At 39.4% G+C, this 140280-nt stretch overlaps 1 protein-coding gene and 1 pseudogene across 2 annotated transcripts; one reads left to right on the plus strand and one right to left on the minus strand.

Annotated features, from left to right (window-relative positions):
* The first annotated feature begins 6391 nt into the window (after positions 1 to 6391).
* PKP2 (plakophilin 2) lies at positions 6392 to 103719 on the plus strand. 2 transcript variants are annotated; one of them, XM_059185664.1, is made up of 13 exons: positions 6426 to 6794; positions 21494 to 21606; positions 22310 to 23004; positions 34370 to 34505; positions 49464 to 49671; positions 65265 to 65442; positions 80574 to 80691; positions 81542 to 81706; positions 82588 to 82761; positions 89856 to 90009; positions 97632 to 97821; positions 100858 to 100945; positions 101093 to 101295. In XM_059185664.1, exons 1-13 carry the CDS (start codon positions 6572 to 6574, stop codon positions 101159 to 101161), a joined length of 2511 nt encoding a protein of 836 aa, XP_059041647.1. In that variant the 5' UTR covers positions 6426 to 6571; the 3' UTR covers positions 101162 to 101295. The 2 variants fall into 2 exon arrangements, with proteins under 2 accessions (XP_059041648.1, XP_059041647.1); XM_059185665.1 differs by lacking the exon at positions 97632 to 97821 and having other exon boundaries at positions 6392 to 6794; positions 101093 to 103719.
* LOC131840030 (U6 spliceosomal RNA) lies at positions 30659 to 30758 on the minus strand (annotated as a pseudogene).
* Positions 103720 to 140280: the final 36561 nt, after the last annotated feature.

Consider the following 140280-nt stretch of genomic DNA (forward strand, 5'->3'; position numbering starts at 1 on the left):
TTGCTGCAAGAAACCTTGGGTTGTAAAAATGAAACAAGGGACCTCAGACATGCAGAAGTATGTGTTCTGTCTAGACCTGTTCCTGAAACCATGGAAATCCAGAGCTTTCCAAAAGGCCTTTGCCCTTTACAAAATTGCCACATGATCCCTCACCAAAAGGGGGTAGCTCTAGGAGATTTGCAGTAAGCTCTGGGTTTCAGGTTCCAGGAGCAAAACAAATTGTGAAAACAGATGATTGCCTAATCTTACCTTCATTTAACACATCATTACTCAAACTTTAAGTTAAAAAAAAAAAATGATTTACAGACCTGTACCCCTGGGGCTAATAATACATTAAATGTTTATTAAAAAAAATAAAAAAGTTTTTTTAAAAATGAAATAAATAAATCAGAATCCCATCTTTCATTATAAGCTTTTTTTTTTTCCACAAAAAAAAGATAAAGAATTTGTCCTCACAACTGAACTATATTAAAGGGGGTGCCTGGGTGGCTCAGTCAGTTAAGTATCTGCCTTCAGCTCAGGTCAAGATACCAGGGTCCTGAAATCGAGTCCGGAGGCAGGCTCCCTGCTCAGTGGGGAGCCCGCTTCTCCCTCTCCTGCTGCCACTCCCCCTTCTGTGCTCTCTCTTTCTCTGTCAAATAAATAAATAAATAAATTTTTTAAAAAATAAATAAATAAACTGTATTTAAGAAAACTAAAATTAAAATGTATTTCTATTATGCATTCATTTAACAAATCCTGTGAGCTTACTATACATATAGATTCTCAGAATTACAGAAGAATTGGTGAACAAAAAGTTTATAAACCTATAGAACTCTCAAGACAACTACCAGATCATGAGAAAGAAATCATTGTTGTTTTAAACTCTAAAATATTGGATTTGCAGCTGTGGATAATTGAACTGAGTGTGGACTAGGAGATCTAAGTGTTTTATATTTAGTATCTTGATGAATCTTCTTAACAACCCTGAGAGACCAATACTATTAATGACAGGACATCCCAAATAAATAACCTGAAGCTCAGTGAATTTAAGTAATTTGCCTAAGGTCACCCAGTAAAGCAACAAATCAAATCCAGTACTGTCTGGCCTCAAGAACACATTACATTCCCCTACTGTTCTATGAGGATGTTTAAAATGTCATTCTATGATGATGCTTGCAAAAGAAAAATAGTAGAGGGGAGATGGCCTTTCAAAATCCAAGCCAAATTATTAGTATTATTTTTTAACACAGAATGTAATATTTCCATTTATAGAATTTCAAGGAAATAATAACATATATGGAAAAAGGACACAAATTAAAAATGAAGATAATTTATGAATGAAAATAAACATTTATCAATATCTTATAGTCAAATAATTTCCAAAGAATCCAAAAAATATATAATGCGGTAATTTTTAAAATTTAAATAATGTATGACATTGTTAGATCCATGTGATGTTAGATCTTCTACAAAGTTATAGAAAATCATTTTTTCTGAATTTATCTGATACCTTCATAAAGTTAAAAATCACTAAATGTGGGGACGCCTGGGTGGCTCAGTGGGTTAAAGCCTCTGCCTTCAGCTCAGGTCATGATCCCAGGGTCCTGTGATGGAGCCCTGCATGCGGCTCTCTACTCGGCGGGGATCCTGCTTCCCCTTCTCTCTCTGCCTGCCTCTCTGCCTACTTACTACCTCTATCTGTCAGATAAATAAATAAAATCTTTAAAAAAAAAAAATCACTAAATGTTGTTCCCAACAATCCCAGTTACAACTGCACCCAAAACCATAAGACACCTAGGAATAAACCTAAGCAAAGAGGTAAAAGAAATCTATACTCTGAAAACTATAAAACACTTATGAAAGAAATTGAAGAGGACACAAAGAAATGGAAAAACATTCTATGCTCGGCCTCTCTGGCCATCAGATGAAAGTAGTGACAGCCATTAATGTAGCAGCTGTAGTCATCCCCCCATGAGGTACTGAGCTCATACATGTCCATGAGTCATGATTTAAAGAAACTGTTTCTTTTTTTAGGGAAACTCTACATCCAGTGTGGCACTTGAGCTCACAACCTTAAGATCAAGAGTCTCAAGCTCTACTGACTGAACTCGCCAATTGGCCCTAAACAGTCTTGAAAGCCTCAATAACTACGAACAAATCACTCATTGCCAGCCCTTATGGTTGCCCACCTGATTTCCACCTCTCACATCACATTTGGGGTCTTTAAAAAGGATACTTTCAGCCTACTTACTGACAATGTACCCCAAATAGCAGACAAGATGAACATCTGCATTAAAGATAAACATCTTAACCCTCACTGACATTAAAAGTCTCCATCCCAGAGTGGTGTTCCACATGTACATGTTCAGAGCTTCCTTTTACACGCCTAATTCAGGTTCACTGTATGTGGCTAATGAGAAAACTGTTACCCATTGCCTTGGTAACATATCTGTTTGCTGAAAGGAGAAATAAAACCTGAGGTTTATTTTAAATTTTCTATCTGTCAGGTCGCTTACAATAAATTAGGAAATATTTTTTTAAAAACAGTAGATATTAGGGCACCTGGGTGGCTCAGTCAGTTGAGCATCTGACTTGGGCTCAGGTCATGATCTTGGAGTCTTGGGATCAAGCTATGAGTCAGGCTCCACACTCAGCGACGAGTTTGCTTCTCCCTCTGCCCCTGCCCTTGCTCTCTCTCTCAAATAAATAAATAAATAAAATCTTTAAAAATAAATAAATAAAATAATAGATATTAATAGGCTACAAATAGTAACAGGAAATTGTTTCATTCATGAAAATGTGTTAAAGCTTTTTTTAAAAAAATATGAATCAAAGAGTTTTGATGCCATTAATATTTTAATGAAGAACATTAAAGAATATTTCTGTTCTAAAATTTATACTATAGTCTTCTAGTAACTTCCAGAATTTTACAGGGAATATTACAGGGAATTTTATAGGGAATATTACACAGCTAATGGGTAGGATACCTAGAATATATAATGATATCTAAGTCACTTTTTAAAAGATAACAAGTTACCAAAAGAGTTTGAAAGCCTAAATAATTATTGGTGACTAACAGTTGTGGCGTACTTATTACGTACCGTGAATATTGGAATTTCCCATATTGGAATTTATAAATGGTAAAAGAAAATAAAGGTTACTGTGAGGACACCCTAACTGTAGATTTGAAAACAATAAAAGATTAGTGCTTTAAGGCTATAATGTATAAATCAGATAAAAATACAAATTTAAACTCAAGAATTCTTTGAGTCCTTATTGCAGATTTTTCAACAGAAGTAACCTAATAATTCAGTTATCTATTATTTATAATCCACTTCAACATCTCTATGGTTTTACTTTTTTTCCCTTTGATTAATAAGTTTCTATTGATAAATGAAAAACAAAAGAAATGGAAGCATTTTCAAAACAACCAAAATACTAAAAAGTAGCAGATTGCAGATCCCGAGCCAAATACCACAAAAATATTCACAGAACTTTATTTCCATGCATAATTTGTTGGCCAGAAGCCATCCTTAGCTTTTAATCTTAGGGCTTACTCTCAATTTAGGAAGTCAACTAGGCAGTATTCCCAAAGAATATGACAGGACTTGCACTCTGTTGGAGAAGAAACACATCTATTCTGTGTTTGGGGGGCACAATATCACTTCCTTACCCTGTAGTTAACTATTGCTATTACAATAGGATTCTCATGTCCAAAGAGATCCTTTTATTGAGTTTATATATTTATCTTAATTTCAAAGAGGTTGTTATACTGAACCATTGAATTATGAAAGTATTCTAAAATTATTTCAATTTAGTTTGTTTTTTATTTACAGGGAATATTACACAGCTAATTGGTAGGATACCTAGAATAAATAATGATATCTAAGTGACTTTTTAAAAGATAACAAGTTACCAAAAGAGTTTGAAAGCCTAAATAATTATTGCTGACTAACAGTTGTGGCGTACTCATTACATACCGTGTAAAATACTAAGTGCTTTTAGGCAAGATTCATTCATTCATTCACTCAACATATATCTGTTGTCTCTTGTGTGCATTATTCTAGGCCTGGAGAACAGCAGTGAACAAAACAACATCCCTGCTTTCCTGAAGTTTATATTCTAGTAGGAAAAAATCAACAATTAGGTAAGTAAGACATAAAGCATGTTCAATGGAATAAGTACTATGGGAAAATAAGCAGCAAAGGGAGACAGTGAGTGATTCTGTGTGTTTGTGTGTGTAATCTCATTGAGATAAGTTGACATATGAGCAAAGACCTGAAGGAGGTGAGGAAATCCAAATTGGATCCCAAAAGATATTTGTTAAAGAACATTAAATAAGTACTTATTAAGTACTCTTATGAACCTCTTATTTAATCCTCACAGCTGCACTTCATGGTAGGTACTTTTATTGCTCCCATTTTATAGGTAAGAGAATTGAGGCTCAATAAATATAAGGAAACTTGTTGAAGGCTGCACTATTCACAAAGGCAAGATCGGATCTGAACCCAGATCTGCCTCCCCCACAGAGTGAGTGAGGCTTTTTAGCCATCTTCCTCCTGTCGAATCACCTGTGTATCCCATAACAAGATTTCTACAAGTTCAATATCGGTACCTACCTAAGAAGATAGTGAACTACAACATCAACTTAAAAAAGAAAAAAACCAACTTGAGAGGAAAAAAGTAAATGAAGTTTGGTTCAGTCAAATAAATAAATTTTTAAAAATTCCTCTCTAGTCCCCTGGTGAGGGGTCTAGATAAAGTGGGTACATTATGGCTCTCCAGGCACAAAATCAAGGATACCTCAGTGGGTCTTATGAAGGCTGGTACTGAAATGTCTTTCAGTGCTGCACTATCAGGGCTGCAAGAAGAGGCCATGAGTAGGGAGAGGGGGAGAAAAAAAGGAGAGGACAGGAACTGAGTCTGATGTTGGAAGTTTCTATCACCACTTTCCCTTCAGTTCACTGGTCTTTTCAATTGAATCTCAGCACCAGGGTTGAATGTTTACATCTGGCTGTGGAACTGAGCCCTTCACAAGGTATCATCTACTTCAGGGCGGTCCTGCTGTGAGGAATTAAGATCATCCACAGGACTTCACTAAAGCATTACATTGCCCAAGGCCTTAGACTTGTGGCCAGCTGAGAAAGACGGACAGAACTATCATCACTCTACTGTCTAGGCTTTGGGCCCCTTGATTCCCTCTTCACTCCCTGGAAGCACGTGTACCTATGCATGAAGTGTGTGTGTAAGGGTAGAAATGTATGCACAGGAGAAGGGGGAGGCTGTATTCTCCAACCACTCCAGGCCTGAACAAATGGAGTTTTGCAGTAATTGAGTGATGTGAGGGAAAGTGAACATACAAACCCAAGCAATTAAAGGGAAGATTATCTTACTTAATACCAGGGATAGATGTTTTTCTTTCTGCCTCTCAAGTCCAAAGAGGATAATCAGGACGAGTGACTTGCTGTAAACTTTAAGGTCAAGGACCCTTTCTGTTGAGCTTGGCTCTCAAGTTCTCAGTAGTCAACCGCGCGTGAAACATAATTAATAGCAAGATAAATTTAGGTTGTGGAGGATACAATGGAAAGTCAGAGGCCACTTCCATGGGCCCTCTACAAAAACCCCATCATAAACAGACTTAATCAACGTTAGCAGGGCTGTGAAACAGTATCACCTACTAAAAGCATGCTCTTCTCTAGAGCTCTTATTGGAGTTTCTCTCTGTGGGCGTGTTCGTAAGGGAGTGGGTGAGCAAGAGTGTACTGGGTACAATTTGTGTATTTACAAGAGAAAACAGAAGCTCTGAATGAGGAAGAACATATGTTTCTGGGACTGCATCTGTGCAAAAAGTACAGAGCCCCTGAAGTTGTACGGAGAGGGAAAAAAAACCTTTAAAACGTCTTTTATTTCACACACATCATCTTCTTGGCACCTCTCCCTCCTACTGCCCTTCCTGCCTGACCTTTCTCACCCTCGGGTCCAGGAAAACCATGAAATGTTGAACAGTCTGGCAGAGGCTGCCTAACCAGATAAACTGCTCACTTGGGGATCCCACAAGCAAATCTTAGCCCAGGATCATAAGTGACTCTCCAGGGCGCACCTGCCTAGAGGGCGGCTGCTTCTGCAATTAAGCGGAAATCACATCCTCTGACAGAGCAGCGCGGACGCCGAGTGCTGCAACCAGAGCCGGGCGCGGCCCCGGCGGGCGGAATCCGAGGTGACTCGGTGGGTTTGCGCGGCCCCGGGCGGACGGCGCCTCGCACCCATCTTCCCCGCAGGGCGTCCAACCCGCCAGGTATCTGCGCGCGGCCGGCCCCGCCCCCGCTCCCAGGCCGAGTGCGCGTGCCTGGCCGGAGCCGTGCCCCCTGCCCGGGTGGGTAGAGGTGCGGTTGGGGGGAAATCTGGGCCTCTGCTCTCGAGGCTGCGCTCTCCCCGGCCCGGGCCTCTTACCAAGCGCGAGGGAGGCGGGGCTGGAGGCGGGGCCTGGGCGGCGGGGCGGGGCGGGGCTCGCGCCAGTGCCCCGGGCTCCGCGGCAGCTTCGTCCGCAGGTCTCCCAGCAGGCAGGCGGCTTCGTCGCCCCCTCCGGCCCCATGGCAGCCCCCGGCTCCCCGACTGAGTGCGGCTACATCCGGACAGTCCTGGGCCAGCAGATCCTGGGGCAGCTGGACAGCTCCAGCCTGGCTCTGCCCTCTGAGGCCAAGCTGAAGCTGGCGGGGAGCAGCAGCCGCAGCGGCCAGGCGGCCAAGAGCCTGCGGATCCAGGAGCAGGTGCAGCAGACCCTGGCCCGGAAGGGCCGCAGCTTGGTGGGCAACGGTGAGTAGAGCCCAGCCACACGCCGCAACGCCCCCATCCCACCCTTATCCCTTCCCCTTCCTCATTCTCAGCGCCCTGTTGCTTTGACTCGCTGCTTTCTGAGGGCGCGGGACCTGGTGTTCTGCCCACCTGTTGCTCGCAGTCCCTCCAGACTCAGACCCACTTACTTCGGGAAAGCACTCTTTTAAAATAACCTCTTTCTCAGCTTCTTCGTATACGCATCTACATATATTTATATAAATATGAAAGATTTCAATACAAGATTTTCACCCCTTCCTTAATCTCCTTCCCCAACCCCCACCACTAGAATCGTGGACTTAATCTGGAGGCTCTGGGAGTCTATAAACACTTTGAGATTCTGTGAAGAAAACGGGTATGCTCATTTTTTTTCTGGAGGAGAATGCTCCTAGCTTTTATTAGATTTTTAAGAATCCATACCGCTCTATGAATTTTTTGAAAGAGAAAACCTGAAAGTACTGGCCCTCCCTTTTACAACCTGTAAATTGCGATTGTGGTGCCTCGCCCAGGTATTTCAGGGCGCTCCACCCTGTGTTCGGAGAGAGTGGTTGGTCTAGGAAGTGAAAAAAATTGAGTAGGAGGCTCTGGGCCAGGGAACAACTACACCATCCTGCGGAGGAGGAAGGGGACTTTGGCCCCGCCAGCAGCAGCCTTGGCCGCCTTGCTAAGGCGAGCGACGTCCTCTTGGGCACAGCCCTGGTCTCTCAAAAAAAATTAAACATGGAAGTGAAAGGGGTTCAAAAAACAATAGCACTATATTAGTCATTTATAGGGGAGGTGGAAGGGAAGATGGTAAACCAGCTGCGAAAATTAGAGAACATGATATTATCACTTTCTCCTTTGCTAAAAGTCAGAGAATCAAAGTAGTAACTCTTTTATTAGTAGTTTGATTTATTTTCTTTATTATAAAAACATTATAGGCTTATTACAGAAAAGAGAAGAGAAAACTAATTGAACGATTAAGTTGGGATATCTGTTTCCTGCCTTGTTGAACTCTTTCTTGAGGACCTAACTTGGGCGATAGCAAATGTAGAACCCATTAGGGAAAAAACCCAGCATACCCTGGGAGGCTATATTGTTTTCAGTTTGTGAAAGAATCAGGCAGTCAATATTTACATACTTGAAAGGTAAAGAGAAAATATTTAGTAATCGCAGTTAATACAATTCACTACTGTGTGCCAAGAATTGAACTATGTAGTTTGCATTCATTGTATCAGTAAATTCTCAAAAAAAAAAAAAATACTTTTGTCTTAGGTGTTTTAATCTCCATTTTACAGACGGGGAAACTAAGCAGTTAACACTCAAATAAGTAGAAGAATTGATATTAAAACCACCGAGCCTGAATTTTTAAACCACTTATCAGTTACATTGTTAAGCTTTTTGGTTATTAATACAAAGTGGGATTATTATTAGACCCTTAGGTCTCCCTGGTCTCTTCTCACTTTCCTCTAAGTAAAATTGAGGTAGTTCTGTGAGTAGGGAGGTCTAGACAACACCAGACTGCCACAGTACAAGGAAAAAAAAAGAACCTAAATTTGCATTTGAGAGTGTGACAACTGAGGCTAATTTTTGATGAGTGGCGTCATTGCACCCTGTTAATCTTTGCAGATTCAGTGTTAAGCTGAAATCAAATGAGGGCATTGTGCTTGGGGGACACGGGATGCACATTAAATGTTATTTCTTACCCTCTGAAAATGGCTAACCAGAAGAGCAACTGGACAGCCACTATTCAATGAGTGGGGAAAATCAACAAAAGGAAAGGGATCATCTTGCTGAACATCCACTGTGTGCTTAAGACTGTTCTAAAATCTTCATATGTTTGCATTTCATTAAATCCTTAAAACAGTTGCATAAAAAGAATGCATCACTCTCTCAGTATTTATTGGTTTCTTTGCCCCAAACGCACCATGATCTGTCCTCCCTATAACATGGCAAATTCATATTGCTTGAGGATTTCAAGAACTATCCAATGAGTCTGGTCTTCATGCAGGGGACTGTGCAGGGGCTGCATTAAAGACTTGTACTTGCTTGTAGGCAAGAAGTTTAATGTCTAAGAAGGAAATCTCTAAAAAATAATGTTCTCACATAAAAAATAGCAAGCAACCCAAAGACGAGCAGCTAACACATTATGTATGGAGTTTAGAAGTACGAGTTAAACTACTAGCGGAAGGGAATTTTGAAAAGCTTCTTAGAGGAACTGGATTTTAAATCTCGAAAATTCAGTAGGACTGGAGAGGGGTTGGTGGCTGAAGGAAGACCAACCATTCTAGGAAGAGAGCAGCGGGAATATTCCCTAGTTCAGAGAATGGTGTGGTAGGGACAAACGATGTCTTGGTGCTTCTGCTCGAATGCTTAGGGCAACTTCTTGAATGGTTTTGCCTACTAAGAAACAAAGTGTTTGAAATATTTTGATTACAGCAGGAGCTTCCCGCAAGCCGAAATACACTCAGCAGCCTACACAGATGTGCAAGTCAGGCAGAGAGATAAGGCCGCTAACAACACCTACTTACTCCAAAGCCTCAGCTTTCTGAGACTTAAAAAGGAAATCGGCTTCAAAGGAATTTAACATTAACATGCCATGAAACAATTACGGAGGGTGGTTCGTGTTTGTTAATTAAAGTTCTTTGGAAAGGCCTGGGGACTTGTGATGGTTGTGAGTATTGTTTTTATTATTTCCGTATTACTATCATTTTTCTAAAGTTGGAACAGACCAGCAGTTGTTGGAGTAGGGCTGGTCTGGAAAGGGTCCTGTATCAACACAAGAAAAGTCTGGGAAGAAAGGGCCCCGGTGTTAACTGCTGTTAGTCCCAGAGCCCTGGAGAATTCTGAATTGTTGACATACCTGCAAGATTGGGGCAACAGATAATCGGCTGAAAACAGAGATGTGATAAATGAGGCTGATTTGTTGATAAATATCCTGCTAGGGCCTTGAATACCTCAGTGTATGGGTGGGTGGTTTTCATTGTAAATCATTCTAACCTTTGTTGCTGTTTTAAACTGTGCAGAGCATTTTAAAGTTGACTGTAACTCTTGGAAGTGCCTTGTGTGAGGGGGTGGGTTAGAGGACAGTGGGGTCAGAGGTATGTAGCAGCATTGTGAAATGAGTGAGTATATTGTAGGGAATTTAAAAAAATTACTTTATAAACAAAACAGAGAGATATTTAAGAACTGCAAGTATTAGCAAATGAAAAAATTTAAAAAGTGTCCATATCCTATTTATTACACTTACTTTGAAAGTACTACTATACTTAACACACAGTTCCCCCAGGTGCTTGAATGGGGAAGAAAGTCCTGTTTTAAATTGTTTTATGTAATACTTGTAAAACACAGTGAACAATATCCTAATAAAATTTGCAACTTCTTTGGAAATCCACCATAAAAACTTGAAGCACGTCATTTACTTCGTTTCCCTGGCCGAGATGTTTTGAGTATCTGTGAACAGAGGAAATTCTGGAGAAGGAACTGAAAATTGGTTAAGGAAGCAAGAAAGGTTATTGTTAATAGGTGTTATTGGGGAGAGCAGAGTGAGGGGTGGGGAAGCTGTTCGAATCCTGTATGCATTATTTGTTGGCCAAAAAGGAATTCCAGGAATGAAGCAGTTCTGGGAGCAAGGTGGCTAGTCCTTCAGAAAGTGGGAGGGATCAGGAGTCGCGGGGGGGGGGGGGGGGCAGCGGGCAAAAGAGCCAGATGGTGGGGTGGTAGAGATGTGCCCAGGCTGCTCTGAATGTAGTCACTAGCGCTACCTGATTTAATGTACCTCCATGTCTGCCTAATATTGCCCATGGGCTACTTTTTGTTTAATGTCTAGCAGATCAATTACAGTGAGTACAGAAAAAGTATAGGTTTTTAGTTTAGTTTTGTGTTTTTTTTTTAAGATTTTATTTATTAATTTGACAGAGAGAGATCATAAGTAGGCAGAGAGAGGGGGGGGGGGAAAGCAGCCTCCCCGCTGAGCAGAGAACCCGATGCGGGGCTCTATCCCACGACCCTGAGACCATGACCTGAGCTGACGGCAGAGGCTTAACCCATTGAGCCACCCAGGCGCCCCGATTTTTTTTTTTAATAAAGATTTTATTTATTTGAGAGAGAGTGTGAGCATGCACAAGCAGGGGGAGTAGCAGAGGGAGAGGGAGAAGCAGGCTCTCCACTAAGCAGGGAGCCCCATCCGTCCCAGGACCTTGGGATTATGACTTGAGCCAAAGGCAGAAGCTTAACCAACTAAGCCACCCAGGTGTCCTTTGTTTTGTTTTTTAGAAATTCTTCTGATTATACTTAATAAAAAGAAATAGAGTGTTAGCAAAATATGGTTACAAAAACTATATTCCACACACCCTTAGAAAGAGTGAGAACACATCCTTTATGCATAAGGTCTTGAGTGAGAGTGTAGTAGAAATCTTTCAGAATTAGTGAAACTATAACAATATTTGATTTTGATTATAAAAATTTAATGCTCTGTGTGCCACAGATAAAATGCAAGACATTCCTTTCAAGAGAAGACTGTTATTTAGGTTTTTTAAGAGGCTCCTTTAATGTTATCTATGCCCTATGCTAGGGGTTCCAGTGATGGGAACAGAGGGGAATTCATCTGACTTACGTATTCGTGGTATTGTTCACATTGGCTCATTCTTCTAAAGTGCTGTTTTGGTTACTGGCTTTAAAACTTATGTTCTCATGTATTAAAATAAGGATACATACATTTATGCATTATTTTATCTTCAGATATAGTTAACTGATTTTATACTAAAATTGAATTTCTGGTCTGGTCAATAAAAGCTTTCTTTTTTCTTCTTTTAAAGATTTTATTTATTTGAGAGGGAGAGAGAGAGAGAGACCTGATGAAGTGGAGGGTCAGAGGGAGAAGCAGACTCCCTGCTGACCAGGGTGCCTGATGCGGGACTGGATCCTGGGATTCCAGGATCATGACCTGAGACAAAGGCAATCACTTAACCAACTGAGCCACCCAAGCACCCTATTTTTTCTTTTCTAAGAAAATAAACATGTTATTGGCAACCTATCTATGACTATAATGAAATATAACAAATATGTTGGTAGAACTTCTGGAGTATATAAACCAGACTTGATTAATAAGTCCCGTAAATGATCATTTGTGTCCATCTCAGATGATATCCAAGAATTTAAAATTATACAGTTCTTAGACAAATGCTGGACTCTAACTATTTTGTGCATGTACGCAAATGTGTGAAGATGTAAACCATACTTCTCCTAGGGAAATAAACAGTAGAAGGCAGCGTTGCAAGTGGGAGTAAAAAAAAAAAAAAAAAAAAACGAGGAGAAAATCTTTGTATTAGGGTGAGCCATCTTGCTTTCTTGACTTCTTATGGTAGGAATAACAGAATTTCAGATCCTGTTACAATAGAAATATTTAAAAATCTATTTTATAACTTTTGTGTAATGTCATTAGTGGTGATTGGATATTGAACATAAAAAGAGTTGTTATGTTCTTAAGTGCTTAAAATGAGGTAGAGAACCCAATATGTTGACTTAGATAGAAATGCATATTTTGAAGGAATAAAGCCTTGAGCATTTGAAAACGCAATTTGCCATTACTATTAGAAGAATCCGCATACTTGGGGCGCCTGGGTGGCTTAGTCATTAAGCATCTGCCTTCCTCTCAGGGAAGGGTTCTGGGATTGAGCCCCATGGGCTGCTTGCTCAGCAGGAAGCCTGCTTCTCCCTCTCCCACTCCCCTTGCTTGTGTTCCCTCTCTTGCTGTGTCTGTCTCTGTCAAATAAATAAATTTTAAAAATCTTTAAGGAAAAAAGAAGAGGAATCCATTTACTTATATTCTTAGAATAATCAGATTTAGGCTTAACACTGTTAATCCCATGATCAAAGTACTGAAATCTCTTGATTTCCAAGAGAAAACATTGCTTATTGGAAGCTTAATGAATTATTCCCACTAAATCTTGAATCTCCCTAATACATCCATAGAGTGGGCATAAGGAGGACCACATCAGAATTATTGTACTGTTACCTTTATCTCTGATGGAGGAAAACAAATGGGAACTTTTCTTGACAGATAATAGGAACTTATAAACCACCAAAATATTACAGGTTCATACTTAAGGCATACAGATAAGAGAATAACAATAAATATTCAGCATCCAGATGTAGAATCAACCTTGCTAAAAGGAACATATCCTGTCTACTCATTCAAGAAGAGAGAGTCTGCCTACATGAGAGGGAAGGAAATTTTTTCTCTATTCCCAGAAATTTTTTTCTATATTCCCAGAATAACAGACACAGGAGAAAAATATTTGAACACCTTCCATCCACACCAAGGCAAGAGCAAAGTATAGGACTGCCGTCCTCCCATTTTGACTCCACTGTGGTGATCCACAGGATGGATGTGGGCCCGAAGCACTCTGTGCACACTGAATTGGTGTAACTGGGATATTTCAAATGGATAAGGACATATGCCTACTTAACAATAAACTTGTGAAGTGCTGATGCAGGGCTCTGCTAGAAGCAGTAGTACAAATATGATTCTTTATGTCAGGATGCCTAGAAGATAAGACAAACTCTTCCTGCTTGAATCTGGCCTCACTCCGACTCATTCCTCGCCTTACTACTGGAGTCAACTTTCTGAAGTCTCACTGCATCATTTCTTGATTTGAATTCCTTCAGTTCCTTGCTGCTATCGACGTAGCTATTCCACTATGAGTAAAATTCTCATTCAGCATGACATTCCAAGTTCTCCATGGTGTGATGCCTGCAACTTCTCAAACTTCATCTTATCACCCCTACTCCTACGCCCCCACCAAACAAACATGTGGGACTTATCTTACTTGGTGTTCCTATTCCTGCCACCCTCATTCCTCCCTTCTCCTGGCCTGGTTAGCCTCTTCTCCGCCCCCTCAAAACTCAGTAAAGTGGTGTTGGATAGACACTATCTCAGAGGGTAGAGAGAGATCTTGAATGCAAGTTAAAGACTGGAGATTTGCAAGTCGCAGAAGATGTTTTAGTAAGAGAGAAATGTGAAAAATGCAGGGGATTTCTGAAAATACATCTGGAAGACTTGGTGCAAGGAGGATTTTAAAGGAGAAGGGACAGCAGCTCTGAATGAGTTGGGAGGGAAGAGATTAGTCCTGGTACCTGAGAGGGAGGAGGAGGAAATAATGACTTGAGACTCATTACAAAAACCTGTAGTGAATTTTTAAAAGAAAAATAATTAAGTTTGTGAGTTCTGTAAATTCATCTTTTTTGACCATTGTGAGTATAATGTGATATTTGTCATTGCAGTTCTTTTTTTTTTTTTTTTTTTTTTTTTTTTTTTTTTTTTTTTTTAAAGATTTTATTTATTTATTTGACAGAGAGAGATCACAAGTAGACAGAGAGGCAGGCAGAGAGAGAGGGAGGGAAGCAGGCTCCCTGCTGAGCAGAGAGCCCGATGCGGGCCTCGATCCCAGGACCCTGAGATCATGACCTGAGCCGAAGGCAGGGGCTTAACCCACTGAGCCACCCAGGCGCCCTGTCATTGCAGTTCTAAAGTCCTTATCAGATATCTCAGCAAATGAATTGGCAGGAATGCCAAAGTAAGGAGACACGTGGCAGGAATGGATAGATTTAGAAATTTCCAGGATGGATCAACATAGGACTTCGTCAGTGTGCTTAAAATCACATATTCTATGATGACATATTCCGGCTACTCAAATGAAATGCATGCTATAGACTCCTGCAGTATTTGGGTCCTTTTTAATATGTATTTTTGTGGTTATCTTGAGCAGTAATTTGAGGATGATCTCCCACATGCCATAAACAGATCTATCGGAGGATAACTTGAAGCTGCTTGGGGAAGCTTCTGAAAAATAAGGCCTTCCTTGGGGCACCTGGGTGGCTCAGTGGTTTAACATCTACCTTTGGCTGGGGCCATGATTCTGGGGTCCTAGGATCGAGTCCCACATCGGGCTCCCTGCTCACCTGGGAGCCTGCTTCTCCCTTTCCTTCTGGTGCTCCCCCTGCTTGTGCTCTCTCTGTGTCTGTCTCTCTCTGTGTAAAAAATAAAATCTATTTTAAAAAATTGGGGGAAAAAATGAAAATAAGGCCTTCCAGTAGCTGACTGGTATCTGGTGTGAGGGAGAATAGCCCCAGACTAGTTGCACAGTGGTACATGGCACGTGTGGCCCATCGTGTGAGGACAGTGGTTCTGTCCCTGGCATATTCACCTTCCCACTATTTCCCCAGTTCCGATTCCTGGAATGTCAGCTTTGTAAGAAAGTCCCAGCTCAGCCTTTCCAACCGTATACCCAATATACCACTTGTTTCTCATAGTCAATGACGTAAGTTGTGTTACCTGGTCTCAATAAGCAGCATTGCACAGTTTTTGTTAATTTTTCAATCAGCAGGAGCATGAGTAGACTTCGACCTACTTTGAAATATATCTTTGCCATGGTCTTTAAACAAATTTCATTCATTTTCCAGCCTCAGCAAGTACCTACCTGAGTTCTACACCTATACATGCTGTAGAATTGTGGTTTCCACAAATATCTGGTCATTTTTCTTAGAAAGTAAGAACAGAAGTTAAAAGATAAAAGAAGTTGTTATTGTTGCTGTTTTTAATGTAAATCCAGGGAAATAAACCTTATGTCATAGGCACACACAGGCAAAGAAAAATCCTTCACTCATTCCTGAGTCCTGTTGTATGGTTCTTGATGGGTCCTAATGTAATTCATGTTTTAAGCTCCTACTTTTGTTAGTAAATGACTTTAAGGAGCCATTTAAATATGAATTTCCCTATACAGATTTCTTCCAGTAGGTTTCAGGATGCCCTTTCTCACCTGTAATAACATACCCCCAATTTTACTCTTAAGGAAGGAGTTAAATCTTCTTAAGGTATGTGAAGAAAGAGAACTACTATTCCCAGAGGTTTCTGCAGAAAGGCCAAGTAAAAGAAGATGATAGCTCTTAGACTTCTGGGCTCTCTTCCCACAAAAAGACCATTGTCAGCCTACACTGTGAAGGCAACATCTTGTGACCAGCAGCACAATTAAGTGTAGCATTTAAATGAATATCAGCAGTGAATGCCTGCTGATGTCTATGTATACATCTAACCATACCTGTTTTCATGGGAATTTCTTCTCTTTCCAGCTCTACAAATTCTCATCTTAGAGCCTAGGGTGAACCAAATCAGTTTTTTAACCATTCGCAGAAAGTACTAGAAGCTTGAGAGAAATTATGTTTTTTTTTTTTTTTTTAATTCGAATGCTATTCTAATAGAAGCAAGTTATATAAAGGTTTTGTTTGCCTGTTTAGCCGTTCTCAATCATCTATTTACTATAAGGGCAGCTGTAGTTGATTTTTTAAAACATGCTCAGATATAGCTAAGAGTCACAGAGGCTTGTCAGTTTGATTTTATAAGTGTATTAAATTTAACCAATTAGGTAATAAATCTGCTCACAAAACGCCCAAACAAAAAACTGATTATGGAAGTCAGTTTATTTATTTTTTTTTAAAGATTTTATTTATTTATTTGACAGAGAGATCACAAGTAGATGGATAGGCAGGCAGAGAGAGAGAGAGAGAGAGAGGGAAGCAGGCTCCCTGCCGAGCAGAGAGGCTGATGCGGGACTCGATCCCAGGACCCTGAGATCATGACCTGAGCCAAAGGCAGCGGCTTAACCCACTGAGCCACCCAGGCACCCCGGAAGTCAGTTTATTTTTAATCCTAACAATAATCCATTTTTTTGGACAAGACTGGCATACATAACCAGAAACCAAGATATTTTTCCCCTCACAGCTACTTAGCGAGTCCTATCATTCAGATTCACGTTTGGATCAGGAAAGAGAGAAAATTACATTATCCTGAAAGTTCTACACCTTTGCAGTCTTCTGAGCAGTTTGGAATCCTTCCACCATAACAATCAACCCCCATCACCCCACCCCTACTCTATCATTGCTTTGACCGTAATTGCTTTTTATTTGAGAAGGTGGAGTTTAAAGTTGTTCTGTAACTACAGTCTTCCTTTCTCTTATAAAATGTCTCTGGCATTCTTAGACGGAAAGGTATGGGTAATGTTGCCCAATTAATATTAATTTGAAATAGTTCCTATAAATCATCACCTTCTTTAAGAGACACAAGAAGCACATTTGCACACTGTGTAAATGAAATGAATGGCTGGGAAAACCGCAGTACTGCCATTGTGATCCTCAGTAGCTGGGTCAATCACAAATAACCAGAGAAAGTTAAATTCAAGATCACTGGTAAATTTACCAGAATAAAAATTCTGCAGTAAAACACAGTGTAAATTAAAGCATGCACTCTATTCCTCTTTTTTGAACAGATTACTTCATGAGAAAGGGTAAAAAACGAATTTTCATAACCCAAATTCTAAAAAACAGTATCTCATTTTTGCATATAGCTTTACAATTTTGAAAGCATTTGAATATAGGCTTTCTCAGGTAAAGCTCTCTCAGCAACTTTGTTAGTAACTAGAATTATGGGAAACTGAGGCATAAGTGTAGTAGAGGCTCCAAGCCAAGTCCACAGATTTCTTCTGTTTAGGAGGAAACCTGCCTCATTTTGTGATGAGAACAACTTCTTTGAAATATAATGATACCCTAATTTTCCATGTTAGAAAGTCTGAATTTTCATGTTAGTTTATTTAAAGCAGGCTGTGCCTGTAAGTATGCTATGCTTACTTTTGTTTGCTTTCTTTTTCTGTTTTTGAAGAAGGGCATGGCTGAGTTATTACATGTTTAGTTATTATTTATTTATTCCTCTGAACAGAAAATGACTTGTCTTAAAGATATGTTTCCATCCTGATATACATATAATTTAATTAAGTTAATTATTATTAATTATATAATATATAAAATTATATCATTAAATAGATATATGATTAATATATATGTGTATATATATATCTTTTAATTCCACCCAGTTCAAAATTTCTTTAAAATCTTAGACTACAAGGGCACCTGGATGGCTCAGTCAGTTAAGTGTCTCCCTTTGGCTTAGGTCATGATCTCAGGGTCCTGGGATCAAGGCCCACATCAGGCACTCTGCTCAGTGGGGAGTCAGCTTCTCCTTCTCCCTCTGTCCTCTCCCCCCGACCAAATAAATAAAATCTTTAAAAACATAAAATCTTAGAATACAGCTGCTAAGAATAAGCTGCTTAGAATACACCTGCTAATTCATCTTTAAGCCACTGTACTGACGGCAAATTCATGACTGCCTAGGCAAATCAGTATGCATTGCTTGTTGTTTGAGCCTGGCCTTTTAACCAGTGAAACCTGCAAGCTAAGTACCAGGAGGTACAGGCTTTGCCGCACAGGAAGAGAGTCTGTGATTTAAAGATCCAAGCTTATTTTATTCCTTGTTCCCAACTGTGTTGTAGTTATTTTGGGAACCAGTAAACTGGTCTCAATTCATTCATCTGAAAACTGAGGGATAAATTTCCTTATAAGGACTTATATCAGCAAATAAAAAATTACAGAGTATTTGGAGTTGCCCAGATGAAGATTCTAGAGGAAAGAGAATGATTGTTTTTGGTTTTCCAATCAAAACCTGTGATAATGATCCCACCAGAGCTTTGGTAAATGGCAGTTCCAGAAAGACTACAATGCAGTCAAACAGCAGAGGAACCCAGAGTTCAAATGTCATACAAAATTGCTTTGCAATCTAAAGCAAGTAATTAAGTTTCCCTGTTTATAAAGGAGATGATAGGGCTGGCTCTGCATCACAGAATATTGGAAAGACACATATAAAATAATTGAACTCCTTAAAGAAAAGTAATATTGAGATACAAGGAGTTCATGTAAGTTGCTTTAAAAAGCCTTACAGCCCCCAGCAACAATGTGAGTTAAACATTTTACTTCAATAAGCCTGATTATAAAACTCACTGATGAGCTATTTTGATAAGATACGTTGTTTAGCTGGATCTTTTCCAAAGATTCTTGCACATGTAGAAAATCCTTGCAGAAATCTCAGCTTCAAAATGGAAGTAGTCCCCTATTAACTGTCCCTGAATGTTTGCAATGAAAGTAGGGGAGGGGTAGTCCTTAATACTGCTGCTGCTGATGGGCTAGAGTGGCCCAGGAAAAAAATTTGCATGGTTTTTAAAACTGTGCCCTTACATCATCAGCCCTGAAACCGGAATTAATAGTTCTAGCTACTGTCCACATGTGTTATTAGTATTTTCCCATTCTAGATTGTCCCTGACTTATATATTCAGTTTTCATATAATCTAAAATTCTAAAATGACTTTTTTGAGTTACGGTAATTTGATTTCTACACCTCCAGTGCTGAGAGCACCCTAGTCCCCAGACCCTTCAGTATGAGAGCCAGGATGTCCCCTACCTCTGCCCAGCTGGCCTCATTTTCTCCACCAGGAGGTGTGGCCTGCTGCCCTCTGTTCTGATAGCCTGGGGTGAGGAGTCTGGGTGACGAAAGGATGGGAAGGATGGCTGAGAGCAGAGTTGGGGCCTAGGACAGCCTCAACCGGCTAAAGGCCAGAGCCCCAGGTGGATATGGAGATTTGAATCTGTAAGGCATTGCAGCCTTTGTTCCGAGGTTGTCAAGAATTCCTTTCCCTCATTCCGTTTGGAGGTTCTCTGTCACTGAGGTTAAAACATAAGGCTACCTGACATTTTTGCCTGCCCTTATGGAGAAATCCGGCCCCTGTTAATACAGGAGGTACCTGGCTTACCTCAACTTCCCTGGTCTATAGAAAGGTTACAGTTACAAGCCTACCTACCCCCAGGACTCTTTGAGGCCCAAAGCTGTTTACCAGCCATGTTGTTTGGCTTCAGGAAATAAGACACATGTACAAACATAATTTCGGTGGATTCATACTTTTTAGTCCTCTGGCAACAGTCATCTCCCCTCCCCCTCAAAATATGTGATTCTGTAAAAAAAAAATGTGACTCTATTGTTAGCCTTTGAAATTTTGACTTTATAGCAGTCTTGCTGGGAGAGTATGTCGGTATATTCCAATTGTGTTGGAAAGGGACACCTGTGTTGTTCTATTCTCCACATCCTTCACCAGTCTGAAACCTAGGAGAGTTCATTGAGTATTTTTCCCTCTGATTTTTAAAAGAGAAAGAAATTTTGATTAAAATCAGGGAACCAGAAATTACCTAGGTTTTGGAAATCTGTGATTATTATTATTATTTTTTTAAGATTTCATTTATCTACCTGAGAGAGAGAGAGAGAGCGCGCGCCTGAGTGGGGATGGGGAGCAGAGGGAGAGGGAAAAGCACACACCCCACTGAGCAGGGAGCCCGGTGTGCTCAATCCCAAGACTCCAGGATCATGACCTGAGCCAAAGGCAGACACCCAATGGACTAAGCCACCCAGGTACCCTGAGATCTGTGATTATTTTGATTAGGTTTTGTTTTGTTTTTGGTGAGGCGGTGGGAGATTATAAAAGGAGAACAAACAGAAAGCTGAGAGAAGGGTAAAAAAGTCGAAGAGGGTCACAGCACTGTCTCCTACCCCCCTCTCCTCAGAGAAGGGCTGTTTTAAGAGACATGCATCCATTGAGAGTCCCTGTAGACCCACAGAGCTGAGCAGGAAACACTGCCTCCTACTCAGTGTTTGTAGGGGAGTGGGCTGGATTAGACCACCAGAATAAGATCGAGCCTGGTAATTCCACACAAGCACTCATTCGCAGTGGAGAGAATGGTTTCATGCCCTACCTAACTCACGGTGCCCAGAACCTTAACCCCAGGCTTGGCCCCTTTCAAGTGGATGTTTTCTTTGACTGCACTGAACCACCTTGCTGTTTTTACAGGCTATCTTATCTACTAGTATTGAGTCACGGTTCTGTTTGTCCCTATTATATTTATGCACCTACACCCTTCTCAGGAAACTTCAGAATTTCCACCCCAGAAATAGAGTTCTCTTTCCTCCGACTTAAGAAACGGAATGTTTTTTGTTTTTTGCTTTTTTAAAGATTTTTATTTATTTATTTGACAGAGATCACAAGTAGAGAGGCAAACAGAGAGAGAGGGGGGTAAGCAGGCTCCCTGCTGAGCAGAGAGCCCACCCCGCAGACCCTGGGATCACGACCTGAGCAGAAGGCAGAGAGGCTTTAACCCACTGAGCCATCCAGGTGCCCCAAGAAATGGAATGTTTATGCAATGGACCACCTGAGCCAATAAATGACTCCCAAATTCCTCAGTTTCATAACAAACATTTTTGGATCTTTGGGGTTTGTTGTTGTTGTTGTTTTTAAAAGATTTTATTTATTTATTTGAGAGAGAGAGACAGAGATAGCGAGAGGCAAAAGAGCAGGGAGGAGAGGGAGAACCAGGCTGTCTGCTGAGGGGGAGCTGGGTGTGGGACTCAAGCTCAGGACCCTGGGATCATGACCTGAGCTAAAAGCAGGCGTTTAACCCACTGAGCCACCCAGGTGCCCCCATTTTTGGATCTTTGTGAAAACTGTCTGTCCTCATTCTTCCTTTCTCTTACAAAAAAATTTAACTAGTATTTTTAAAAATACGTTTTTATTCTTAATTCAACTTTTATTTTGAAATCTCATAAAGACTGTTGTGATAACATTTGGTCCTTTCCCATATCCAAGGGTGATATTAATTAAGCATTTAAAAACACTAATATAAACCTGATACTTGTTATTGGTCTTAATTACTTAAATCCATTATGTAATCTTTAACTACTGATTGTCCCACTTAATATTTTACTATATGCTTGATTGCAGGAAATCTTCACCGAACCAGCAGTGTTCCTGAGTATGTCTATAACTTACACTTGGTTGAAAGTGACTATGCTGGTGGGCGTTCACCTGGTATTAAAACCTATGACATGCTAAAGGTAGGATACCAAGGAATAACCCTAGTTATCAGATTACCATGAAAACATTTTTAAACTTTCATAGTTTTTTTTTAAATTTTGTAGATCTTAATTTTTTTTACCTTTTTTCTTTTTTTTTTTTAAGTAAGCTCTGTGTCAAACGTGGGGCTTGAACTCATGACCCTGAGATCAAGAGTCACATGCTCCACCAACTGAGTGAGCCAGGCGCCCCTTCCATAGATTATTTTTTAATGTTTACCTTTCTCAAATATTGCCATTCCCTAAACTGATTATATGAAGATTGATGTTGTGTGGACACCAGGGAAAACTTGGCACTTTATTTTTTTTAAAGATTTATTTATTGAGAGAGAGAGAGATGAAGAGGAAACACAAATATGGGAGGGAAGGAAGAAGGAAAAAGAAGCAGGCTCCTCGATGAGCAAAGATACTGATGTGGGGCTCAATTCCAGGACCCTGGCATCATGACCTGAGCTGAAGGCAGATGCTTAACTGAACCACCCAGGCACTCTAAAACTGGGAACTTTAAATAGTATCAAATCCTAGTACAAACAACTAGTCAACCCTTTTTTTTTTTTAAAGAAAAGTAGCCAACATCTTCATGTGAGACAGAGAAATGGACACCTTATGTAATAGCCCTGGATCCTTGGTCTTTAACAAAGATGAAAACTGACTTATGCCACATTTAAACTTTGTTTCTCTGCAGACAGGCACCCCTGCCACTTACGAAAGTCGCTGGGGGAGAGGAACAGCACAGTACAGTTCACAGAAGTCAGTAGAAGAAAGATCCTTGAGGCAGCCTCTGAGGAGACTTGAGATTTCTCCAGACAGCAGCCCTGAGAGGATTCATTACTCACACAGTGATTACCAGTATGGTCAGAGAAGCCAGGCTGGGCACACTTTGCGGCACCAAGACAGCAGGAGATCCACCCTCCTTCTGCCGCCTCGATATGCTCGCTCAGAAATCGTTGGTTTCAATCACTCCGGGGCCATGAGCAGACATCGCCACTATGACACCTACCACAGACAGCACCAGTATGGGTCTGTGAGTGACACCATGTTCGACAATGCCCCTGTCAACTCAGTGGTGCTCACGTACCCCAGGCCCGGGACCAGTCACAGCATGGGAAACCTCTTGGAGAAAGAGAACTGTCTGACTTCGGGGTCTGTCCCTGGGCACCTCCGGCCACTGGCCCCCCTGCAGGTGGTCAATCAGAACAGGGCCTCTCACTCCTGGCACCAGAGCTCCTTCCGCAGCACCCGCATGGTGAGGGAAGCCGGGCCCAGTGTCACTGTGGATGCAGGGGGGAGGAGGACGCACATGACGGCCGGCCAAGTGGCAGCCGCTGGCAGTGGGAACCTGCTCCTGGACAGAAGCACTTTCACCGACTCCCAGCTCGGGTGAGTCCCCTCGCGGTTGACAGGATGGCCTGTGCCAGCACATTCTGTTCCCACAGCCCTTCAGGGTGAGCTGGCACTTCTGGGGCTGCCGAGAAAGGCTTCTCTCAGGCTTCCAGAGAGAAGCGATGAAAACAATGACTTCTCAGGCAGCTGCCTAATTGACAGATTAGCCTATTTACCTCAGGGACAGGAGCCAAACTACCTGTTCCTGTGGCACCTTTGCGGGGAAATGTGACATTGAGTCCATCTGTTCCAAATTAGATGCTGGCTGAAGGCATGGCCACCCCTTGGCTGTGTGAGAATCTGCTCTGAATGAGCGCTTACTCGAATGTAGACCAAGAAATGGTTAATTGCATGCCTTGTCTCAATCATTCCTCAAACTGAAGGAAGGTAAAAAAGAAAAAAATGCGTATTGCTGGTGCTAAGAGTGAACTTGACCTGCTATTTTGATAACTATTGTTGTAAAATGATGGAGAGCTGGAGACCTAAGTAAGCAAAGGCAGCTTAATCTCCAGGTGTCGCTTTGATGCCTGACGCTTTTACTTTTTGATGCTAGCAGCAGTGATTTGGAGAGAATTTTTTTGGCAGTACTGAATAATTAAAGTAACCAGATTCTTGAAGTCCTTCTTTTGCCTCTCATACTTGACTTTCTGGCACGACCAATCTGATCTTTAGAACCTAAGTTTTACTCGTTTTTTTTTTTTGTTGTTTTTTTTTTTGTTTTTTTAAGATTTTATTTATTTATTTGACAGAGAGATCATGAGTAGGCAGAGAGAGAGAGAAGGAAGCAGGCTCCCTTCTGAGCAGAGAGCCCAATGCAGGACTCGAACCCAGGACCCTGAGATCATGACCTGAGCCGAAGGCAGAGGCTTTAACCCACTGAGCCACCCAGGTGCCCCAGTCTTACTCAGGTTTAATGCTGCAGTACAAATTTCATGAACTGAGGAAGTTACTACGAGAAAGGTTGAGAAATTGATTATTAAATCAGTAACTCCAGAAATAATGATGTAGTATTGTTATGGTAAAACATTAAATACATGACTTTTGTTTTATTTCTAAAGTTGCTTAATGGAAGTTGTTACTGCTTATCATCCCTTTAAGTGACTTTGTGCTGTCTGCTCATTGATTGCTCAGACACTGGTGATAAAAGATGTTAGGATCATCTAATCCTGAAGCAGGAAATTTTTAAAGATTTGTTTATTTGAGAGAGAAAGAGGGGGCATCCAGGCGGTGTGAGGGAGGAGAGGGAGAGAGAGAATCTCAAACAGACTTCCTGGTGAGCACAGAGCCTGATTGGGATGGGAGGGCGGTGGGATAGGGCTTGACCTCACAAACCTGAGGTCATGACCTGAGCTGATATCAGGAGTCAGATGCTTAACTGACTGAGCCACTGAGGTACTCCAGGAAATAGTTTTTATAAAACAAAACTGAGCCTGAGACTTCTCACATTTCTTACAGAATGCAGATCTTTGTCACTGTGGACATACTTATAAAGAAGAAAATGTATGAGGTCATTATTTATGGAAGAAGGCCTTTAAGTGGCTAATTTAAAATTTATTAAACACCTGCTACATTCGAGGATTTGTGCTTGGCACGATTTTCACAAAGTGATTTTAGCAGGAACGGAACTCTGATGCCACATCCTCTGACAACTGGCATTCTTCTCTTCCTCCATCTCCGTGCCCCCGTGCTTCTTGAGGCACCCTCCCCCTCCCCAGTCTCTCATCACTCTGCCGTACTTTGGCTTCCATCCCCACCATTTTGTGGAAGTGTTGTCCTCACAAAGGGACCGATGACTGCCTTTTTGCTACATCCAAAGCAGATATTTATTCCGTCCTATGTTACTGAACCTTTGGACAGATTTGACAGCACTCTCTGTGAAGTTCTCTCTTTTCTCGGTTTCCAAGGCACCAGCCTCTTCCGGTTTTCCACTCCCCTCTCAAGCTGTCTCAGTCTTCTCCGTGTGCTCCTTTTCTGCATGCTCAGACAGGTCGCCTTCGGTAACCCTTCTCCAAGCCTGGGCACTCTTTCAAGGAGGCCCGTTTACTACACTCATATCTTCGTGATTCCCCAAGTTTTTTCTTCAGAACTGTCCTCTATCCTGAACTCTATCGAGATCTGCATATATTTCTAGCAACCTCTTGGGCATCCCAAACTCTTCTCAAAACCTAATGTATTAGCTCCCCCCTACTGTCTACTCCTGACCATCTCCTCGAACTGAAGTCCTGCCCCTTACAAACCTGTAAGTTGTGCTTATTTTCAACCCCCGCCCCCGAGTCCCACATTGTATTGCAACTTCCCCAACGGGCCTTAACTTTTTACCCCTCTGTCCGTCTCCATTGCACACATCTCTGTACCTCTGGTCTTGCTCAGTCAGAACTGTCCTCTGACCATTAAAATGATCTTACCAAATCTGATTCTTTCTCTGCCTCGATTGTAACCTTTCCATAATTTCACCAAGTTTTTATACTTTCTAGGATGGCACACGTGGCCTAGTCCCGCGTTTTCACCTCTGCTTATCACTCCAATCCTACTCCCCTCCACCCTTTCTCACCACCGTCCCCCCACACCCCTACACAAACAGACCACTTGGAACCTCTTCACTTAATGATAGATATCCATTCATGTATTTCCTTTCTCCCTTTCTCCCTTCCTTTTTTCCATCTATCTATATCCATCTGTCTCTGTCTGTCTCTCATTATCCCCACGAGCTCTGGTTTTGCCTGGCTCCTTATGGTTCTGGATATAACTCAGATCCTCCCTATTTCCTGATCACTCCCCTTGTAATCTGGGTGCCCCCAGATAGCAGCACTCTGTGGGTGTGGAATAATACATTGTGGTTATTCATTTCATACAGCATTTCCTCTAGACTTTGAACTTCTTGAGAATGTCTTATATTTGTATTCTTAGTACCCTAAAACAGAGGCAGACCCATTATAGGCACTAAATAAGTGCATGGTGAGAGAATGAAAGAAGGAAGGAAGGAATGAAACATAAAATCTGTGATTTTTTTGCCATCTAAGTTCTTTTGTTGCTCAGATTCTAGAAGAAGTATAAACTATGCTATTTTGGGGTTATTGTTTTAATGGACAGGGCAGATTTTATTAGACTAAATTATCAAAGAATAGAAGGAACACCTGAGGGTAAAGAAACTTGAAATAAAGGGTAAGAAATCTATTCTTGACGATTCCCAAAGTTGCTATACTGAAGACCAGAATTCATAAAAATGAACTCTTCTTGAAAATTTTCTCTCTGTGTAAAAGGAAAAGAGGGTATATCCAATAATAGGAAAGTAAGTCCTCAAGGTGGCATCTCTGCCTGACGCCTTTGTCTCTGGTGTCTGCGACTCTTCCTTCCGAGGTGTGCCCCGTGGCCATCTCCTGAGAGTCCTGGCTCTAGGACCCTATGTTCTCCTTTGCCCTGCATTCTCTCCCATATCAAACCTTTCAAACCTATCTAGTCCCTGTTTTTGGAATCTACTTTTTATTTTTTTATTTTTAATGCCTGGTAAAAGTCCTACATGTAAAGAAGAGTTCTTTCATGTATGTAGAACATTCCTACAGAATAGGCAGGTACAATTATAAACCTACATAATAACATAAGGTATTAAATAATGGATCTTTCTTTCCAAAAGAAGAATGGCTGGTCAGACAGTTACTAAGGCAGCTGAAAACCAAGCCATTGGAGTGAAAAGAGATTCAATATCTGATCTAAATCAGACTGGTGAAAAAGGTTTAAGAAATTACCAAGTGAAATGTTCCAGATCTGTTTTTCTAAAAATACGATTTTTGTACCTGTTGGGGAGTGGTGGTTCAGCAATGCATGTCAGACTCCTCCAGCATACCTAGCACTGCAAGAGATAGAAAATGGAATGGACTATATGAAGGTTTAGGAGAGGATCAGTGCAAAAGAAAGTAAGAGACATCATCAGGTGCTAGCTTATGGGAATTCGGAGAACAAAAGAGCATTGTACTCTTAAGATTAGTAGATGGAGCCTGTGGAGAGAGGTTGGATCCCTAGTAGGATTACCAGTCAAGTTCATGACATAGAGCAGCACAGAGCAGAAAAAAAAACCTTCCATATCCTCTTAATTACCAATGTCTTTAAGTTCTTTGATTCTTCAGGTATCTCTCAACTATATCTTATTTTCCATTTCCATTTTTAATGGCCCAGTTCAAGGCTTTATTGCCTCAGCTAAGACTCTTCTATTCCCCTCAAAACAGTCTCGAGGAACACATACCCACACCAGAGGCACATTCCCAAAGCAGTACTTTCATCACACTTAAACCTTTGTGATGGGGTGGAATTTGTATTTCCTGAGCATCTGACATCACCCAGGAGCTTTCCATTCATCATGTCATATTGGTTAGGCCCTCCGAGGTGTAGCCCTATTCATGTATGTAATATCTTGGAACCAGCCTGGGGCAGGGCTGCATTGTTAGTCAGCAAAAAGGCTGGTTGCTGAAGGATTGCACAGACAAAAAAGTACCATGTTTTTTTTTTTTTTCCTATATCATCTCCTATTCTGACCAAAGATATTTTTACACTGCTTCCCCTTGAATTTTTCACTTACATTGAAATCATTTTATATTATCTACAAATGGTTAAAAAAGACTCCGTTCTGGAGAATGTGTTCGGGCAATAATGGGGCCCAGAGCAGAGTCTCCCCCTACTCTCCACCCCCACCCACCTCCCAGCGCCATCTCACAAGCCACACTTCCACAGGCTTCAAGAAGTGTTTTGTGATTGAGTGGAAAGGGAAGTAGGAAAGAGGGAGGAAGAGAAAGAGAGGGAAGGAGGGGAGGAATGAGTATTGAGGAGGAAATTCAGAAAAGATCTAGCCGGGGATGGGGACACAGGAAAGATTTCAGAGCTGTGGATATTGGAACTGAGTCATAAAGAATGGATAAGAACGAGGTAGAACGATGGGCTTTCTAGAAAAACCAGAGCAGCTTGTGAGGAGGCACACAGGGTTTAGAGAAGGAAGAAAGCTCGATGTGGTTGGCGGATGGGGTCGGCAGACAGAGCAGGGAAGGGAGGGGTGAAGGTGGCGCGGAGATGGAGCCAGACTGGGATCAGAATGTAGGCCGTGTTACAGAGCTGGACTCCACAGACGGCGAGCACAGAATCGACACCCTCATGGCTGTAGCAGACCTTCTTTTTTTTTTTTTTTTTTTAAAGATTTTATTTATTTATTTGACAGAGAGAAATTACAAGTACACTGAGAGGCAGGCAGAGAGAGAGAGAAGGAAGCAGGCTCCCTGCTGAGCAGAGAGCCCGATGCGGGACTCGATCCCAGGACCCTGAGATCATGACCTGAGCCGAAGGCAGCGGCTTAACCCACTGAGCCACCCAGGCGCCCCTGTAGCAGACCTTCTTAAAGAGGAAGTCTTCTTCGGTGTGAGAGTTGTTTTTAATGATCAAGTGAAGTAGCACTGGGTTGACGAGCTGTGGATGCAGAGCTCTATTTGAATCATGTTCAGGAGAATAAAGGATTAGGGTAATGGAATTATTTGTGGCCATTACAGTGTTGGGAAATGCAAACTTCCCTGAGACGTGTGTGACTTATGAAGTGGATTAGAGGCTTACTCTTAAAAAAAAACAAAACAAAAACAAACCAAAAATACCTGCATCGAACAGAAGGCTATTATTCTCATAAGTGATACTTCATCAGTTAAAACACGTGTAGCATTTGAGGGTGTAAACACTTAAAATTCCCACGAGATGGAGAGTCTTAGAGTTTTGACGTTTCTGTAAAGGCATTGGAGTCCATGCATGTAGAATATTTCTATCTCTTTTTTATTTTTTTTTAAAAAACAATTACTATATTTGAGAGAGAGAGCACGCGCAAGTGGGGGGGAGAGGGAGGAGCAGACTCCCTGCTGAACCAGGAGCCCAACACGTGACTTGTGACTTGTCCCAGGACCCTGAGATCATGACCGGAGCTGAAAGCAGACCCTTAACCGCTTAACCGACTGAGCCACCCAGGCGCCCCTTCATCTCTTTTAAAAGCTGTGTTTATACTAAATAAAAATGACTCAAATAGTAATAGCCTACATTTTTTACCCATTAAGTTGATTCCTGAGGCACAACTTTAAAACAGGAGATCATGATATAATTCTCAGTACAGATGCCCCAACTGTTCTGCTTCATTCTTAATACCTTCATACTCATGAGGGGACACTGGTATGTTTGAACATGTGTATCGGAAGCACTGGGTATTGGTTTTTAGTCCTGGGTCCCATTACTCTTACCTTCTCACCTATGTCACATCCACCACACACAAACACACCATAAAGCACTACACATACATAAACTCATATCTACACATGGATTAGTGAGTTAGCCTGCTATAAGAGGGAATTTATAAGCATACGTCAAAGGTATGGTGGGTTAGTTTCCAGACGGCCAAGGTAGAGTAAATATTGTTGTAAAGTGGGTCCAATATGGGTGTTTTGTTTTCCCAGTGGACATAAAAGTTCTGCTTACACTGTAATCTATTAAATATGCAATAGCATTATGTCTAAAACAACAATGTACATACCTTAATTTTAAAATACTTTATTGCTAAAAAATGCTAGCCATCATCTGAGCATTCCGAGAGCGGTTATCTTTGTCCTGGTGGAGGGTCTTACCTTATTGTTCGTGGCTTCTGACTGATCAGAGTGGTGGTTGCTGAAGGTTGGGGTGTGGCAGTTTCTTAAAATAAGACAATGAAGTTTGCCCTATTGATTAACTTTTCCTTTCATGATTGATTTCGGTTTAGCATGTGATGCTGTTTGATAGCATTTTACTCACAGGAGAACGTCTTTCAGGTTTGGAAGCAATTCTCCCAAACCCTGCGGCTTCTTTATCAACCAAGTTGATACAATATTCCAACCCCTTTGTTGTCATTTTTACAATCTTCACAGCCTCTTCACCAGCAATAGATTCCATCTCAAGGAACCATTTTCTTTGCTCATCCATATGAAGCAATTGCTCTTGCATTAAAGTTTTATCAGGAAACTGCAGCAATTCAGTCCCAACTTCAGGCTCCCTTTCTAATTCTAGTTCTCTGGCTGTTTCCACCACAGCTGCAGCTGCTTCCTCTACTGAAGTCCTGAATCCCTCAAAGTCACCATGAGGGTTGAAATCAACTTTTTGCTACCTTCTGTTAATGTTGATATTTGACCTCTTCCTGTCAATCAGGATGCTCTTTATTTTATTTTAGTTTAGTTCAGTTTAGTTTAGTTTTATTAATTCACATAATCTCTACACCCAAAGTGAGGCTCAAACTCATGATCCCGAGATCAAGAATTGCTTGCTCTTTCAACTGAGCTAGCCAGGCACGTTGAATCAGGACTGCTATTGTGTGGCTCCCAGAATGGTGAATCCTTTCTAGAAGTTTTTCAATTCACTTTGCCCAAATCCAACAGAGGGATTACTATCTAAGGAAGGTATAGCCTTGTGCAATGTATTTTTTTTTAATTTTTTTAAAATTGACTGTGTGTAGTCGATGCACAATGTTACCTTATTTTCAGGTATATAACATTGATTCCACAAGTTTATTCATTATGCTATGCTCATCACAAGTGTAGCTGCCATCTGTCACCAGACAACGCTATTACAGTATCATCGACTATACTTCTGCTGGACCTTTTATTACCGACTTATAAAAACTGTAAATCGCTTCATGAATTTGCGTGTCGTCCTTGCACAGAGGCCATGCTAATCTCTGTGTGGTTCCAATTTTAGTACATGTACTGCCAAAGCAATGTATTTCTTAAATAGTAAGACTTGAAAGTCAGAATTACTCGTTGATCCTTGGGCTGCAGGATGGATATTGTGATAGTAAGCCTAAAAACAACTTTGATTTCGTCGTATGTCTGCATCTGATTTCTTGGTGACCAGGTGCACTGTCAACAAACAGTAATATTTTGATAGGTATCTTTTTCTTCCGAGGAGTGGGTCTCAACACTGGGCTAAATAATTCTGTAAACCATGTTGCAAACAAATGTGCTGTCATCCAGGGTTTGTTGCTCCCTCGATAGAGCACAGGCAAAATAGATTTAGCATAATTCTTACGAGCCCTAGGGTTTTGGAAATGGTCAGTGAGCATTGGCTTCAACTTAGAGTCCCAGCTGCAATAGCTCCTAAAAAAAGAGCTTGTTTTTTGAGGCCAGGCATTGGCTTCTCCTCTGTACTTGTGAGAGTCCTAGATGGCATCTTCTTCTAATATAAAGCTGCTTGGTCTACATTGCAAATCTGTTGTTTAGTGTAGCCACCTTCATTAATGATCTTATCAAGATCTTCTAGATAACTTGCTGTAGCTTCTACAAAGTACTTCACCTAGGGGTGCGTGGGTGGCTCAGTCGGTTGAGCACCTGACTCCGGATTTTGGCTCAGGTCACTATCTCAGGGTCATAAGATCAAACCCTATATCATGCTTCACGCTAGGTGTGCAGTCTACTTGAGATTCACTCTCTCTCTCTTCCCCCTCCTTCCCAACTTGCATGCACTCTCTCTAATAAAAATAAAACAAATTAAAAATATATAGATAGATACATATGTATATATGTATATTTCTATAGATAGATGTGTAGATATGTAGATATATAGATAGATATGTAGATCTATCTATAGATATGTAGATATATATCTATAGACATATAGATATCTTTAAAAGTGCTTCACCTTGAGGGACGCCTGAGTGGTGCAGTCAGTTAAACATCCCACTCTTGATTTCGGCTCAGGTCCTGATTGCAGGGTTGGGAGATTAAGCCCACTTAGGCTCCGCCCTCAGTGAGCGGTCTGTTGAAGACTTTCTCTCACCCTCTTTGCCCTTCTACCTCACCCTGCATGCACTTTCTCTCTCAAATAATTTTTTTTTTTTTTTTAAAGGTGCTTCACCTTGCACTTCTATGTTATGGAAACAGCTTCTTTCCTTAAACATTATGAACTGCTAGCTTCACAATTTTTTTCTGCAGCTTCCTCACTTCTCTCAGACTTCACATGGTTGAGGAGAGTCTGGGTCCTGCTGTGATTTTGGCTTTGGCTTAAGGGAATATTATAGCTTGTTTGATCATCTTTCCAAACCACTGAAACTTTCTCCATATCAGCAATAAGGTTGTTTCACTATTTTTTTTTTTTAAGATTTTATTTATTTACTTGAGAGAGAGAGCAAGCTAGAGATCAAGCACGAGCAGGAGGCGGTGAGGGGATGGGAGCTGGCTGGGGAGAAGGACAGAGAGCGAGGGCACAGCAGACTCCCCGTTGAGTGTGGAGCCCCATTCTGTGGACTCAACCCCAGGACCCCAGGATCACGATCAGACGCTTAACCCAGTGAGTCACCCAGGTGTCCTGGCTGTTTCACTCTTACCCTTGTGTGTTCACTAGAGTGTACTTTCTATTTCCTTAGAAACTTTTCCTTTGCATTCACAATTGGGCCAACTGTTGGGTGCAAGAGGCCTGGCTATCAGCCTTTCTTGGCTTTTAACATGCCTTCCTCACTGAACTCAATAATTTCTAGTTTTTGATTTAAAGTGAGAGATGTGCAAATCTTCCTTTCACTCAAACACTTAGAGGTCATTGTAGGGTTATTAACTGAAATTACTAACTAATTTCAATCTGTGTATCAGGGAATATGGAGGCCCTAAGGAGAAGGAGAGAGATGGGTAACAGCCAGTTAGTGGAACAGTCGGAACACATGCATTTATTCGTCAATTTCACCATCTTATGTGGGTGTGGTTCATGGCGTCCACACCCAAATGAATAGAGTAGTAACATCAAAGATCATTGATCACCAATCATCATAGCAAAAATGTGAAACATTATGAGAATTACAAAATGTGACACAGAGACATCAGGTTAGAAAATGCTGTGGGAAAATGGCACTGATAGGCATGCTTGATGCAGGGTTGCCTTCAAATTAAAAAAAAAAAAAAAGCAGTATTGCAAAGCTTCGTAGAGTAAGGTACCAGGTACAATAAGACATGGTATGCCTGTACTCTTTGTGCTTGTTAGCAAATCCTGGAAAACGCCCTGCCAAAGCTATCCTTTTTTTCTCTATTACCAAGAACGAATCAGGTGTAACTCTTTGAAGCCAAAGTCCTAGGATACCTTTAAGGCACGTCTATAGCTGCAATTCTAAGATGTTGACATCCTGAATCTGCTTTCTCTGAGTCAGTGCTTGAGGAAGCATGAATGTGTTAACATCCACAATGGTAACAGGTTGCCTAACGTAGTTCCCCTCCAGGCAGAAATAAAAGGGGAGAAAAAAACCAGTTTGATGAGGCATTTGGGAATTAATGTTTTACAAACGGCAATTTTATTTGTCCTCTATCAATTATTCTCTCTTGTGTCAAACTACATCAGATTTCATCATCACTGCAATTAGTAAAGGACAAAAGTATCTTACTAGATAGACATACACCAAATGTCATGGCAATGGCAAAGCAATGGTGACAGAAATTGTTTTCTTTAAGAAAAAGCACATTATAATTATGTTTAATCATTACTTTTCCTAATGATTCGGTCACATCAGCATGACTTATTTGAACAAAACAGACTCAGTATTCCTGGTACTGTTTACATACTGTTTCATTTGTTAGAAAACTTATTGAATGTTCATTTTAAAACTCATTTTCAGGTAAAATAACTGATTCTGAACAGATCTGAGAAAAATCTAATGATTATTGAGGGAAGGTGTTTCATCCACAAGTATAACATTACCATGGTAGAAATATTTTTAATTTTTAAGATCAAATTTATTTTAAATTCCATGTGAAGCCTTATTGTGCCTTTATTTATTTATTTACTTACTTACTTACTTACTTACCTACCTTTTTAAGTGGCTCCACTGACTGAGCCACCCGGGTACCCTTATTTTGCCTTTAAAGTGGCCTTTTAACATGCGATTATCATACTACATATCACTTATTTTATTTATTTATTTATTAAAAGATTTTATTTATTTATTTGACAGACAAAGATCACATGTAGGCAGAGAGGCAGGTAGAGAGGGGAGGAAGCAGGCCTGAGGAGTTGAGAGCCTGATGCAGGGCTCCATCCCAGGACCCTGGGATCATGACCTGAGCGGAAGGCAGAGGCTTTAACCCACTGAGCCACCCAGGTGCCCCCATATTGCTTATTTTAAACAGAGTTCAGTTTCTTTCTTTTCAGAGGTTAGTCTGACCGGGAATATTTCCACTGCTGGCTTCTTGTACCTTCTGATCTCAGGTGCTGATCTTTCTTTTGGGTGAAGAGAAGCCAAAGCTCAGATGTTCTATGTGCTTTTGGATATAAGCCAAATCATTTCTGAATATCAGGCTGGGAGGCAGGAGGGAGCAGGTCTGGAATTCCGCTGACTCTGTGACTGTTTGTCTAGGAATGCAGACATGGAGATGACTCTGGAGCGAGCAGTGAGTATGCTCGACGCAGACCACACACTGCCACCCAGAATTTCTGCTGCAGCTACTTTCATACAGCACGAGTGCTTCCAGAAATCTGAAGCCCGGAAAAGGGTGAGTGTCATTTTAAGTTCAGATTAAAAGTACCATGCTTTTATATTTATTACAGGGGCCATGCAAACTGAAAACAATCGTTTATTTAAATTTTAAAAAATCTTGGGACACCTAGTTGGGTCGTTGGTTAAGTGTCCGCCTGTGGCTCAGAACATGATCACAGAGGTCATGGGATCAAGCCTCACATTGGGCTCCCTGCTCAGCAGAAGTCTGCGTCTCTCTCTCTCCTCTCCCTCCATGATCTCTTTCACTCTTGCCTTCTCTCAAATAAATAAATAAAATCTTTCAATAAATAAATTTTTAAAAATCTTTACTAAGTTATACATCAATTATAGGTCAATTTTAAATAATAAATTAATAAAATAAAAGTCTTGGGACTTTTTAAAAGATTTTATTTACTTTAGAGGGAGAAAGAGAGAGTGTATGCATGTGAATGGGGGAAGGGACAGGGGGGAAGGGAGAGGGAAGGAGAACGTATCTCAGGCGGACTCTGCACTGAGCCTGGAGCCCGATACGGGGCTTAGTCTCACCACCTAAGGTCATGACCTGAGCCCAAATCAGAAGCCAGACACTTAACTGACTGAGCCACCCAGGCACCCTGGCTTAAGTGTTCTATAGGACAGAACTCACAAAGATAGAATCAACAGGTCATTTTGTGTTTGTTGAAAAGTGGTACATTTGTGTAGGAAAAAAATCGTAGTTCGAAAAAGTATGTAGTGAAAACTGTTTCCCTTCCACACCAAAGGGAAGAAGTTTTCACTACATACTTTTCTTATCACTTTTTGGGTCTCTTTCCAGAGATATTCTATGCATATAGAAACAATTATTGGATGGGTTGGTTCGGTATCCTTTTTTGTTTAAAACAAAATTGCAAAAGGTAGCAGATTATGTATAGTACCCTGCACTTTGTTTTTCTTTAACCCTGTATCTTGGAAATGTTTGGCATCTATTAACCCTACTTTGTTCTTTAAGATTTTCGATACATGATTTGAGAATACTTTCTCCCAGTTGTATTTTATTCTTTTCATTCTTTTAACAGTTTTTAATTTTGATGGAGTCTAACTGTGAATTTTTTCCTTTATGGATTGTGCTTTCGTGGTATATCCAAGAGATCTTTCTGGTCACTCACTCTAAGGTCACAAAGATTGTCTATTCTTCTAGAAGTTTTGTAAGTGTCAGATTTCATAGTTGGTCTAAGGTCCATTTGGCATGAATTTTTGTATACATTGCAAGATGTGGACTAAAGTTTCTTTTAAAAGATATAAATATATTTATACATATAAATATACATATGAATATATATATATATATATATATATATATGCACAATTGCGTAGGCACCATTTGTTGAAAAGACTATTATTTTGGGTCCAAGCTGTATTTGTGCCTTTGTTGAAAAGGGATTGATCACATATATGTGAGTCCGTTTCTGCGCTGTGTGTTCTATTTCATTGATCTATTATTGGTCTATCTTTTTTTTTTTTTTAAGATTTTATTTATTTATTTGCCAGAGAGAGAGAGAGAGAGAGAGCAAGCGAGCACAGGCAGACAGAGTGGCAGCAGAGGCGGAGGGAGAAGCAGGCTCCCCACCAAGCAAGGAGCCCGATGTGGGACTCGATCCCAGGATGCTGGGATCATGACCTGAGCCAAAAGCAGCTGCTTAACCAACTGAGCCACCCAGGCATCCCTTATTGGTCTATCTTCATGCTAATCTCATGCTGTCTTGATTACTCTAGTTTTATATATTACTATAGTATTATATAGTAATACAGTTTTATATTGAAGATTGCTAGTGTTAGTCCTCTGACTTTGTTCTTTTTCAAGTGATTATGGCTATTCTAGGTCTTTTGCCATTCCATGAATTTTAGAATCTATATATTTTTTTAACATTTTATTTATTTATTTGACAGAGAGAGATCACAAGTGGGCAGAGAGGCAGAAAGAGAGGGGGAAGCAGGCTGTCTGCCAAGCAGAGAGCCCAGTGTGGGGCTTGATCCAGGACCCTGAGACCATGACCTGAGCTGAAGACAGAGGCTCAACACACTGAGCCACCCAGGAACCCCTAGAATCTATTTCTTTATGAAAAAAACTGCTAGGATTTGGTTTGAGACTGCATTGAATCCATAGATTAATATATGGAGAATTTTCATCTAAACAATATTGAGTCTTCTAACCCATGACCATGGTATATTTCACCATTTATTTCGGTCTTCTTTAATTGCTGTCAGCTGTATTTTATAGTTTTACTGCAGTATTGCTAAATTCACTCTCAGCTGTAGTAGAATATTTGTAGACTCATCAGATTTTCTACATAGAACATGCCATCTGCTAATAAAGAGAGTTTTGTTTCTTCCTTTTCAATCTGGATAACTTATATTTCTTTTTATTTTCTTATTGTATTGGCTAGAACCTCTAATGCTATATTAAGAAAAAAAAAAAAAAAAGGAGTGGATATATCCTGTTCTTGATCCATGGGGGGAAGCATTTGGTTGTTCTTTCAGTATGGTGCAACATGTAAGTTTTTGTTTTTGTTTTTGTTTGCGTTTAGGAATTTAATCTGGGGATGTTTATATAGTTCTTTTTGGAAGGAAAGAAGAAGTTTTATATTCTAGTATTTTTAACACCTTTTTCCTGCTTTTTTAGAGTTACAATTGAGTTATATTCATAATAATATAGATAAACATTTTCAGGTGTACAACATGATATTTATATATATATATATATATATATATATATATATTGCAATGATTACAAGTCTAGCTACCATCCATACCAGTCATAAATTCTTTTTCTTATTATGAGAACTTTTAAGTTCTACTCTTTTAGCAATTTGAATATACAGTACAGTATTAATAACTATCATCATGATGAGCATTACATCTTAACTTGTTTTATAACTGGAAGTATGTACCTTTTGACGACCCTCATCCATTTCACCAATGCCAAACCCCCCATCTCTGGCAACAACCAGTCTGTTCTCTGTATCTTTGATTTTGGTTTTTGTGGGTTTGTTGTTTTTAGATTCCACATATAAGTGAGATTGTATAGTATTTTCTCACTGTCTTTTTCACTCAGCATAATGCTCTCAAGAGCCATCCATGTTGCTGCAAATAACCGGATTTCCTTCTGATTTATGATGGCATAGTAGTCCGTTGTGTATATATACCACATTTTACTTATCCATTCATCCATCAGTGGATATTTAGGTTGCTTCCATGTCTTGGGTCTTGTAAATAATGCTGCAGTAAACATGGGAGTTTATCTTTTTGAGTTAGTGTTTTCATTTCCTTCTGATAAATACCCAGAAGTAGAATTACTGAGTCCTAAGGTAGTTCTGTTTTTAACGTTTTGAGGAAGCTCCATAATGTTTTCAGAGTGCTTGTACCAATTTACATTACCACCAACAATACAAAAGAGTTCCCTTTTTGCCACATCCTTGCCAATACTTGTTATTTCTTGTCTTTTTGGTAATAGTCATTCTGACAGGTGTGATATGAGATCTCACTGTGGTTTTGATTTGCATTTCCCTGATGATTAGGAATGCTGAACACCTTCTCTGTATGTCAGCCATCTGTATGTCTTCTTTGGAAAAATACCTGTTCAAATCCTTTTCCCACTTTTAATTGGATTGTTGTTGTGTTTGCTATTGAGTCATCTGAGTTCTTTATATATTTTGATTATTAACCCTTTATCATGTATGATTTGCAATTATTTTCTCCTATTCTGTAGGTTCCCCTTTTCATTTTGTGATAGTTTCCTTTGGTATTTGATCTAGTCCCACTTGTTTATTTTTGCTTTTGTTGCCTTTTCTTTTCGTGTCCTATCCAAACTCATTGGGAAGAGTGCTAGCAAAGACCTTACTGCCTATGTTTTCTTCTAGGAGTTTTATGGTTTCAGGTCTCATATTAAAGATTTAATCCATTTTGAATTAATTTTTGTGTATGGTGAAAGGTAGTGGTCCAGTTTCTTTCTTTCTTTCTTTCTTTCTTTTTTTTTTTTTTTTTTTTTTGCATGTGGCTGTCCTGTTTTCCCAACACCATTTGTTGAAGAGACTCTCCTTTTCCCATTGTGTATTCTCAGCTTTTTTGTTCTAAGTTAATTGACCATATATGCGTGGGTTGTTTTTTTTTCTAGAGTGTTTATTCTGCTCCATTGATCTGTGCATCTTTTTATGCCAATATACTCTTTTTTACTACTATGGCTTTTTAATATAGCTTTGAAATCAGGAAACATGATGCCTCCAGTTTTATTCTTCTAATGATCAATTTGGCTAGTCAGGGTCTTTTTGTGGTTCCATATACATTTTAGTATTGTATGTTCTATTTTTGTGAAAAATACCATTGGAATTATGATATGAATTACATGGAATATATAGATTGCTTTGGGTAATGTGGGCATTTTAACTATTAATTTTTCTAATCAATAAGCATGGAATATCTTGTCATTTATTTGTGTCTTCAGTTTCTTTCATCAGTATCCTATAATTTTTAGGGTACAGGTCTTTCTTCTCCTTGGTTAAATTTATTCCTAGGTATTTTTTTTATGCAATTGTAAATGGGTTCCTTTTCTTAATTCTGATAGCTTATTATTGGTATACAGAAATGTGACGGATTTTTGCATATTGTACCTTACAACTTTACCGGATTCATTGATTAGTTCTAGTAGAGATTTTGGAGTCTTTAAGGCTTTCTGTATAATATATCTTCTGAAAATAGTGACAGTTTTACTTTTTCCTTGCTAATTTGGATGCCGCTTATTTCTTTTTCTTACCTAATTGCACCAGCTAGGACTTCAATACTATTTAGGATAAAAGTGTTCAGAATGGACATCCTTCTTTTGTTCCTGATCTTCAGAAGAAAAGCTTTTAGCTTTTAATCGTTGAGTATGATGTTAGCTATAGGGTTTTCATAAATCACCATTTAAGTTGAAGAATACCTTTATCCCTGATTTTACAGAGTTTGTGTTTTAGTTTTTTACTCAGGAATGGTTGTTGGAATTTGTCAAATGTTTTATTTGCCTATTACAATATTTCCGTGTTTTTATCTTAATTTTGCTGCTATTGTAAATTATTTTGATTTTTTAAATGTTATCCCATTTCTGGGATAAATCCCACTTGGTCATGATGTACTATCACTTTTTAAAATTAGATTTGCTAAAATTCTATTAAAGCAATTATGCAGCTATATTTATATTTATTATAAAATTAGATTTGCTAAAATTCTATTAAAGCAATTATGCAGTTATATTATAAAGTTCTGTAATTTTCTTTTCTTGCAATGCCTTAGTCCAGTTTTGGATTGAGAATAATACTAGCTTCACATTGGAAAGTGTTCTCTCCTCTTCAATTTTCTGAAAGTTTGATGGTAATTGGTATTATTTCTGTCTTAAGTAGTTGGTAGAATCACCAGTGAAGCTAGCTGGATCTGAAATTTTCTTGTGAAACATTTCCGACTGAACCCAGGGCCTTCAGGTCATGAGACCAACACACCGCCTACTGCACTAAGGAGGCTAGCTAGATTCTTAACTGTGAGTTCAGATTCTTTATGATACAGGGTCTTTCGGGCTATGTGTTCTTCCTAGTGAACTTTGGTGGTTTGTGTCTTTGTCCATTTCATCTAAGTTGTTCCAGTGCCTTTTAATTCTTTGTGTAGATGTTATCTGTTATTTCTCATTGCCCGAAAATTTTTCTTTAACATTTATTCTAGTGCAGGTCTCCTGGTGATTAACTGTTTCAGCTTTTGTAGGTCTGAAAAGGAATTGTTTTTGTTTCTGAGAGATTTTCACTAGCAGTAGAATCCTAGGTTGACGGTTTTTTATTCCAGGACTTGAAAGTTGTTGCTTCACTGTCTTTTCACTTGCTGTTGCTTCAGACAAGAAATGATGTGTCCTTTTTATTGTTCCTCTGTACATACTGTCTCTCTCTCCACCCACGCACGACGCTTTTAAGATTTTCTCTTTATCACTACTTTTGAGCAGTTTGGTCATAATATGCTTTGGTGTAGTTTTCCTTAAGTTTCTTGTGCTTGAGAGTTCATGGAGTTTCTTAAATTTGTAGATTTTTATTTTTCGTCCAATTTTGGAGTTTTCGTTGGATTTTTCAACCATTAATACTTGAAACTTCCTTTGGGAACTTGTTACATACTTATTTGGCTGCTCAAAGTTTTCTCATAGCTAATCCATATTCTATGCTTTTTCTTTAGTTTTTATCTGAATGTTTCCTTTTATAGATAGGTTTAGTTGCTATGCTCTAAAGTCACTAATCATTTCTTCTGTGGTGTTTAATATGCCATTATTCTCATTTGGGTTTGTTTTTTTAATGTATATCTTCTTTCTCTGGATGGAACCTGACATGTTCCATCCTTCCTCGAGATTTCCAAACATATGAAAGACTGTTAAAATAGCTGCTTGAGGGGCACCTGGGTGGCTCAGTGGGTTAAGCCTCTGCCTTTGGCTCAGGTCATGATCTCAGGGTCCTGGGATTGAGCCCCGTATTGGGCTTTCTGCTCAACAGGAAACCTATTTCCTCCTCCCCCTCCCTCTGCCTGCCTCTCTGCCTACTTGTGATCTCTCTCTCTCTCTCTCTCTTTCTCTCTCTGCCAAATAAATAAAATAAAATAAAATAAAATAAAGCTGCTTGAATGACTTTGTCCGTTAATTCTAATATCTGTGCCCATTTCTTGTTTGCATACCTGGAAATTTTTCATTGAATTCCAGGTATTATGCATTTTACCTTGTTGGATGCTGGGTATTTTTTTATTTCTGTAAATATTCTTGAACCTTGTTCTGGGATGTAGTTATTTGAAAACAGTTTGATCCTTCCAAATCTTGCTTTTGAGATTTGTTAGGTGGGACCAGAGCATTATTTATTCTAGGACTTATTAAACCCCTCTTCTGCACTTTGTCTCAGCTCTGCTTTTTGAATTTCAGTTGGGTTTTCTCTCACCACACTATAGCCTGAGAACTCTCTGGAGACTGATCTGTGACAGCACTGGGGCTGACCTTGCTTGTTTTCCATCCCTGAGGGATCACTGTTCGTCATTGCTTCGTGTCCAGTTCTTGAAATCATTGCATGTTTTATCTGTTTTTAAAAATTGTTTCGGGTAGGGGGAGCGCCTGGGTGGCTCAATGGGTTGGGGCCTCTGCCTTCAACTCGGGTCATGATCCCAGGGTCCTGGGATCAAGCCCCACATCGGGCTCTCTGCTCAGCAGGGAGCCTGCTTCTTCCTTTCTCTGACTGCCTCTCTGCCTACTTGTGATCTCTGTCAAATAAATAAATGGAATCTTTAAAAAAAAAAATTTTTTTTGTTTTGGTGGGGGCGTCTGGGTGGCTCAGTTGGTTAAAGGCTCTGCCTTCGGCTCAGGTCATGATCTCAGGGTCCTGGGATCGAGCCCCACTTTGGGCTCTCTGCTCAGCAGGGACCCTGCTTCCTCCTCTCTCTCTGTCTGCCTCTCTGCCTACTTGTGATCTCTGTCTGTCAAATAAATAAAAGTCTCTAAAAACAAAACAAAACAAAACTTAGTATTCATCGAAACTTTAAAAAAAAATTAAAAATAAAAATTGTTTCAGGAGGTAGGCAAATTAGTCCTTTTCACTGTTGAGTCATTATCAGTTTTGATAAATAATCCCTAATAAATTCTCCCTGAAACTGTAAACTTACACCCTGGTAACATTGTGTCCCAGTGCCCATTTACATGTACCATCACCAGTTTATACTTTATTGTTTGGTTTTGTTAATCTAATAAGCAAAAAAAACAAAAAACAAAAAAAACCTTTATGGTAGAAACTTTCCTAATTTTTTGAAATCAAGACTAATAGTCATTTAATCAAAGCTACAGAGAAAAAAAATTAATTATACACACATACCACACACAATTACACAGTTTGTCTTAATCTTTCATACACTATGCCAGTTATGTATCATCTGCAATTTCTAGTTTTTTAAAGTGAAATGAGAACTTAATAGCCTAATTCATCTGAGTTCAAATTCTTGTGGATTTTTATATTTTCCCTAGTCTTTTACATTAATTTTGTCGAAAAATCATTGCAGAGCTTTTTAAAGCTGTTTACCTTTACCTAGTCTTTCCAAAGTGTAGAGATCAATTTTCAGAGAGACAGAACTCTTTTCACACTTACATTTCATTCATTTTTAGAACAGATAAATTACATGATTGTAGTAATAAGTATAGTTGGCCCAAATACATTGGGAAGCACACCTAAGCTATCCTTGGAAAATATGTGACTCAACTAATAGAAATAGAAGTACAAAGCCCAACATACAGTAACCTACCAGCTTTATTAGTACTCAGGGAATCCATAGGGTTCACAGAGGGAATAATGAGAATGTAGGTAGTCTGGCAGGTCAGACAAAAAGGTTCTATTGACTTTTTTTTATAAGATCTGTATTTCCTTAATGATTTGTAGGAGTTCTTTACCTGTTATGCATAATATAATATATAATCCAGTGTTGTGCATAGCATGGTATCTTTCATCATGCAGGATTTAAAAATTCTTGTGAAGTCAAATCTGTAAATATTTCTATTCATGGCATCTATATTTTAGGTGTTTCTTTTAAAAACCTACCTCCATTTCTAGAATATTTTTGGTTTTATCTTTTTTTTTTTTTTTAAGATTTTGTTTATTTATTGAAGAGAGAGCAATAGCTAGAGAAATCACAGAGGGAGAAGGAGAAGCAACTCTCTGTTGAGCAGGGAGCCTGACATGGGGTTCGATCCCAGGATCCTGAGATCCTGAGCTGAGCAGAAGGCATACACTTAACTGACTGAGCTACGGTGCCCCAATTTTTTGGTTTTAAAAGTCACATAATTATGAGGTATTTCTCACTGCTCCTTTGCTTATATGTTTGTTCCACAGGAAGAATAAGTAAGGATTTTTTTTTAAAACAATATATTTAAATAGCAATGAACTTTCTTTATACATACAGGTGAAGAGAATTAGGCTAAAAATTAGATCTTTCTATGACTAAATCAGATAAATATTTAAATCTTTATTTCCACTTTTAAAAAGCTGGACATTGTTATGCATGTTTTCATTTTCTAATATAGAAATACTTGAAATTTTCTTTTGCTACTCAAGTTGGACTAGATTTCCTCTATCTCTTAAGTTACTAGTTTGATTATAAATATCATTTCACTTACATACAGGATTAATGCTGTGCTTGCCTTCTTGGCACTTATTCTAAAGCTAGGACAAACACTGGTTTTGAGAATAATGAAACACGAAAATCACACTGAAACTTAAAAAATATATGCATAGTAGAAAAATTTAAGAATTACGTTATACCCAAGAACATAAACAAAAATTCTGCTAATATTAAGCACAGTGCTGTAGTATTTGAATTTATGTATAAAAGACAATTAGAGGGGCACCTGCCTGGCTCAATTGGTAGAGCATACAACTCTTGATCTCGGGATTGTGGGTTTGAGCCCTATGTTGCGTATAGAAAATCCTAGGGGCACCTGGGTGGCTCAGTTAAGCAACTGACTCTTGGTCTCAGCTCAGATCATGATCTCAAGGATCTTGAGATCAAGCCCCACCTTGGGCTCCGCATGCTTAGCAGGGAATCTGCTTGATAGTCTCCCCTCTGCCCCTCCTCCCATATGCATGTGTGCACATGCTCTCTCTTTCTAAAAAATAAAATAATTCTTTAAAAAATAATTATATTGTGCACATAAAGATCAAAATTTAAAATCATAAATGTTTAAAACCAGTGGCAACTTTTTTAATCCTTTTTTTATTTGATTAGGACTCAACCCATTTAGCATGGTTGATCTCTTTCTTCTTTTTGAAACTTTCTTCTTTGGGCCCAGAGTCTTCTGATTCTTTTTCCACATCTGTGGCACCTTTGGGTTTCTTCTGTGAAAAATTTATCTTCAGCCTGTCCCTTAAATGATGCCTTCCTGGGACTTTTCTCCCTCCACACTATCATCTGACCTGTTTCATCCACTCCTATGACTTCCATTCCCATATGTTAAAGATCATTTAACTGCATCTTTAGCCTCTGTCTCTACCCTGGTCTCCAAACTATGTGTCCATCATTTGCTGGACATCCCACCGAACTCAACATCAGCGTTTTAAGAAATGAACACAGTATCTTCTTTCGCTTTTCTTCTCTAGTATACAACCCTGCTTTTGAATTTGCTTTTCCTACTGGGTTGGAAGGCAGGACCCTTGGCGGTTTGAGCGTTAACTCTCAAGAGTCTCTTGGGGCAGGGTGAACCCAGCACCCTAATTACCTCAGTGACCTTGGGCAAGATATTTAACCTCTCCAAGTCTCGGCATTCCTACCTTTAAAGTTGAAATAATATTCCTGCTAGAAGGAATTGTGAGAATACAGTCAGTGCAGTCAGATAATAGTACAATGCCTGCCCTGAAGTAATGAATCAGAACACATTATTTCCTATGTAAGTGAGTGGTAATTCACCCAAGTGGTGTGACACAAAAACTTGAACACAGACTTTGAACTCTCTTTTATCCTTACCTCTCAACATTACTCATATTCGTGCAATTTTAAAGACCTATTAGTACTGCTAAAGTGTCTTGAATCTACCCACATCTTTCCCTCCCCGCTCAGTGCTACTGTGCTAATCCCTTTCAGAGATATTTTCTGTTAATCCAGCTGCTTCATGCTTAATTTCCCTTCCCTCCTCCTCCTCCTCCTCCTCTTCTTCTTCTTCTTCTTCTTTTGTTGAAGATTTTATTTATTTAATTGACAGACCAAGATCACAAGTGGGCAGAGAGGCAGGCAGAGAGAGAGAGAGAGGAGGAAGTAGGCTCCCTGCTAAGCAGAGAGCCCATTGCGGGGCTCAATCCCAAGATCCTGGGATCATGACCTGAGTGGAAGACAGAGGTTTAACCCACTGAGCCACTCAGGCTTAACCCCTTCTGATACAGTCACCTCACAGCATGGAGGGAGACATTTCCAATAGCAGCCCCGCTTGCCGGTAGAAGAAAGGACAAACCCTTTAATTTAATCTGCCAGTCCCTTCTAAAACTGGCTCTATTTCCATGCCTGTTTCAAATTTCATCACTAGAGTATTGACTGCCATAGCTGTCTTGCAGAATCTTATTATAAACTCATAGGAATTCATTACTTAGAATTTGAGAAAGTAAGACACAAAAAAAGAAAAAAAACATACCCACAATTCCCACTCTGGTTATCATTTTGATTTTGTCCTCTAACTTTTAAAATCTGTATATGTACATAGCTGTGATCAAATTGGATATGTAGCTTTGTTTGTATGGATTTTTTGGCTTGATTTTTTTTAATGTGCAAATGTATGCTTGTTTAAAAAAATAAAAAATAATAAGCTGCTTTCATAACTTATACCGCCATCATTTCTACCAAACACCCTGATTTCATTTCTTTTTTTATGTATGTGTTTAAATGGAAATATATAGATATTGTATGGTTTTTTCAGTAACACTGTATCATAAGCATTTTAACATTAGCAGTATTTTGCATACCTCATATTAATGGTGGCATATTAGTGGTGATAGTAGTAGCTACCATGTGTTGAGTGACTACTGTATACCTAGCATGCAGATTGCTAATCTTAGATAATCTCCCTTTGACTGGTGAGGGAACTGTAATGACTAATAAAATACTGGACAATTCTAACATTGCTCTGCCTCTCCCATGGAAAGCTCAACATAAGGATATGTGACAGTCATTAACCAGTCTTCCCCTGTTGTTGGACATTTATGGTTTCAAATTTTTCACTATTATAAATAATGTAGTTACAACTATGTGTGTATACATTTCAAATTTTTTCCTAGTGAAGGTTATTGGAAGAGAATATTTTTACAGTTTTTGATACATACTTCCAATTGCCTTCCTGAAAGGTTATACCAATTTACGGGAGTGATTAACGCTAATGGGAAAGAAAATAGAGAAGAGGGGGTGACATTTTACAGAGGTGACATTTGAGCCAGCTCATGCAAAATGAGTAGGGCTTTGCCGGAAGTTAGGCATAGTGGTCAGAGCATTCCAGACAGGAAAGAAAGAGAGAGCAAAGGCACCAGAACACAAGAGAGCCGTTGCCCCAGAGGAGTCAGTCCATTCCCCCCTGCTTATTTGCCACCGGAAATCATCATCATTTATTTTATAGTTGGCAGGAAAGAGAAACAGAATAGAGTCCTTCCATATATTTAGAAACCATTTCAAATGAAAGCTCTTTTGAAGTTCTGAGACATTCATGTTCATCTGTTTCTTTTTTCCTTTCCCCAAAAGAGAACAAATCCCCTGAGGATTCGGTACAACTGGGAAAGACATGCAGCCTCTCTGGTCCCTTCTGCTTCCCTGAATTTAAAGGGGACAAGGGCAATACATTTGACATTGGCCCTAATGTATATAGGATCCATCACCAACCATTCTTCTAGTTATACGCAATAAGGAGAATGTCATCAACTTCCTGCATTTGATACTGATTTTGTATCAATCTGCTTGATAAAATGTATAAAAGTAACTAAAGGCTATTTTTAAGTTTAGGCTAGGTGTTAGACACTAGGGAGTCAAATTCTCCAGTAACTAGAGCTGTTGCAGATTTCAGCCTTTATCTGAGCATGGTGTGTCTGCAATGCCTTCTTTACGGGCTGGAGCAAGCGCTGAAAGCCAAAGGGATAGAGGTGACAGGGTAGGGGAAGCTTACCCTGCCTCCCCTGCCACCTGGTCAGGGCGATGGACGCTTCCCCATGCCACTTCTCACTAGTTCTATAATCACATCTGGAAGTGAAATATGGCCAGTAAGCCACTTCGCATCATATTTTGAAGAAGGCAACTTAATAAATTATAAATTAGGTAATAGAATATTTCTAAAGTTTGCAAAGTACTTAGGACAAAGAGGATTTTCTTTTCACATCTGATGGTTATACTGCTGGTGTGAAGATTTAGTATAGGTGGCATTTATTAAGTTTACAGAGTGTCAATTCAACCACCTTAAAACCTAACTATGAAATAGGAATTGATGGAATTGGGGAACCATGTGAGTTACAGACTGTTTTAAAATAAATTGTGCCTTTCTGCTTTTAAGGAAGTATAATAATGGGAATAGATGAAGTGATCAAATAGATGATCTGTTGGATGAGAATTAATTGATAGCTAAGAAATCTTTCTCATTCGCATTCTCACACAAATATATTATAATGGCTCTAGACATAGCCCAACAAAACTGCTGTGACCAGTCTACCAGTTGGATCCTGTTTACCAGAAGACGACTTCTCTCCTCTCTCTCTCTCTTAAGACAAGAAGGGGGCAGGAGGTTGGGCAGAAGGAGAAAAAAAGAGAGAATCTTAACTGGGCTCACTGCCCCCTGTGGAGCTGATGGGGGGCAAGATCCCACAACCCTGAGATCACGACTGAGCCGAAATCAAGATTCGGATGCTTACCTTACTGAGTCACCCAGGTGCCCCAAGAGTACTTAATCTTGTAAGATTCTTAACAAGCTATTAAGTAGATAACATATGTGAAATCTAACACTGTGCCAACACCTGGAAGTAGGTGGAGTCATTATCTTTGTTTTATTAATATTATCATGGTTATTATTTTTAAACCTCAACTTTTGTTCGTGCCTTGCCTGTCTTCTTCCCAATCCTAACAAAGGAAGATGTCCAATTGGAAGATTATGTCTTAAATACCATTTATCTATGACAGGGACCCTGGAATTTGATGATACAGAGAAAATATGCAAAGGTGTTATGATGCCCAGAGCATGAACTGTTGTGCAGTGATGAACTTGATGATGGTGATGAACTTGATCTGAAAGGGAAACTCCTGCTGATTCACAACAATAGTTAATATCCTAAAAATTTTTGCATTAAGATGGTGAAAATGACTGGGATCTTTATCAAAAGTTCTTACTAAAAATTTCTGGGGGTGCCTGCGTGGCTCAGTCAGTTAAGCCTCAGACTCTTGATTTGGGCTCAAGTCATGATCTCAGGGTCATGCAGTCGAGCCCTGCGTCAGGCTCTATGCTCAGCTTGCTTGGGATTTCTCTTTCTTTGTCCCTCTGTTCCTTCCTGTTCACGCTCTGTCTTGCTCTCTCTAAAACAAACAGATTTTTCTGCATCAGATTTTAGTGAAAGTCTATGAGAAGGAAAACCCTCAGTCTGCAACTTGACATGTTTCTTCAGCAACCCCCTGTCCACCTCTTGATTTTTTTAGTTAATACTTGTAGCCTGAGATACAAAATCACTTTACTCAGATTGCCATTATTTGACCTCTTCTTGGACAACCATCCATTTCAGAATCTAAACTATTTTTCTATTCCTCGTTCTGGCCCTGCCTGTAACAGACAGCACATTCTTTCCTGCATATTTGGATTGGAGAAATGTTTTTAAAATAGCATCTCAAGAAGTATAAAATTGCATTATTTACTTAAAATGCTTGCATAATTTTTATATAAACCTTTTTTAAATACCCAAAGCAATTGACCATAAAAATAGCTGGCATTTAGGATTAGTTTGCAGTGCTGCTACCATTGCTGTGGTATGTGAATCTTTATTTCTACCATTAATGAAGATGAGCTGTATTTGTTTATGTTGACCCTAAAATTGTGTCCTGGAAAAAAACCTCATGTGATGTGCTGTTCTCCCATAAAATTCCTTGTCCCCTGCATTCCCATCCTTCTTCATTATGCTCAAGGCTTTTATAACTTAACTCTTTCTATCCATTTCGCTATCACTTACCCAGCTTCTATCACTTTACCTTCCTCTTCAATTATCTCATAGGCTCCAGTCTTCTCAAATTTATTGTTAGCTTCTGGTTGAGAGTTACTGCCTTATAGCAGGTATATATTGTATGCTGTGAGTTTCAGATTGTTTCTCCATTGGTGTTTGATGGGAGTTCTCATACACACTAGTGAACTTCATCTGTTGATTCGTATTACAACCAGTGTCTTTAATGCCACATCAGAATAAATACACATCCATTTCCTCCCCAGGTTAATCAGCTTCGTGGCATCCCCAAGCTGCTGCAGCTCCTAAAAGTTCAGAATGAAGATGTTCAGCGAGCCGTGTGTGGGGCCTTGAGAAACTTAGTGTTCGAAGATAATGACAACAAGTTGGAGGTGGCTGAACTCAATGGGGTACCTCGGCTGCTCCAGGTGCTGAAGCAAACCAGAGACTTGGAGACTAAAAAGCAAATAACAGGTAGTGCTTACAGAATATTAAAGGATGTAGAACAGGATACCCCAGCTGGTTATGTTATGCCATCTGTTTTTTCTTAAGCTTTCTGAAACCAGTGGTTGATAGGCTCATCATTATCCAAGAGGTGGATTTCAAGGGACACTGTCACGCTGCTGAGTTAGACCCCAGATTCAGGTCAGGTTTGAACTCTTTTTTACCTGACGGGGAAATTATTTTGAGCCTTTTGCTCAATATTTTTCATTCCAAACTGTGACTTTGACTACATGTTTTTAAAACAACTTTGCAAGTCTCACTGTCTGGAAACCCTGCATCAGCTTACTAACGGCCAACTGTGTAGTTTGAGGATGTGTGAGCTTTCAGTATTGCCTTGGGTGCCCAAGGCATTCATTCTGAAGAGAACCAATAGGAACCACACCCAGTTATTTTTATTATATACTCCACAATCCACTCGCTGGATCTATGCAAAGAAAGCATATCAGGGCATGCCCAAGTGTAGAGGGTCAATTTAATAAAAGAGTCAAAATGCAAGAAATGTTGTTTCCCAATCCTTCCATTGTCTGGACCCCTCAAAATACCTGCTTCCTAGCCCACCTGTCCCTGCACCCTAAAAAAAAAAAAAAAAAAAAAAAAGATGAGAGTAGCTGGATGTGTTTTTTTCTAGTTGTCTACTTCATATTTCAGAATACTGATTTGCACAAATATCTTCTTTCTGCCCAAGAGATTAAAAGGATGAAATAATCTGAGAGCATTAAAGCAACAGTTTTAGTAATCCTTGAAACATAGAGAAGAAATATCTAGTTTCATTTAATGAACAATCCATATGATAGAGGAGAAAATGTTTCATTGATGTTCAAGCTCACCCTCCTCACCATTGTCATCAGCTCCCTGCACACACTGCAGACAGCAATTGTCAGTAGGATTGCCCTGGGGAAACTTTAATTAAGTAGCGTCAGTGGCCCAGGTGGTAAACATACATTTTTAATTTAATTATCACGGAAAGGTTTTGAGGTATTTTTAGGTATTATTGGGTGATTAAATCTCACTTTTATAGATGAGAAAAGTAAAGCCCAAAGAAGTTAACCCTTTTTGATATAACCTATAAGAGTCCTTTTAAGTAATAATGCTTGAGAGTGTTATTTATTTTCAAGGGGGTATTTTACAAATACTATTTTAAATTGAATATATTCTGCACTTCTGCCATGTCCACTTTACCATAGAGCAGTTCTTTTTTTCTGTAGAAATGTTGTCATTCTATCTTCTCTCCCCACTTATATCTTAAAATAATCACATGTTTTTCTATCTTGCTATATTTTAATTTTATAAAACTATATGAAGGGTCATACCATGCTGTCATGGCATGCTATCATTTCCCATGAAAAATTTCCTTCCATATTTGTGACTTACATTAAAATACCTACAGAAACTAGGAGTGATCTTACTCGTTCATGGATTCATTCATTCATTCAGCTGGTATTTATAGGGCTGCCTTCCAGGGCCAGGCAATGAGAACCAATCTAGAGAGGTTGTAGATGTTCTCTTCCCTCTACTAAAAGATGAACAATTATGTGATGATAGGCGCATTAAAAAAATAAAACAAAAGCCATACCTCATAATTAGAACCTAACATTTTCTTCATTAAAATATAGTAATGACAACCATAAGAGAGAATCAAACAGATAAACTGTTCTACGGTCAAAAAAAGAGTTCACAAAGGAGATACGTTTCCTTGTGGACTTTTAAAAAAGGCTAGGATACCCGTTTACTGGTGTTTTGAAGGAGAAAGGAAGTTATTCCCAGCAAAGTGAACATCATTAGCAAAGCAAAAAAGCAAAAAGAAGCGGCTGGTCATTTAGAGTATAATATATTATAGTTGTATAATAGAGTACTGAGGTTAGGGTGTATTGTAGCTCGAGAGCTTGGGAGGATTTGTGGGTGTGTGTCAAGGAAGTAATCCATTAAACCACACTTCCTCTTTTTTGTTCCTCTGATAGAAAACTACCATCAGAGAACATTCTGTGGAATTAATGCCATAGGAACTGTTATCTTTAGATAATTTACAGAGCTGATAAATAGAGGTTTATTGTGCAATTTCTCACGAATTCTAGAACAAGCCAAACACCCCTACCAGAGGGTGCTCATTACATGCTAATTGAATTGAGTTGATACTTGAATGTTTGATACAAATCCTTCCAAATAACTTCCTTTAGCTCTATTAATAGAAACAGCTAAGTAAGTGCTTTCAGGACCTTAGAAATAAATTGTTGACTTAATGTAGATATGTTTATATCTTTGTTTAGAAACACAAAATGAGCAACCATATATGTGAATCTTTTCTTATCTATTTGGTGGATATCTTTTTATTGAGCCCCTTTTACGTGCTAGTCCCTAAGTTAGGACTTTCCATTTTGCATCTTTGTGCCCCCTGACATCTCCTTAAGGCATTATTGATGGTTGCCACATTATCAGCAGGGGGAAGTAGATTGCCCAGGATTACACAACTGACAGAGCACAAGGCCCAGATGCGAACCTAGCTTTATCTGGGTGTTTTGCTCTGTGAAAGTGGCTCCCACCTACTGTTTTGGGGGCAGAGAGTGACTCATTTTTACACTTCTTTGGGAAAGGGTTTGTCTTTAAGAATCTCAGATCAGAGACCTCTTTCCCGCTTCTCTGAGCCTTCCTCTCTCCCCACTTACCACTGGCATGCTCCAGTCATCCTCACACCTCTGGTCTACTATTGTGGTCGCTTCTTACCTGCCCTCTGATTCAGTATTGTGCATTCCCACTCGATTCACCACTCTGAACCTAGTAATTTCTTTCTAATATGAAAATACTGCCCTACTGTGTTCCCCATTAGCTCTAAGACAGGGTGCATGCTGTGGAGTATGCCACAGAACAATTTTATAATGTGAGCCTGGTGACCAGGGGCAGCAGTGTCTCCTCTCATACCCTTCCAGCCCAAGTTCTAAAATCCTAGAGGATTAGCTGGTCTGTTCCATGTCTTGGTGTCTTTGTGTCTGCTGTCTCTTGGACTAGAATCCTTTTCCACACCTAGATCACCTGGTGAATCCTCTCATCCTTCGAAAGGCGTCTTTTCCTCTGAAGCATTTTCAGATGCTTTTCAGATGAAGCATTTTCAGATCCTATCACACTTTCCTCCCTGTTTCCCGCCATCCCCCCCAGCGGAGTTTTGAAAGAGGGGGCTCCTAATGAACTACTTCTGCATCCTTTAATATTAGGATGTCACTTATTTCATGCCTGTATGTTTATTGCAGTAAAAACAGTGCTACTCTTCTAAGTTTCTCAACAGCTGTGGCTGTATGACTGACTATATAAAAGAGACTTGTGGGGGCTCCCGGATGGTTCAATCCGTTAAGTGTCCGACTCTCAGTTTCACTCAGGTCACGATCTCAGGGTTCTGAGATAGAGCTCCATGTCAGGCTCTGTGCTTACTGTGGAGTCTGCCTCAGATTCTCTCTCCCTCTCCCTCCTACTCACTCTCTCTCCCTCTCCCTCCTACTCACTCTCTCTCAAATAAATAAGTAAAACCTTTGGGGTGCCTGAGTGGCTCGGTTGGTTAAGCGTCTCCCTTCAGCTCAGGTCATGGTCTCAGGGTCCTGAGATCCAGCTCTCTGCTCAGTGGGAAGCTGACTTTTTCCTCTCCCTCTGCCCCTCCCCCTCACTCATGCTTGATCTCTCCAGTGTTCCCTCCCTCTCTCTCTCTCAAATAAAGAATCTTTAAAAATAAATAAATAAAATCTTTTTTAATGAAAAAAGGGAGACTTGTGACCTGGGAATATCTGGATTACACACAAATAAGAGAATCAAGTGTGTTTTTAGATAAGACCCTGTTTTTTCTGGCCAAGATATGAAGCAGTTAACCATCTGATTTCTATACATGCATAAAAGAAGCTGCAGAGCTTTGTTTATTGGGAGAGAAGTCAACTCACTGACCTTCCTGGCATTTTCAGTACCAGCCTAGGGGGAAGCTCTTTCCTTTTCAGATAAAAAGACTTGAGGATCAAAGAGTTTCCCTCTGTGAGATTGTTCTCCCTCCCTTACCAAGTGAGCATGGTAATGTACTTTAATTGAAATGAGAACAGTACATACTGATCTCAGAGGTTCATCTTCAGGGTCACTGAGTGATGAGCACTTTCAGGAGTGAGTAGGGCTCTGCCTTGGTAAGAATAAAGCAGGAGATTCTTGTCCTTCTGCTTGTTACATAAGGAAGGGTCAGGATGATTGTTGATGAAATTTGTTGAAAATGCATATTGACTTCTGCATATTTTATGGAAATATTTAATTGGATTGCTATATTTTAGTAGCAGAAACATTCTACTATAAAATATCCATTATGCACCTTTTAAAAATAATTATATATTTTTTTCTGCATTTGTAATGTGCAACAAGTTACCTTGGGTTCATATATGACTTGGACTAAATGGCCTTTGCAGTAGTGTGGTATTTCAGGTAAGATTTGCAAAACTTAGGTGAAAGGAGTATATCCATGCAAGGGAAATTATTAAAAAAAAGAGAGAGAGAGAGAGAGAATCCTCCTGGGGCACCTGGGTGGCTCAGTGGGTTAAGCCTCTGCCTTCAGCTCAGGTCATGATCCCAGGGTCCTGGGGTTGAGCTCCACATTGGGCTCTCAGCTTAGCAGGGAGCCTGCTTCCCCCTCTCTCTCTCTGCCTGCCTTTCTATCTACTTGGGATCTCTGTCTGTCAAATGGATAAATAAAATCTTAAAAAATAATAATCCTCCTGTGACCACTTTGCAAAATGAGGCTAAAACACACCGGTTCTCCTTTTCCTCTTCCTGCTCCTCTTTCTCCTTCTGTACTGATAATAAGGATTCATTTAATCATAATACTTGCAGATTTTGCTATCAAAGTATCATGCAGACTTTGCTAAATAACTCTATTTCTAGTCCTAAAGGGCAATATTATAAAACATGGATTTTAATATCTTACAAGATCCCTTTACTAAAGTTAGCTATTTTTTGCAAATATCACAGTTGGGAATAAATTTCTGGATAATGCAGTTATTATTATCTCTGTTGTAAGTGCTAATTATTCAAAGTATATCCCTTACCAGAATCCATTTCTCTTTCTTTTTGGCTCAAGTGAGAACTTAGTGATAGAAAATGACAGGCTTATCAGCTGCAGCAAAGAACTATAATAGAGATCTGGGTGCTATGAATAAATTAACTAGAAGTTAAAGGTGAGACCAGTGAAAACCTAAACCCTAATACTATCTCGGGGCATCTAGAATCAGGTCATTGAAAGGAACCTCTATCAAGGGTCATTTGGTCTGTTTGTTTCTCAATGCCAGAAATGGGAATCATTTTTTTTAAAGCAATCCCAGTGTGGAACTCAAACTCATGACCCTGCATTTAAGAGTCATGCACTCTACCGACTGAACCAGCCAGGTGCCCTGGGAAACTTTTTTTTTTCTTTTGTTAAGATTTTATTTATTGACAGAGACACCATGAGAGAGGGAATACAAGCAGGGGTGGTGGGAAAGGGAGAAGCAGGCTTCCCACCAAGCAGGTAGCTTGAAGCAGGGCTCAATCCCAGGACCCTAGGATCATGATCTGACTCAAAGGCAGACACTTAATTACTGAGCCACCCAGGGGCTCCTATTGGGAATCATTTTTAAAATACAGATTCCTAAGATCCATTCTGAGATTCTGGCTAGTGAATTTGGGATGTGGCCCAGAAATATGTGATTCAGATATGCCACGAGCTTCATTTAAAAACTGCTAGTCTAGAGAGGAGTCAAGATGGCGGAGAAGTAGCAAGCTGAGACTGCTTCAGCTAGCCGGAGATCAGCTAGATAGCTTATCTAAAGATTGCAAACACCTGAAAATCCATCGGCAGATCGAAGAGAAGAAGAACAGCAATTCTGGAAACAGAAAAACAACCACTTTCTGAAAGGTAGGACCGGCGGAGAAGTGAATCCAAAGCGACGGGAAGATAGACCCCGGGGGGAGGGGCCGGCTCCCGGCAAGCGGCGGAGCAACCGCGCACAAAATCAGGACTTTTAAAAGTCTGTTCCGCGGAGGGACATCGCTCCAGGGGCTAAACCGGAGCGAAGCCCACGCGGGGTCAGCGTGGCCTCAGGTCCCGCAGGGTCACAGAAGGATCGGGGGTGTCTGAGTGTCGCAGAGCTTGCGGGTATTGGAACGGGAAAGCCGGCTACAGAGACAGAGCCGACAGTAAGCTCGCAGCTCCGTGTTACCTTGAACCGGTTGCAGGCTCGGTGAGCTCGGAGCGCGGCCGGAGGTCAGGCAGACGGGAGTAACTGGGCGCTGTTCTCTGAGGGCGCACTGAGGAGTGGGGCCCTGGGCTCTCGGCTCCTCCGGGCCGGAGACCAGGAGGCCGCCATTTGTATTCCCGTCCTCTGGAACTCTACGGAAAGCGCTCAGGGAACAAAAGCTCCTGAAAGCAAACCCGAGCGGATTACTCACCCCGGCCCCGGGTAAGGGCGGTGTAATTCCGCCTGGGGCAAAGACACTTGAAAATCACTACAACAGGCCCCTCCCCCAGAAGATCAACAAGAAATCCAGCCGAGACCAAGCTCACCTACCAAGGAGTGCGGTTTCAATACCAAGGAGAGCAGCAGAATTCCAGAGGAGGAGAAAGCCAAGCACGGAACTCATGGCTTTTTTCCTGTGATTTTTTTTAGTCTTGCAGTTAATTTAATTTTTTCTTTTTCATTTTTTTTTTTTTCTCGCCTTCGGGTAAAATTTTTTTTTTTTTTAACTGTTACCTTTTTCTTTTTCTTTTTTAACGATTTTTTACTAGTTTATCTAATATATATATATATATTTTTACATTTTTCTTAGGTGTTTTCTTTTTTAAAAAAAAAATTCTTTTCTTTTTTTTTTTTTTTCTTTTTTCTTTCTTCCTTTTTGAACCTCTTTTTATCCCCTTTCTCCCCACTCACGATTTTGGATCTCTTCTAATTTGGCTAAAGCATATTTTCCTGGGGTTGTTGCCACCCTTTTAGTATTTTACTTGCCCCTTCATTTACTCTTATCTGGACAAAATGACAAGACGTAAAAATTCACCACAAAAAAAAGAACAAGAGGCAGTACCGAAGGCTAGGGACCTAATCAATACAGACATCGGTAATATGTCAGATCTAGAGTTCAGAATGACAATTCTCAAGGTTCTAGCCGGGCTCGAAAAAGGCATGGAAGATATTAGAGAAACCCTCTCGAGAGATATAAAAGCCCTTTCTGGAGAAATAAAAGAACTAAAATCTAACCAAGTTGAAATCAAAAAAGCTATTAATGAGGTGCAATCAAAAATGGAGGCTCTCACTGCTAGGATAAATGAGGCAGAAGAAAGAATTAGTGATATAGAAGACCAAATGACAGAGAATAAAGAAGCTGATCAAAAGAGGGACAAACAGCTACTGGACCACGAGGGGAGAATTCGAGAAATAAGTGACACCATAAGACGAAACAACATTAGAATAATTGGGATTCCAGAAGAAGAAGAAAGTGAGAGGGGAGCAGAAGGTATACTGGAGAGAATTATTGGGGAGAATTTCCCCAATATGGCAAAGGGAACAAGCATCAAAATTCAGGAGGTTCAGAGAATGCCCCTCAAAATAAATAAGAATAGGCCCACACCCCGTCACATAATAGTAAAATTTACAAGTCTCAATGACAAAGAGAAAATCCTGAAAGCAGCCCGGGAAAAGAAGTCTGTAACATACAATGGTAAAAATATTAGATTGGCAGCTGACTTATCCACAGAGACCTGGCAGGCCAGAAAGAGCTGGCATGATATTTTCAGAGCACTAAACGAGAAAAACATGCAGCCAAGAATACTATATCCAGCTAGGCTATCATTGAAAATAGAAGGAGAGATTAAAAGCTTCCAGGACAAACAACAACTGAAAGAATTTGCAAATACCAAACCAGCTCTACAGGAAATATTGAAAGGGGTCCTCTAAGCAAAGAGAGAGCCTACAAGTGGTAGATCAGAAAGGAACAGAGACCATATACAGTAACAGTCACCTTACAGGCAATACAATGGCACTAAATTCATATCTCTCAATAGTTACCCTGAATGTGAATGGGCTAAATGCCCCTGTCAAAAGACACAGGGTATCAGAATGGATAAAAAAACAAAACCCATCTATATGTTGCCTCCAAGAAACACATTTTAAGCCCGAAGACACCTCCAGATTTAAAGTGAGGGGGTGGAAAAGAATTTACCATGCTAATGGACATCAGAAGAAAGCAGGAGTGGCAATCCTTATATCAGATCAATTAGATTTTAAGCCAAAGACTGTAATAAGAGATGAGGAAGGACACTATATCATACTCAAAGGGTCTGTCCAACAAGAAGATTTAACAATTTTAAATATCTATGCCCCCAACGTGGGAGCAGCCAACTATATAAACCAATTAATAACAAAATCAAAGAAACACATAAACAACAATACAATAATAGTAGGGGACTTTAATATTCCCCTCACTGAAATGGACAGGTCATCCAAGCAAAAGATCAGCAAGGAAATAAAGGCCTTAAATGACACACTGGACCAGATGGACATCACAGATATATTCAGAATATTTCATCCCAAAGCAACAGAATACACATTCTTCTCTAGTGCACATGGTACATTCTCCAGAATAGATCACATCCTCGGTCCTAAATCAGGACTCAACCGGTATCAAAAGATTGGGATCATTCCCTGCATATTTTCAGACCACAATGCTCTAAAGCTAGAACTCAACCACAAAAGGAAGTTTGGAAAGAACCCAAATACATGGAGACTAAACAGTATCCTTCTAAAGAATGAATGGGTCAACCGGGAAATTAAAGAAGAATTGAAAAAAATCATGGAAACAAATGATAATGAAAATACAACGGTTCAAAATCTGTGGGACACAACAAAGGCAGTCCTGAGAGGAAAATATATAGCGGTACAAGCCTTTCTCAAGAAACAAGAAAGGTCTCAGGTACACAACCTAACCCTACACCTAAAGGAGCTGGAGAAGGAACAAGAAAGAAACCCTAAGCCCAGCAGGAGAAGAGAAATCATAAAGATCAGAGCAGAAATCAATGAAATAGAAACCAAAAAAACAATAGAACAAATCAACGAAACTAGGAGCTGGTTCTTTGAAAGAATTAATAAAATTGATAAACCCCTGGCCCGACTTATCAAAAAGAAAAGAGAAAGGACCCAAATAAATAAAATCATGAATGAAAGAGGAGAGATCACAACTAACACCAAGGAAATACAAACTATTATAAGAACATACTATGAGCAACTCTACGGCAATAAATTTGACAATCTGGAAGAAATGGATGCATTCCTAGAAACATATAAACTACCACAACTGAACCATGAAGAAATAGAAAGCCTGAACAGACCCATAACCAGTAAGGAGATTGAAACAGTCATTAAAAATCTCCAAACAAACAAAAGCCCAGGGCCAGACGGCTTCCCGGGGGAATTCTACCAAACATTTAAAGAAGAACTAATTCCTATTCTCCTGAAACTGTTCCAAAAAATAGAAATGGAAGGAAAACTTCCAAACTCATTTTATGAGGCCAGCATCACCCTGATCCCAAAACCAGACAAGGATCCCACCAAAAAAGAGAGCTATAGACCGATATCCTTGATGAACACAGATGCGAAAATACTCAACAAAATACTAGCCAATCGGATTCAACAGTACATTAAAAAGATTATTCACCACGACCAAGTGGGATTTATTCCAGGGCTGCAAGGTTGGTTCAACATCCGCAAATCAGTCAATGTGATACAACACATCAATAAAAGTAAGAACAAGAACCATATGATACTCTCAATAGATGCTGAAAAAGCATTTGACAAAGTACAACATCCCTTCCTGATCAAAACTCTTCAAAGTGTAGGGATAGAGGGCACATACCTCAATATCATCAAAGCCATCTATGAAAAACCCACCGCAAATATCATTCTCAATGGAGAAAAACTGAAAGCTTTTCCGCTAAGGTCAGGAACACGGCAGGGATGTCCATTATCACCACTGCTATTCAACATCGTACTAGAGGTCCTAGCCTCAGCAATCAGACAACAAAAGGAAATTAAAGGCATCCAAATCGGCAAAGAAGAAGTCAAATTATCACTCTTCGCAGATGATATGATACTATATGTGGAAAACCCAAAAGACTCCACTCCAAAACTGCTAGAACTTATACAGGAATTCAGTAAAGTGTCAGGATATAAAATCAATGCACAGAAATCAGTTGCATTTCTCTACACCAACAGCAAGACAGAAGAAAGAGATATTAAGGAGTCAATCCCATTTACAATTGCATCCAAAACCATAAGATACCTAGGAATAAACCTAACCAAAGAGACACAGAATCTATACTCAGAAAACTATAAAGTACTCATGAAAGAAATTGAGGAAGACACAAAGAAATGGAAAAATGTTCCATGCTCCTGGATTGGAAGAATAAATATTGTGAAAATGTCTATGCTACCTAAAGCAATCTACACATTTAATGCAATTCCTATCAAAGTACCATCCATCTTTTTCAAAGAAATGGAACAAATAATTCTAAAATTTATATGGAACCAGAAAAGACCTCGAATAGCCAAAGGGATATTGAAAAAGAAAGCCAACGTTGGTGGCATCACAATTCCGGACTTCAAGCTCTATTACAAAGCTGTCATCATCAAGACAGCATGGTACTGGCACAAAAACAGACACATAGATCAATGGAACAGAATAGAGAGCCCAGAAATAGACCCTCAACTCTATGGTCAACTAATCTTCGACAAAGCAGGAAAGAATGTCCAATGGAAAAAAGACAGCCTTTTCAATAAATGGTGCTGGGAAAATTGGACAGCCACATGCAGAAAAATGAAATTGGACCATTTCCTTACACCACACACAAAAATAGACTCAAAATGGATGAAGGACCTCAATGTACGAAAGGAATCCATCAAAATCCTTGAGGAGAACACGGGCAGCAACCTCTTCGACCTCTGCCGCAGCAACATCTTCCTAGGAACAACGCAAAAGGCAAGGGAAGCAAGGGAAAAAATGAACTACTGGGATTTCATCAAGATCAAAAGCTTTTGCACAGCAAAGGAAACAGTTAACAAAATCAAAAGACAACTGACAGAATGGGAGAAGATATTTGCAAACGACATATCAGATAAAGGACTAGTGTCCAGAATCTATAAAGAACTTAGCAAACTCAACACCCAAAGAACAAATAATCCAATCAAGAAATGGGCAGAAGACATGAACAGACATTTCTGCAAAGAAGACATCCAGATGGCCAACAGACACATGAAAAAGTGCTCCATATCACTTGGCATCAGGGAAATACAAATCAAAACCACAATGAGATATCACCTCACACCAGTCAGAATGGCTAAAATCAACAAGTCAGGAAATGACAGATGCTGGCGAGGATGCGGAGAAAGGGGAACCCTCCTACACTGTTGGTGGGAATGCAAGCTGGTGCAGCCACTCTGGAAAACAGCATGGAGGTTCCTCAAAATGTTGAAAATAGAACTGCCCTATGACCCAGCAATTGCACTATTGGGTATTTACCCTAAAGATACAAATGTAGTGATCCAAAGGGACACATGCACCCGAATGTTTATAGCAGCAATGTCCACAATAGCCAAACTATGGAAAGAACCTAGATGTCCATCAACAGATGAATGGATCAAGAAGATGTGGTATATATACACAATGGAATACTATGCAGCCATCAAAAGAAATGAAATCTTGCCATTTGCAACAACATGGATGGAACTAGAGCGTATCATGCTTAGCGAAATAAGTCAAGCAGAGAAAGACAACTATCATATGATCTCCCTGATATGAGGAAGTGGTGATGCAACATGGAGGCTTAAGTGGGTAGAAGAATAAATGAAACAAGATGGGATTGGGAGGGAGACAAACCATAAGTGACTCTTAATCTCACAAAACAAACTGAGGGTTGCCGGGGGGAGGGGGTTGGGGAGAAGGGGGTGGGATTATGGACATTGGGGAGGGTATGTGATTTGGTGAGTGCTGTGAAGTGTGTAAACCTGGTGATTCACAGACCTGGGGATAAAAATATATGTATATAAAAAATATATGTTTATAAAAAATAAAAAATAAAAAAAAAAAAAATAAAAAAAATAAAAACTGCTAGTCTAGTGTAGCACTCTAGCTTTAAGATAAAAAAAAAAAAAACCCTTGTCAGTGTTTTCCCAAAGGATGAGCTCATTTTTTTATCAGCTCCTGCGATAGAACTGGATCTTACAAGCAGATCTTTCTCTTTCCTTCAAAGCTCTCTTAGAAGTTTGTATTTCCAGTAAGCTAGAATATTTTTCCCTAGAATTTCCACTCATTAGTTCTGGTTTTGCCTTCTTATAGTCACACACATTCACAAAGATATCTAGGTGTTAAATCTGCATTTCTTTCATTACTATGTGTATTAGATTCTAATATTTTTTAGCTTGTATATATTTTTCAAGCAATTGAATCTTTAGTGACTTCTAAGAACTCTCTGTATTAAGGAAATTAACCTTGTGTTGTCATATGTATTTTCCCATTCCGTAGTTGGTCCTTTATTGATTTCGTATGTACATGTAGGAGGAATTTAATCTCGAATCTCAAGTGAACACTTAAGCTCCTTCCTAGCTTCGTGCCATACAAAAATTTGGCAGGCATGACATTTCTATAAGATACCCTACATTAAAAATTCAAAAATTATACTCACACTCACAAACCGGATTCTTTTATAGAAGTAATACCACATGCCCAGCTATAAAGGATATCCGACTTTTGAAGGAAAATTCCACTCCCTTTGTTTAAAATTAATCCTCTTCTGGTTTTTATTGTAAGGTATACTTTTCCTTTGAGTGCCCTGTGTGGTCCTTTTTAAAAAGGAGGAAATGTCATTATGCTTTACATCTTTAAGCCTCTGGCAAGCAGAGACTGTTAATTTGTTTATTTATTTAAAACAGGAAGCTATTTTTTTTTCCTTTTCTCTCTTTTCTTCTTAACTTTCTTTAGTGGCTTAGTAACCACGCAACTCAACCTCAGAACTGCCTCTAAATTGTTTTCAACCACCTTTGGAGTTTTATTCTGTCACTCCTCCATCCAGTGCCCCTCAAAATGGAGTGGGAGGAATGAAGTTATTGTGTTACAAAACCTGAGACTGAGAGACACTGCTCCTGACTAACCCCCAGAGCCAGTTGGAGCAGGAGAAGACCTCCTCCTGAGCCAGAATGCTGGGCCTCGCCAGACTGAAGACCCAGTGTCGCTCTTTCTGACAGAAGCTCAGCGTAGGCTGCAGTGGAAATTTGGTTATCGTTTCAGAAATTACATACTGGTACACAGCCAAAGTAAACTGATGAAGGTCAGGAGAGTGTGTCTGGCCTCAAGTGTTCTAAATGGTGGGCTAAGTATTAGTATAGTCTAATAATTAGCACCTTTAACTGCGCAGATGATTATTTCAATCATTAAAATCAGGGCTGATGATATCACCACTGAATTCAGCCCCACCCCCACCCATAAAAGCACCTTTGCTTTTTTCACTGAGTAGACAGTCCTGTATACCAGTGCTTCCTCTATCTTTTTTGCAGACAAAGCAGTACATTTTTTTTTTTAAGATTTCATTTATTTATTTGACAGAGAGAAATCACAAGTAGATGGAGAGGCAGGCAGAGAGAGAGAGAGAGAGAGGGAAGCAGGCTCCCTGCTGAGCAGAGAGCCCGATGCAGGACTCGATCCCAGGACCCTGAGATCATGACCCGAGCCAAAGGCAGCAGCTTAACCCACTGAGCCACCCAGGCGCCCAAAGCAGTACATTTTTAAAAGTTGGAATTACCGACTGGGTGGTGAGGGGAATGAATAGGGAAAATGAAGATTTCTTCTCTTTCTGCCCCTTCTCTTTCTCTGCCCTCCTGGATGCTAGTGAGTTAGTCATTTACTGAGGTGTGAAGGAAGGTAAGGCAACTTTACCCCTCCTGGGAGTCACTGGAATAGCCAGCAAGAGGAGCGTGGTCCTTGCACTGAACCAGAAGTATTTAAATGCCACATTTGTAAGAGAATCAAATCCTCAATGTATGTGCCACTTTGCATTCTTTCTGAGATACCCAGCTTCAGCCTCTGTCTCACAGATGCCCTGGAAGGTACAGTACGCGGTTATCTTCATTTCTTTCAGTATTGGCTAATATAGCCTTTCTCTTTAATGGCGGGTCAGGGGAGAGGTTTCAAGAGGAAAGAGAAGTTGAATGAGGACAGTGGTACCAGCCTTAGACCAAATGCTTTAGGCCATACACGTTGGCAAATTGATCAAATACTCTTATATCTCCTTCACTGCCAAACTGTAATATAGGAAATACACGAGGTATCTAGCATAAATTCTGGGAGGACAGAAAGTCTACCATTGGGTAGGATTTAGTAAATATTAACTGGCGATGTTGATCAGCCTACTGGAGACCGGTGTGGGTATAGGCAAAGGTTTTCTGTGGGCCCTTCCTGCTCTCACTGGGAGGCAAATACCGGGCAGAAGTTGCAGGTAGTGGGGAGCAGGAGGCAGAGGGAAATATTCTCTCCCTGTTTCTCAAGAGAAAAAAATATGACCCTTTAAAAACACTGAAGTCTTGGGATACCTGGCTGACTCAGCCAGTAGAGTATACAAGTCTTGTTCTCTTGGTTGTGAGTTCGAGCTCCACATTGGGTATAGAGATTTTTTTTTTTTTGAAGATTTTATTTATTTATTTGACAGACGGAGATAACAAGTAGGCAGAGAGAGAGGAAGGGAAGCAGACTCCCTGCCAAGCAGAGAACCCAATCCGCGGGACTCTATCCCAGGACCCTGGGATCATAGCCTGAGCCGAAGGCAGAGGCTTTAACCCACTGAGCCACCCAGGCGCCCCTCGAGATTACTTTAATAAAAACAAAAGTTAAATTTTTTTAAAAAAACTAAGTAAATAAAAATAAAAACATTGAAATCTTGGGTCGCCTGGGTGGCTCAATGGATTGAGCCTCTGCCTTCGACTCAGGTCATGATCCCAGGGTCCTGGGATGGAGCCCTGTGTCAGTCTCTCTGCTCAGCAGGGAGCCCCCCCCCCCCCCCGCCCCGCCACCTGCCTCTCTGCCTACTTGTATTCTCTTTCTGTCAAATAAATAAAATCTTTAAAAAACAAAACAACAAGAACAACAACAAAAAAAACCACATTGAAGTCTTTATTAAAATAGGATAATTTTCAGCCTGCATATTGGGTAGACCAGAATTTATTCTCTCAGTGAGGCTAGCCTAATGGTAGGATCTTTTAAGAGAAACAACATAAATGTTAAAGGATTTCTAACTTTCACTCACATTCTGGGTTCATTTAAGCTGGCATAATTTTATAACATAAATCTCTCTCTCTCTCATTACGGATCAGCTTCATTGCCATCTAATAAACTCAAAACCGATTCTTTTGGTTGGAAAAGGTCTGGCTCCCTCCCCCTTTTTTTCGCAACAGCTAGCCACAGCCTGGTGGTATGGGCCCTAATGCATCTTTTCAGCAGTCATTTGACTCATCCCTGCACTGTTTTGATAGTACTCTTTGCTTTTCTAGGTTTGCTGTGGAATTTGTCATCTAATGACAAACTTAAGAATCTCATGATAACAGAAGCCTTGCTTATCCTGACTGAGAATATCATCATTCCCTTCTCGGGGTGGCCAGAGGGAGACTACCCCAAAGCAAATGGTTTGCTTGATTTTGATATATTTTACAACGTCACAGGATGCTTAAGGTAATGCCACTCTACAGATCTTTTTTCTGTATACCTTACATACTGCATCTGGGTTTCTAAAGCTCTACCTCATTACCTGGAGATCCAATAAGAATTATAAAGATCCCTCTAAATACAAGAAGCGTGTCCTTTCCCATTTTACCAGTGGGGCATGTAGAGACAATGAGAAAGGTAAAGTAAGAACACAATATTGTTTCTAGGCATGTTTGATGTCAGCAGCTACCCACATTAGCTCACAAGAGAGAGGCTATCTTTTCCAATAAAGAAAACAGAGATGTGAACTGAATACCCAGAATCCCAGGCAGACGGGCCTTCTCTGTCTCCCAGGGTTTAACATAGGCTCCATGCTATTTTTTAATTTACAAAAATCTAATTGACTGATATGGTTAAAATATAATTTTAAACCTAGTGCTTTTATTCTTTTATCTTATACATTATACTAGTCATAACGATTCAATATTTGTATATATTGCAGTCACCACAGTAAGTTGAGATAACATTCATTGGTATGTACTGTTACAGAATTTCTTTTTTCTTGTGATAAGAGCTTTTAAGACTTTTCTCTCTTAGCAACTTTCAAATACGTAATATAGTATTATTAACTATAATTGCCATGCTGTACATTACCTCTTCAGGATTGACTAAGTTGTTTGTTTGTTTTTTTATGGCATATGAAAAGTTTATCTCCTTTATGGTTTATTTGGACTTAGTTATTTTATGACTAGAAATTTGTACCTTATGACAGCTTTTACCCATTTTGCCTACCCCTCTTGCTTCTGACAATCCCACCAGTTCTCTGTATCTATGAGCTTGTTTTTGTTAAGTAATCTCTGTACCCAACATAGGGCTCAAGCTCACAACCCTGAGATAAAAGTCACATGCTCCACCAATTGAGCCAGCCAGACACCCCACAGCCTTGGTTTTTTGGTTTTTTTTTTTGTTTCTTTTAGATTCCTTTTATAGATGAGATCATACAGTATTTGTCTTTCTCTGTCTGATTTATTTCACTTAGGATAATGCCCTCAAGGTCCATCCATGATGTTGCCAGTGGCAATATTTTTCTTTTGTGGCAACATTCTTTGTTGTTTCTGAATAATATTTTATATATATGTACATACACATACACATACATTTTGCTTTTGTGTGTGTATATATATATCAGATTTTATCCATTCTCTTGTCAAAAGATACTTAGCTTGATTTCTTTGTTATTATGAATAATGTCTCAGGGAACATGAGGGTGCATATATATTTTCAAGTTAGTGTTTTCCTTTTCTTTGAATAAATACCCAAAAGTGGAATTGCTCGATTATATAGTAGTTCTGTGTTCGATTTTTTTGTAATGTTTTCCACAGTGGTTGTGCCAACTTAACATTCCTACAGGCACTGCACAAGGTTTGCCTTTTCTCCATATCCTCACCAACACTTGTTATTTCTTGTCTTTTTGAGAATAGCCATACTAACAGGTGTGAAGTGATATCTTATTGTGGTTTTGATTTGCATTTCCCTGGCGATGTTGAACATTTCTTCCTGTGCCTTTTGGCCATCTCTGTATCTTCTTTGGAAAACGTCTATTCAGATCTTCTGCTTATTTTTTAATCAGATTGTGTTTACTATTGAATTGTATGTTCTTCATATATTTTGGATATTAACCCCTTATCAGATATGTGATTTGCAGGTATTTGCTCCCATCCCATTGGTGGACTCCTCATTTTATTGATGGTTTTCTTTGCCGTGCAAAAGCTTTTTTGGTTTGACATCATTCCACTTCATTATTTTTGCTTTTGTTACCTTTTATCTTTTTGGTGTCAGATCCAAAAAATAATCACCAAGATTGATGTCAAGAAGCTTACTGCCTATGTTTTCTTCTAGCAATTTTATGGTTTCGGGTCTTATAGCCAAGCCTTTAATCCATTTTGAGTTAATTTTTGTGTATGGTGTGAGATAGTGGTCCAGTTTCATTCTTTTGCATGTGGCTACAGTTTTCTCAGCACCATTTATTAAAGAGATTTACCTTTCTCCTTTCTCCACTTTCCCAAAGTATTCTTGACTTCTTTGTTGCAAGTTAATTGACCATATATGCTCAAGTTTATTTCTGGGCTCTTTAGTCTATTACAATGATGTTTGTGTTTGTTTTTATGCCAGTACAACTGCTGTTTTGATTACTAGAGCTCTGTAATATAGTTTGAAATCAGGGAGTGTGATGCCTCTGGCTTTGCTCTTCTTTCTCAAGACTCTTTGGTTATTTGGGGGTCTTTCGTGATTTCATACAAATTGTAGAATTGTCTGTTTGATTTCTGTGAAAAATTCCATTGGAAACTTCATAGGGATTGCATTGACTCTGTAGATTGCCTTGGGTAGAATGGACATTTTAAATATATTGATTCTTCCAATCCATGAGTATGGTATATCTTCCCCTTTATTTATGTCTTCAATTTGTTTCATCAGTGTCTTATTGTTGTTAGTATACAGTTCTTTTGCCTACTTAGTTAAATTTATTCCTAGATGTTTTAAAATAGCTGTAAGGCAACAAAGCCTAAAGCGACAGAAAGTTTTGCCATAAGAATAGCTACCAAAGAAGTTAATTTGATCAGCTTTTCTAAATAGTGGGATGAAAAAGTGCTTGAAATATTTTCTCTCTTGGACTGTCAAATGCCAGCTAAATCAAGAGAAAATAGAAGTACATGCAGGAGGAAGAAAAATGCTAGTCTGAACTTCTCTAAGATCATGCATCTCAAGCTTTCTTATATTTGAAAATAATCATTGTGCTTTATGTGCAAGGTTTAAAAGAAATCAAATGGAAGATATAATCAAGGGGCACCTGGGTGGACTAAGTCACTTAAGCATCCAACTGTTGACTTCAGCTCAGATCATGATCTCAGAGTTGTGAGATCGAGCCCTCTCTCAAAAGGAAAAAGAAAAAAAAAGATGTGGGACTCCTGGGTGGCTCAGTCGGTTAAGCCGCTGCCTTCGGCTCAGGTCATGATCCCAGGGTCCTGGGACTGAGTCCTGCATCAGGCTCCTTGCTCGGCAGGGAGCCTGCTTCTCTCTCTGCCTCTGCCTGCTTGTGCTTGTGCGCTCTCTCTCTTTCTCTCTCTCTCTCACAAATAAATAAATAATAAATAAAATCTTAAAAAAAAAGATGTAATTGAAATTAGGCAGCCCACAAGAGGTTATAATATGTTCCGCTTTTGATATTTTCTCTAGTTACAGTTCATTTTTTGAGGGAATCTAGATGGTAAGTAAGAGAATTTATTATGGTAAAATATTTATCTTATCTTCATAGTTAATCAAACACCGTATCAAATACCAATGTTGTGTAGGCTTTTATGTTACTTACGGAGAATTTCACAAAGATGAATAAGAAAAGCCTTAGGGAACTGTTAACCTACCAGGGGCTACAGATGAGCAAAGGAAAGAGAACACAGCTTATGATGAAATATGTTAGATCAATGGCTCCTGGAGCATTAGCACCTGCACCATCTGGAACCTGTTAGAATCCTCAGGTTCCACCCCAGACCTTCTGAATCAGAAACTCTAACTGGGGGGAGGGGGCAGCAATCTAGTTTTAACAAGCCATCCAGGTGATTCTGATGCAGCTGAACCATGGTGTCAGAGGTACAAGGGAAGTGCTGCAGGAATACAAAACAAAGCACCATTCATGCTAGCAGAGTGGAATCAGAAAGACACTATAGAAGAGGTGCCAAAGGAACTGGGCTTTGGTGGATTATTTCAATAGTCAGAAATTCTCTGAGGACTAGAGACTCAAATCCTTAAACAGCAGAAGAGGTGCCTAAATGGTCTCTTTGACTCCGTCTTCTGTACAGTTTGCTAGATCTGCTTTTTTTATTGCACTTTTGATCTAATAACACATTTTGATCTATTTAAAAACATTTTGCATCTCACAATTTCTCTGTAGCTCCCATTGTCGGACTGTGTTACATCAGAGTTCTTAAAGTATCAGGACTCTTTCAACTCAAAATGAGGTTTTCAAACTTGCTAAAGCCAAGTAAGGATTCATTGGCTCATGTGGGTGAGATGTTGATGGTCACTTGTGGAAGGGAAGGAAGTGCACTAGGAACCATGACCTCCAGGACTAGGACAGAAACTCAACATTCATGGGACTCACTCTGTTTTTAAATTTCTATCTCCTCTGCACTTGCTCTTCTTCTTTCATAAGTTGGGCTCATTCTCTACAAATGTGAACAAGCCTGTGCATTCTTTTTACTTTAATCCCTAACACCTAGCAAAGCTTCTGGCATAGAGTAAGCAACTATAAAGTATTGAATGAAAAAATAAAAGAAAGAATGGCCAAATGAAAATACCTGATGAACTGAGTGAATAATCAAGTCTGGCGAGAGCATCAGATTTGTGATGGGAAGTAATCAAACAGAAGTTGGAAACATAGGCTAAGGTCTGATTGTGGGGGCCTTGAAGGTCATGTTAAGGGGTTAATTTTTTTCTTCTGTAAGCAAGATTATCTAGGGTGGGAGGATAGAAATAGGAAGTTCTGTGCGAAGAATAATTATAATATTAACAGGAAAGGTGTACTGAGAAGGTGAATAATGTAATAAAGACAAAGATGTTAGTTTCAAATCTTCCTGCCATTTTCCCTTATGAATGAGGAATAAAAGACTTGGATGGTTTGAGTGAAGCATGCCTTAGCTGACACACACATTCCAGAAGATGTAATAGCTGAATACACTCCCACCAATATGACACCATTTTAGTGTTTGCAAAGCCAATTCAAACCACTCATTTGAACTACTTTTAGAAGCAGAATATAACAAAAAGTCTACCAAATTGAATGTCAATAGTACATGCTTAAGTATCTGTTCTTATTTCATTTCTGTATCTAATTTACAATAATAATAGCTGACATTTATTGTATATTATGTTCTAAAAACTTCTGAATGCTTTATGAGAATTTTCTTAGTTTATTCTTACCGTAGTCCTTGTAAAACAAGATTTCTCCATTTTATAGTTGAGGGGTTCAGATAGGTTAAGTGGTATTTCCAACATCATGCAGCTAGCAAGAGACAGCTGAAATTCAAATCCAGGAAGCCTATCTCTAAAGCCACATATATTCATATGTTCGTGTTTGTCACATTTCTACAGACTGTGCTAATGTGGATGAAACCTCTACCCTTGGGCCCCTGGGTTGCTCAGTAGGTTAAGCCTCTGCCTTTGGCACAGGTCATGATCTCAGGGTCCTGGGATTGAGCTCCACATCGGGCTTTCTGCTTGGCAGGGAGCCTGCTTGCCTCTCTCTCTCTGCCTGCCTCTCTGCCTACTTGTGCTCTCTCTCTCTCTCTGTCAAATAAATAAATAAAATCTTAAAAAAAAAAAAAAAAATCTGTCCTTCACAGCCTACCTCACACAGCTGGGTAGACCAATTTATACTCACATTCAAGTCTTCTTCAGGGCATTGCATCTGTATCTCATTGGTTTTATAAGTTCTATGCAAATAGAACTCGGCATTTCACAGAAGCGAGAAGATACAAAGAATGAAGCCTATGAAGTGGGCGACATTTCCAGGAAAGGAAAAGGCATTGTAGGCAACAAGGTTAGGTTAGATATGTTGTCACAATGAGTATAAAAGCCACTAGGAGAAACCTGCAGAATGCAAGAAGAGCCTTCTAGGGAACCTGTGATCAAATAGTCTCAATTTCCATAACAATAGAGGTGTCTGCCCTGTAGTTGTTTATTTATGACCACAGCTTCTCTAAACAGATTTTAAGATGAGTGTTAACTGGTTCTTACAAAAGTGAATCTTGCTGAATAAGAAGATCATGATGTTAGCAAGTATCTTAATTGCTCTAAGTTTATTTGAGGTATTCTCTCCTGCAGTGGATGCAGAGCCAACAATGAATTGGCAACATGAGCAACATCTTTGGCACTGTGGTTGACTCAGTGCAGCTAAATTTTTTTAATCTCAGAGAAAAACTGCATACACCAGTGACTTTTTTTCTTTAGTAATGTGACACTGAGATCAGTTTTGAGAGCGACTTCACTTGGTCTTCCTAGAGCAATGGTTTAGTGAATCTGCTCTGCAGGTAAGATGTTTGCGTTGTTAATGAACTTGCTTTGCAGCAGTGGCTCTGGCTCTGGCCACCTGGAGCTGGTACAGTGAGACTGCATTCCCACAAGAGAACGTGCAAAGTTTATCCTTTGAAAAGACCAACACTGTCAGGTCCAGGATATTTGTCGGATATCAGCCCTATCTACAGGATTAGCATCTGTCCGCAGCAGCATTTTCCATGCATGGGCCTTGGTGCTTTCTTTAGGTCCCTTTGGAATTAACATACTTATAACAACTGAAGTTACTCACTGAAAGGTGATACATATTTTGCAAAGAGGAAACATCTTAAACAATATTATGCTAGCAATAATAAGTAGTAAACTCCAAGCTAGGAGAGGAAAAGTAAAATAGTACATTCCCAATTTGTGCTAGAGCCAGCAAAAGCAATAGTATGCATCTCTTAGTAACTCCACAGACAGTGACATCACGTTGGTAGTTTGAAATTGGCCACAGTGGGAGTATTTACACCACAGAAATTGGCAAATGTTACAAGTCAGAGGTCTCCTCACTCCCTTGCCCCTAGAAAACTGTTGGGACACCTGAGTGGCTTAGCTAATTAAGCGTCTGCCTTCAGCTCAGGTCATGATCCCTGGGTTCTGGGATCGAGCCCCACATCAGGCTTCCTGCTTGGCAGGAAGTGTGCTTCTCACCTTGCCTGCCATTCCCCCTGCCTGTGCTCTCTCTCTTTCTCTCTCTCTGACAAATAAATAAATAAAATCTTAAAAAAAGAAAGAAAAAAGAAAACTGATTCTTCAATAAAAATCTATCAGCACGCCACTCACTGGCACTGAATTTCTGTTCGCTAATTAACATCAAAATGTGGGTAATTAGAGTATAAGCATATATATTTTTTCTATACACATCCCTTTTCAAAGAAGAAACAGTTCCTTTGTTTTCTTGGAAGGTATCACAAAGCTTCAGCATTTTCCTTTGTTTGAGTGGAGAAAACATGTTAAAATGACCCATTCATTTTTTTTTCCAAATTATTTTCATTTACTTAAGGTGAGAAGTGTGCCATTATTTGACAGTTGATAATTTTTTGCAATCAATAGGCTACTCTTTCAGATATTTCAGATTCCAAAAGATTTATGTGACAATCATAGAATTGTAAATTACCAAAAAGCATGAGCTGCCTTCTTTGATTTAACACCCCTCCTACGTGCACACTCACTGTGATGAGCCCCTGCTTTTCTATTTAGTATGGGTAACATCTTGGGAGTTGATGTGACATGACTGTCAAATCTGTGTGTTCCACCTCGCGGATTGGGACACCTTTGGAAGACCTTTGGATGTGACAAATAAAACCAATACTTATTATCAGGAGGAAGTTTGAAATTTCTACCAAAGATTTATCATTATTTCTCCATTCCTCCATGTCATTCCCATTGTTTCTTTCTTTCTTTTCTCCTTTCCTTTCTTCCCTTGTCTTTCCTGATTCTTTGCTCTCTTAAAGAAGAAGGGGCTGAAAGAATCTACAGGTTAGAAATGAAAGTGCCTCCAGAGTTCCATTTGGACTGAAATGGACAGGTATAAGACCATGGAGAATGGTGGAAGCTGTCAGAGTAGAGAATGGGAAAAATATCCTTTTTCCAAGAGCAGTGAGGTTCAAAGTTCTGGAAGACACATTAGACTGAACACAAACACATCTCAGCAGTCTCTCTTAGCAGTCTCCTTCTTCATCTTGAAATTGACAGTGACTCTCCCAAATTATAGAACCATTATCAGAAACTTGAGAAAGGAAACTAGTCCAACTTTCTTGATATTTTACCATTTGGTCTGTCTTTCCTCTTCCTCTTATCTAACACTGTATTTGTTCCTTGGACGCCTGCTATATTCAAATCTCTTCCCGCTGCAGCAGAGGGACACCCTTATAAAAGGAGATTTCCCTTACAAATTGTAAGGGAATGTAAATATCTCTCACAAAAGGGTGATTTCTGCTTGGTTTGCAGAACTTCTCCTGTGTTTGCTATTTCTTAAAAATAACCAGCTTAAAATAACATGACAAAGAGGCCTTTTTGGGGTGGCAAAACTTGCTCCCCTATACCATAAATAATGGAATTGGCAATATTTCTAGCAATGTTACACTATCATTCATAATTGTATTTTATATGTTGTGTATTTTAGATATTGTGGGGGCCAAGGATAGGCCACACTGAGATGGGCCACTTGACATGAAGATTATTTTGAGCTGAAGGCAATCAAGACCCTGTGTGCTCAAGAGAAATTTTTGCCTCTTTGTTAACTACATAGAAAACTCCAAATTGGCGGTCTTTCCCAGAATAAGGGTTATTAGCAGCGATAAATTTTATCTGAGTGTCCCATCTGTGTGGCAGGACAAACATCTAATTACTGAACATCTGCTCTTCTTTTCATCCTGTCAATTGCATTCCTTTCTTCTGAAGTCCCAGGCCCCTACCCCTATGTCCTCAGTTTAGAATAACATATATTAAAAAAAAAAAAGAATAACATATGTACTTCATTTTGCCTGTCTTTAGAATTTCCATGGCTATGTGGACTCTCTGTACATATGCTATTTGATTTTCTCCTCTTTATCTGTCTCTTTTCAATTTGATTTTTCGTCCAGCTAAAAGGACCCCAATGGGGACAGGAACTCTTGATTCCTAATAAAATACAAACAAATGTCTAGTTTTATGAGATACATTGTTGTGTAATTTTCTCTTCAAATGAATTTAAAAGATTTAAGTGGTATTTAAATAGGTATATAAAATCCTGAGTTATAAAAAATGATTGTTTATAAGTAAAATCTCAGGGTTTTTAGGTCATCATTTTGAAATCTCTCAACAGTAATTAGGTTAGTAAAGCAAACAAATCAAACATCAAACCAAGCAAATACGGCTATGCTAACCTGATCACCTCTCTCTGATCTTCCTGAATCCAGTGCTTTTAAGAGTTTAGGTCGCATTAGAATTGTCCGTCAGCACAACTACAATGCTAGCAAATGTCTCAGTTCTTCAAACTAAATTTTCCACTATCCTATTCATGCCCTTAGCAGATAGGTTCAGATTAGGAGTTGTACTTCTCAGTAATTATGTGACATTTCTCTTTGCCGAAGAAACTCTTTACTGGTATCCCAGGCTCAGCCTTGGGGTGACTATTAAGAATACATGAATAGAACTAATGTGGAGGTAGAAAAAACAAGGTAACAGAAGAATAATTTTTATTATATCAAGAGGACTGTATTTGCTTGCCTTTCTGTGTATCAGTCAGTATGTGACTTGGGTCCTGAACAACAACAAAAAATTCCCAAGAAGGACTTTGTCAGAGATTTTTTAAAACATCCTATGTTTGTTTGTTTGTTGAGGTATAATTGACACATTAGTTTCATTACAACATAATGAATTTATATTAGTAGACATTGTGAAATGATCACCATAGTTAGTCTGATTAACATCTGTCCCCATGTATAGTTAACAGATTTTTTTTTTCTTGTGTTAGACCTTTCAAGATTTACTCTCTTAGCATCCTAGTGTTTAAAAAAAAAAAAATCTGGTATAGCTTAAATTGGAAGTAGTTTATTATTAACTATATCTTAGGTCACTGAAAATCTTTTTTTAAAAAAAACTTGACTTTCATCATAGAACTATTAAAAATTTTGAAATTCATCATGATTAAAAAATGAGCAGGTTGTTATATTTGGATAAAGCAGCTGATGACTTTTTTTGCTATCCTGTGGTTAAAAATCTGTGCCTGTACTGGAGGTGCAGACCATCTGAGCATCATATGCTTTTACTCTAAGTCTTAAGCTTCTTCATCAATCCTTATCTGGCATCCAAGACATCTCCTTTAGGTGCCAAGAATGTCTATTCAAGTTCCAGTGACTCCCAGGCATATTTTTAAAAATTAGTTTGCTGTTTATAATTGATTCAAAATGGAATTTGGCATTCTACCTTGAAGAGCCAGCTAAATCCAAAGGAAGTGACTGTTACCTACCAACCAGCTGATTACTGGCTACATTGATTATTCAGAATAATTTTAGATGATCTTAAAAATACAGGAAGGCAAAACCAAAGGATTTTTTTTTTTTTAAGATTTTATTTATTTATTTGACACAGAGAGAGAGAGAACACAAGCAGTCAGAGTGGCAGGCAGAGGGAGAGAGAGAAGCAGGCTCTCTGCTGAGCAAGGAGCCCAATGCGGGACTTGATCCCAGGACCCTGGGATCATGACCCAAGTTGAAGGCAGACGCTTAATGAACTGAACCACCCAGGCGTCCCAAAAACCAAAGGATTTTCAAGGATAGATTTTCTCCTCTACCTTCTGGCTTCTTGAAGTGTAATAGATGCTGACATATCTTTGTTCGGTTAATGTTCCTTGTCCTGGAAGGAACAAGATGTGTAGGTGGGAGAGCTTTGTTCTACCTCCCAATGCTGCTTCTTTTTGCAGACCAAACAGTTGACTTTGACTGCTGTTTGCAGATACCTTCAGGAACTAATGTTGACTTTTAAGGTAACAGACAAGCCCTTTTCTTGGCAAAGAGTTTTTGTCCCTCTGCCAGTTCAAATGAGGTTCCCCTTTTGTTCTGTGCAATAACAAGCTGCCTCTGCTACTTTCTCTGGGTTCATCACAGACAAGGCCCAACTGTTTGATATATATCAGCTGAGAGATAAACAAAAGCCCAGACCTAAATCTCAAATAACAAGAGGAAGAAGGATGCCTCCTTATCCACCAATCTCTTATCAAGTGCCTGTTGGGTCTTAGAATGGACTCTGACCAAGCACTTAGGGGACTGGGGCCTTACTGCACAGTTTACGATACACGATATTGAAATCCTATAGTTGTTGGTGGATATGAAGATGTACCTACAATATTTGTAAAATCATCAAGGTGGTCACTCTCTCAGTACGCTAGCTAGACCATGAAGACTGGTCCCATAGGCAGTAGGTCTTGCTTGTGACACACATGTAAACTGTACATTTGTAGGAAATTACACCTATTACCAGTAGATATCACCCCATTTTTAAAAAAAAAAATCCGCCTTTTAGAATTACTTGTTGTTGAAGTGTTTTGAGAAGATTCACTTTAACCATATTATTGTGCTGTCTGCTAATCTCCTATCTCGTGAGTAATTATAGCCTTTAACTTTATTTTTTTTAATTTTTAAAAAATTTTAATTCCTGTATAGTTAACATACAGTGTTCATTTCCCCAGGCTAGTTGACCATACACCACACACTGAGCTTCGGACTTTCTTTGTCGAAACAAACCTCCTTTTGGTGCTGGCCAACTAGCTGTTAACAGTATGCCTGCACACAGATAACTTCTTATGGAAGGGCCAGTAAAAAGCCTATTAGAGGCAGGTAATTCTGATTTTATTTGTTTTTTTTTTTTTTTAAGAGTTTATTTATTTATTTATTTATTTGAGAGAGAGAGAAAATGCCAGAGACAGATCAAAAGCAGAAGGGGAGTGGGGAAGGGAATGGGCAGAGGGAGTAGGAAAAGCAGACTCCCTGTTGAGCAGGGAGCCTAACGTGGGACTTGATCCCAGGACCCTGAGATCATAACCTGAGCTGAAGGCAGACGCTTAAGTGACTGATTTTAAACAAGAGTCACAGGTCAGGATTCCAAATGAAATTTTAGTGTGCCCTAATTTGGAGAATTTTGTGAAATTACAGATAATAGTGTTTATAAAGTACCTATTATAATGTCTATTACACACACTTAAGTTGCGGTTTTCTTTGTCATTTGACATTGTCCATTCTTTGGTTTGCCATATGAATTTAAGGTTTAGTCACCTGTCATCATTAATCTTAACAAAGACATGCCATTCTTCCTTTAATTCTAGCAAAGTCCTGGGTGTTTGGTTTTCTTTTTTCCTTTTCATTAGGACACTCAGGAATGTGTGAGATAAGTGGTCCTAAAGAGAGTCATGAATCATTGATTTGCTTTTAGATAAAAGACACCTGAATCTTCCTAAATCTGTAAAGTTTTGTTCGGAGACATAGAGAGGTTCAGATTCTATTTTTTTCCACCATTTACAAGTCCTATTACCAGAAAAATTCTTCCTCATATCAAGCATAAGTAACCAATCAAGCTGGTGTTCCCCCCATTCTGGCTCATGGAAGGTGAAGAGTTCCAAAACAATTCTGCTTTTGTGCGAGAAGTTTCTATTCCCCACTTCTCCCTTCTGAGGCCGGGCTACCAACCTCCAACTTAAGTCCAAGGATCTGGTTTTTCAATTTCAGTGTACAACAGCATACATATTTTAGTTGGCTGGAAGTTGCTGATGTATTTACCCAGACTTTGGCTAGATTATACCAAGAGAAGTAAAACCATCATCTAATTGAGTTGAAATCATAGATACTAAATTAAACATTTCTAATATATTCGTTGGTAACTCTGATAATCAATTATTATTGAGTAGTGTGTCTGTATGCTCATTCTCTTTTACTTTCAATAACATAATTGTTGCCATGTATAAATACTTGATACTATTTCATTTATAATTGTGGGATATTTTCCATATTAAACCTCTTTTGGGCTACCTATAGGAAATAGTTATAAGTAAATATTTCTCAGGATTTGGGAGATAAGTTGTAAAAGCTTCCATTCTGCCTAAGATTAGCCATAGTAATTCTCTGATTCCCACAAACTTAAGTACTAGCTATTGAAAAAAAAAATTTAGTACTTTAAGATAGATATATCACTTTCATAATTACTGCTTATTTTCAGAGTGGTACAATAACAAATTCCTTTCTGACTAGGGACTTCTATTCATGGATGTAGTGCTTTAAAATCATCCACCCTTATCGTTCATATTTCTGGGCAGCTGAGTAAGGTAGGAACTATTTTTGATATGCAGGAGCAAATACTGAAGCAGTGGGGTTACACTTTCTGTCAACAAAGGTATCAAGTGCCAGAAAACCCTGATAAGTCCCATTTCAAGCAAGTAGAGTCTGGATAATACCAAACTACAAGACAAGAGTCCGCGCTTGTGAACTGGCAGTCCCGCCAAAGCGAATTACCATTCACACCCAAAATAAACACCCTGAAGTTTAACAAAGCTAGGTCATCCATCTGCAAGGTATGTGGCAGCTTTAGTTAGTGAGAAACCTTTTGGTTTGTCAAAGCCATTTTAAACTACTGCCATTTCTCCAAGCCAGAGGTTGAAAAGGTCAAGGGGAAGCTTTAAAACATGTGATAACATTGTCTTGGAGTTGGGGGACATCTGATATTTGCTAAGCAAATGGCAGAGTGAATGAACGTTGATGAGGTGTGCTCTCGTCTGGAGCCACCCCTGAGAACAGGATGAAGAACAGCTCTCCCTTTCTGACTCTACTGGGAGAAGTGACTTAAACTCTTTGGATTTCTGTTTCTCCATGTGTAAAAGAAGATGACTGGAAAAGACGCCTTTTTTCATTTTCTTTCAGGCTTCTTCAGAGAATAGATACAGGATATTGGTTGAAATGATCATTTCTTGAGAAAAAAGCTATCATAAAAATGGTTTGATTTACAGTTTCTAAACCTACGCATTATCTTTTTTTAATGGATAAAGTGTTGGTTTTTCAGGTACAGTAAAAATTAAGGAGCTAAATCTTTAATTGGAATAGTCAAATGAAAACTAAAGTCACAGAAAGGATTTTGTTAAAATTAAAAATTCATTGTATCAATCCAGAAAACATTAAATTGTTAGTGTAATCCCTGGTTTAATATATATTAGTCTCATCTCTTCAAGTATTACATTGAATCATGAAATTGCATTTCTGTGGGTTAAAAATAGTATTTTTCAGCAAGTTCATCCTATAGATGTGATTTTCATGGGAGCAGGGTACAATGAATGCTGTGTGTTCCTTTTTTCTTCCCATTACTTCTTGATATCATGCTGGGTACATTTGTTCTCTTATTTAGTATGTATTCAAAGCAGTATTTTGGGGCAGAAAGGCTTTTTGAAATCACTTAATACAACTTACTATTTTAAAGATGAAGAAAATAAGACCCGAAAGTTCTCAGAATTGTAGTTCTTTTGCTGTTCAGAATGACAGAGACATTAGAAACAAATACTTTGAATACTCTGCCAGCAAAGAAACCAAACAAATAAACTGATCTGATAAATTTTATAGGAATAGTTCTTAGCAATTAAAGTTCACAAAATGGAATAAGTAAAGGTGGTTCTCAGAATTCTAAAAATCTGAATGTGCTATTCTTTTACCATTTTTGTTGACAAAAGTATTAACATTTTTGGAGGGAAATTTTTTTGATGCTAACAAAACCTTAATCCAAAGGAATATAGTAATAATAATACTAGAATATAAACATCTGAATTTGAAATTTGATCCCCAAATAAATTACTTTGCTGTATTTGATAAGTTTCAATCCTCTATAAGGAAACGACCTCCACTTGTAGATGTAGTTACTGTTTATAGAAAGGTGTCATGGCCTGGCAAAATTAGAAATAGACTAAGTGCAAAGATATTTATAGGTCATGCTTTTGACTTAGGTCTTCTACACTGTGGAACTTCGAAATCTTGTCACATCTCTTTGCCATTTTATAGAGTCATCACATTTTAGAACATCTCGTTTGATATTTGTCAGTGATTGTTTACACTGAAAGCTACAAAACCCCAAATAGAGTCCAACATCATGTCTTTACAAATGAGGAAACAGTCCCAGAGAATTTAAGTCACTTGAAGTTATTTAGCGTTAAGACACAGAACAGGTTTGTACTTAGACATCTAGTATACCGCTATGTCAAATGTGCCGTTTGTTCTTTCAGTTGTGAAGTGTTTGCTTCATATCTACCCTCTCAAAAACCGATTGCAGATTAAGTAAATGATGCTGTGGCCTTGGTGCTTGGAGTGAAGTAGACAGAAAGCTTTTATTGACACACTGACATGTTCCAGGAATATAGTTAGAGGTTGTGTCCAGATTTTATGACCATCAATTGATAGTGAACTGACCCTGTGTCTGCCCCGCTTTTACCAATTTGTCAGTTTTCCAAACACTTGGAAGAAGCATCAATCAAGTAAAACTTTAAAACAAAGGCCTATTAGATACACAGCTTAAATATTATGGTTATTTGTTTTTCCTGATAGAAATATGAGCTCGGCTGGGCCTGACGGGAGGAAGGTGATGAGAAGGTGTGACGGGCTGATCGACTCGCTGGTCCATTATGTCAGAGGAACCATTGCAGACTACCAGCCAGACGACAAGGTGATCCGTGTATTAAATATCGCTCGTTTGAATTACTTACTTTGTCTTACTAGGACACTTCAGAAGATTCTCAAAGTATTCTCTTTGGGTTTAGATTTATTCATTAGCTCACTTGCTAAGCTTAAGGTTTCCCATCCATACTTAGCAATATTAAAAGTCTATCTAGCCCCATTTTTCTGTCTACTTTCCAGACCCAAATTTACAACTACCTGTTTAACGACTCTGTGTAGATATTTCAAAGGAGCCCAATGCTCCATGTGCAATAATGTCATCTATTCCTTTATTCCCAAACTTGTTCCATGACTGAATAATCCTTTTTAATAATTATCCTCACCCACGAAATGAAAGAAGAAATCTGAGTAATCTCTGACTGCCTTCCTTGCCTCACGTCCTTTAGCCATCAGGCAGCAAACCACGTGTATTCCGCCTCAGAAATGGCCCCCAGTCGGTCCGCTTCTCCTCCCTCACACTGTTCCTGCTGCCTTGGTTTGTGCATCTTTCATACTTACCATGCAGTAGCCTCCTAAATGGTCCTGCAAACAATATCTTCTGTTTTCCACCTCCATGTGGCTACTAAGTTACGTATCTTAAAATAGGGAATCGTCTGAACACACTCTTAAAAATAAACTAGAAAGGCTCTCCAGTGGTTTAAGAAATTCAGCCTCTACTCCTTAACATTGTGTTCATGACCATTCGTGATCTAGCCATGCTCTTTCCACTTCCCCAGACACAATCCAAGCACACCCCACTGCATCCATTAAACTGTGAAAGCTTAATACATCCTGTGGTATCACACCTGCAAAGGGATGTCTGTATGTGTATGATCAAGATTCATGTCCTGTTTTCTCAGGCCACAGAGAACTGTGTGTGCATTCTTCATAACCTCTCCTACCAGCTGGAGACAGAGCTCCCAGACAGATATGCCCAGAGTATCTATATTCAGAACCGGACTATCCAGACTGACAACAACAAAAGTATTGGGTGTTTTGGCAGTCGAAGCAGGAAAATAAAAGAGGTATATTGGGAGGACTTTGAAAGAAAAAGTGTTTATCTGTGTATTTCTGAGTACTTGGTGTATGTCAGCCACTATTTTAAGTTGTTTTAATCCTTCTGTCAATCCTACGAGGTGTGTATTATTAATATCATTTACTGACAAGGAAACAGAAGTACAGAATGGCTTATTAATTTTCCCCCCAGAAATCCAGGAAATTATAATAGAGGGGATGGAATTCAATCCCAGGCGGTCTGGCTCCAAATTTGCCTCTTTAGCCACTATATCATACTGCTATATGCTTAAAAGTTGGGAAGTAAGCTTAATACAGCATAGCCAATGGTGTATAAATTGTGCAACCCTGATGTTTGGCTCTTGGTAGCCTAAAAGTATATCCATATGAAGGAATACTGTCCCTACTGGCATTTCATGAAAGCTGTAAGAATGTAACCCCTTGCTATTCCTCAGACTATCATGGTACATATTTGTGAACTTGGAGAGCAACTGGTAAATTTAGAATGCTGATGCTATCCCAGACAACTTTCCAAGACTGAGGAAAGAGGCCTGTTTTTCTTATCTCCACAGTGGTTGTGACTAAGTAAGCTTTTACCTTAACAGCAGCCTGAAAACGATTCTAGAACTGTCTATGCTTCATTCTCGAGTTTTCTCTCACTATGAAATGTAAAGTTGGGGTGTTGTTAAGAAGAAACAGACATTATGAGCTAAAAGTTAACTAACTGGAAATCATATATGTTTGCTTTTTCATTTCCACATCAGGGGCTTGTTATTAGGGAAATTGTCAGTCTCTCCAGACAAGATGGTATTTCTGTTCCCTTAGTTTGGGCATGGAATTGTAGAAATCACTTGAAGGCATTAATTCTGGATTTCACTGTGTATGTGGTTAGCAATATCAGGACATGCCGATGCCAGAAGAAAAGAGCAACCCGAAGGGTGTGGAATGGCTGTGGCATTCCATCGTGATACGGATGTATTTGTCCTTGATTGCAAAGAGTGTCCGAAACTATACTCAGGAAGCATCTTTGGGAGCTCTGCAGAATCTCACAGCAGGAAGTGGACCAGTGAGTATCACTCCTCTTCTTCTGCTTTTTAAAAATAATGGCATTGTAGGCCATACCTACATTAGGTTCAGAGATGAGACAGTGAAGTAAGAACAAAATTTTTCTCTTCTGTCAAGACAGTTCTCAGTAACTGCCAGCAAGGTGTCCAATTTTCTAAGGACTTTCAGTCTCAATTTCTGCAAACCCAAGTAAGGCTGTGAGTGGAAGACTCCTAGGTACTTATATTAGAGCTCTTTCAGTTATGAGTTTCAGAATCCTACCTAAACTGCCCTGGGCAAAAAAGAGAAATGTCTTGGCTCGCTTAACTGGAAACTCAAGGTGGGTCTTCTTTCTCTCATGGTGGGTAGGTGCCCAGAAATTGTAATTTTAACTCTATCTCTGAGTTCCCTCTTCTGCTTTTTTGTTTTCAAAGGCTCTTCTCATACGATAGCAAAGGCCACCAATAATTTCAGACTTCTATTGTATCCACCCAATGTCCTCACAGTAAAGAAACCACTATTCTCTCAATAGCCCCATTTGGAACTCAAGAAATGAGTCTCACTTGCCTGTATCTGAACCAGTACCTGTGGCTAGTAGCTTGTGATGTTGTGACTAGCCAGGTCTGGGTGATGGGCCCACCTATGAATTTCAGGGGCATGGGTTTGAGCAGGTGGGCTCACTGCCACGGGGACTACATGGACTGAAATGCTAAAGCAGCGACTCATTAGCAGAAGAAGAATGAGTGCTGGCCAGGCAAAAACAACAGATGTCCACCGCGTATGGAGTTGGAAAGGACATCTGTGCTTTTATGTCCCAGAAATTCAACAGAAAATAAAGAGCTGCTTCTCTTCCTGAAGCGCTTACTTTATACCAGCAAAGTCAAAATACATAAAACAGTAAAGCCTGTGATGTTGTGATGATGTTGCTTATTCCCCACCCCCGGTATTTTACACCTTATTACACAGTTTAGTTATTTGAACTAAGCTTGTATTCTCTGTCTTGATCATGAAGTTATTATACTAAGTCCCCCCCCCACGCACAAAACTGTTCATTATATGTCCAGTTTCCAATTATCCATCCCCGCAGAAAGAGTACCCTTGTGGGTAACAAAAATATTATTTATTCTTAAGAAACCATATTCATGGGGCACCTGGGTGGCCCAGTCAGTTAAGTGTCTGCCTTAGGCTCAGGCCTTGGGTTAGATCCCAGGGTCCAGGAATCGAGCCCCGCATTGGGCTCCCTTCTTGGTGAGAAGCCCGCTTCTCCCTCTCCCACTCCCCCTGCTTATGTTTCCTCTCTCACTGTCTCTCTCTGTGTCAAATAAATAAACAAAATCTTAAAAAAAAGAAAAAGAAAGAAAGAAACCATATTTGTTCTTTAATTTATGTGTTTACACAGAAGCTTGCTCTATTTTGAATAAAATCGTGAAATACTAAAACCAGTATTTTCTTACCTTGGCACTGTGATTAAGAATATGAACAAACACAGGGCGTCTGCTGACTCATTCAGTAGAGCATGGGACTCTTGATCTCGGACTTGTAAGTTTGAGCCCCATGTTAGGTGTAGAGATTACTTAAAAATAAAATCTTAAAAAAAAAATAAAACCAAACTATAAACTCTTCGATTTTCTGCAAAATTTACTAGTACACAAAAAGGAAAGAACAAGAAACTCCCAGGGGGCCCTGAATGATACACAATCATTTTACCTTCCCATCTTCCCGTGCGAGGTTTCCATTTCTTTCACTTTCCCAAACTACAGAAGCCCTCTCATTAACTCCCAGCCAACTTTAAGAGTCTCATGCTCTTCCGACTGAGCTAGCCGGGCAACAACTCCCAGCCAACTTTAAAAAAAAATGTTAGGAATTAACGTGGTGTGCACGTGTGTGTGTGCATATCTGAGTTCCTTGTGTTCCTTGTAGGGTTCAGTATGAGCTAAATCTTTAAGCCTGGATTTTAGCCCTCTTTCACTCCAAGATCTCTCATGGAATCCAAGCAGTCCAGAGATGTTTCCACATTCCCGAGGATAGATACAGAAATATTGTGCCACACAGGTTCTGAATATATTAGTTTATTACCTAGATCTTAAGTTCCTTCATTCATTTTTTGGACACCTACTAAATAGCAGGTACTAGCCTAATGCTAAGTATGTAGCAATGAAAAAGACGAAATCCCTGTATTTTATAATACATTAATAATAATGATAAACAAAAAAACAGAACTCTAAGGTACTGGGAGATTCCCAGTCCAAAAGGAATCCAAGCATTGGCAATAGCCTCATAACTGTTCTAATTGCGTCAAGGCATTTTAAATAATACCTAAGTCTGGTCCCCTGAAAGGAGGCCTACTCTGATCTGGTATTAATCTATACTCAGAGTTGTTAAAGTTTAATTTAACTGAAGATCTATAGGAGAAAATCATTAGCACCATGGGACAGTGATATGTTCTTTTTTTTATTTAATTTTATTTTTTTTTTCAGTGACCCAAAATTCATTCTTTATGCACCACACCCAATGCTCCATCCAGTACATGCCCTCCTTATTACCCACCACCGGGCTCACCCAACACCTTACCCCCCTCTCCTCCAAAACCCTCAGTTTGTTTCTCAGAGTCCACAGTCTCTCATGGTTTGTCTCCCCATCCGATATGTTCTTTTAAGTAACGAAATTCTTTTTATTAAAATTTTGACTTATATATCCTTTCTAATTATTACTTTTCTTAGTTTTGTTATACTTAAATATTATAAAAAATACTTGTTTTTATCATTTTTAAAAAGAACCATGGAATAGGGAAACATGAAAAGCAAGGCATTTAAAATAGTTTCAGAAAATATCCAGTGATTAACCTCGTGCTCATAGCTGAGATATCACTGAGTGATTGATGGCCACGTGCCTGAATTGGCAAAAAACCTAAACTTAAATGAACAGCTTCCTAAAACATAGGTTTTATAATTATAAACCTATAGCATATAGGTTTATATAACCTAAAGTATAAAATTGTGACAGTAATTTCTAGTTAGTAAAAGTGTATTTGTAAACTTTATTGGTTCAGATATAGTTCAGATAATAAATAAGGAAAGAGAAAGGATTAATTAAATTTACCCATTTGGCAAACTCTGTAAGTACAGTATAAATTAAAAGTACATTATAAATTAAAAGATTAACGTACAGAAAAAAGAAAGAAAAGGTTAAGGTACAAGCTTTCAATTATAAGATAAGTCCCGAGGATGTAAGGCACAGCAGGTGACTATAGTTAGCAATACTGTGTTGTATATTTAAAAGTTGCTGAGAGAATATATCTTAAAAGTTCTCATCACAAGAAGAAAAATTAAAATCATGTGTAGTGATGGATATTAACTAAATTTATTGTGGTAATTATTTGGTAGTATATAGTTATATCAAATCATTATATTTTACTCCTAAAACTAATCAGTTATGTATCAATAGAAATAAGTTAAAACACCACATAGTCAAAGTTAAATGTCATTGAAATAAGTACTTTTCAAATTTCTAAAACACTTTAAAAACATTTAATACCTGCTTGGAAAAAAAAAAAATATATATATATATATATACATATATATATATATATATATATATCCCTTAGCCTCAGACCTTACTAGAAAGCAATTTCTAGCATCAGTGAGATTTAAATATGAAAAACAAGACAGTAAAGCTCGTTTCTGGTATTCGAGGAAGAATATCCTCATAACCTGGAAGGGGAAGATTTTTAAAAGCGAATGCAAAAAGTAGTACTATCAAGTGTGTATTTTATAAATTGACTACCTTAAAATTAACAACTTACACTGTTATGCTATCAAAATACATTAAGACAGTAAGAAGGCAAAACCACAGAGTAGAAAAAGATTTTTGCAAGATACATAAGTAACAAAGGTTGGTGTCTAGGAAACATAAGAAAACTCATCAAGTTAACAGTCCAAAGCTAACCTAATAGAAAAGCGGACAAGAGACTTGAACAAAGAATAATATAGAAATGGCCAATAAACACTTGAAGAGATGCTTAAAAACCTCATTAGTAATCAGGACAATATGAACTAGAAGTACTATTTGCAAGTAGCTGACCAACTAATTAATAGTCATTGTCACATATTCCCTAGAGCTGGAATATAAAAAAATCTCTATTTGGTAGATCTATTTACTTTCCTTTTTGAGCAGATTGTAAAAACCGTATCACTTTGGACTTTATCATTTCCCTCAGTGAATCAGAATCAATAAGACTAATACGCTGTGCTTTCAATCCTGGTTGATTAAACATCATTTGAGGTTCCAGACTTCATCGGGTCTTATATGTTCAATGATCTTTTTTATATCCTAACATCAAAGTGCTTTATTATATATAAGAATATATCATTAAGTGGTATAGATGATATAGAAAGCAAGATTTTAATTTTAAAAGCATCTTATGTCTTAAAAATTTTAAGGAATCAATATCTTGTGACTTTTTAATCCATCTCGATCTCCTGAGATGATAATAAATCTTTGGGAAAACTTGATAATGTATTGTTCATATAGTTGAATTCAGTAAACATTTACATAGGATCTCTCATGTTCTAGGTACCATACAAAGCCCTGAAGGGGAAAAAAGAGCAGATAAGATCCATATCCTCCTTCAAAGGAGCTTATGTTCTAATAAGAGAGATTGCAATTTAGTATAGTTGTAACCCAGAGAATTAGGGAGTAATGATAAGGAAAGAAAGGAAAGTGTATGCCAGGCCATCTGAAGACAACTGAACATCATTCTGGAGACAATGGAGAGTCATTACAGGGCTTAATCCTGAGGTAGAATATAATAAGATTGAATTTTAGGAGGATCATTCTGGTGTAAGGCTTTGAAGCCCGAACTGGCATTTTAAAAAGTTGACTGGCAACATTTGGTTCCTAGTGAAGACTAGAGACCATAAATTTGCAGAAATACCATTCCACAACTGCACTATTTACTCTGTTTGGTCGCCCGGTGTAAAATCAGTTTTGTAGTTTTAATGGATGGGTGGAAATAAGCTGGAATGACAGAGAGTGAAGGGTATTGAAAGATAGTTTTTGATGTGTTGGTTCATATACCTTAGTCTAAATGAGAAAGAAAGGTAAGGCAGAGAGGATTGACAACTTTAGGTGTGGGGAGTAAGGGTTGACATAAAGGCACTGGAGTTCTTGATGCGGCTGAGGAAGAAATATGGTAGGAGTGAGGGAGAGAGAGCAAAAAAGTACAGGAGGTTGCATTCAGAGTCTAACACTGGAGTTTATGTTTTCAGACTCCAGATATTTTGGGGTGAATACAGGTTCTGTATGACTGTGGAATTGATTGGCTCATGTGTAGGAGAGATGGAGGTCAGTGACATTTAGGAAGTCTAGGAACTATGATGTAATTAATGTCCTCATCTACAGTGAACAAGAGATGGAGAAGTCTCCCAGCCAGGCTCTGAAGCCTCCAGTAGATGTTGGGAAAGGACCAGTAGGCCTTGAGATGACAAAGAAAACCCTACAGGACTCAGAAGAGCAGAGCTTTTGCATGTTTGGGAAGACATTATCTAGACAGGACACTGGGAAGAGAAAGGAATGCCAACCTACCTCTGTACCCAAGTCACAGGAGTGGTAGAGAATAAGTAGCCTCCTCTCCGGATGGCTACAGAGGAAAGATTCATCTCAGATTGGAGCAAATACTTTAATGGAATGTTCAACAAATTAGTGAAAAACAAAGTGTAACTGGTTTCCAACAAAACATTCTAAAATAATGAGTGTTAAACTTCTTTGGAGTGTGGATACTTTGAGTATCTAATAAAAGTTATATATCCTTTCCCTGAGAAAGTTTATTATAAACACAAAAATAGACTTCCTTTTTTTTATGAATTTTTTTTATTTTTAACTACTCTCTGTACCCAGCGTGGGGCTTGAACTCACAGCCCCAAGATCAAGAGCTGCAGGTCCACCAACTGAGCCAACCAGGTGCCCCAATACAAAAATAGTTTTAAGGACCTCCTGTTCCCTCCCTGAAACCTATCCTAGGCCCTATATTAAGAACCCCTGTTCTACAAAGTAGAGTGGTGAATGTAAGGAGAGCATCTGCAGGAGGTGGGGGAAATAAGCAGTGTTTAGATAAGATAAACAGAGAAGATAGTCACCCTTAACAATGGTCAAGAATTATAGGAATTTCTGGCAGATGGCCTGAAGTTAGCTTCAGATACAAAACTATAAAGTTGCAGACACAAACCCCAATATTAGAGGTTTATTGATGCTTGGAAGGTTCTGGTCAGTACTCAGACCCCCTGAAAGTAGGTGGCCAGCTTGATTCCAAATAAGATTTGCACATACAGCCTCTGATTGAGAACATAGATAGGGTAATCTAACTAGCCATGCATTCTTTAAAAGCCCTACATCTCTTTTCAGAGTAAGTTGGCTCTGTAGAAATGAATAAGTTTATTAAAAATACAAAATGTGCCAAAATGTGAGCAAGAAGGTGACCAAGGCAACAACCTACAAATGCACTGAAATATCAATTAAGCAAATAGTTCAAGAAAATAGAGAAAGGGAAAACATGCAACTAGTTTCTTGACACTCATGTTTGATTCTAAAACATCGTCCTTATATCCTTTTCATGATGCTGAGCTGAAAATGTGAATAAAGAGGAAGGAAAGGAAAAGACAGGTTTTATTATTTATAAACGTACAAAAATATAGCAACTTGCCAAATCCAATATTCTCTTTAAAAATACCAAATAAACTGTTTTTTTAATCCTGTAACAAAATTAAAAACATAGTAAGAATTTTTATTTTATTTTATTTATTTATTTGAGAGAGAGAGAGCATGAGCAGGAAAGAGAAGGAGAGGGAAAAGCAGATTCCCCACTGAGCAGGGAGCCCCACACAGGACTCGATTCCAGTACCCCGGGATCATGATCCGAGCTGAACGCAGACACTTAATGGACTGAGCCACCCAGGCACCCCTGAAAGTGTAATAAGAATTTAAAGGAAATCTCTTCAGACTAGTTTCACCACAGCCCTAGTTTTCAAAACATCTTGCTCAGTCTCTAGTAATCTATAGAAACTTGATATTATCGTGTGATGTTAATGCAATAGTATTAATAAGACATGCCTCATGCAACAGATGCCGACGTCAGTAGCTCAGACAGTTGTCCAGAAGGAAAATGGCCTTCAGCACACCCGCAAGATGCTGCATATCGGTGATCCAAGTGTGAAAAAGACGGCGGTCTCCCTGCTGAGAAATTTGTCTCGGAATCTTTCTCTACAGAATGAAATTGGTGAGTCAGCAAACGTGTCTGGATGTTGTGAATACATATTGAAAATACAAATGCAGTGAACCATTGTCTTTATCACATTTTCTACTGAAATGTGATAGACCTGGCTTTTGCACCCAAGCATCAAGGTAGGCTTTCTCTCTGGGTCTCAAATAGGGATTTTCTTAATATTCAGCATTTTTTAAATTGTTCTAATTACTATGGAAGAGAAATTAACAAGGTAGGTAACATGTGTGATGTTTTTCAAAAGCCTTCGGCTCAGCAGTCGATGGAGCCTTTTTAACCTGCGCGGTTAGTTCAGACTGCTTAAGCACTGCTCTTCTAAAACGTGGAAAATATACACACAGTGGTCTTCCCTTTAGAAGTTTGGTCCCTGTTGCACTAGAAAAAAAAATGGACGGTTGTGCAAAAAAGGCAGAAAGGTGGAGTCATTGAATATATACCGAATTGGCATACATTTGCAACAGTGTGATGGAACTAGAGGGGATTATGCTAAGCGAAGTAAGTCAATCAGAGAAAGACAATTTTCATACGATCTCTCTGATAAGAGGAATTTGAGAAATAAGACAGAGGATCAAGGGGAAGGAAAACAAAAATAAGATAAAAACAGAGAAGGAAGCAAACCTAATAAGACACTAAAGCGGATAATACACTATATGTTAGTTAAATTGAATTTAAATTTAAAAATTTTTTTAAAGATTATTTATTTATTTATTTATTTGACAGATCGCAAGTAGGCAGAGAGGCAGGCAGAGAGAGGGAGGGGGAAGCAGACTCCCTGGTGAGCAGAGAGCCCGATGTGGGGCTTGATCCCAGGACTCTCAGATCATGACCACTGAGCCACTCAGGAGCCCCAAAATTTTTTAGATTAAAAAAAAAAAAAAAATTGGCATGGACAGTTTTAAAATGAATACAATGAAGTATTTGCTCCTTTTTTGAGAGTCTGTATTATTGACAAAGATAACTATATTACACTATCAAATAATAAAATGTTTTGTTCCTTTGCTTTCTACACAGAAATGTCTGATGAATGTTTGAATTAAGTCAAATACTATAAAATGAGACAATAGGAAGATAACGCCAAAATCAATCATGTTTCCTAATGCTCCATAAATCAGTCATTCCTGACAACTCAGAATTCAGTTTTTCACAATCTTCCACTAAAATTATACACAAATTCTTTTTTTGTTTTAGTGAATTGGATTAGTAGTTTGGAATACACACACAGACACACAGCACCAGAGATACTGAAGTCTGTGGTTATTGTTTTACTAATGTCATTTCCAAAGCCAGCCAGCAGCACGATATTGGACAGGCAGTTTCATAAATGGTTTCCTGCCCATTATAAATACAGAGAGAGCCTGGAAACTTTGCATGAATCTAAAAGAAACCTTGCCCTAGGCGCTCTGAAAAATATGAAAGTGTTCTCCTCATTGTCCTTTGTGGACTTTTGTGCTGCACTTTAATCAGGTATATTATCCTTTGACTTTTTTCCCCCCCAAAGGATAGATGGCTCTATCTTTAAACAGTGCTGATGGAGGTAACTTGTGCTCAACCCATTATACACGTGCCTTCAGGGCAAAATACTGTTGTTCCAGTGTTCTACCATCCTCTAAACTGTTGGAAAGATACAAATGTAGCCTCACACTTCACTTTTTTTTTTTTTTTTTTTTTTTAATAAATAAACACTCTATTTAATTCTTCAGTTGAGCAGGAAATGGTCTTGGCAGAGTCAAGGTTTTTTTGTGTTACACTATACTTAATGTTTATTTATTTTCTTTGTTAGCCTACTTTGAGTGAGTTCTGGCTTTGATACATTGCATCTCAAATTTTGTTGGCTCCCCTGGATAATTATAATATTTATACTTTTTCTCCTCTTAATATTTAATGGTTTAACAATGTGACTTCTCTTCCTGTATTTGTCACTTTCAACCAGAAGCTAAATAAATGGAAAATCATTGTTTTGGATGGTTTTATTAAAGAACAACTTTAATTTTTTTAAAGATATATGCTCATTTTAAAAATTCAAGCAATTAAGAAAAGCACCACAAATAAAGCAAAAATACTTCCTCTTATCACTCAGAAAACAACTCTTGTTAACCTTAGATGAATATCTTTCCAGACATCTCTCTATGCCTATAAACAGATGAAAGTTTAGACAGAAAAATGAATAAATGATATTAAAATTGGGTCATACAACATCTAGTGGCCAATAAATCATTAGAATTAGTTTTAACAAAAGTAAACATTCAAAATGACATAGAATCACTGAACTTTGGATAAATTTTTCACTACATTTCAGACATGTTTTAGAAACTGTGGGAACGTGTACTCAAGTTTGTCTCAGTCCTGATTTCTAACTCTTGGCCAAACCTAGAGGAATGTCTTGATTGCACACGCAGCAATATTAGTCTCCTCGATCTCTAAGAGTTCCTCTTTTATAACTTGTGTATGACGTGCATGTAACACCGCCTGTAGACACATAAAATGGAAGGAAACAAAGGAAAGAAGAAAGGGAAGGAAGGGAGAGAGGGAAAGAGAGGAAAGTTTCTTTTCCAATGTCTGTATTCCAGTTGATCATTTTACTGGTCCTCTTAACTAAAGTGCCCTGTATACTGTAGGTGATGCCCACTGAACATTATCGAGAGGACCAGTGTTTTGTTAAACAGATCTGGCCATGTCCTGTATTATGGAATAGCTGCAAAGGACCATTATCGGACAGTCACATCAGAATTTATTATGACCGGCCTCATCCACATCCTCTCACTAATGAGGTAGTTTGCACCAAAAGTCTAGTTTTGTTCAATTTATTTTATGGAGTCTGTTATTGTAGTGAGGCTTGTATTCATAAAATTCCAATGAGATCATCTTCATTGGATTCTTTGTAATTTTTAAAATTTTAATTCTAGTGTAGTTAACATGCAGTGTCATTTGTTTCAGGTGTACAGTGCAGTGATTCATCAAGTCTATACATTACTCAGGGCTCATCACAGTTATCTGTACTCTTTTTTTTTTTTTTTTAAGATTTTGTTTATTTATTTGACAGAGATCACAAGTAGGCAGAAGGGCAGGCGGGGGTGGGGGGCGGGGGAAGCAAGCTCCCCGCTGAGCAGAGAGCCCATTGTGGGGCTCAATCCCAGGACCCTGGGATCATGACCTGAGCCGAAGGCAGAGGCTTTAACCCACTGAGCCACCCAGGTGCCCAGTATCTGTACTCTTAATCCCCTTCGCGTATTTCATGCATTTCCCCCACCAACTACCCCTCTGGTAACCATCAGTTTGTTCTCTGCAGATAAGAGCCTGTTTTTTTTAACTGCCTTTTTTTTGCCTTTTGTTTATTTTGTTTCTTAAATTCTATTTATGAGGGGTACCTGTGTGGCTTAGTCAGTTAAGCATCTGCCTTTGCCTCAGGTCGTGATCCTGGGTTCCTGGGGTTGAGCCCCATATCAGGTTCCCTATTCAGCACAGAGACCGCTCTTCCTCACCCTCTGCTGTTCCCCCTGCTTGTGCGATCTCTCTCTCTCTCTCTCTCTCGCTCTCAAATAAATAAAATCTTTAAAAAAAAAAAGAATTCTACATATGAGTGAAATCATATGGTATTTGTCTTTCCTTGAGTGACTTATTTCACTTAGTTCCAATCATGTTTTTGCAAATAACAAGATTTCATTCTTTTTTTATGGCGGAATGATATTCCATATAATACACACTTGGGCTGCTTCTATAATTTGGTTATTGTAAATAATGCTGCAGTAAACATAGGGGTGCATGTATCCCTTTGAATTAGTGTTTTCATGTTCTTTGGGTAAATACTCAGTAGTGCAATTACTGGATGGTAGGGTAGTCCTATTTTTAAGTTTTTGAGGAATTTCCATGCTGTCCTCTACAGTGGTGCACCAGTTTGCATTCCCACCAACAGTGTACAAGGATTCCTTTTTCTCCATATTCTTGCCAACACTTGGTTCTTGAGTTTTTTCTTTTTTTTTTATTTTAGCCATCTGACAGGTGTGAGGTGATATCTCATAGTGGTTTTGATTTGCATTTTCTTGATGATAAGTGATGATGAGCATCTTTTCATGTGTCTGTTGGCCATCTGTTTTCTTTGGAGAAACATCTGTTCTTGTCTTCTGCCCATTTTTTAATTGGATTATTTGGTTTTTGGTGTTGGGTTGTATAAGTTGTTCATATATTTTGGATAATGACCCTTTATCAGATATGTCATTTGCAACTATCTCCTTCCATTCAATAGGTTGTCTTTTAGTTTTATTTGTTGTTTTTTGCTGAACAGAAGCTTTCTCATTTGATGTAGTCCCAACAGTTTACTTCTGCTCGGTTTCCCTTGCTGCAGGCAAGAGATCTAGAAAAATGCTGCTACAGTCAATGTCAGAGAAATTACTACCTGTCCTCTCTTGAAGTAATTTTATGGATATTTAATCGATCTTATTTTTGTGTATGGTGTAAGGAAGTGGTCCACTTTCACTTTCATTTTTTGCATGTTGCTGTCCAGTTTTCCTAACACCATTTGTTGAAGAGACTGGTATTTTCCCATGGCATATTCTTACCTCCTTTGTCGAAGATTAATTGGTCATATATTTGTAGCTTTATTTCTATGTAGCCCCTTGCTTTCATAAGATGACCCACCAATAAAACCCTACTCATTTCAAGGACAGTATCGAGAAGAGGGTTCTACAAGATAAATGCAATTTTTAAGTTCCAAGTCAGCTTTATGTCAGATAAATAATTTGAATGACAGGACCCATCTTGATTCAGAGTAGTCATAGCCAGGAATAAATGAAAATCAGTTTAAAATACATGAATCGTGTTTCTCATGAGAGACTTCTAGACTAAAACATTCCATATGATGACTTGGAATGAAATCCTCACGTATTACGTGGATTTACAGAAATAAACTTAAAACTTTTATTTTCTTGGGGTGCCTGGGTGGCTCAGTTGGTCAAGCATCTGCCTTCAGCTTAGATCATGATCCCAGGGTGCAGGGATCGAGCCCCACAGGCAGCTCTCTGCTTGTCCGGGAGCCTGCTTCTCCTTCTGCCCCACGCCCCCAGCTCAGGCATGTACTCTCTCTCAAATAAACAAATAAAATTTTTTTAAAAATATATTTTCTTACAAATTTAAAGATAGGCACACTTGGTATGGTGACAGAGTATTAGAGCTCATGCAGAAGACACGGATCTGCGTCCTACAAGGCCACTTTGTCACTTACACCACCTTGGCTAGTCATTGAACTGCTCTAACCAGAATGAGATTAATAATCACTACTTCAAGGATCAGATAAAATAATGTACTTATAAGGAAGTATTTGGACACATCTTGAGATTCTCAATTCCCATTTACTCATATTTACAGATGTTTTCTGACATCCAACTAATGCCTTGGCTTTTTAAGACATTGAGTTTAAGGATTAAATAAAATCTCCCTCAGCAACAAGACATTGAGCTGCAACTCTCCCAATAACATGAGAAGGCCTTTAATTTTATATTTCATTATTAAAGATCCCATTTTAATTGTCCCAAAATATATTTATTCAGGCCCAGTCATGTGTGTACGTACATATGCATACATACATATGCTCTTTCTTTTCAGGTTTCTTTTGCTTATTTTCTTTCCTAATGTTACGTGTATGCATTTATGTATGTATGTATATTACCAACCCTGTGAAGTAGATACTATTATTCCCCCATTTTACAGATTGAAGAAACACAGCATGGAGAGGTTAAGTAGCTTGCCCAGACCACATAGCCACGGAGGGGAGAGACAGGACTGAAACGAAAAGTCTGACTTTAGAGCCTGAGCTCTGAGCTCTGAACACTGTGCCTCGATGCTTCAACAACAGTGAAAACCAGAGCTCAGGTCTTTGAGCAGAAGGTGTGTCCTTCCTGTCAGTCAGGTCCACATATTATCAAAGGATGATAAGTTTCTCAGTCCTTTTATTGCATCTGTCTCTGTTTTAGACATAGCACTCAAAGCTGGAGTCCAGAGTAAATGTGATGATTGTCTTCAGGAACCCATAGCCTCCTTTGTAACTCAGACAGCACATGACTGATTACAATGCAGTGCCCTAGAGAAAGGAGTGCGCTTCATCATGACACATAAACTCAGATGAAGAAACAACAAAACAAAGCAGAAGTATTTGTTTTACAACCATGATAAACACAACACCGTATTAAAGAGCTGTGAAGAGCAACAGGCGCTTGCTCTCTATCATTGAAGAAGGGTCCCAAGTAGTAAGAGAAAAAGAAGAAAATACACATGAAAAGAATCATTGCAAAAAATCAAGTATATATCTATATTGCCCAAAATATATACCAATATATTTGACAAGTTATAGTCAAATCATCAAATAGTAATACCTCTTTTGTTACCACCAAAAAAACACAAATTAAAACCCTACAACCTAGAACTTACATATAGAGTGAAAACATAAATTTAAAAGTGTTGCCTTTTTTTTTTTTAAATAATAGTATTATTTGTGCACTGAAGAAACTAAGCAATACAAATAATTTTTTTGAAAAAAATTTTTAGGTCACCATCAATACTATTGTCAAAAAACAAGTCTTGTTAACATTTTAATGTATTTCTTCTCAGGTTTCTTTTGAATATTTTCTTTCCAAATGTTATATATTCTTTTTTTAATATTTTATATTATATATTCTTCATAAATAACTGTACTTAACTTTCACACAGAATACTAATATAAATATTTTATTATACATGTTTCACAAATATTTTTGAGATACATAATCTTTGCAGATGTGTTTTAGAAAATCATATTCCTATTATTAAGTTATGTAAGCTTTTTATAATTTTTCACTTATATATAATACTATAATAAAAACCTCTGCATATGGCTTTTTCTGTTTTTAAAGTAAATGTCTTTAGGATTAATTTCTAGAAGTGCAATTACTGAATCAAAGAATGTGAAAAAATTTTAAATTCTTGACACTTCTGTTAAATTATCATTGTCATTTCTGCCAAAAGAATTCCAATGTACTGAGAAGAGAATACCATCTTTTGGGGGGCACTTGGGTGGCTAATTTGTTTGAGCATCCAACTCTCGATTTCAGCTTAAGTCACTCTCAGGGTCATGGGATTGAGCCCCACATTGGACTCCCTGCTCAGCAGAGAGTATGCTGGGGAGTCTCCCTCCCCTCCACTCACAGGTCCCTTTGCCCACATGCTCTCTCTCTCTCTCTCTCTCTCTCTCAAATAAATGTTTTTTAAAAATTACCATTTAAGAATCTTTTTAAGGGGTGCCTGGATGGCTCAGTGGGTTAAGGCCTCTGCCTTCAGCTTGGGTCATGATCTCAGGGTCCTGGGATCGAGCCCCACATCCGACTCTCTACTCAGCAGGGAGCCTGCTTCCCCCTCTCTCTCTGCCTCTCTCTCTGCTTGCTAATGATCTCTCTCTGTCAAATAAACAGAAAAAAATCTTAAAAAAAGAAGTAAGAAAGATCTTTTTAAAATTTGAGTATCAGAGATTACGTCTTTCCATATGTTCATTAACTAGTTGTGTTTCTTTTAAAAATGTTTTTTACCCAAAATGTGTTGGGATCTTGAGATTAAGGAATAATCCTTCTAATCAAATGTTGATTTTTTTCTTTTTGTAGCCAAAGAAACTTTGCCTGATTTGGTTTCCATAATTCCTGACACAGCCCCGAGTACTGATCTTCTCATTGAGACTACAGCCTCTGCCTGCTACACTCTGAACAATATAATCCAAAATAGTTACCAGAATGCACGGGATCTTCTGAATACTGGAGGCCTGCAGAAAATCATGACCATCAGCTCAGGCGATGTGTAAGTCTTACAGTATCTGCCTGTTGGTTATCTCCCTATTCCTCACCATCCCTCCCATATGACATCTAGTTTTGAATGTCCACACATTGAGAACCATGAGTATTATGGCCCAAAAAACAAGATTGTAAAGTTGAGCCAGATGGTCTGGTTCAATTCTTGATAATCAAGCAAGTGAAAAACTGAATTCTCCAAGCCAAATAGTTGCCCATTCACTTCTAAAATATCCAGATAGTCAAACTCCATAATTTCTCTGGGTAGTACATGGCAACCTTTTATTGACCTAATGAATTAGTTTCCTAGAGCCACAGCTGTGATTTAAAACCAGGAAAATATAAGCAAAGTGAGAGTCCTTCCCACCAAAGTGGGCAGCAAAGGGACTGCTCCTTTCCTCACTTAGATCTAGACCTAGTGTCACGCCAGGTACCTTAGAAAAAGCAGTGATAACACAAGAAGTAGGAGGCAACGTAATCAGAAATTCCTGCTTTCTCAGTTTTCTCTATCACATCTCTTCCATCTCTCATTCCCTTCTGAGAATAGGAGATCTAATTACAGTAGACATCCCACATCCCTGTTCCTGTGTCTTTTAATTTTTTCCATTAAAAAAAAAGTGATAAAGAGAATGAAAAACGTTGTGTAATGAAATTAATTACTATTAGTTAATTTACAGGCATGGAATCCAAAGAGGGCATCTTTTTCTCTATTTATACAATTCTGAATTGTTTGAGTTGTTAAATAGAAGTTACTTTTGTAAGTAACTAAGAAAGAGATGAAGTGTTATACCCCAATTCTAATGAGTGGTAAAGCACATGGACTTCACCCCTGCTAGACGAATGTGTGCCTGGCCCCATGGGGAAGCACAGGGGTCTGTGGGGTCCTGGAGTCAACACACATCTCCTTCCCCACTCACATAGGCCCCTATACGCTGCAGTCCCATTCCCAAACCTCATGGGGAAGGAAGACCATATTCAGAGTCAAAGGATTAAAAGGAGTGCTGGTTAGAATTCCCCAAGTCAGAATATTCACCTGGTAGAGAGCAGTTGCTCAGTCTTTATGGAAAGATCGAATGATTGCTATAAAACAGAAATGACTTTCAAGTAGTCATCCATGCTTCTAAGCAAATCTCCCTAAGACCATATGATTTTCATTATTTGAGTAATCGAGCATAAGAAGTGCATGAGAATATACCCTCACTTTTAGTATAGCTTAGCAATATATGGGGATGTGCTACTCTGTTCTTTTTTGCCCTGAGTGTCCATTTGCCCTGGCTCAAAAAAATATATATCATCAACATGGAGCTTCTACCAGTTGTGCCTGCTGTTCCTTCCTTGCTAAGTGTTGTATAGCTGACCCGTAATGTAGGGGCTAGCCTGGAAATTAGTTGCCATTTATAACATTTTTTTCTTTGAATAAATGATTTCCAAGTAACAACCAACTTCTAAAGAAGCTGTGATATCAAACCCTTGCTATTCAAAAAACATTTTCCAGTTTTAAATATTAGAGACCCTTAGTTTTCATGGATTTATTAGTATTTCAGTATTAGCAAGTGACTCTGAAAAGTCCATGAAGTACTAAAAAAAATCTGTAAAGTGCTGATTTGATTTTCCCTTAATGCAAGACTGGCATGGAAGAGAAAGGCTTTTAGCTAATGAATGAACTCAAGATGTGCTTTTCCATACCATATTGCATTATCTGTTCATGGTTGCCTGTTTGTAAACTCCTATGACATGAAAAATTAAACGTTTGTTTCTTTGTTAAAAGAAAAAACTCAGCTGTGTGCTTGTTCAGTTGATGGAAGAGAAAGAGCTCTAAGGAAGCATAGATCCTTAGCCAGAAACAGGATGTTTAGGACAAATGTTTTGTTTTGTTTTGTTTTTATTTAAATTCAATTTAATTAACACATAGTGTATTGTTAGTTTCAGCGGTAGAATGTAGTGATTCATCAGTTGCATATAACACCCAAGTGTTCATTACTTCAAGTGCCTTCCTTAATGCCCATCACCCAGTTACCTCACCCCCCAACTCACCTCATTTTAGGACAAACTTAAAAGCAAAACATCAAAAACTAAGTATATTGTCGGGGTACCTGGCTAGCTCAGTGGGTGGAACATGTGACTTCTGAGATCAGGGTTTTGAGTTTGAGCCTCATGTTGGGTGTAGAGATTACTTAAAAAATAAAGAAGAGGGACGTCTGGGAGGCTCAGTCGGTTAAGCATCTGCCTTTGGCCCAGGTCATGTTCCCAGGGTCCTGGGATCCAGCCCCATGCTGGGCTCCCTTCTCCACCAGGAGTCTCCTTCTCCCTCTGCCCCCTCCCCCTGCTCATTCTCTCTCTTTCTCACTTTCTCTCTCAAATAAATAAAGTCTTTTTCTTAAATTGAAGGAAAAAAACTTAAGTACAGTGTCCAGTATTGTAGTGACTTGGATTTATAACGGGAGTACATTTTCCATTCACTCCATACAAAAACAAAGAAATTTGGAAGCTATTGTAACAAATATTTCAATAAGAATTTATTATATTAACTTAAAAATATTACTCATACTCTCGTAGAATCACTAAGTCTAGAAGGTAGATATATTTTTCAGTCATGCTTTTCCGAATTTGTATTCTATGTATATGCATTATAAATGTACAAACATATTTCTATTATATAAATAGCATGTATATAATATTTAATATAAATATATTTGATTTATTTATTAATGTAATATAAATAAATGTAAATAATGTATATAAATATATAAATTATATTCTATAAGCCAAGGATTTATGAAATCTAAGGATATATTCCTTGTAAATATCAGGAATATGCTCTATAAAAACTATTTGCTGGCCTGTGCTAGTGGTTTTAAGATTTTTTTTTAATAATTTTTTTTTTTTTTTTTTAAACCCAATGTGGCCCCTGGCCTTCAAAGCTCACCATCTAATTCTCTTGTTATGGTGAGTGTCCTGACTTGGCTGTCGAGCAGCAGCAGTTAAAGATCTGCGGAACGCCCACAGACAGCATCCTGATCTCGGAATGCCTTTTTCCTCTTTTCAGTTATGGCTCCAACAAAGCAAGTAAAGCTGCTTCTGTTCTCCTATATTCCCTGTGGACGCACACAGAGCTCCATAATGCCTACAAGAAGGTAAGAACACTAAAAAGGTCTGGGTTGCAGTTAACAGCCACATCGTAATGGCCTGTTTGTCTGCCCCAGGCGACACAGCACTAAAAACTCCATTTTCGTGTATGACAATGTTGTTACCTTTCACATTTCTGTTTGTTTATTCCAAAGGCTCAGTTTAAGAAGACAGATTTTGTCAACAGCCGGACTGCCAAAGCCTACCACTCCCTTAAAGACTGAGGAAAAGGAAAAAGTGCTCTCAGAAATCTCAACCTCACCATTCTCAGCCACAAAAAAAAGCCTCAAAGGAAAACACCTATTTTTCTACTTCCCAGCCCAAGAAACCTCAAAAGAGCATGCCCTGTTTCTTAGCCTTTTCTATTTTCAAGGTCCCCAGAATCCAGAAGACATATAGGCAAAATATAATTTTATTAGTCTTCCAGAAAACTTTTTCAAGTTTGCTACCAGTAGACACTGGCAACAGCCTCACTTTTACCCTCCACAGACTGTGGTCCTTGTGATCGGGATTCACGGTGCAGGGCCTCCCGGAACCGAAATGCGAATTCATGTGGAATGAGCATTAACAACAAACAAGGAAAGAAGGAGACGGTCCTATTACCAGGATTTTAACAGTTTGGTTTATGCGTATAGTCCTTTCCTGGTTTCTATATTTTGTCTCTCATATGCACATTACTTCACCATTGGCCATGAGTGTATTGTTCTGCAGTGTTGAAACAGAATGAAAACGACAAGAAATATTTGCAGGAGAAAATTTAATGGCAAAATTATATGTTTGTTTACTTTGTGCTTGTTTTTATCCTCTTGAATTTTTTTTTCTGATTTGAAGTGAACTGAAGAAATTTAGGTCACATTGAGTGTGCATGACTCTAAGAAAACGAAATTGAAATGAAGTGATCATAGCAAATTTAAAAATCTTCTCACAGAGAACAGCGACTATGGTTATAAAATTCCGTGTTCCCTCTAACACTTAAATATAGTCTTGCTCAAGGAAATACCTACCCTATGACAACACCATGAAATGCAAATCTCTCCAGAATAGTAGGATTCAATATGATCTATTACCTGGACTTTTTCAGCAACTTCAGTGGTCTGGTAGAAAACAGACTCTATACTCTTCAGCTACAAAAGGAAATAAAAACCTCTCAAACTGCTGCATGAGCCCAGGGCACTGAAAACAGCTCATTTAATAAATTATTATCAATCAGCCCAACTTTGCCCAACATTTAAAAAATACCACCTTAGAGAGCCTCTAAATCTCATGTGATCTTCCTCAAGCCATTATTTTAAGTCAAGGAAATTACAGAGCAAAAAAATGAAGACACTGTGTTGAGGAAAAATATGTCAAGGCTATGCAGAAATGATATGGGATATACTAGTGTTGAAAAATTGACATCATCTGTTGAAGTGAATCTGTTAAAAGTGTTCTTTTAACTGAGCGATGATTAGTACCATTTACGTAAAATTAGTCTTCTCAACTACAGTTCTGTTATATTTTCCTTTTTAAAAAAAAAAAATCTGACAGTGTTTTCTATAAGAAAGTAAGAAGGAAAAAAATCCTTCAGCTCCCTTTGGCCAGAGATGTATAATAGAAAAATAAATGCCATTTTCAAATTGAATGTGTACTTAAGTCTTTATTATCTTGAGAAGACAAAATTCTTTTAATTTTAAGAGCTTAATGGAGAAGACTCAGAATACTAACCTAGTTCAAAATGAAATTGTTAGATACCAATTTTTAAATACTGAAGAGAAAAACCATTTCTTTTTCTAGAGCTTTGATGAATAATGTTTGGAACATTTTTTATTCCTCTACATAAATGATGGATGTTCAAAAGTTTCTGTGTTTTTTAATGCATTAGTAGAGCCTTCAATATTAAACACAAAAGGAGGTCAAAATAATGTTGCCTGCATTGGTATCTGTGTACATCTGATTTATTTGTGTATCACAGTATATGTGCTATGACTGACACGGCATTTGAAGATTTGACCTTATAAACTTACATTGCTAAGTTCCTATTTCTATTTGTAATTGTTTCTATTTCTTCCCTACTTAAAAGCCTAGATTCTTTACAAAGAAACACTTCCTGCAAGAAAACTGGAATTAGCTAATGACTAAAGCATGCCTCAATGGAGAGACATACTAATGTGGTAGATTTTAGTAAATTGAGTGGGTCTGTGACCTGACAAGATAGACTGGTTTGATCCGCATGTCCTTCTTTGTTCATCCTGCTTACCAAAAACCTCACTATTCTACTATCTTTGGATACCTCTGGGGGAGGTCCTTGTGTGCTGAATATCAGTTTTGATCTCAGGTCCACACAAAAAGCTTTTTTTTTTTTTTTTTTTAAATATGTGTCCCATCCTTCCCCATGTCATCAGATTTGAGAAGCTGAGTGGAGCCTTTTTGTCTATTTCTGCTAAGAGTTCCAAAGGACTGCTTCCTTGTCAAGAATTCTTAATGATGGTGTGGCATATGGGAGGTCACTGCCCTGGCTTTCTGTCACTGGAAACATTTGTTTATACCTGATGGAAATAACCAACGGGTTATCTGGCAAGATAGGGGATTAACATGTCAAATGGGGAAATACGCAGCATGAGTAGATAAACCACTTTAAAATGAATTTAATCACCCTCTGAAGAAGCAATTTCTCAGAATAAAGAAAGGAAATAGGAAATAAACATATTTCAATATCTTTATATACCTATAACTTATTTGTACTATAGTTATAAATGAAATTTCCTCTAAATAAAACGTGTCATGAACTTATTGTGCTTTGGAATGAGGTCAACTTCAGTATGTTTGTACTTCCAACAAAATTGCAGAAGCCTCGAATCGTGGGATCTGAGGATTAGGGGGGAATTTAGAGGACATCTGGTCAAGTCCTTCTTAAAGTATTGAATGCATCAGAAAAGATGCAGTTCTTATCAAAGTAACAGGAGAAAAATTTTCAGTCATTCGTTCAGCTAATGCTCGCATGACCCTGTAATGCACCCATTTTAAGACTCAGTAACTGTTACATTAAATTATTTGTTGTGGAAGAGAAAATAAATAAAAAAGGAAACAAACTTTTCAAAATAAAATCCTGCATTACATTTAATGTTTTAGTTTGTAGTGGTACTGACAACTTCATCTCTTAGGAAATAAACTTCAACCTTTTAAGGACAGTAAGAGAAAGGAAAACTCTCTTTTTATGATATATTCAGGAAAGAAAGATCAAAATGCTGTATGTTGGTAAAAGAGCTGTTTTTAAAGAATGAGAGGAAGGGAAAGCATTCTGAAGCCATCTGGGAGACACACGTAAAGAATCCAGCAATAGTTAGCCTGGAAGAAAGGTGCCATGTTACCTGTCTTCAAATATCTGAAGGACCTTTGTATAAAAGATGACAGTCTTATTCTGAGTAGAGGAGAAACCAGGCCAATAGGTAGAGGCTTGTGAGACTAGCTCTGACTGAACAATAGTGGACGTATATTTGAGTACTCCTCACAGCCTCCTCATGAAGGATACAGTTTTTCCTTTTTCTTCCTTTTTTTACATTTTACACATGAAAATAATGTGAAGTAGAAAGAGGTCACCTTCCAAAGGAGTACAGCCAGAAAGCTCAGGGAGGCCATAGAAAGTCAGGTGGAATAGCTCCTCACAGGCTCTACTCCGAGACCAAAGAATGGAAGGTGTGTCTCCATGCTGGAGCAATGTGGGGGATCTGTTTGGCTTATCTCTCTTTGGAGAGTTATAAGGGCAGTCTGGCATAATGGTGAAGAGGACTGATTCTAGAACCGACCAGTCTGAGCTCAAAGTGGGACTTCTCCTGTTTAATAGCTGGAGTGAGTTTCTTACTTAACTCTGAGTCTCAGCCTTCTTTAACTGTTAGGTGGGAACAATAGTAGTAGTTACTTCTACTGTTGGGTTGTTTGAGGATTAAATGTCTTCTTAATTGTAAAGCACTAAAAACAGTCCCTGACAGTATGTACCGAACAAATGCTAACTACATTACTTGGAGTTCCCTGGTTTGAGGGTTCTTTGCTTTTTTTTTGTACTCCATCTCTTGAGTTTCTCTTTTCAGATATGGTTGATTTAGTTAAAAGCCCCAGCCCCTTCCCCCAGCTACCCATTTTACACACACACCATCCCTTAGAAGGCCAGGCAAAAAAAGAGGAAAACAAATATGGCCCAGTCAAGTGATCCTGAATGTCTCTTCCTCAGGAAACGAGTCTTTTGGGAGGTATTTGTAAGTGTTAAATGAAAAGAAATATCCCCAAATCAAATAAGTTTGAGAAGGGCTGGATTCTACAAAGATTGATTACAAGGCTTCTCAGAGTCTCTAACGTGCACTGTGCATTGTGAAATCTCCCAAGAACGGGAGACTTTTGTTTGAATCAGTACAACCTTTTTCCTTAGATGACTCTTGAAGCTGTGCTTCTACTGTGGGCACTGTGATCTGGGCCAGAGGCAGGAGGACAAGAGGCATTCCTCTGCTTGGCAGCCTTGTCCAGTTCATCTCCTGAGGCCTGGACTACTCAGAAACCATACCTGGGCTTAGTCATGATTTAGTGAAATCAGAAAGTCAATGATTTCAATAGATTAAGGACTAGTTCCTAAGTATTTTGTTTCTTTACCACCTGGAGTGTGCTCGTCTACAGGCAAGAAAGCAACTCAGAAGGCAGTTATTAGCCCAGAGGAGCATGTTGAGGCAGCAACATGCTGTCCTAAATCTCACATCAAGAAGCAGTTAAATCTCTCAGAGGCCTGACTTTCACCGTAAGCTACTAACATACAATCCATCTGGTAAGGAACAAAAAACAAGTTAAAACTTGCAGATTTTCCTACAGCTATAATATAAGATGTTCTTCCCAGGAATAAGCAATTTTTTGGAGTTTTGTTTTAGAAAAAAAGGAGGAGTTCCACTTTTAATTCTCTTTCAGCGTACATGTATTGAACGTTTATTCCTGGAGCTGACAACCAGTGAGATGCAGATTTACGAGAAAGTGCCCACACGTCTGAGCAAAACAGATGTCTCTGTGATGGAAACTTGTACAGTTTACAGTATCCTTTGCGGTATCTGAGAAATGAAAAGTCATCATCTCGTTTCCTGGGAAATAAACGTCATCATTCTACAGGGTGAGAGTTGGGGAGCTCTAGAGCCACACAGACCTTCTGGAATAGGTCTCCTAGAATAATGGTTAGCCCGAGAGACAAAGGACTAAGAAGAACATACCTGCATTTTTAGCCAGGAGGAGTTGTCAGAATTGATATCCTTTACTAAGAATGTGTGAAAAATTTAATATTTAGAAAACTAACAAAAATTTTTTTCTCCAATTTGTTTTACCTCTTGCTCTAATTGGAGGTTTTTGCAGTTCCTAATTGAAAAAATAGAAGTAATCTATTTTTGTGGTATTGCTGAACAGCTCTTTATAAGAATTATGTGTGAACATACTAAGTAGCACATTGCCACTTCTTCTGGTTGCTCATACCTAAAGTGACCCACTTCCTCATCTCATGGTTCTATTTCTCCTGCTTTAGTTTATCACTTAAGATGCTTCATTTGCATTCAGGTAACAAAAAAGTTCAGCTCAAGTGGCTTAAACAATAAATGTATTTATTTTGTGTAACAGGAAGACCAGGTTTAGGCTCAGGCTTGGTTATTCCAGCAACTCATTGAAGTCATCAAGAATCTAGATTACTGGGGATCCCTGGGTGGTTCAGTTGGTTAAGCATCTGCCTTTGCCTTCAGTTAAGGTCATGACCCTGAGATCAGGGATAAAGCCCTGCATCAGGCTCCCTGCTCAGCTCTCTTGCTCTCTTGCTCACTTTCTCTCAAATAAATTTCAAATAAATAAAATCTTTCTCTCAAACAAATAAATTTTTAAAATATTTTATTAATTTATTTTACAGAGACAGTAAGAGAGGGAACACAAGTAGGGGCAGCAGCAGAGGGGGAGGGAGAAGCAGGCTTCTTGCTGAGCAGGGAGCCCAGTGTGGGGCTCAATCCCAGGACCTGAGATCATGACCTGAACCAAAAGCAGACGCTTAATGACTGAGCCAACCAGGTGCCCCTAAATAAAATCTTTTTTGAAAAAACATTTCAAAACATTTCAAGGTTCCTTCGGTCTTTCTGCTCTGCCATCCTCGGCATTTTTGCTTTTGTCCCCTGGTTGATTTCTCCATTTTGACAAAATGGTTGCAGCAGCTCCAAACGTGTCACCTTTACAGGCCATGTCTAAAGGCCAGAAGAGGGGCGCCTGGGTGGCTCAGTGGGTTAAGCCGCTGCCTTCGGCTCAGGTCATGATCTCAGGGTCCTGGGATGGAGCCCCACATCGGGCTCTCTGCTCAGCAGGGAGCCTGCTTCCTCCTCTCTCTCTCTGCCTGCCTCTCTGCCTACTTGTGATCTCTCTCTGTCAAATAAATAAATAAAATCTTAAAAAAAATAAATAAAGGCCAGAAGATTAAGCAATCCTTCTTGCATCCTTTTTTTTTTTTTTAAGTATTGTTTTGGTTTTTGGTTTCTTTTTGTTTTTGTTTTTTTATTTTTTGAAGATTTTACTTATTTATTTATTTGAGAGAGAGAAAGTGAGCGAGTGTGCATGAGAGGGAGAAGCAGACTCCCCACTGAGTGGGTGGGACTCGATCCCCAGACTCCAGGATCATAACCTGAGTCACAGGCAGACATGTAATCAACTGAGCCACCCAGGTGCCCCACATGCATGCTTTTTTTTAATAAGTAAAGAAAAATTTCCCAGAAGCCTCCATCAGATATCCTCATTTTATATTGCCCAGAATTCTTTCACCTGTCCCTTCTTAAATCAATTCCTGGTGAGAAAAATGAAACTACTGTTCCTTTCTCATACCGATCACATTTCACCCAAGGCTGGGCCTACCTCCACTGAGAGGCAAGGGTGGGGAACACTTGAACAAAGCCGGGGTTTTATTGAACAAGAACAAAAGGGGCGGCAGAGTAGTCAACCAACACTGCCTGCCCTTGGTGAGGACATCTGAAGAAGAAAGAATTTACCTTTTTTTTTTCTTTTTTTTAAGAATTCAACATTTTTTAGCAATCTGACCTCATCTGGCCCATAGGAGAAGTGTTGTCTCAAATGCCACAGGAGAAAGGACAAGTGTGGCTGTTGCATTGCATTTAGGACAAAGTCCATGAGGGCTTGTGAATGAAGAATGACGGAAGAGTTGGGAACTGCAATTAAACCAATAATCATGATTTCAAGGAGAAAGATGAAGATGATGCTCGGCTAACAGTGAGGTGGAATAAAATCATTTCGGAAGTTCTGTGCCTCTTTTTAATTTTCTTGACATCTACCATTCCTCACCTGTAACTGGTAATTATGGGCCCCAAATTATGGACTCCATTACCTTCATGGACCACATCATCTTAGAACATCTGGTCTGAACCCGAGCTATCTGATAATCTCATTTCCTCAGTGAGACATCAGTTGAGCCAGTAGACACAGCGTGGACTGGAATTCTGACTTTACCCCTCCCTGGCTGTGTGACTCTGGGGAGCTACTTTAACTTTCTGAGTCACTGGGAGAATGGAGTTGACAATTACCGCTTCACTGGATGGTTCAGGGAATAAGATGAGGTGATGTTTTCATCATGCTTGGCTCCTGGGCACTCGATACAAGGTAGCCTTGATGACCTCCTATAGACTGGTCTGTCACCCAGGGGTTACCCAGACTTCATGTTCTCCAGTCTAATTCCCCTGCTTTTCACAGTGGCCCAGGAATCATCTTAGAGCAGAAAGCAAATTCCATAGTGATGAAACAGGAAATGGGAAGAGAGAGGGGAAACTTCCCTGCTGAATCCCTCCAGCCCCTCCTCCTGCTTCCTGGTTCTGCTCACTTCACTTCTGCTAATCTGATAATCCACACCAAACTCTATCCTGAAGAACTCAAATCAGGGAAAACTCGCAGGGGCACAAAATGAAAGGACTCCCTTTACTACTAGGGTTGCAGTGGGAGATAGTATGTTCTTGCTAACCCAAGAGGAAATATTGAATAAGCTTTTCTATTAAAGAAATGCATTTGTGCTACTTAGGGTAAATAATGCATCTGGTCAAGCAGTAACACTTAGCTTCCTTTTCTGAAAAAAAAAAAAAAAATCTGATACTTTTCTGAAGTTAATGTTTTATGTGTGCATGAAAGTATGGGTGTGACATAGACTGTTCATTACCCTCACAACGTCCTTTCTCTCTTCCCATCCCAAGAGAATTTTTGACAGGACACGCAGTGCCCAGTGTAAAGACGATATTTCCCTGACTCACGTGGCAGCTGAGTTGAAGGCATGGGAGTAAATGCTAGCTTGCAGCACGGAAGTAAAGTATAATCCTACAGCCTCTCAAAACCTTCCTTAACACAGTGGGCACATCCCTCCTTTGCCCTCTTTTATCCCCTTTCTCCATTCTGCCTGGAAGGCTGACATTACCTGCCTGACCACAAGGAGGAAGGCCACACTCTGGTGTGGTGGGACAGTGATCTCCATGGAACCCGGTCATACCAGTTCAGGGCCACTTACCTTCAGACACTGCACACATGAGAGAGAAACAAAATTTTATTGGGTGTAAGCTATTATTATTTTAGTGTTTATATCTCACAATCAAACTTAATTCTAATCATCACTTCTTAACACTACTATAGAGAGCAAAATGTTTTAGTTTTTGTATCTCACAATCAAAATTCTAACCATCACTTCTTAACACTATTATATAGAGCAAAACCAAATCAAGAAAATTTCCAAACCAGAAGATACAGTGTTTCTGTCCTAAATCAAAATGCCAACTAGAAGATTAAACTGCTTGTGAGAATACAGAAAAACAGAAGTAAATTTGATGAGTTAATTTTGGACTTCAGATTTATTTATTCTGTTGATAAGCCTTTTTACAAAGCAGTCTTCAGCCACATTGTGAAATTATTTCTACTCAATAAAAAAATACATACATTTCCAAGAGGGAACTGGAAGACACAGTTTTGACCTACTGGTGTCATATTTCCTCTGGAAAGCACACTCTGGGGCATATTGCCCCAGAAAATCGTAGTGCTGAAATATAAACCTTGTAAAACCATGTGAGAAAGAAACCTGTTTTATACAATGTATTTGCTGACAAATGTCAAGAGGAAATAATTTCTACAAAATGAAAAGAACCATTAAGTAGTCTAAATTAGGTCACAAACATTTTTAAAACTTCTGCTGGAAAACCACCTATGGTTGACTAATACTCCTTATCCCCCAGATGCTCTATATGATAAAAGGCATCCAATTTCTGACCTGCGTTCTATAATATTGAAAAATAATGCTATGTCATAATAACTAGGCCTATATGGATTTGTGGCCGTTTTGCTTCACAGATCTTGCCTTTGGACACTCAGCACCCAGTCCTAATTCTTCTAAATTCCCTCCTGTGTCCTAGGCACTAGGAGGCAAGAAGCTACCTTTCTCACTCTCTCACTGTTAGAGTTTAGAATACAGGTTGGGTTCTGCCAGTACGACGCAGGCGGGGAGGAAGTGGAGGCCATGTTCTGGCTGCTACTGCGTCTGGCAAGCAAGTCCCAATGGATGTAAGTGTACCAATGTCCGGTCACCAGCTCCATGCACGTTGGTAGCCGTGATAGTGACTGCTGTGATGGTAGAACCAGCAGCAGCTGACCTTCTGACTTCTGCTCGTCCAGCTCCTGCAGGAGTGTGTGAACACCAAAGTCCTTTCTACTTATACACTGTTGTAGGGGTAGAAATTCTACTCTGTTGGAGTGAGTTCTGTTTTCTGTGCCGAACCCTGAGAGAGTATTCTAGTCACTCATATATTTGCCAAGAATTGGGGAAGTTAGTTTCCCAGAAGAGCGTAATCATTTGTTAACTGAGTTCTTTGATGTTAAAAAGGGATCTTTGGTATATCATAAAGATTGGTGTTTCTTAAGCATTGAGCTCAACTTAAATATTTGGTTTTCAATACACATATAATTTTTCTATAAAATTTTTACTTGATCTTTGATTACTATTTCAATAAGTAATAAATTTAACAGTAATTTATCCCAAATAATTAACCTTTAATTAATTATATGTTGGTTAAGCATAATAAACAATAATCACAGAAATTCAGTGTATCTCAAGGCCTTCATACACTCAACATGTTAGATACAAATATTTAATTAAACTTGACTAAGTTAAATGGTGCTAAGAAACCTGAAACATACAGACTTGAAATATCCAATTCCTTTAGACAGTCAAATACTGTTTTCAAACTATATCAAAAACCTTCCTCATAAAAATCATAAGACTAATATTAATTAAACATATCAAATTAAAATCACAAGTACAGGGGGATCTGGCTGGCCCAGTTGGAAGAGCATGGGATTCATTTTTTGTTTTGTTTTAAAGATTTTGTTTATTAATTTGACAGAGATCACAAGTAGGCAGAGAGGCAGGCAAAGAGGGCAGGGGGGCGGGGAGCAGGCTCCCCGCTGAGCAGAGAGCCTGATGTGGGGCTCGATCCCAGGACCCTGAGATCATGACTTGAGCTGAAGGCAGAGGCTTTAACCCACTGAGCCACCCAGGTGCCCCAAGCATGGGATTCTTTTTTTTTTTTTTTAATTTTTTATTTTTTATAAACATATATTTTTATCCCCAGGGGTACAGGTCTGTGAATCACCAGGTTTACACACTTCACAGCACTCACCAAAGCACATACCCTCCCCAATGTCCATAATCCCACCCCCTTCTCCCAACCCCCCTCCCCCCAGCAACCCTCAGTTTGTTTTGTGAGATTAAGAGTCACTTATGGTTTGTCTCCCTCCCAATCCCATCTTGTTTCATTTATTCTTCTCCTACCCACTTAAGACCCCATGTTGCATCACCACTTCCTCATATCAGAGAGATCATATGATAGTTGTCCTTCTCTGCTTGACTTATTTCACTAAGCATGATACGCTCTAGTTCCATCCATGTTGTCGCAAATGGCAAGATTTCATTTCTTTTGATGGCTGCATAGTATTCCATTGTGTATATATACCACATCTTCTTGATCCATTCATCTGTTGATGGACATCTAGGTTCTTTCCATAGTTTGGCTATTGTGGACATTGCTGCTATAAACATTCGGGTGCACGTGCCCCTTTGGATCACTACGTTTGTATCTTTAGGGTAAATACCCAGTAGTGCAATTGCTGGGTCATAGGGCAGTTCTATTTTCAACATTTTGAGGAACCTCCATGCTGTTTTCCAGAGTGGTTGCACCAGCTTGCATTCCCACCAACAGTGTAGGAGGGTTCCCCTTTCTCCGCATCCTCTCCAGCATCTGTCATTTCCTGACTTGTTGATTTTAGACATTCTGACTGGTGTGAGGTGATACCTCATTGTGGTTTTGATTTGTATTTCCCTGATGCCAAGTGATATGGAGCACTTTTTCACGTGTCTGTTGGCCATCTGGATGTCTTCTTTGCAGAAATGTCTGTTCATGTCCTCTGCCCATTTCTTGATTGGATTATTTGTTCTTTGGGTGTTGAGTTTGCTAAGTTCTTTATAGATTCTGGACACTAGTCCTTTATCTGATATGTCGTTTGCAAATATCTTCTCCCATTCTGTCAGTTGTCTTTTGATTTTGTTAACTGTTTCCTTTGCTGTGCAAAAGCTTTTGATCTTGATGAAATCCCAATAATTCATTTTTGCCCTTGCTTCCCTTGCCTTTGGCGTTGTTCCTAGGAAGATGTTGCTGCGGCTGAAGTCAAAGAGGTTGCTGCCTGTGTTCTCCTCAAGGATTTTGATGGATTCCTTTCGCACATTGAGGTCCTTCATCCATTTTGAGTCTATTTTTGTGTGTGGTGTAAAGAAATGGTCCAATTTCATTTTTCTGCATGTGGCTGTCCAATTTTCCCAACACCATTTATTGAAGAGGCTGTCTTTTTTCCATTGGACAGTCTTTCCTGCTTTGTCAAAGATTAGTTGACTGTAGAGTTGAGGGTCTATTTCTGGGCTCTCTATTCTGTTCCATTGATCTATGTGTCTGTTTTTGTGCCAGTACCATGCTGTCTTGATGATGACAGCTTTGTAATAGAGCTTGAAGCCCGGAATTGTGATGCCACCAATGTTGGCTTTCTTTTTCAATATCCCTTTGGCTATTTGAGGTCTTTTCTGGTTCCATATAAATTTTAAAATTATTTGTTCCATTTCTTTGAAAAAGATGGATGGTACTTTGATAGGAATTGCATTAAATGTGTAGTTTGCTTTAGGTAGCATAGACATTTTCACAATATTTATTCTTCCAATCCAGGAGCATGGAACATTTTTCCATTTCTTTGTGTCTTCCTCAATTTCTTTCATGAGTACTTTATAGTTTTCTGAGCATAGATTTTTTACCTCTTTGGTTAGGTTTATTCCTAGGTATCTTATGGTTTGGGGTGCAATTGTAAATGGGATTGACTCCTTAATTTCTCTTTCTTCTGTCTTGCTGTTGGTGTAGAGAAATGCAACTGATTTCTGTGCATTGATTTTATGTCCTGACACTTTACTGAATTCCTGTATAAGTTCTAGCAGTTTTGGAGTGGAGTCTTTTGGGTTTTCCACATATAGTATCATATCATCTGCGAAGAGTGATAATTTGACTTCTTCTTTGCCGATTTGGATGCCTTTAATTTCCTTTTGTTGTCTGATTGCTGAGGCTAGGACCTCTAGTACTATGTTGAATAGCAGTGGTGATAATGGACAACCCTGCCGTGTTCATGACCTTAGCGGAAAAGCTTTCAGTTTTTCTCCATTGAGAATGATATTTGCGGTGGGTTTTTCATAGATGGCTTTGATGATATTGAGGTATGTGCCCTCTATCCCTACACTTTGAAGATTTTTGATAAGGAAGGGATGCTGTACTTTGTCAAATGCTTTTTCAGCATCTATTGAGAGTATCATATGGTTCTTGTTCTTTCTTTTATTGATGTGTTGTATCACATTGACTGATTTGTGGATGTTGAACCAACCTTGCAGCCCTGGAATAAATCCCACTTGGTCGTGGTGAATAATCCTTTTAATGTACTGTTGAATCCTATTGGCTAGTATTTTGTTGAGTATTTTCGCATCTGTGTTCATCAAGGATATTGGTCTATAGCTCTCTTTTTTGATGGGATCCTTGTCTGGTTTTGGGATCAAGGTGATGCTGGCCTCATAAAAAGAGTTTGGAAGTTTTCCTTCCGTTTCTATTTTTTGGAACAGTTTCAGGAGAATAGGAATTAGTTCTTCTTTAAATGTTTGGTAGAATTCCCCCAGGAAGCCGTCTGGCCCTGGGCTTTTGTTTGTTTGGAGATTTTTAATGACTGTTTCAATCTCCTTACTGGTTATGGGTCTGTTCAGGCTTTCTATTTCTTCCTGGTTCAGTTGTGGTAGTTTACATGTTTCTAGGAATGCATCCATTTCTTCCAGATTTTCAAATTTATTGGCATAGAGTTTCTCATAGTATGTTCTTATAATAGTTTGTATTTCTTTGGTGTTAGTTGTGATCTCTCCTCTTTCATTCATGATTTTATTTATTTGGGTCCTTTCTCTTTTCTTTTTGATAAGTCTGGCCAGGGGTTTATCAATTTTATTAATTCTTTCAAAGAACCAGCTTCTAGTTTCATTGATTTGTTCTATTGTTTTTTGGTTTCTATTTCATTGATTTCTGCTCTGATCTTCATGATTTCTCTTCTCCTGCTGGGCTTAGGGTTTCTTTCTTGTTCTTTCTCCAGCTCCTTTAGGTGTAGGGTTAGGTTGTATACCTGAGACCTTTCTTGTTTCTTGAGAAAGGCTTGTACCGCTATATATTTTCCTCTCAGGACTGCCTTTGTTGTGTCCCACAGATTTTGAACTGTTGTATTTTCATTATCATTTGTTTCCATGATTTTTGTCAATTCTTCTTTAATTTCCTGGTTGACCCATTCATTCTTTAGAAGGATGCTGTTTAGTCTCCATGTATTTGGGTTCTTTACAAACTTCCTTTTGTGGTTGAGTTCTAGCTTTAGAGCACTGTGGTCTGAAAATATGCAGGGAATGATCCCAATCTTTTGATACCGGTTGAGTCCTGATTTAGGACCGAGGATGTGATCTATTCTGGAGAATGTTCCATGTGCACTAGAGAAGAATGTGTATTCTGTTGCTTTGGGATGAAATGTTCTGAATATATCTGTGATGTCCATCTGGTCCAGTGTGTCGTTTAAGACCTTTATTTCCTTGCTGATCTTTTGCTTGGATGATCTGTCCATTTCAGTGAGGGGAGTGTTAAAGTCCCCTACTATTATTGTATTATTGTTGATGTGTTTCTTTGATTTTGTTATTAATGGGTTTATATAGTTGGCTGCTCCCACGTTGGGGGCATAGATATTTAAAATTGTTAAATCTTCTTGTTGGACAGACCCTTTGAGTACGATATAGTGTCCTTCCTCATCTCTTATTATAGTCTTTGGCTTAAAATCTAATTGATCTGATATAAGGATTGCCACTCCTGCTTTCTTCTGATGTCCATTAGCATGGTAAATTCTCTTCCACCCCCTCACTTTAAATCTGGAGGTGTCTTTGGGCTTAAAATGAGTTTCTTGGAGGCAACATATAGATGGGTTTTGTTTTTTTATCCATTCTTATACCCTGTGTCTTTTGACAGGGGCATTTAGCCCATTAACATTCAGGGTAACTATTGAGAGATATGAATTTAGTGCCATTGTATTGCCTGTAAGGTGACTGTTACTGTATATGGTCTCTGTTCCTTTCTGATCTACCACTTGTAGGCTCTCTCTTTGCTTAGAGGACCCCTTTCCAGATTTCCTGTAGAGCTGGTTTGGTGTTTGCAAATTCTTTCAGTTTTTGTTTGTCCTGGAAGCTTTTAATCTCTCCTTCTATTTTCAATGATAGCCTAGCTGGATATAGTATTTTTGGCTGCATGTTTTTCTCGTTTAGTGCTCTGAAAATATCATGCCAGCTCTTTCTGGCCTGCCAGGTCTCTGTGGATAAGTCAGCTGCCAATCTAATATTTTTACCATTGTATGTTACAGACTTCTTTTCCCGGGCTGCTTTCAGGATTTTCTCTTTGTCACTGAGACTTGTAAATTTTACTATTAGGTGACGGGGTGTGGGCCTATTCTTATTGATTTTGAGGGGCATTCTCTGAACCTCCTGAATTTTGATGCTCGTTCCCTTTGCCATATTGGGGAAATTCTCCCCAATAATTCTCTCCAGTATACCTTCTGCTCCCCTCTCTCTTTCTTCTTCTTCTGGAATCCCAATTATTCTAATGTTGTTTCGTCTTATGGTGTCACTTATCTCTCGAATTCTCCCCTCGTGGTCCAGTAGCTGTTTGTCCCTCTTTTGTTCAGCTTTTTTATTCTCTTTCATTTGGTCTTCTATATCACTAATTCTTTCTTCTGCCTCATTTATCCTAGCAGAGAGAGCCTCCATTTTTGATTGCACCTCATTAATAGCTTTTTTGATTTCAACTTGGTTAGATTTTAGTTCTTTTATTTCTCCAGAAAGGGCTTTTATATCTCTCGAGAGGGTTTCTCTAATATCTTCCATGCCTTTTTCGAGCCCGGCTAGAACCTTGAGAATTGTCATTCTGAACTCTTGATCTGACATATTACCAATGTCTGTATTGATTAGGTCCCTAGCCTTCGGTACTGCCTCTTGTTCTTTTTTTTGTGTTGAATTTTTCCGTCTTGTCATTTTGTCCAGATAAGAGTATATGAAGGAGCAAGCAAAATACTAAAAGGGTGGCAACAACCCCAGGAAAATATGCTTTAACCAAATTAGAAGAGATCCCAAATCGTGAGGGGGGAGAAAGGGGATAAAAAGAGGTTCAAAAAGGAAGAAAGAAAAAAAAAGAAAAAAGAAAAGAATTAAAAAGAAAACAAATAAGAAAAATAGAAAATAGAAAAATATATATATATAAAAAACGTTAAAAAAGAAAAAGGTAAAAGTTAAAAAAAAAATTTACCTGAAGGAGAGAAAAAAAACAAAAAATGAAAAAGAAAAAAATTAAATTAACTGCAAGACTAAAAAAAAATCACAGGGAAAAAGCCATGAGTTCCCTGCTTTGCTTTCTCCTCCTCTGGAATTCTGCTGCTCTCCTTGGTATTGAAGTCGCACTCCTTGGTAGGTGAACTTGGTCTCGGCTGGATTTCTTGTTGATCTTCTGGGGGAGGGGCCTGTTGTAGTGATTCTCAAGTGTCTGCCCCAGGCGGAATTGTACCGCTCTTACCAGGGGCTGGGGTGAGTAATCCGCTCAGGTTTGCTTTCAGGAGCTTTTGTTCCCTGAGCGCTTTCCGTAGAGTTCCGGAGGACGGGAATACAAATGGCGGCCTCCTGGTCTCCAGCCCCAGGGCCCCACTCCTCAGTGCGCCCTCAGAGAACAGCGCCCTGTTACTCCCGTCTGCCTGACCTCCGGCCGCGCTCCGAGCTCACCGAGCCTGCGACCGGTTCAAGGTAACACCGAGCTGTGAGCTCACTGTCGGCTCTGTCTCTGTAGCCGGCTTTCCCGTTCCAATACCCGCAAGCTCTGCGACACTCAGACACCCCCGATCCTTCTGTGACCCTGCGGGACCTGAGGCCACGCTGACCCCGTGTGGGCTTCGCCCCGGTTTAGCCTCTGGAGCGATGTCCCTCAGCAGAACAGACTTTTAAAAGTCCTGATTTTGTGCGCGGTTGCTTCGCCGCTTGCCGGGAGCCGGCCCCTCCCCCCCGGGGTCTATCTTCCCGTCGCTTTGGATTCACTTCTCCGCCGGTCCTACCTTTCAGAAAGTGGTTGTTTTTCTGTTTCCAGAATTGCTGTTCTTCGTCTCTTCGATCTGCCAATGGATTTTCAGGTGTTTGCAATCTTTAGATAAGCTATCTAGGTGATCTCCGGCTAGCTGAAGTAGTCTCAGCCTGCTACTTCTCCACCATCTTGACTCACATCCCCCGAGCATGGGATTCTTGATCTCAATTTTTGGGTCATGAGTTTGAGCCCCACATTGGTTGAGAGATTACTAAAAAATAAATAAAACTTAAAAATAAATAAATAAAATCACAAGTACAAAATGCCAGATCTCCTTAATTGTATTAAATATGTTAAATAACAAATAGAAGCAGATTAAAACTTCATCTCTGGGTGTATATAGAAGTATTAATATTATTTTGATTCATGTCATCATTTCTATGATGGCTAGAACCTTTGCAAGGTTACAAACTCACCTGTATAACTAAAGAAAGCAGTACACCTGAAACTAAGATAACACTGTATTAAACTATACTGGATAATAAAATTGGTTATATAGGAATGCCTGGGTGGCTTAGTTGGCTTAGCATCTGCTTTCTGCTCAGGTCATGATTCCAGAGTCCTGGGATGTAGCCCTGCCTCATCTCCTCAGAGGCCGTTGCTCCGTGTGGAGTCCACTTCTCCCTCTGCTTCTCCCCCTGCTCGTGATTGCATATGCGTGCATGCTCTCTCTCTCTAAATAAAATCTTTAAAATAAATTACATAAATAAATAAAAATAAAGAAAGCAGATGGTAGTCTAAGTTCATTGGTATGAAATCTAGGACCAAAATGCTATCTCAGGTGTGATTATAGGCAGAGATTCCAGATGTGAACAAGGGGTCTAGAGGCTGGTCCCATTTGATTCTACCTGAGCCACTTAAACCGTAGATGATCTCCCTCTGCCCTTTCTCACAGATTATCCTTCTTACAGTAATAGGACTTTGGAAGCACATGCTTTGTCTGCTACCTGGTCCCCTTCCCCAATCTCTAACAACATTTTATTGTCCTTCTTGGGTGAGGTGAATGTTTTACTCATAGACACACACACAGTCTCACACATGAAGCAAGATGGTGGCAATTTTCTCCTGCTGGATTAGAGTTAATGGAGTCCTGCAAGCACACACAGAGTAATTAATGTTCTTATGCATTACTTTATTACCTTTAAAGCCATCATTCTGTAAACATCGTTAAGGACAGCTCTAACTTTGGGCCCTGATACAAAAAGTCTACAATAAATAAAAATTAGTAAACAACACTCCTTTGAGGGAAACACACACACACACACACACACACACACACCTTCTTCCTTTTTCCCTCCTTGGGGAAAAAACCATTGCTCCTGACAGCTCAATGGATTTAAACTCATGGGAAATGAAAGGCATTTCCAGATCTTGAATTTATATCCTTCAAAGAAATTTTTCTGAATCAAGAATACTAAGCCATTTTAGATGTTTTAAAATCATTTTTGAACAAACCCCTGTGGGGGCATTTGCTTTAAAAAGTTTTAGCTTAATTTTGGCAAGCAGATAATTAAAGCCATTGATTTGTTCAGTTGTTAGCTCCTTGAAATTATACTGAGGGCCAAATTGTCTTGTAGGAATTGCTTCTTCATCAGGAAAACCATTAGAGAAAGGTTATTTCTAGCAATGCTATATTTAGCAAATTAATCTTTTTTGAAAAACTATTCACATTAGTGTACTGTAAAATCCCAAGCAACTAGTCAAATTCCTTATTGTTAGAGTTGTCGGCTGAAGTTCAGCATCTTGTAATTCACTACCTATGATTCATCATCTTGAATAGGCATGTTCGGGGCTGAGGTCCCATGTTTGATAATTGCAGCAATAAAACTCAAAGGATCAGAGTTATTCGTGAGATACTCATACACAAAATTTGTTTTTATATACCACAATTATTATTGATTTTGCTGATTCTTTTAACATCATTATTTTTTATTAATACATAATGTATTATTTGCCCCAGAGGTATAGGTCTGTGAATCATCAGTGTTACACATTTCACAGCACTCACATACCATACACAGCGCACATACCCTTCCCAGTGTCCATCACCCAGCCACCCTCTCCCTACCCTCCCACCCCCCAGCAATCCTCAGTTTGTTTCCTGAGATTAAGAGTCTCTTACGTTTCCTTTCCCTCTCTGGTCCCATCTTGTTTTGTTTTTTCCCTCCCTACCCTCCATGATCCTCTGCCCTGCCTCTCAAATTCCTCATATCAGAGAGATCATGTGATAATTGTCTTTAAAGACAGGATTCCTTCATATATCTTTCTAATGTAGAATCACAGTTTATCAATTATAAAACATTGATTTTATTTCATTTTTGAAAAACTTTTATGTTAAGTATGCTCTAACTAAAACCAACCATTATAGGTTAACAGACTCTAATGATTAAGTGGAAGGCACTTCTATCAAAACAAAAAGTTCCTCTGTAAAAAGGATATTTCTATCTGTTTTGTGCCTTTGCATGGAAGTCAACAACTAGAGATTAAGGCTTTGGTCAAATATAAAACCTCTTTTAAAAAACAAACTCTCATAGACAAGTTAGTACCCAAAGTTCCAACCAACAACATCAGACAATATCAAAGAAATCAATGGCATCGCTCATCATATAATGGAATAATATACAGTAAGAGAAAAGAACAAGCTGCCGCTATAATCACCAGTAAAAAGGAAAACTAAATTAGAGCATGTTAAGCAGGAAGAGACTGAAGTAGGATGAGTCCATTTAAACTAAACTAAAAAATATTTTTAGGAGTACTTATGTGTCTTTAAAAAGCCATAAAGGAACGCATGAGAGAAGTGTTTTTAAGAACACTTGTAAAGAAGATCTTTGTAGGGGTGCTCCCTGCTTGCCACGTCGAGAACAGTGTCATATCTGTGAATGTAATGTCGTATCCATTCTGTAGTGTGTGTAGAGAAGTATTTAAGCACATGTGAAATAAGATGGTTGTAAGGGAAAAAATCATGTTGTTGGTTGAATGGTTTCCTTTTGCCCAATCTCACTGGTGTCTTAATTTTTTAAAAAGGGACAGCGGGGCGCCTGGGTGGCTCAGTGGGTTAAGCCTCTGCCTTTGGCTCAGGCCATGGTCCCAGGGTCCTGGGATCGAGCCCCGCATCGGGCTCTCTGCTGAGCAGGGAGCCTGCTTCCCCCTCTCTCTCTGCCTGCCTCTCCGCCTACTTGTGATCTCTGTCAAATAATTTTTTTAAAAAGGGGGGAGGGCAGCTATTAAGACTAACCAGTAAATGATTAACATCAAATGTGGCCTAGCAGTTACCGCTGTAGAGGATACAATTAAGGAGATTTATGTGGGGGTTTCCAAGGTATTGGAAATGCTCTACATAGTAGACAATATTGTAAGTTCTCTAGTGTGATATATATCATGATTAAAAGTTTAAAACTAATTTAAAAATTAAAGATGATCTCAGGACACCTGTATGGCTCAGTCGGTTAAGCCTCCGCCTTCCACTCAGGTCATGATCCCAGAGTCCTGGGATCTAGTCCCACATCTGGTTTCTTGCTCAGCAGGGAGTCTGCTTCTCCCTCTGCCTGCCGCTCCTCCTGCTTGTGCTCTCTGTCTCTCTATCTGACAAATAAACAAAATCTTAAAAAAAAAAAAATTTTAAAGATGATCTGCCATGATTTAAAAGTGAATAGGGCCAGAACTCTGAGCGGAGTCCCACTTCCATCTCTCCTTAGAGGCCAAAGTATACCACCAGGATACCCTACCTCAGGTTTGGAGCACACCCTTCCAGCTTCTAGGAGTGTTAGCAATCACTGTCTCTGAGCTGAGACCTTCTCTGGGACTTGCCTTTGACTAAAGATGGCCATAACCCTGAGATCATGCCCCTTTCCCTGGAAAAGCCCATATCTGCAGACCGGTTAAGTTGAGATTACAGGAATTCTTCTCTTTTGCACTTTGCTTTATTGCACTTTCCAGATACCGTGCTTTTTACAAGTTGAAGGTTTTGGCAACCCTGCAACAAGCAAGTCAATTGGCACCTTTCAAAGTTTTTATTATACTTGTTATGGTTGATCTGTGATCAGTCATCTTTGATGTTACTATTGTCATTGTTGGAGGGTCCTGTGAACCAAACCCAATAAGACAGCAAATTTAATTGATAAATGTGTGTGTTCTGACTGCTCCACCAATTGGCTATTCCCCATCTCTCTGTCTCACCTCGGGGCCCCCCTATTTCCCGAGGCACAGATTGAAATTAGGCCAGTGAGTAACCCTAACAATGGCCTTCAAACGTTCAAGTGGAAGGAAGAGTTGCACATCTCTCACTTTAAATGAAAAGCTAGAAATGATTGAGTTCAGTGAGGAAGGCACGTTGAAAGCCAAGACTGGCTGAAAGCCAGGCCACTTGCACCAGTTAACCAAGTTGTGAACGCAAAGGAGAAGGTTTTGAAGGAAATTGAAAGTTCACTCCAGTGAAGCATGAATGATAAGAAAAGCAGAACAGCCTTATTGCTGATAGGGAGAAAGTTTCAGTGGTCTGGATAGAAGATCAAACCAGCCACAACATTCCCTTAAGCCAGAGCCTACTCCACAGGAAATCCCTAACTTTCTTCCATTCTGTGAAATCTGAGAAAGGTGGGGAACCTGCAGAAAGGAAGTTGGAAGTTAGCAGAGTTTCCTTCAGGAGGTTTAAGGAAAGAAGCTGTCTCCATAACATAACAGTGAAAGGTGAAGCAGCAAGTTATCAAGATCTAACTAACAGTCACCTGGGTGACTCAGTCGGCTAAATAAGTGACTGACTTTGGCTGGGTTCATGATGTGGGGTCCCTGGGACTGAACCCTGTGTCAGGCTCCCTACTCAGCGGGGAGTCTGCTTCTCTCTCTCCCCTGCCCCTGCTCATGCTCTCACACGCTCTCTCTCTCTCTCAAATAAATAAAAAATTTTTTTAAATCTTGCTAAGATAATTAATGAAAGTAGCTACACTAAACAACAGATTTCAATGTAGACCAAGCTTTATACTAGAAGAAGATGCCATCTAGGACTTCCACAGCCAGAGAGGAGAAGCCAATGCCGGGCTTCAAAAAATGGGTTGACTCTTTTGTTAGGGGCTATTGTAAGTTGAAGCCAACGCTCACTGGCCATTTCTAAAACCCTCCGGCTCTTAAGAATTATGCTAAATCTACTTTGCCTGTGCTCTATCAAAAGAACATAAACCCTGGGTAGTAGCACATTTGTTTACAACATAGTTTACTGAATATTTTAAGCTAACTGTTGAGATGTACTCAGAGAAAAAAAAAAAAAGATTCCTTTCAAAATATTACTGTTCATTGACAGTGTGCCTGATCACCCAACAGAACTGATGGGACTTACATTAGTGAGTCCTCACTTGGAGTGAGACCTCCAAGATGAACGTTGTTTTCATACCTGCTGATGCAACATTCATTCTGCAGCCCATGGGCCAAAGAGTAATTTTGATTTCCCAGTCTTCTTATTTAAAAATTACATTCTGTATGGGTATAGCTGCCATTGATAGTGATTCCTCTGAAGGATTGGGGCAAAGTAAACTGAAAGCCTTCAGAAAAGGATTCACCAGGGACGCCTGGGTGGCTCAGTTGGTTAAGCAGCTGCCTTCGGCTCAGGTCATGATCCCAGCGTCCTGGGATCGAGCCCCACATCGGGCTCCTTGCTCAACAGGGAGCCTGCTTCTCCCTCTGCCTCTGTCTGCCTGTGCTCGCTCTCTCCCTCTCTCTCTGATAAATAAATAAAATCTTTAAAAAAAAAAAAAAAAGAAAAGGATTCACCATTCTAGAGGTCATTAAGAACATTCATGACTCATGGGAAGAGATCAGAATATCGACATGCACAAGTGTTGGGAAGAAGTTGATTCCAACCCTCATGGATGACTTGGAGGGGTTCAGGACTTCAGTAGAGGAAGAAGCTGCTGTTGCGGTGGAAACAGCCAGAGAACTAGAATTAGAAGGGGAGCCTGAAGCTCAGACTGAATTGCTGCAGTCTCCTGATAAAACTTTAATGCAAGAGCAGTTGCTTCTTATGAATGAGCAAAGAAAGTGGTTTCTTGAGAAGGAATCTACTCCTCATGAAGATACTATGAGCATTGTTGAAATGACAACGAAGGATTTAGAATATTACATCAACTAGCTGATGAAGCAGCAGCAGGGTTTGAGAGGAGTGATTCTAATTTTGAAAGAGGTTCTGCTGGGGGTGAAATATTATCAAACAGCATCACGTGCTGCAAAGAAATCATATGTGAAAGGAATTGGTCAATTGATGGGGCAGACTTCATTGTTATCTTATTTTAAGAAATTGCCACAGCTACCCCAGCCTTCAGCGGCCATCACTCATCGGTCAGCAGTCATGAATGTTGAGGCAAGACCCTCGACCAGGAAGATGACCACTCTCAATATTCAGATGATGGTTAGTGCTTTCTTTACCAATGAAGTAGATGTAAATTAAGGTATGTACACTGGGCGTTTTTTAGACATAATGCTGTTGCACACTTAATACACTAAACCTAACTTTTGTATGCATTGAGAAACCAAAAAGTTCATTGCAATACTCACTTTACTGTGTTGGTCTGGCACTAAACCATAGTGTCTCTGAGGTTTGCTTATGTAAAGGCCGAGTCCCTTTGCCCTTTATAGGATTTAACTGTGACCACATGAGCATGTTTTAAATAACTGTGAAAAATATTAGAAGTCATTTAGGATAATAGAGGAAAAAAAGCCAGTTAGAAGGGCGCCTGGGTGGCTCAGTCATTAAGCATCTGCCTTCGGCTCAGGTCATGATCCCAGGGTCCTGGGATGGACCCCGTATCAGGCTCCCTGCTCAGCGGGAAGTCTGCTTCTCCCTCTCCCACTCCCCCTGCTTGTATTCCCTCTCTCACTATCTCTGCCAAATAAATAAATTTAAAAAAAAATTTTAAAAGCTAGTTAGATATTGAAAACAGATATCCCTCTATAAAGTGGCATATTATCAAAATTACAGACTGTCCTGAACCTCTTCACTTTGTGAGGTGTGGGTTGTTTTTTGTTTGTTTGTTTGCTTATTTGTTTAGAGATTTTTTTTTAAAGATTTTATTTATTTATTTGACAGACAGAGATCACAAGTAGGCAGAGAGGCGGGCAGAGAGAGAGAGGAGGAAGCAGGCTCTCCGCTGAGCAGAGAGCCCGATGCGGGACTTGATCCCAGGACCCTGAGATCATGACCTGAGCCGAAGGCAGCGGCTTAACCCACTGAGCCACCCAGGCGCCCCTGTTTAGAGATTTGTTTGTTTGTTTGTTATCAGGGACATTTACTTACTTACTTACTTGTTTATTTATTTTTAATTTTTTTCTTTCAAGATTTTATTTACTTGAGAGAGAGGGCATGAGAAGGGAGAAGGTCAGAGGGAGAATCAGACTCCCTGCTGACCAGGGAGCCTGATGCAGGACTCGATCCTGATACTCCAGGATCATGACCTGAGCTGAAGGCAGTTGCTTAACCAACTGACCCACACAGGCGCTCTTATCAGGAACCTTTTAAAGGAACAAAGATACTCTAACATTTTGAATTTGAACTTCCAAGTTGGAATTTCCAGGTTTGTTTATGTAGATGTGAGGCATTGTTTCTCAAATATAATGAAAACAAAATATAAAAGCCTAAATTTTGCCTTCTAAAGAAATAATAGCAATTCCAATGATCCCATGTCAGTGATGGGACCTCTTAAACAGGCTGGTGTTTAGGAGCTGATATTTAGAGGCGAGAAAGTAAAAGTCAAAGGTACCAATATCTGGTGCATGATCCCAGAATTTGTTTTTCAGTGCTATTTGAGAATTAGCTGGTAACTTCCAAGCTCTGCCTTAAATAGAAAATATCACTCTTCTGTCAGTTCTGCTTAACAGCAAGGGAAGCTCTGCAGGGACATCCTAGATTATGCAATAATGGGAAAGTTTGAGAGAGGCACAAAGGATCTATTTTGGCTGAAAATGGAAAAGAGTACAGAAATCATCTGAAGGCTGCTGGGTTTCATGTTAAAGGAGGAATGTAAAACTGCACCATCATTTGGGTTCCTTCAGTCTTTCTGGTAACAATGTCCATTCAGATGTGAACTCTATGAACCTACCCATCTGGAATTTCTAAGAACTTCACCTGTTCAAGGAATTATCCAGTGACTGTTTCTTTCTGAAAATGGTGCTAAGGAATATTTTTTAAGATGTTATTTATTTATTTATTTGTTTATTTTTAGAGAGAGAGAGCACAGGCCAAGGAGGAAGGAGAGGGAGGGGGGAAAAAAATCTCGAGCAGACTCCACTGAACATGGAGCCTGATGCAGGGCTCGATATCACGACTCTCATACCTCGGCCCAAGCCGAAACCAAGAGTCAGATACTCAACTGACTGAGCCACCCAGGCACCCCTGTACTAAGGAATATTTAGTGAGAAAGCATGACAGTTGATCATCTCACTGTCAACATAAAGAAGCTGATGTATCCCCCAAATGCTTATCAACTTGCCCTTGGATTATGTTAAGGTTATACCATCTTTGAGCATGCCCAAACCTTTTCAATACCATTCCTTTCTTTCTTCTTTCATTTAACAGATAGTTATTTGGTACCTGCTATGTGTCAGATACAGTGCTCAGCACTAGGAATATGTTGAATAACATAAAGATGACCCTAGAGCCATCTACCCTTGTAGAACTTAGGTTTTGTAAGTCGACGGCTTCATTGAGAGTTGACAGTTTCTGTATAACATTGACTGGCAAAAAGCTTTATGTAGTTATCTGTCACCCACTGCATAAAGTGGCATTTTTTTTCTTTGTTCTGAAACTATTTCAAAACCTGCTAACCTCTCCATAGACATACCACCACCACATACAACCCTCCCACACGGATGGTTCATCCAACATAGCTTATTTCAAAGGAGTTTCTCTAGAGTTGTTCTGAAGAAGGCAGTAAATTCGATTACATGTTCAAAGCAAGCCCTCTGAGATCACAGCAAGGTTAACTCTCACGATGGGGGTTCACACTGGGTGCCAGGTATCCTGCTAGACTTTTCACTCCAGCGTCTCCATGAGGCACCTCTCCGTGCTTCCATTTTCCGCAGGAGGTAGTTAAGACTCTGGAGGTTACGTTGTTCCTGGCCACATAATGAGCAAAATGGCAGAGCCAGAATTCAAACCTCAGACTCTGAGACTCAAATTGCCATACTCTCTTCTCTAGACGTGTTCTCTGAAAGGAAATCCAAGAGGATTGCATAGATTCTTCTGTTGATTCATTCTGTTTATTCTACAGTGTTTTGCTCAGTTTCATCTGGACTTCAAGAAAGCTCTTACCACTGCTGTCTCAGGGTGAAGTGGTCCGCTTGACTATCTCTTTGTTGTCAAGACTTCCTTAAACTCTGGAAATGATAAGCTTGGTTATATTGTCCATCTTTCAGCTATGAAGTTGTTTTTTATCTTATCTTTAATAATCTCTGTCATCTACAGAAACTTTCACTCTCTCAGACCCAGCCTCGCTCAACTTGCTTTCCAGTCTGGCATTAGTGTACATGGAATGAACTTGCTATAATAACTATTAACACTTTTATTGTAACTAGCTAGTATAACACAGCTGACCCTTGAACAATAAGGGTTTGAACTGCTTGTCTGCTCTCCATGTAGTTTTTTTCCGATATGTACAGTATAGTACTATAAATGTATTTTCTCTTCCTTGTGACTTTCTTAACATTTTCTTTTGCCTGGCTTTATGGTAAGAACAGATATAATATATACAACATACAAAATATGTGTTAATTGACTGTTTATGTTACTGGTAAGGTTTCTGGTCAATAGTGGGTTATTAGTAGTTAAGTTTTTTTTTTAAAGATTTTATTTATTTATTTGACAGAGAGAAATCACAAGTAGGCAGAGAGAGAGAGAGAGAGGGAAGCAGGCTCCCCGCCGAGCAGAGAGCCCAATGTGGGACTTGATCCCAGAACCCTGAGATCATAACCTGAGCTAAAGGCAATGGCTTAACCCACTGAGCCACCCAGGTGCCCCTAGTTAAGTTTTTAAGGAGCCAAAATTCAGATGCAGATTTTCAGCTGCACAGGGGGACAGCACCCCTCACCCCTGCATTGTTCAAGGACCAACTATAATAGCCACTACCCTCAGTCCTCTAGCTAGAGCCACGCTAACTTTGCACAGTTCTCCAGACCCTCTATGCATGTGCTTGCATAATTCTGTGTCTTTGCTCATGCAGTGCCATTCACCTGAAATATCTTCTGCTCTTTGTTTTCATCAGGCACACCTCCACTCCTCTCCTTCTAAAAGTTCCTACAACTCAAGGAATTGTTGTGACTATATCCCAGATACCCCAAGCTGAGTTGCTTGTTCAAACTATTGTGTTAAGGTTTTATGGTCCTATTACCTGTCCATTATATTGTAGACATCTGTGTACTGTCTCCCCTGCCAGGCAGTTAATTGATTGAGCTCAGGAGTGGTGTCTTATCTATGGATATGCAGCATCTCATGCAAGGCTTGGCACAGAACAGATGTTCAATAACTTTTAATTATTGATTTAATTATTGAACTTTTAATTACAGATTTAATACTTATATTTTGAAATAAATATGTCTTTTGCTGTATCTTATGTAGGGACCTGCTACTTTCCTTTCTCCTCCTCTCTACTTACCACATAAAAATACATGAGGGGCTCCTGGTGGCTCAATTGATTAAGCCACTGCCTTCATGACTCAGGTCATCCCAGAGTCCTGGGAATTGAGTCCCATATTGGACTTCCCCTGCTCTGCAGTGTGTCTGCTTCTCCCTCTCCTTCTGCCTGCCACTCCCCCTGCTTGTGCTCGCTCTCTTCCTCTCTGTCAAATAAATAAGTAAAATCTTAAAAAAAAAAAGAAGAAGAAGAAGAAGAAGATGATATATGAAATGATAAAACTTCAAGCCAGGCTGTGGGAAAATAGTGAGTTGATTTTTTTTTTTCCCCACAGAGACATCCTTTTGACTCAGCCCCTCAATTTGACTTACCTCCTTTATCAACATCATTTTCCAATTTTAAAGCATGACCAGTATTGTTTTCAGTATTGTAATTTGCTGCGTCCTTTGGTCATTACTCCACACATCTCATCCCCAGTTTTTTGTTTGATCGTTTTGTTTGTTTGTAGGATCCTCAGGTTGGCCTTTCTGTGCCCTTCCCTGACTCCCTGGCCCTTTTCCCCCTGCCAGTTTGATCTCCTGGGATACCGTGAAGGTTATAAACACTCCAGAGGGGAAAAACTCAAGCGATAATCCAAGTCTTTTGCACATAAGAGAATGTCTTTTCCTTGCACTAAAACCATCTAAATCCTTTAAGGAATATAAGCAAAATGCAATGGGGCAAATGCAGTCATTCATTATAAGCAAACACAAGTGGGGGCGCCTGGGTGGCTCAGAGGGTTAAAGCCTCTGTCTTCGGCTCAGGTCATGATCTCAGGGTCCTGGGATCGAGCCCCGCATCAGGCTCTCTGCTCAGCAGGGAGCCTGCTTCCTCCTCTCTCTCTTTGCCTGCTTGTGATCTCTGTCAAATAAATAAATAAAAATCTCTAAAAAAATAAAAAATAAAAAAATAAGCAAACACAAGTGAATCAATGCAAGAAAATGCCTCATAGATCGATGTGTATGAGGTAGCACAGAGGCTGAAATTTTGGCTCCAAAGCCAACCAAATCTAGGTCCAAATTCCAAGTCTACACTTACTGAGTTTCCTCAATTTCATCATCCATAAGATTGATATCAAAATTAAACTTATGTCAATTTCTAGCATCGTGGTCTCGGGTCATCACCTGTTGAGTAAAGCATTTAAACCAGAAGAATAAGTTTCTTCCAAGTCGAAACTACCCTTGTAAGGGCCTGTTTAGCCAGAGTGGCCCCACATTGGTTGAACAGCCATTTTGTTGTTTATGCAGTAAAACTTAAATTAACCCTGTCCCCGCCCCAGGGGAACTTATTTAAAAGCAAGTCTGGGAAACCAGTCCCAGGTAACAAAGCCCAAATGCAAGGGTGGGTCAGGTCAGGTAGAGATAACAGCCCGAATGCACAGATGAATCGGGTCAGGTTGAGGCATCCAATCAGTAAAGTGCGCATTCTGTCTCCCTAGCTACCAAGGAGTGTGGGCCCCACCTTTTTTGGGCACCAATTCTGACCAAAGGGATAGGCTCATTCAAATGTCTACTATAGGGTAAATTGTAATTCAATTGGTCACTTATGTGTGACCTAGCAGGACTGTGCAGCTTTCTCTGTATGTTACAATCTCTTTCGCCACCTGTGTGTGGCTGGACCCAACCACATGTCCTTTGCTCTATAAAAGTCTGTGAGGCAGGGAGGGGTTGCGCTCTCTGTAAGAGGCGGAAATAAAGCTTTGCTTGACCTTCACTTTGTATCAGTCTCACTCCTTTAATCACAGACCCATTATTAGGGGACCCAACATTGGGGACCAAAACACTGTGATTTTGTTGCATCATGCATTTCTGTATTTCTTCTCTCGGTTTCTTCCTCAGATTTATAAGAGAAAAGGAGCTACTTTATTGCCAGCCTTTTAGGCTTGTCACCAATTGACATTTCCCTGTCTTCCCGAACTCCAAATCCCCACAGGCATATACACAAGAACTAGTTACAGACTTCTGACAACTCTCAAAGCAGCTAAACAGCTTTCTCTTGGGCAGGGGGATTCCTAGATCCAAGTTTAAATTGGAGATTGTTTTTCGTATATCAGAAACATGGGTGATAAAGCATCAGACAAGATAACTACAGCTATAAAGAACAGTGGTTTAAATCTCACTGGAAAACTGATCACTAGGTTATTTTACTTAAAAATAAGGAGATATTTAAGAAGAATTCAAAGTACTATGTGCTATGTGCTATGTGCTAGGGTGAGTGTTGTGAATTGTGTAAGACTGATGAATCACAGACCTGTAGCCCTGAAACAAATAATATATTATATGTTAATAAAAAATAAATAAAAGTGGGAATCTTTTTTTAAAAAAGGAAGAATTCAAGATGCCCTTCAACAGACGAATGGATAAGGAAGATATGATCCATATATACAATGGAGTATTATGCCTCCACCGGAAAGGATGAATACCCAACTTTTGTATCGATATGGACAGGATTGGAGGAGATTATGCTGAGTGAATTAAGTCAAGAAGAGAAAGTCAAGTATCATATGATTTCACTTAATTGTGAAGCATAAGGAATAGCACGGAGGACATTGGGAGATGGAGAAGAGAAGTGAGTTAGGGGAAATTGGAGGGGGAGACAAACCATGAAAGGCTGCGGACTCTGAGAAACAAACGGAGGGTTTTGGAGGAGAGGGGAGTGGGGGGCTGGGAGGGCCTGGTGATGGGTACTATGGAGGGGACGTATTGCATGGAGCACTGGGTGTCGTGCATAAACAATGAATGCTGGAACACTGAAAAGAAATAAAATAAAATGAAAAGAAAACTAAAACAAAAAAGGAAGAATTCAAAGTAGCATCAAGCCACTGAAAAACAGAATATCCAAAAACCTTTCTAAAAATTAGAATCTTTTAACTTGGTAAGAAGTGCCAGAAGACAAACTCGGTAATGATCATCAGACTGGAAAGGCTTTTGCTGAGTAGCAACTAACAATCCTGCATCTCTCTTCAGCACAGAGCAAGAAAACACGCCTTTTGAGTGCTTGGTGTCAACAGTTGCACTTGTTACTTTTCCTCATGACCTTGTGCACGAAATAGTCTGATTTCCTTATTTGCAGTTTTGTTGTCTGTACATTAACTACCGTTTATTGGCCTTCTCAAGGTAAGGATATTCATGATGAAAGACTAATTTCTTTTTTTTTATGATTTTACTTATTTATTTGACAGAGAGACCACAAGCAGACAGAGAGGCAGGCAGAGAGAGAGGGGGAAGCAGGCTCCCCACCAAGCAGAGAGCACGAAGAAGGGCTCAATCCCAGGAACCTGAGATCATGACCCAAGCCGAAGGCAGAGACTTAACCCACTGAGCCACCCAAGTGCCCCTGAAAGACCATTTCTAGCACTGAAGAAAAGAGTTCAAGCTGAGACCACCCATAGGAGACCTTCCCCTTTGACTGAGGAGAAAGTTACTTGGGCCATATTCCAACAGCAGGCTTAAGAACACATCTGTCTTTTACTCAGGATCACAAAGAAGAATAATTTATCTACCTGTAACACAGGAGGAGAAGAAAAAGGAATATTTCCCTCTCATGTCTTTAATATACAAGTCATCAACACTGCCACAGTCCTCACAGAATGGAAGGGAAAAGGCTCCGGTTAAAGGTGGCTGCAGGATAGAGCAATAAAAATAAAGTGTATAGAACCTGTCAGCCTTTGCCAAAAATGTTACGCACATTATTGCTTCCACTCTTAGCAATAAAACCATGACGCTAACACTGCTGTCACCATGTTACAGACGAGAATGCTGGAACAAAATGGCTAAGGGGCTTGGTCAAGGTGACCGCAGGAAAGAACCAAGCTGTGATTCAAGACTATATTTGTCTTGCTCCAAAGCCTGTATTTTTCCTACACTCTGTGGCTCCACGGACTCCGAAAGAACCCTCCTCAGGACCCCAGAAGGCCAGTAAAGCTGCAAGAGCCAGACTAAGGCTCTGGGGGTCAACACTCACCAGCTGTCAGAGAGAAGACACGCGTGGCTATCGTCACTTGTAACAGCAAAGCAGATACCGAGATGCAGGTGTTGAGCTGCCCCTCACCTGAGGCCCCCTGCAAAATTCAGATTGTGGGCCAGCAGGTCAACATGAGGAATGAAGCCCATAGGACTAAGACCACAGATAAGACGTCGGTGTGCAGTGTGGCCTGAGCTAAGCATCGTGGAAGGCACGGTTGAGGCTGATTTAAGGCTTAAGTCCCCTTTTGGAAAAACAGGAGTAAAACTGAGTTTAGACCTGTTGGGATTGGGTCAGCATCACAGAATCACAGAGCAATAATTGCCAATACCTATTAAAGCTAAAACTACTCTGACCAGTGATTGAATTCTAAGAATTCATATTACAAACATATTAGTATGTACATAAAATGGCATGTGTAAAATTATTCCTGCAGCAATATTTGTAGTAGCTAAATACTGGTGCTGTTGATCATCAATATTGGCTAAATAAATGATTGACTAGATAAATTATCTTACAGCTGTTCATGAAACTATAAAAAAGAATGAGGGTCTTCTTCCTTTACTGACTAGAAACTTTGTTAATATATAATTTTAAATCAAAACAAGAATGATTCAGGATGGTCTATGTAGTACAGTTTTAGTGGCATTATATATGATGGATTTGAAAAGATGCAAAAGAACTGGTAACAGAGGTTGTCTTATAAAAAAAACTATGTGTCCTTAAATGTATCAAATTTGACTCATAAGGTTGTTTTTTTTTTTTTTTTTTTAAACAAGCCTTTTACCTGTTAGCCTGTAGGCTTTTGACATCGATCCAGGATATGAAGGCCAAATTGCTGAGATCATAGCTCTTATTATTTATTAGATAGTTATTTCTAGTGCAAAGTAGTACAGGTTTTATTTCTATTCATGTTCCTTTTATATATTTTTATATGTGGAAAATCCCAATGTCCTTTACAGTTTTTCCTCCAATTGTCAGTTTATCCCATCTCTGAAAGGCTTCCAGGTCTTTTCCATCTTGGGCCGAATCCAAACAGAATCTAAAGGAAATTCCCTCCCTCCTTGTTCGCGTGTATCCCATCAGCATTGCTGGAAACAGCATTTTGTAAAGTCAGTGTAAATTTATATGCTTTAAGTGTTAAAATATGTTGGAAACAGATTGCTTGAGAGAAAACAAGACTGCAAATACAGAGAGTAAGCAAAGGAAAAGAAATACGGTAAGTCAGAAAAGAACAAGAAAAATCAAGGATTCAGTTAGTTCTGGCTTGATATAAAAACTACTCATGGGTGTTAAGAAAATAAAAAGCCATTAAAAACTAGTTTTAAAATATTCCTATGGGAGGAGCCAGAGCAGATTTATCACCGCAGGAGGTCGGCTCCTTTGAACTTTGTTCTGAACTTCAAGGCATTTATCTTAGAATGGAGGGTGCATATTCACACAATGGGATACAAGATTTTTAAAAAGCAGAATTTTTATTTGTATTTTTAACTCAATTTGTGGGTGTTTTATGAGGTACATAATATTTTAGCAGTGTGTGTACAACATGTGTGTACACATGTTGCAAACATGTGTACACACACACACACACACACACACACACACACACACTGAGATACTGGCTGCTCAAACTTTCTTAGTTAGGGAATGCATGACCACAACGATTTGGATACCACCGGACCACTGCTCCAGGCTAAGAATGAGAGAAACTGGATGGGAAGAATCTTTGTTTATTGGTGTCCCAGGATTCCTGACTGAAGGCAGAAAAAGATTTTATTTAAAGATGGTATTTATTTATTTATTTGAGAGAAAGAGAGTGCACGTGAGAACACCAGCAGAAGGAGCGGCAGAGGGAGAGGAAGAAGCAGGCTCCCCCTGAAGCAGGGAGCTGAACCCTAGGACCCTGGGATCATGAGCTGAACTGAAGGCGATGCTTATCCCACTGGCTACTCAAGTGCCCCATATGTGGAATCACTCCAAAAAGGCCAAACTTGTACAAACAGTAGAAAAGTGGTTGCCAGGGCCCAGAAGTTGGGGAAATAAGGAGAGATTGGTAAAAGGGTACAGATTTTCAGTTAAAAGAGGAGTAAGTTCTAAGGAACTATATTTATTTATTTACTTACTTACTTACTTATTTATTGTAAAGGAGAGAGAGAGTGTGTGAGGGTAAACCCCCATGTGGGACTCCATCTCATAACACGGAGATCATGACCTGAGCTGAAGTCAAGAGTCAGCTGCTTAACCAGCTGAGCCACCCAGGTGCCCCCTATTAAAAACTCTTAACTCTGAAAAAAGTTTTGATTAACTGGATTTTGAGTAGAAACTTTAGATAGAATGACCATATAATTTATTGTCAAAGTAGGACAATTTTGAGAGTAAAAATGGGCATATTAAGAATTCGGCTGAGACAAGAGGCATCTAAACCAGGGCTCATGGTCACCTACTAACAGGATACAGTCTCAAATGTGTAGTGTCAAGTGAGATCAGCAGTCATAGGGAAAGTGTCCCAATTGACTATATGTGCTGTGTATTTGGTCACAACCCGACATGAACTGACGTGTCCCTGATTCCTACTCCCCAGACCTTCCTTAAACTCTATGCTTGAAGAAGAGTTATGTGTGATGCATAATAGAAAGAGGGGCACAGGTATGTAAGATTTTTTTTCTGATTTCTAGGAAAACAGCTATGAGCAGAGGAATTTTTCTCATCTGTGTTTTTTTGTTTTTTGTTTTTTTTTTTAGTGAGACCCTTCCAGTTTGGTCTTCACCCATGGACGAATGTTAATAAAATTAGTGGGTACCGAAACTGCTTGAATTTGAACACAGCTACTTAGGTCCTGATCAAATATTTCTGCAAACAGGATCTATGTTTCATTGATTAGTGGTCCTTTTCCAAGTCTTTTTTTTTAAATTATTATTAAGTAAACTCTTACACCCAAACATAAGGCTCGAACTCACAACACTTAGATCAAGAGTCACAGTCTCTATCCACTGAGCCAGCCAGATGACCCTGTAAATCTTCACTTTAAAAAATATTTTATTTTATTTATTTATTTGACAGAGAGAGATCACAAGTAGGCAGAGAGACAGGCAGAGAGAGAAAGAGGGAAGCAGGCTCCCTGCTGCGGAGAGAGCCTCATCCTAGGATGCCAAGATCATGACCTGAGCCAAAGGCAGAGGCTCAACCCACTGAGCCACCCAGGTGCTCAAATCTTCACTTTCTAAACTTGTCAGCCATGTAGACATTACTTAAAATGGCTTCTACTTCTTAAATGAACCAAGTAGAGGAGGAAATAGATAAACACGCTTTTAAACCTCTTTTCTAGTGTGGCAGCTTAAATAGTAAAGATAGGTATCTCAGAATTTTAGAGCTCATTGGGATTCTAGAGGTAACCTAATCTAGCGCACACACACTCCATTTTTTTTTAAAAGTTTGTTTACTTAAGCGATCTACCCCCACTGAGGGGCTTGGACTCACAATTGCAAGACCAAGAGTCGCATGCTCTTCTAAACCAGTCAGGTACCTTCGCCCCTTTATGTGTAGAATAAGGACACCAGGGCTGAGAGTGTTGAGTTATCTAAAGAGTACAGCTAGTGGGGACTGAGCTGAGACGACTATACAGGTCTATGACTCATACTCCAGTGTGCTCCCGTATCACAGCTCCGAACCACATTTTGTTGCCATTATGATGTTTCCAGAAGTAATGTCTGAATTTTCTGTGTAGGGCCAATACTTGGAAGGGATTTATTCCTATGATAATGGTATAGAAGAGTAATTAGGCGATATTTCTGGACTTGCTTCTCGTTAGATGATTGACCATACAGTGCTTACCACAGGAACACATAAAGCCTGTATGGGAGACACTAAAAAGAAAAGGACAAAAATAAATTGAATCAAAGTGGAAACACTCTACAAAATGTAGACTGGTTGCTTATTATTTGACTTCTTCTCCAGTGGAGACATAAGTTTAGTTGGCCTTGATGGAAGGAGAATGATGGGTTGATTAGTCCACTTGTGCACTATGTCAGAGAGACCAGAGAAATACTCAGGCGATTGAGAAATAGGCAAATTTTGAAATTATCTGGTCTGAAGACATTATCTTTTTGAACTAAGCTCTTCAAAAAAACAATCACAACTGCTGTCTCCAAGATTCTGTTTCTAGGAGACAAGCCTGCTTGTTCTCATCACATCAGCACAGAGACAAGCAGCTCTTGAAGGAATCCTGGCAAAGAGCCTGTGAGGCAAAATATTGGTGCAGACTGCACCAGCTATCACCAAACCTGGAGCAGAAAGGGAGTGTGTTGGGGAAAACATCACCTGAGGGAAAAAGTCGGTGCAGCAGTGGTGAAGGAAGACAGAACTGCAGGTCCAAAGAAGAATTATGTGAATTCTGTGGCCCAGGATCCTGTTGGCTGTATGTCTCTATTAGCACTCTTCCTCAAGGCAGGGGCCTTCCCTTGTCATATTTTCCACAGTGTTTCTCTCCCTCTGCCCCATCCCAACCTGCATGTTCCTGAACAGTCACTGAGGACTCATTCCCTCTCTCTGCCCCAAGGCTGGGGTGGCAAAGGGCTCTGCATCCGAAGGAGGAAGTCAGTGAAGAACAGGACTGCTCAGAGATAATGTCATCTCCATGAGGGCAGGGATCCTCTTTTTGTTCGTGAATATGTCTAAGCCATTAGAGAATAGTACCTGACTTATCAATTGCTCTTTTTAAAAATATATATATATATTTTAAATAAACATATAATGTATTTTTATCCCCAGGGGTACAGGTCTGTGAATTGCCAGTTTTACACAATCCCATCTTCTTTCCGTGATCCCTGTTGGCCAAGCCCACAGTGGTCCTCTGAGGCTTCCAGGTGGCACTCAGGCACTGCACTGCCTCAAATGGAGCAGAGGAACCTTCTGCGAGGCCTCGAACCCCAGGCCTGAAGTGCATCAGCTCTTTGAGGCCAGGAAGCAATGCCCAGCTCCTCTAGCAAGTAAGGCCAACAGCCTGGGCTCTCTTGCTAGGGTTGGTGCCCTCATTAATAATAAAGAGAATCGTGTCTCTTTATCTTCTGCTTCTCCAAGCTTATTTTCTCAGAATTTATCCTGTCTCTAGGTTTTCAACTTTGGGAAACAAAAGCCAAGAAAATTTTCAGACTTACTCTGCATTCTTCCCTGACTTCCCCCAGGAACTGAGACACAGAGCTTACTACCAACTTAAATGGTAGAATGAAAAGGGGGAAATGAAGGATGGGGGGAAAAAAACAACAACCCATAAATATCTGAAAACATTGTCCAGCCATATGGGTATTGAATCGGGTGCATAGAATTATGGCAACTGTGAGCCCTACAAGTGATTCCACTGACTACAAGAAAGAAGAGTTGTGTGTATCCTTCTCTGATATTACAATGTAGAAAGGAAAGGGACTTTTTTTTTTTTTTTTTTTAGATTTTTTTTTTTTTTTTTTTTTTTTAATTTGACAGAGAGAGATCACAAGTAGGCAGAGAGGCAGGCAGAGAGAGAGGAAGGAAGCCAGCTCCCTGCTGAGCAGAGAGCCCGATGTGGGACTCGATCCCAGGACCCTGAGATCATGACCTGAGCCGAAGGCAGCGGCTTAACCCACTGAGCCACCCAGGCGCCCCGGAAAGGGACTTTTTTTAAAAAAGATTTTATTTGTTTATTTGACTGAGATCACAAGTAGGTAGAGAGGCAGGTGAGGTAGGGTGGCGGAGTGTGGGGAAAGCAGGCTCCCTGCTGAGCAGAGAGCCCAATGTGGGGCTGGATCCCAGGACCCTGAGATCATGACCTTAGCTGAAGGCTGAGGCCTAACCCACTGAGCCACCCAGACGCCTAGAAAGGGACATTTAGTAATAGGTTTTTTAAATTTGGCTTTGTTTTGTTTTTTGGTCTAATATCCTCCTATAACTAACAGCTCTGAAGAAACTATTTCTTCTAAAAATTGAAATGATCTTAGACTCCTTTCTGCTGTGATTTTACTATGGCCTTTAGACAGCTTATATTTTAGCCCCAGTCACATCTTTGCTGTAATTTGAGTATGTTCCATACTACAGATAGAGATCAGAATTCAATAGGACTGCCTAACTTTAAGCTGTTGGGCATAACCTGTGAGAAATCAATTAGAACAGTATTAATTATTACTCTTTCTGTGCCTTTTGAATACCTTTGTAATTTTTTTTTTTACGTTTTGAAACCAAACTGTATAATATAGGGGTGCTTTCAAAGTGAGTATTTATGTGGCTTTCTGTTGCGGGAAAGGGTAATTGAGAAATTGATGTGACTAATTCAAGGTCAGCCAACTTTGAGTTATCACAGTTGAGATAAGTCATGCTTTCTAAAATATCTTTTAGGGGCGTCTGGTTGGCTCAGTGGGGTAAGCCTCTGCCTTTGGCTCAGGTCATGATCTCAGGGTCCTGGGATTGAGCCCCACATCCGGCTCTCTGCTCAGTGAGAAGCCCGCTTCCCCCTCTCTCTCTGTCTGCCTCTCTGCCCACTTGTGATCTCCGTCAAATAAATAAATAAAATCTTTAAAAAATAAAATACTTTTAAACATTATTTATTTCCTTTTTAAGCCAGTAAAAACAGTAAGAATCAATGTATGCACCTTTTCTCATGCCAAGCCCAAGTCCTAGGTCTTGGCCCATAAAATTTTAGCCATGTAATAATTCCCAAGGTTTAAATGTCCCCCCCTTCTTCTATTGCTCCTAGACATGACTTCCTGATGTGACTAAGTAATTAAACCACAACATGAAGTCATACTTTCAGGTATAAGATTACTAACATACCTGTAAAAACCACAGATAGTTACCTGTCTTATTACCAGAAACTTCAGAAATGAACGATAGCCTTTAAAAATATTCAGATCTGGGGCGCCTGGGTGGCTCAGTGGGTTAAGCCACTGCCTTCGGCTCAGGTCATGATCTCAGGGTCCTGGGATCGAGTCCCGCATCGGGCTCTCTGCTCGGCAGGGAGCCTGCTTCCCTCTCTCTCTCTCTGCCTGCCTCTCCATCTACTTGTGATTTCTCTCTGTCAAATAAATAAATAAAATCTTAAAAAAAAAATTCAGATCTTCCTGTGTTAGGTACTAAATAGAAAAAACTATTTGCTGTGTGCTACACATACTTAAATATGTCTCTGATTAAAGTGGTGGGAAATAAAATTATAGGTAAACAGGTTATAATTGCAGATTTTAAGATATTTTGAATAGCAACATGTAAGAACACATCCTGCTTGTTAAGTATTTAGGATTTTATTGCATAACCTGTTGAATAAGTATCTCAAATCCTATCACAATTACCATTTGGCATTGATAATCTCACTTTGCTGATAATTATACGTGCAAATAAACTAATTTTTAAATATTATTTCATTTGGTTAAATGACTTTATAATGTTATAAAATGGAAAGGTCCTGGGGAGTAATTTGGCCAACGGCCCAGATGTCTGCTTCAGGACCCAGGGCTCTATCCCCCAGCTGCTGAGCTTATCGGTTGCTGATAGCTCACAGCTGAGTCCATTTCTGCATCTAGTTCTCTGCCAAAGCCTTGCCCAAGGTTTTGCCTCCTTTCCAAGGACATCCCACATTTAATGGCTGGCCAATAGACAAGGCCTGTCCCTTGTTTCAATTTAGAATGAATCTGAGAGGAAATCCCAACTCCAGAGCTCCCCCCACCCCCGGGGAGTATTTGAGGCCCCTATTGCAAACTGTTCACAATTTAACTTCTCCCTCAGCTCAAGCCTGCCTCCATCTCTCCATTACAGAGGTTTTTCCAAGAGTACACCCCAGTGATCCTTCTGCACACGAATCTCCAACTCGACCTTACACAGCTGGTACTGAAAGTGGTCCGAGAATTGAGACTCCAAAATAGGGTTTGGGAGCTGGTTTCCGTGCCAGCACGCGGGTAATGAGAACCCCATCCCTGATGAGTGGAGTCTTGACAGCACCTGCCATGCTGC

Source organism: Mustela lutreola, chromosome 8 (genome assembly GCF_030435805.1).
Source record: "Mustela lutreola isolate mMusLut2 chromosome 8, mMusLut2.pri, whole genome shotgun sequence".
In the NCBI taxonomy this organism is placed as follows: Eukaryota; Metazoa; Chordata; class Mammalia; order Carnivora; family Mustelidae; genus Mustela; species Mustela lutreola.

Excerpts from the sequence above, each read along its gene's own strand:
- PKP2 (XM_059185664.1), top strand. The coding sequence starts at position 6,572 with ATGGCAGCCCCCGGCTCCCCGACTGAGTGCGGCTACATCCGGACAGTC. Across the intron at positions 34,506-49,463 it reads AATCTGAAGCCCGGAAAAGG|GTTAATCAGCTTCGTGGCAT; the intron begins GTGAGTGTCATT and ends TTTCCTCCCCAG. Across the intron at positions 100,946-101,092 it reads TCCATAATGCCTACAAGAAG|GCTCAGTTTAAGAAGACAGA; the intron begins GTAAGAACACTA and ends TTTATTCCAAAG.